General features: G+C 36.1%; 3 protein-coding genes across 13 annotated transcripts; 1 reads left to right on the top strand and 2 right to left on the bottom strand.

Moving 5' to 3' along the window:
• Window positions 1–5,341: 5,341 nt before the first annotated feature.
• LOC117427029 (methyl-CpG-binding domain protein 5-like) lies at window positions 5,342–54,346 on the bottom strand. Of its 5 annotated transcripts, none has more exons than XM_034045375.3 (11): window positions 53,811–54,346; window positions 25,214–25,891; window positions 24,365–24,467; window positions 23,176–23,356; window positions 20,496–22,763; window positions 13,457–14,509; window positions 11,227–11,441; window positions 9,704–10,912; window positions 8,075–8,148; window positions 7,169–7,235; window positions 5,342–5,651 (listed from the first exon to the last, which is right to left on the bottom strand). In XM_034045375.3, exons 2-11 carry the CDS (start codon window positions 25,321–25,323, stop codon window positions 5,580–5,582), a joined length of 5,352 nt encoding a protein of 1,783 aa, XP_033901266.1. In that variant the 5' UTR covers window positions 25,324–25,891; window positions 53,811–54,346; the 3' UTR covers window positions 5,342–5,579. The 5 variants fall into 5 exon arrangements, with proteins under 5 accessions (XP_033901266.1, XP_033901263.1, XP_033901265.1 ...); XM_034045372.3 differs by having other exon boundaries at window positions 5,343–5,651; window positions 8,075–8,187; XM_034045374.3 differs by having other exon boundaries at window positions 5,343–5,651; window positions 8,075–8,187; window positions 13,466–14,509.
• On the top strand, window positions 54,275–71,265 carry LOC117427135 (origin recognition complex subunit 4-like). 5 transcript variants are annotated; one of them, XM_034045536.3, is made up of 14 exons: window positions 54,275–54,347; window positions 55,036–55,112; window positions 55,997–56,073; window positions 61,351–61,441; window positions 63,964–64,039; window positions 64,259–64,344; window positions 65,138–65,186; window positions 66,285–66,436; window positions 67,303–67,476; window positions 67,641–67,727; window positions 68,543–68,651; window positions 68,822–68,917; window positions 69,458–69,525; window positions 70,106–71,265. In XM_034045536.3, the coding sequence occupies exons 2-14, from the start codon at window positions 55,056–55,058 to the stop codon at window positions 70,286–70,288; spliced, it is 1,305 nt and encodes a 434-aa protein (XP_033901427.3). In that variant the 5' UTR covers window positions 54,275–54,347; window positions 55,036–55,055; the 3' UTR covers window positions 70,289–71,265. The 5 variants fall into 5 exon arrangements, with proteins under 5 accessions (XP_033901427.3, XP_058889827.1, XP_033901424.3 ...); XM_034045533.3 differs by having other exon boundaries at window positions 54,347–54,482; XM_059033844.1 differs by lacking the exon at window positions 55,036–55,112 and having other exon boundaries at window positions 54,310–54,347.
• A 351-nt stretch (window positions 71,266–71,616) lies between these two features.
• Window positions 71,617–118,142, bottom strand: LOC117427134 (activin receptor type-2A). 3 transcript variants are annotated; one of them, XM_059033842.1, is made up of 12 exons: window positions 116,819–118,142; window positions 98,320–98,527; window positions 97,283–97,392; window positions 89,136–89,290; window positions 82,935–82,958; window positions 79,752–79,895; window positions 79,248–79,391; window positions 77,006–77,151; window positions 76,496–76,610; window positions 75,855–75,993; window positions 75,541–75,671; window positions 71,617–75,079 (listed from the first exon to the last, which is right to left on the bottom strand). In XM_059033842.1, exons 1-12 carry the CDS (start codon window positions 116,871–116,873, stop codon window positions 74,885–74,887), a joined length of 1,566 nt encoding a protein of 521 aa, XP_058889825.1. In that variant the 5' UTR covers window positions 116,874–118,142; the 3' UTR covers window positions 71,617–74,884. The 3 variants fall into 3 exon arrangements, with proteins under 3 accessions (XP_058889825.1, XP_033901423.1, XP_058889826.1); XM_034045532.3 differs by lacking the exon at window positions 82,935–82,958 and having other exon boundaries at window positions 116,819–118,139; XM_059033843.1 differs by lacking the exons at window positions 97,283–97,392; window positions 98,320–98,527; window positions 116,819–118,142 and adding an exon at window positions 93,326–97,241.
• Between the last annotated feature and the right edge of the window lie 6,750 nt (window positions 118,143–124,892).

Below are 124,892 nucleotides of genomic sequence, written 5' to 3'. Positions count from 1 at the left end.
TGAGATCTTGTGTGTGCTATATTGAGGCAATAACTTCAAGGATGAGGAAAGCTGCTGAGATTTAATGGAAAAGGGAAAACTATATTATCAGGAAAGAGCAAATGCATAGCTTGTCTGTCAGTTTGTATAAGGGAGCCTGGACCTATGGTAACTGTATTCTTATTAATGCGTTTGTCATTTTCAGGAAACCCCTTGGAAATGAGATTAAAACTGTAATCGGTTGTGTTCTGGTTAAGCAACAAAGAACTTCAGAACACCTTTAAAATTAAACACATTTCAGACACAAGGCTGCAATCAGTAAGGGTTTTTTTCACTGCTGAAACTGTTCCAATATGTTCAAGACTAAAACGTGGGAGTGTTGAGTGTGTTACAATACTGTGCATCTTTAACTTTCCTACTCTGCTGGGGGCGCTGTTTCTCTATTCAGTTAATAGGAGTCTTCTTAAAAGAAGATGTACCGTACAGTCTTTCAACAATAATATAAAAGATCTCATATAAAAGAGAAGCAAAAACCAAAATGCCTCAACAAGGGAATTTTCAAGTATGAGTGACCAGTTTTTAATTGTAAAGTATGTGCAACATTATTAAAATGTTACATCACTGCATGACCTGTAATGCTCACAATATTTACATTAGACTGTTGCTTACATGAAACCATATAAACTCTAAAAAGGGGACTTAAAAACAAACTACTCCTAGCACCCACGTCAATGCTATCAGCAACCAATGAAATCAAGTGCACAGAAATACTTTACATAGCCTACTATTGTAAAGTATACATTGGTGAGAAAATACAAACTCAATTAGTTACATGTTGAAAAACAACAACAAAAAAAAATAAAGGGTTGGTCTTACAAAATAAGATTCAGGACAGAAAAGCAAAAATTAACACTAAATATAAACACGCACACACACACACACACCTGCAATGAGTAAAAAACACATCTGACCAGACACACACACACACACACACACACACACACATTAGGAAAGCAGGCTGGTACAAAAATGATGGACAACATTAATCATTCAAACATAAAAACACATCAACCTGTGACAAAAATAAAGCAAACTCAAACTACACAAACATTTCACATGGGTTTGCACATGGGACTGAGACAGCCCTCCATGTCATTGCACAAAGGGGTGAATGAACTTTACCAATGATACTGGAGCATCTGCTTCTTAGCCTTGGTAACGTGGTGCTGGTGCACCTCTGTATATTCATGTTGAAAACCTTGCATTTAAAACCTACGGCTGTAGGACAGTTCACTCTTGTATTCTAACTGATGGATGCACCGAAGCTCAGACCGTTGACCCCCACAAAACTTTACATTTCAGTTCATTTTCTAACTTCAGCATCCTCATTTAGGATGTTTACTTATGGACAGCAAATGACGTCCATGCTAAAACAGCAATTAAAAGTATGGCCATTCCTCCTATTGACGTTAAAGCTGAAATGTATCTTTAAGAGATGTTTACAAGAGGGACAGCAAGAGTATAAAAATGCACCAGATCATTTGTATTATGTCGTACACTGGTGCTGGTTACATCTCTGTGTGAAGGTTAGGTAGACAGGTTGCAAAAACAGCACCAACAGCTTGAACTCTCATAACACAGACGTAACCAAAAAAACGTGATGCAATGTGCAGAGCTGGGCTCAGTATCTATCACACCCATCAAAACAGTTGAAATGTATTGCATTTTTAAAAATAACTAAATTCTGTTTTACACGGCACATGTGCAGCATTTTAAATTATTGCAACAGTATAAAATACTTTACACAGCACTGTACTCCTGATAAAGAGTGCTCAACTGTTTAGAAATCTGCTGTTAAGGTGCTGATCTTACACCCAACATTTTCCATGCAGGTGCAGGAAAACTGGTTGACAGCCCACATTGTGCACTTCCTTGAAGGATACGCTTATTTAAGAACAATGTCCTCTCCTAGTTGCTATGATTCTTGAGTGCTTGACTGAAGAACAACTGTTGTTTCTTGTTTAATTAAGTTAACACCACATCTCTATCTTTTGAAACTTCTATTACTGCATCATTACTTCACTATTGGCCTTGCACGTGAAATATCAAAGACAGGGAATTAGTTATGGGCCCCTTGCAGCTAAAGTCTAACAGCATACACGTGTACTATTCACTGTCAAAATGGCCTAACTGAAAACTTGTGAATGATCAAATATAGTAATAAAGAGGGATGCTTCCATGACCTTTAAAGGCTCTTGTCAATTACCTTAACAAACCTGATCCACTGGTTGGTCCGATTTGAATATATATTTTTATAATTTAATTTTCTCAATCTTCAAATGAAAACGGCAAACAATAATGATTACATCTTTCATATATTGGCTTAAGAAACGGAATATCGGCACTTTCAGAACCATTATATACATTAATTAGGTCTTCCTAAAAGGAATATCACTTAATCTATGACATGAAATACATCTTTATAGAAATAAAAGTAATGTTCTTTTGGACACAAAAAAGACTAGGAATCTGACCATATTATCATAATACAATACTGTGTATATGAGTTTATCTATTAAATATAGACGATACATACACATCTATCTATTTCTCTCTCTCTCATATATATATATATATATATATATATATATATATATATATATATATATATACACACACATACATATACACATATACACACACAATGCTGTGATACTATGTGACAAACGTTGAATTGACAACAGAACTGGCAGAAGGCACAGGTGTCATTGTCCATCAAATCAACAGTACGAAGGTCACTCTTGAAAATCAGGACTTCAAGGATGTGTTGCAGTAAGAATACCTCTAAGAAAGGGGAACAAGACTAAAAGGCTACAATATGCACAAGAACACAGAAATTGGACTATGGAACAATGGTCAAAGGTGCTTTGGACTGTTGATGGATGGACAATGACACCTGTGCCTTCTGCCAGTTCTGTTGTCAAATTAACGCTTGTCTTCTTTCTATTCCTTAAGGAGATTATCTTCAAGTATTGCTCATCTTTGTTAGACAGCTTTTGGGTCTTCCAGTCGTGGGTTTGTCAATTATAGATGATGTTTCTCTGTACTTGATTATGCTTCGGATACCACACCTTGAAAATCAAGTGACGCAAGCTATTTCACACAATGTTTTTCCTTCTTTATGCAAGTCAAGGTTGTTATAATAGTAGAAAACACTAGTGGAGGCTTTGAGTAAATTGTTGATGCTCATAATGCATCAGAGTAGAAAAATGCAACATGTCTAAGACTTTTGCACAGCAGTGTGTGTCTGTATATACAGTTAGTGAACAAAAAAATGGAAACACCTGGGTAAATGAGGGACACCAAGTATATTGAAAGCAAGGGCATCTACACAGGTGTGGCTCATGCGTTAAGCAAATAACATCCCAGCATGCTTAGGGTCATGTATAAAAATGCTGGACAGGCCTGGTTGCCTATAATTATGGCTAGCATGGCTGCAAGAGGAGACCTCAGTGACTTTGAAAGAGGGGTGATTGTTGGGGCACGTTTGGCAGGAGCTTCAGTGACCAAGACAGCTCAACTTGCTGATGTTTCACGAGCAACGGTGTCTAAGGTGATGTCGGCATGGAACTCGGAGGGAAAGACAGCATCAGCAAAGGGCAACTGTGGATGGAAGCACATACTCCAGGATCGTGATATCCGTGTATCAATTCGAAGTGCAAGGCAAAACAGGCGAGCAACTGCAGATCAATTGACTGCAAATTTCAACCTGGGGCGCGAGCAGCCAGTTTCATCAAAAATGGTCTGCCGAGAACTCCACAGAGCGGGATACCAGTGGCCCAACGCTCTATTAGGTGACTTTACATTGGTGTTTCCATTTTTTTGTTCACTACCTGTGTGTGTGTGTATATTATATATATATATATATATATATATATATATATATATATATATATATATATATATATATATATATATATAGTTTAGTTACTAACTGTTTAGTGATCCATATATGTGAACCATCATTACAAAATGAGTTTAGCAGTGTTCAGTAGTATTTCTTTATAGGGTTCCCTATTAAAAATTACTCTCCATTTTCTTTTCTATATTTTAGCAAGAGGATAAAAACATTTTTTTTCCCCCCATCAAATAGTTACTAAAATGATGTAGATTAATTGCATGTTATGGTATGCAACTTATTGTGTACCAAAGGGTCAGACATGGGCTGTAACTCTTGTTACAGAAAAATAAAAAACTAAGGCCATTCAGAGTTTAAAACTCTTACAAAAATGATTGCCAACTATACTACTAATTAAATTAACTATAAATAAATATGGCATATATTTAATAATTTACAACAAACAAATCTTTAAGGCCCCTAAAATTAAATAAATCTAAAGCATTGATTAAGCTTTGGCCGCTGCAGGTTTCTAATACTTGAAGTAAAGTGTGGAATTAAAGCTCTCTATGAATTAAAACTCACTATGAATGTCTTATAAAAATAACTCACTCTTTTAGTCCTTCTGTAAACATGTGTTAATATTTTGTATCAATTTCAAGAATAGTGATTTACTTTTACCAGCTAACTTATTAGAACATTGAAATTTAAACAAAATGTTGTCCTTTCAGGTTTTTAAGCTTCTGATGGCATCCTTTAGGACATGTTTAACACAAATCCATAAGTATATACTTTCTGAAAATATGTAAAGAATGAGTTTGAATGTCTACGAATCTCACTAGTGCAATTAAGGAATAATAAAAAATGGCTTTAAATATAGAAATACCTCTCAATTTAGACATTTTGCACAACCTGTGTCTGTCCACCCCCATCTAATTTAAGGACCTGCTCCAACTTCATGACTGCTCTGAAGCACATGCAACTGGTAAAGTTCATTCCATTCAGACATACATAAATGAACACTTATTGGTGTGAAGTGTCAGTCATAATCAAGGGATTACATAATCATGCCTTTTCCTCTGCTGTTTAATACAAAAACAGCAATTTAAATAGTCATATAAAACCATTAGGCTGTATTTTTTTTTATTTATCCTGTTTACACTGTTAGTTTTCTTGACTGTATACTGAATAAAAACAAAAGAAATTTGTACACTTTTTTTGTACAATAAAAGATAGTGTGCATTAAGTACACTTGTACATGACAATATTGTACAATATTTACATATATTTTCTGAATATCACCACGAAATTCTGCATTATCTATATACATATTGAAAATGTATCAGAAATATTTGGACTGTATTTTTCTTGTATGCAGTATTATATATATATATATATATATATATATATATATATATATATATATATATATATATATATATATATATATATATATATATATTATTTATTTATTTATTTTTTAGAAAAAAAATATTTCTTCAGCAAGCTGCAGACAAATTGTAACCATGATCACGCAACATTTTCTGATTGGCTTATCCAGCATATTTATTGTCCCTCCTGACTGGTTGCAAAAATACTGTACCACGGTTTGACTGTAGCACCTTGTGGTGTTAATGTTTAAGACTCTGTATATACACAGCTCCACTGATAGATACTGGACAGCTGATGACGGCATTCAATGCTATCTAGAGATCTTCCTTCTTTTGGGTTTTGGTGGTTTCACCTGTCTACCCATCTGTGGAATCTGGTGAACCTGCAAAATTAGAAAGAAAAGTTAGAAAGAGAGAGTGTGTGTGTGTGTGTGTGTGTGTGTGTGTGTGTGTGTGTGTGTGTGTGTGTGTGTGTGTTCTTTATGATTATTTAAATGTTGTTTCTGCTGCGGTCATACCAGATGAAACACTTTATAAAAATGACCACTAGAGATGTGCAGCTATAATTTCTTTCCCCTTACAGTAATTTTGTACAGATTTTCCATTTATTAACTCATAGTTGCCATAGTCATTGTATTTATCTTGCTCTTAATTATATTATTACTTGTACTGTGATTCTTGAAATGTATTTTTGTTTACGACTGTAAGTCGCCCTGGATAAGGGCGTCTGCTAAGAAATAAATAGTAATAATAATAATAATAATAATAATAATAGTTGCAAATGGGCAGAATTTACAGTTGCACACTCCTAGCAGTACTTCCTAAAACAGAAATTCATCTTTTTATATGCAGAATACGTTAGTAAGTCTGGTAAATAATGATCTAAGCCAAACAAGAATCATAGAGACAACACAAACATACAGCTATGGCCAAAATTTTTAAATCACCCCATAGCATGAACTAATTTTGCTTCATAAAGGTCGAATGAAACCTGCTGAATGTTATGTTAACATAAAGAATTGCATACCTCTTTGTAGTTTTCCATATACTTAATGAAAAAACAAATTGAAGTCCAACATGAAATAGTGTACTACTATTATGGCTTCCGGTAGACTTTTGCGACATCATTTTGTAGTTTCTTTGATTATATCATGTTAAATAAAAGCATACAGTTTATTTTTAAATTATGTCTCAATCCTAAAATTCAAGCTGATGCAAAACTTTTGTCCATAGCTGTATAATGATAAACTGGCAACAATGTAATATTAGGAAAAAAAAAAAAAAAACGTAGTTTTGTGGTTATAAATGTAGTCATCTTTTTAAAACACCAATATGAATAAATTCTAGACAACTTTGTTTTAACGGCCAATGTAGAGAGCAAGATTTTAAAACTTTGCTCTAACTCTTAATTTTGGTATTGGTAAATTTCAAGTACTTTACACCAGTTACATTTTTGTATCAGCTTTATTTTATTATTAATACTGTTCAGGACAAACAAATCACCACCTGCCAATTAAATGTTTTCTTTCTATCTGTCATTTCATGACATTAAAACTCCTGCTATACAAAAATAAAGCATAAAGTATAAAAAACGCTTCCCTCCATGGGTTAAGAGATTTTATGGTCTTTTCTCACTATCTGAGGCATGGTTTTGAAATCACAAATAAAAATCTATATGAACATTAAACAAACATGACTCCTGGTTGTCTCCACCCAATTCTAATGTATTATCTTTAATAATTTGAGCGAATTGTCTTATTTGTTGCATAAAAGTACAAATCAGTCTTATTTCTGATCTCTACAGATTTGACCTATTTTGAAGTCAAATAATAAGATCATCTTTTAGCATTTTTAGTTGTACTGATAATACAGGGTTAAGAAAAAGTAAAGAGAAACTCACACTGCCTGACATCTCACTCACGGCCTCGTGAATAGCAGCTTCTAAGTGATGATTCAACTTCCCACCTCTAAAAAGAAAAAAAAAAAGAGAGAATACCTTAAAAAGGAACCTTTTATTGCTGGTTAAGCATAAGACTCAAAACAGAAAGGATAGATTTCCCCATGTGAAATGACTTTAAAAATGATATAGTTCATCCCAAAAGCATAATTTACACAACAGCTGGTTATGTACTGGTGGACTTGCGCATAACATCAAGGTTTTACTGATGCTCACTGACTGAAAAATAGTGTGTCAGTAATATATGGTACAGCCCCTCCACAGTAAATACAAAATTAGTTGTGAAAAATAAGATCTATAGACAGGCAGACAGACACACAAACAGTTTCCTCCACATATTCCCAGACAGTATCTCCTTTCCTTACTCAAGTTTTCTTAACTCAATTTTTGTGTGACAAAACCACATATTTTATATTCATGTACAAAGTTGTATCATATAAAAAGGGAGGGAATGTTTGGTGAATCTTAAATTTAAAGCATGCATCACATAGGTAGAATAGCATAAAATAAAGTAAATTTAGCTGAAAGCGAGGACTAGCAGTTTTTATAACCTTCTGAAATAAATTCTGCTGAATATGCAGAGAACAGTGCTGGGGATAATGGCTCTCTGACATGGTCTGATTTTGCAGGATGATGATGCCACACTCTCAACTAAAGCAAGAGGTCATTTGATTAACCTCCTGTCATTCTTTTGTTTCTGGCTAATCTGCTCAGGTGGGTAAACTGACAAATTTCCTACATATCAACCAACCATCAGCATTGAACAATTACTTCAGAACCATTAGTGCTACCTTTTACCCCTAAAACCAGGACTTACTAACACTTTATATAAAGCTCATGGATTCTTACTTTCTGTTCCTCTTCCTGGCCCGGTTGAAGGCTTCTAGACCTTCAGTTAGTGTCTTCAACTTCCCTGGCTCCACCTGAGTGAAGGTATGAACACCAAACCACATTACCCAGACCTGCAATTATTAAACATGGACTTTACTTCACTGCTAAACTTGTACTTCTTGCATTGTGGTCACACTCTAATCTGAACAACTGATGCTGTCACTTGTTTAACATTTGGTCTAGTGAAGTTTTATGTAAGCTGAACATTTAAAATAACCCTTTAACTTTTTGTTTTGTTTGCTGGTCAAGCCGGTTGAAAACAAGCCAAAAAGGAAAATAGAAGTAACAATTGTGATAGTATGTCTTTGTAACCTCCAAATAAATATTAGTAAAATAATAGCATCTGTGTTGTAGCTATTAAGAAACAAATTAGTTTAGTTTAACATTCCAATATGTTGTAAGTGAAACGTAACTCAAAATGACTCCTAACGACGACAGACTTTATTGTACAGCTGAAAGACAATTTCAGTGCTTCAGCATTCCGAGGTACATAATCATTTTTGTCCGTGATCCGTTTTCAATCAACCCTGATGGTGATTTCTCATCCCATGCAAAGCAAGTGCTTCCCGCAATCGACGAAGCAGCAACTAGAACTAGTAGTATATTTGCAGGCATTGTCGTTGCTGAAAACGGAATTCATTAACAAAGCAAATCTGGAATCATTCTGATCTGCTTATATATGTCCAGGCAACTACCGCTGGCTCTGTTTGTGCTCTCCATGTCTGGATCTACTTACACATGCGAAGCGGCTTATTCCACGATGAATGCAATATTAAAAACAGATGCACGAAACAGGCTGACAAGAATCTTTGGAGGACTTCTACGTATCGCCTTCACGTCTATCACACCGGGTGTTCTGAAGCTGATCGCAGAACGAAAGTGCCATTTTTCTCATTAAATCTGTCATGACGCAATGAAGCATTTAAAATAAAAATGTATGCTACTTTTGAATTTTGTTTGATGTTATTCTGCATCCTGTCTATGTAGGAAAGTGCCATTTCTCCTTGAACTTGTCATGAAGCAATGAAGCATAAAAATAAAATGCACGCTACTTTTGAAATGTGTTTTATGTTATTCTGCGTTCCTGTCTATCATATGAGGATTCCAGTACCATAGCGAGGCATAAATGTATCATCACAATCAGCAAGTACTGTACTTTGGAATCAATATTGCAAAACACTTAATTTTCTGCTTACTCACAAGAAATATATGAAGGTCATACGGGGAATCTCCCATGACAGCCCCCTTGCGGTAATATTAAAATGCTCTTGCTCAGCCCTTGATACAGCCCTGCCAGGAGGCATCCGCGGGCCAGACGACACCTGTCTGCGGGCCGCCATTTGCCAACCACTGTCCTAGACTGTTAGTTTAAAAAGCATCCAAGGCAGAATATGGGATACTATAACATATTAATAAACACATGTCAATTTGCTAGTTGTTCAGAAGTAGCTGATTCATCATAAGGATCCCTTCCTATTAGGAACTCAGAAAAGATGACAACAAGAAAATGATATAAATGTATCAGTTTATCGTGTTTGATGATAATGCCCCCCTTCCTATTAATATTAACAGATAGTGTTAACGCACCTTCCCCTCCTCAGTGTTCTGTACAGAGGAATTGTGCACCTCCTCCTCCCTCACCAGTTTACCAGGCCATGAAGGGAAACCTTTGATCTGGCCCCAGACCAAGTCACCTACGTTAAACGTCCTAGGCCTGTATTGTCTTAACTCGTTGGAAGACGGAGAGTCTGGATTCCTCAAGTCCTCCTCGCTGCTAATGCTTTTAGTGTCTGAAGGGCTTGGGGCACACCCATTAATTCTCTCTGCACTGAAGTTTCCGTTGTAATGAATGTAGTCTTTGACGAAAGAACCTTCCAAGCTGGTGGAGGAGCTGGGGGATTGATCCTCTGTTGCCAGGTCCTGCTTGGGGGTGCTCAGCAATTCCCTGTAATCCCTGCCTGGCTGAGGCTGGTTGCCATTAATGTATGCACACCTTTCCACTGTGTTCTCCAGTCTCTCCTTAAAATTCACCATAGTTCTTTTGCAGTTGTTAAACCTGAAGTTCTCCTCAAGAAACCTATTTTCGTTTGGCATTAATACTGTATGATGGTGGTGTTGCTGTTGCTCAATAGGCAGTGGCAGCATTGGCGAGATACTGTTGGGCCTCTCCTTGCAAGGGCTGCTATGGACATGGGCAGAGCGCCCTAAAAATTCTTCAAACTTCCACGGATTTCCATCTGCTCCTGGGACTTGGTCCTCCCACAGTTTCCTAGGGGTGTTGCGACCTGGAGATTTGAAGTACTCGTAGGCCTCCCCACCTTCTGGAGTGCTTTTGCCCTGCTCGGAGCTCTTCCGCACCCTCGATCCCCTAGTGTTTCTGGCGCGGGTTTCTGGCTCTTGCCACGAAGGTCTTCTGCCGTGTATGACTGCATTGACGGCGTGGGAGAGGTTGACAGGGCCCGCAATGGAGGCAGTAAAGGCACTCAGAGCTGGGATGGGGCTCATCTGAGTGGTGCTACTCACAGATGTGGTGATGACCACCTGCATGCCCTTGCTGGCGGCGTCCACCACGGCTTTGTAAATTGCATCCACAGAGGAGTTCCCCCCAGGACCTGCTCCTGGGAGGCTACCTGTGGTCTGTTGGCCTGCAGTTTGTTCTGTTCTTTGCGGCTGTGATTCACAAGGGCCGTCTCGGAAAGCAGGTAGGCCTGCGTTGGGATGCTCAGGAAGTGATGTCATCGCAGACTGAAGGTTCATCGGTCTGTTACAAACAGCAATGTCTTCAGGTAAACTCACCTGAAAAATAAATTAAATAAATAAATCACAGACAGATGCTTAAAGAACAGGATACCATGATGTGAATTCATGTAAAACAAATACAAAGACTTATGAGTCATCCCCTTGGATACTGCCATCCTAAAATGGGGGGGAGTGGGGGTACTTTTCACAAACCTCATTGCACTGTATTTTAAGTAATGTTATAATAACCAAGTTAAAATAAAGGCATTTAACTTGACCTTAGTTTGAATAGCTGTAAACCTTAGTATCAACAAGACCCTCTCTGTGAACAGGATGTTGGGTTTAAACTGAGCTGCTGGGTAATATATCACCTGAAAATTTTGAAATAGACAAGCCAAGGGGCTGGAGCTGTCAGCTGGCCCAGAGAAGGGGTGCTCTCTTTGGAACCCCTGGAGATCCTGGACCCCTTGAAGTCCCTGAAGCATCTGCTGCTGGTTCTGATGAAACATCTGGTTGTTGTTGTTAATCAGTGACTGTAGACTACTCAGCTGTGGGTTATTCAGACTGTTTAATGAAGAGACATCACCTATTGGGTAAAACAAAAAAAAGAAGAAAAATAAGCTACTGTTCAAATAAAACAAAATACATACACATACAAATTTGAACTATATTAAACTGAAAATAACATTAAAAAGAACTTGTTAAATGTATGTAACCCATTGAATTGTTACATCTAGTGCTTGAATAGTGGATCCTTAGCTGATATAGAAATATTAAGTTTTTTGTGATGTCATATTGGCCTAGACCATTCTGCTGAAATCACTGCAAAGTGTGCTGGTTTGTTCACAAACTGCTAGCTTTTGTTTAAATCCAAAAATGACCAGAAATATACCATTTGTATATAGGCATAGATAGAGGGATGGGTAGAATATAGTTATGGATTTAGAAAATACCAATAATATTTCCTACTTTCACTGGATAACTGCAGAAAGCTAGTACTGATCAGGATTTACCATGAACAGCACACCTATTCAATATTTGCTGCACATTTGTGCAAATCGATTAATTCAAGCAGGCCCCTGGGTTTAAGATTTAACCCAAGAGAGTTTCTGTAATGGTACAGCATCAGTGATGGTGTGACACTTTGCAAGACAGCATTATTTTGTTCAGTGGAGCAACTCTAACACCAGACTGAACACCGCTCTATTTAGATAAAAGATAACCCCTGACTGAGTAATAGAGAAATCAATAGGGACATTAAGCGTCCTAGCATACATCTGATAGAGTAGTTTGGATAAACTTGAAATCCATATTTCCTCCAGCATGACCACACAAATGACCAACACAAGTTTAAAAATGTGTCACTTGGATTGACTGCAATTAAGTAAAAAGCCACAACAATAATAATCCATTGGAAACTAAATGACAGTTGGACTAATTATCATCAAAAGTTTGAAACAACAAACTAGATAAATCACACATTAACGAATAAATAAAGACCGATCTAAAGCACTTTATTAAAAAACAGTACTTTACACTCGTTTTCTTAAACTACACTGTGCTGCTATCCCTTTCAAATCAACTTTCTTTTATTATTTCTGCCATTCACACATTCATTTTATAAAACACCAAGATGGTACAGTGCAACATAACCACTTGCTCCCTCTTTGTAGGCTACAGGCCATTCTGTTTGTGTATATTACAGTGAAACAAAAAGTATATTGTGAAGCTTATAAAAAAACAACAATTTGTTCCATGATCGACTGCTTGCTCAGTGAGTACTGCCAATTCACATTGTATATTAAATCTTTTTTTCATTGAGAACAATGTCAATGAATTGTATAAATCTGTCTTATTCCATCTTTGCTGGGAAGATGATGGTAGTAAAGCCTATCTGAAACTGGTTAGTTATTTTAACTTTCACTGGTAGTTTGAAACTAACAGAAAAAAATATATCTAAGAAACTATTGTCAACTGACTGGCTGTTAAAACTATTTTCTCATTATTTCCTGATAAATATATAATACGGCTTGTATCTGTTACGACTTAAAATGCAATACTACGCAACACAGTGAGAAATGAAAGCTCAGATCCTTTTAAAAGATTTGTGTTTTCACCAACCTATTAAAAGTGCACCTATCCTGTATCTAAAAGAACTATAAAACTAGATGTTGAGCAAGACCTATTTCAGTTTCACATATTTCCTTGTAAATTAATATGAGCAATTTTTTTGGGATATTTTGACCTACTTGGAATGCAATAGGAACCAAGTTTTTACTTAATTGTTTAATTTTACAGGAATCCAATAATCATTCATTTTTTTAAAACACAGATCAGTATAGGTTTCCTTGATGTTTAAATCTAAAAATAATTTTTTATATAAAATATGAAAACAGGATAATAAATGTTGCACCTGGATATCTATAAACTTATTGCAGTATAAAAGACTTTTAAAGGGATTTCTAGTACTACACTTGTGTTAAGGCTCCCTCTCTGCGTGCGTCAGTGCACGTCAACATAAAAAGCCCACATTAACATTAGAACTGGTTACCTATTCTGTGAGAAAAGCATGCAGGAATGTTTTTTACAATGTGATCTTACTAAGCAGACCTGTCCCCAGCACAGGGTTCAGAAGTTGTGGCACCACTGAACCACTGAGGAGTTTAGCAGGTCCTGTCACGTTCCCGGGGTTGTTTGATAGGTTCAACAGCGTCTCTGCCATCGAAGCTATGGCCGACCCACCCAGCGAGGAGACAGCCATGGATGCCACTGACAAGGAGGAGGAGGATGACGATGCAGTGGTTGTGGTAGTGGTTGCCTGGGAGGAGGTTGCTATGGGTACCTCAGGGTGATTAGTAGCACAATCCATTGCCGAATTCAGGAGGCTTCCCAACAGCTGCGGATTCAAGGACATTAGCCCAGAGGCCCCAGTGACAGTGGGGAGGAGTAGGGGATTAGGAGTAGTGTCGTTTCTCATGAAAGAACTCCGCAGAGGGTGGGCCAGCAAGGCCTCTGATCTACTGCAGTCTGACTGATTATGTTGTAAATGGTCTGGCAGGACTGGTGTCGTGGAAGGTAAATGGTTGTTTTTTGGTGGTTGTTGCTGTTGCTGCTGTAACAAATCTGGGAGGGTCAAGTTGAAAGGGGGGAGAGGAAGCATTGCGGCCGCCTGAGCTTGATTCTGAAGCAGAGCTGCTAGGAGCTGGAGCTGACCAGGAGGCAATGCCTGCCCATCCATATCATTAGAGAGCAAAGCCAAAGCAGCATTAAGATTTGGGTTTAGGATGCCTAGAGTGTTGAGGTTGCTGTCTCCTGAAGGACCTGTCAACATGTTTAGCAGATTCTGGTTTAGGAGCTGTTGTTGCTGATGCTGCTGCTGTTGATTGTTCATGGCTAAAGGGATGGACAGGGAACCTAGAAGGTTTGTGTTTAAGGGGTTTGGGAGACTGCTGCTGGCCAGGTTATTTTGTGGGAACTGAAACATCTGCTCTTGTCCCATGAATGGAAAGGCGCAACCAATTGGTAGCTGACCCTGCAGTGGGTTGCCGCTCGCGGTTTGAACAATAACGCCATCCTGCATTACAGATGTAGTCTTGGTGATGGCAGGCTGATTGGCACTGGCTACTGCCATGGACGACGATAGGTCTGAATTTCCTGTAATATATAGAAATAAAGACTGATTAGAAGATTTTTGCCTGGGATTTTAAACATAATCAGGTGGCCGTGTGGTCAACTGGCTGCAGCCAAGGGCTGGAGGGCACCATATCCAGGTTTTAAACTCCAGTTTTGATGTTGGCTATAATGCAGCTTTTATGTGCAAAGGCAATTTACCTTTTGTTCCTGAAATAGTAAAATGCAGGTGTCCACTATATAGCAAATATAATGTACGCAGTGTTAAAGCCAGATTTGGTAAATGATTTATTTTTTAAGGGTTTAAAAAAAATAAAAAAATAATATTTATATATATATATATATATATATATATATATATATATATATATATATATATATATATATATATATATATATATATATATATAATTTGACTACATGATCATATACTGTAAATTACTGTAACAGCAAACAAGTTGTCAGCAGCTTTATCTTACTGTAGATCTGTCTTGTTAAGGAATCCTATGCCCTTGCACAATGACAATACACACATTTTTTATTAGAAATAAGTACCGTCTTGTTTACAAATGGACAGTGTCATCCAATTTTAAGGATTTTAAAAGATGATGGAAAAAGAAGATGGTCAAGTGACTTATCAAGGTCACACAATGAGTCAGTGTTGGATCCAACCCCAAAATCTTATGGTCGTTTTAAAACATGCCTAAAATTAATAAACCGGTTGGAATCAGTTTTAGGAGTGGTTAAAATACAAAGGAAAATGTATAGTACAATTATGCTTTTTGTGTAGTATATACACATCCTTCGTACTTTAGGAACTGGAAATACTTTTTAACTACTGAATCATGTCTACATTTGTTGACGTTTCTGAATGAAATCGGCATTAACTTGGCCATTCTAATTCTTTTAGGTACCCGCCTCACTATTCCTGCAAATATTCTGAAACACGACAGAAAAGTTACCGTGGACTCGAAATGCTCCAAAAGGTTAAAATAATGATGTCTATTTACAGTGTCTATATGCACACTTATAAATAGGCTTGCTACTATTTGATTTTTATTTTTTTGCAAAAATTGACTCTTAATATCAACGTTTATTTTAGAAAGAATTTACCGATTTTTTTCGATCTTTATTTTTCAATTCAAACAGTGAATGTGTGAAATCGACGTTTATGCTTTAAAAAAAAAAAAATTGCCATTGAGAAACATCTCATTTAGCGAAACCCCTTTATCATATTCAACATGCAACAAAACCATGGTTACCAACATTCTAATAGAAAACACAGCATATAAAAGTGTATTACATAAATGTATAGCATAAATTTATGAGTAAAAATAGGCACAGAACAAACATTAGATAGTTGAACAGAGCTAACTCTGCCCCTCTCCTGCTTCAGCACACTTGGACTCACTGGAAGGCAAGACAGACGAGCCCGCTTCGTCCTGCTGCGGAGACTTCAGTCGTCGATCAGGGCATTGTGCACAATACTCATGAAGTGATTTCCTCTTGCACCCCATTTTCAAATCAAACTATTAACTGTCATCGTATACCTATAGCAAAAGCTTACCTACACCTTAACCTGCTAATTTCAAAGTAGGTGCTTAGAATGACAGGCGTTGTAGCTGACAAATGAAAGTGCACAGTCGGTGCAGGTCTTGATGATTGACAGTCATTTAAACGAATGAGAGCATTCTAGCGCTGCTTCAGTCAACGAGATCTGTCAGGACACGATGAAATGACTGACAGTGAAACTACAGACGGGACAGACAGAAAGTATAAAAACTACACAAACTGGAGATGATCTAAATTATTATTTTGGGAAAGAAAATAAAAAATAGCTACAGGTATTAATGTACTGTGCATCCAAATACTTATTCATAAGAAATTTAAACACCCATTACAGATAAATTAATTAAAAGAAGCCTTGTCCATCATTTCATGGTGCCTCAAAACTTCTGTTGCATTGTTCTATAACCCAGGTATTTATCAGTTACAGAAAACAATCGAAGAGATGGATAAACTGAACTGAAGGGAAGGGAACAGCTGCATCAATGACAATGTACTGTAGCTAGGTAATATAGGCCTCCAAGATCTTCTGCAGGATACGAAAGCAAGTCATTTTCAATCAGCAGATTTAGGCAACTGCATGTGTTTATAAAATTACATAATGTACAATAAAAAATAAATAAAAAAACAAATAAATGATCTACAGATGATAGCCAAAATGTAACTGGATGGCACAAGACAAGTATTAGTGTTGTGTAGCTACTGGAGTAACATAAAAGTCAATCTTAATCCTTAATGGCTTTACATACTGTGCAGACATAAAATCATTGTAACTAATACACACTTATAAATAGGTTCCACTTCTGTAGAGTGTTTGTGGGTAAGCACAACGCCTTTTGCCACTGTGTCCTAGAGAAATGAATATTTAAGATGCATGTTCTTTTTGCACAACTTTGATGTTCTATTCCTTAGTACTGCTATCTCCGTTACATTCTCAAACAGACACCAAGGAAACTCTCCTCTACAAAGGGAAGCTTCTACTCTCAGCATCATTAACATGAGTCCAAAAGTCAGAAAAGAGAAAAAAAATGACAGATATTTGAATTATTACTAAAAATGTTGGAGGTAATTTTTTATGTTCACTTGTGGTGAAATTACTAACAGCCCCACTTCCATAATTGGGCAAATCCACTTAATGTGTAGGGTTAATTTAAGAAATTGTCAATGACGAAACTGTATTTTTTAATGTTATATACATTTGGTCAACATAGTAGTAGCAGCAGGAATGGGCAATTCATGTTTGAGTTCTGCTTTTTTTCCTTTTAAATTAGGCTAGACAACAGACTGCCCAGAGGAGATCTGACAAAAGGCAGAATATACCATTCTGAGGGACTATTTATTAACCTTAAGCTGAATATTCATTACAATATTCCCAACCAAAACCAGACTTCCAAAAATACAGGCTTGCAAATTTAATAAACAAGAAATAATTAGAATACTACTGTAGCTTTAAATGCTACTTGTATTATTTTCTATTGGAGTGATATTAAAATAATTATGACACTGTTCAACTGTCTTGAATATCAAGTGCCATTTCAAAGAAAGCCTCACTGAAAGTAGGCTCGTCTTACTAACACACTTATTCCCAGAAATGAGTTAAATATTTAACACATTGTTAAGTATTTAAAAACAAACTGCAAGTATCAATCCTTGTCAGGGTAGAAGTATCTGCACTGTGTTATTTATATTCATTTACTTTGAACAGTTCATAATGCTGATGAATAATAACTTTTGCGCAGTACACTATTGAATGGATAAAAAGAACAACGGCTATATGTATGATAATATTATTTATCAGACGTGCTTGGAAGCAGAATTATTAAGCCTTGCCATCAGATTCTTAGCTTTACTAATTCTACTGTTTTCATCAAAAACCAGAAGCAAAATACAGTTAACAAACAAAGCCTTCCAGAGACTAGACAGACAGTCTGTGTCAAAAACTGCACATACCAAGTTACAGATTCATATTTTTAAATTTAACAGAGTGGAACATCGCATATCCGACCGTCACATAACCACTCTGATCAATTAACCGCCTTGCTAAATAAATAAATCAATAAATAAATCAATAAATAAATAAATATAAAAATTAGGCTACGAGAGTAATTGCATTGGCAGCAAATGCAGTGTCCGCGATGGAAACAGAAAGAAAGCGTTATAGCAATCAGCCTTTTGGTGCGTTCCCCTTTAAGAGAGACGGGCTGTGTGTGTGTGTCAGTCAGCTGTGTGTAGCAGTGACGTTTCAATACACCAGTTGAGAAAGCTTTGTGTTTTACTCTTTTTTTTGTGTGCAATGTGTTTATATGATGGTTGCAGATATTGGCAGCGTGGTGTTGTAGCTTTTAAATGCATTTGAATTAAACAAAGCAAGCTTCATAAACGCAATGCTTACCGGCTGTTTGTTTAAAATAGCCGAAGCAATATTTAAACCAAGCTTCTTATTGGCTGTTGGCAATATCAAGAAAGGAGCGCAAAACTACTGTGACAGAGATATTAAGAAAGCAGAACCAGGAGGCAGGGACTTCTAGAGTTAAGAAAGAAGCCATCAGTTGCAGGTTGCTGTACATTTAGCCTACTGTTTTATATATATATATATTTATTTGTGTGGAGATGGATTACAGCAAACCGCACAGCAACACTGTGTATTTGTAGATTAATTAATCTTGTTTACGTTTGCTTACTTTTAAAGCAAAAAATGTCCCCATGTTTAAAGCAGTTTGCATGTTGTTTTTGTTCACTAACCTATTTATGGATGTGTAAATGCTTTTTCTATAGATGTTCACAAATCTAACTTTCACATATCCGCCTATACCCCAATCCACAGGGGATCGGATTTATGATGTTGTACTGTATATTCTAATCGCCCCTCAAAACAGAACCAACCTGAGTATAAACCTGCAGTGAAACAACCAACCCAGCACCCCCGCTCTATAACCCTAACGCAGGGGTGACAATCACTTGATCACTATAAACAACCACTACTTGAGGCTGCTAAGATCCCTCATTTTATTATGACAAGGAGAGGGCAGAAGAAAGAGAGAGGCAGCTAACCCCGACAGTCTTAAGTTTAGCAGAACCAAAAGAACGTAAAATAAACCCAACAGTTGTACTGCTGTTACACAAAGACAAGACTTTCTATTACTGTATATGAGAAAGAATTCAGTACTGGCAAGTTGCAGAGCATTGATAATTGGGTGTAGATGAAGAGTCATTCTGGTGGATATCCTTTATTGTATTTTAAAAAAAAAAACTAAAAAACTTCAAAAGTGTTTATATTGAATGTTATGTGATGAAGCGTCTATCTATTTAATGTTTTTAAAATCAATAATAAATATTGTACACTTAGTATAAACTTTAAAATGACATAGGTTGTAATCTTCTCAGGAAACAGCCTTAGTGGACACTGTTACTTACCGCAATATTGGCATGGAAGACGCAGTACAAAAACAATCTTCTAAATGTAATTGGATCCTCTTAGCATGAATAAACTTTCAAAAAACAAATCAAAACAAAAATACAAATCAGTGTTGGGGTTATTTTGTGGTTGTTAATTCACATTTGGAACCAGTACTAAATTCTTTCACATATCCAATTCAGGCTACATATGGCAGGACTTCCTATCTATCAAAGATTATCTAATGTAAAAGCAAAAAATACATTAAAAAAGGGTACCAAATATGTACTTATATAATGTAAATTCCAGATTATTTCTCAATGAGTGAATATTGGAGACAACGTCCTTTACAGGCATTGTATCATCATCATTTTCCAAACTTAATTTTAAAACACATACATTTTGATTTACCTACTGTATCTTGTGCCGTTATGGGTCATAATAGTGCAAGTGTGATTAAAACACATTTTATATTAACTGAACATAGAATTACTAAAACGTTCTTTAGATTTGACTACTGTCAGCTTATAAGAAGTATGAATCTCTTAAGAACCATTATTTTTGGAAGAAGTTATTTCAGGATACCTACGTATTCTCAAGGCTTAGTATTATAAAATACACACATACATACATCCACACATACATACATACATACATACATACTAGACAATCTCTAGATAATCGCTTTCACAGTAAATAAAAATATAACATATACTGTATCTAAATCCTATATGTTTAATTGGTGACCCAGCCAGTTTGAGTACCAACTATTTAAAATATGTATTTAAATGACATACACCACACCAATGAAACCAAGACGGCATTTCTGACCACCAAGTTTCTGACCATCGCTGAATGTAATAAGAATTAACAGGTACCATAAAAGCCATGTGGAGACACCTTCAGATACAGTATTTGCCTAGATGTTAAGACTAGATTTGTTGCAGGTACAGGATGCAACTAGTCTTTGTACTGTAGGTCAAGCCTCCAACAAATTGAACATGGTCGTAAGAAACCTATGCTTGTACGTTAAATTAAAAAAATTCTTACCTGCTTCTGAACTTGCTTGGCCACAGTTGCTGCCACTGTTGTTTGGTACCATCGCTACTGAAGAAGGCTGGATCATGGAAAGTGTCTGGTTCTGATGATGATGATGATGATGATGTTGTTGCTCTGGATGATGATGAGGAGGAAGAGGAGGAGGAGTAGGATGATGGTGGTGGTGAGGATGGTGGTGGTGTTGAGGGGGAGGGTGGTGATGTAAGGGACTCCCTAAAGCTACTCCTGTATGATTGAGCATCCCACAATTCCCAGCAGCTTGCATCTGATTCACCAGACTTGCAAACTGGCTCTGAGGGACATGGTCTCCGCTGTGAACCAAGTTAGTGTTTACGTTTTGGCAGTGCATTCCTTCCCCTCTGGAAGGGTGATGCTGCAACTGTAGGTTTTGAGGTGGAAAAGAAGTCAAACTGTTGTCTGTAAAATGAAGCTGATTCGAGGAGCAAGGTATACTAGCATTTGAGATACTACAACCAGCGCCATTATTTCCACTCATGTGAGAACTTTGACAGCTCATTGACTGAAGCAAATGGGCCATAGAGTTATTTGGCGGAAGTGAATTTTGACCTTGCTTCCTCAGGTGGTCAGGTCCAGGCTTGGAGGCTCCTGGAGCTCCCATCGGCAACTGCTTGAGCATGTTGAAAACCGAAGCTGGCTGCTTTCGTTTACGCAAGGGATCCTTTTCCTGAGCCATTAACTTGTCTCGTAGTGCAGCTCGTCCGCTTTGCTGCCCTTCACTCATCGTCAGAATCATGTTATTAGGGGGAAACATGGTATTTAAAGTGCTATGTCCTTCCCCATTACCACCACTGCCAACAGGCCCGACACTGCTGCTATTACTGCTCCCCCTACTGCTGCTATTGTTGTTGCCAGTCAGTTTGTTTTGATTTGCTAGCTGTGCTTTGGCTGCTGCGGACAGTAAACTACTTGCAGGAAACGAAGCAGCGTTATGTTGATTCAAGATCTGATTAAGGGGCATTCCGAGCAGCCCTGGGTGATTCTTCTGTGGAGCATTTCCGGCAGATGCGACTGGAAACATAGAGTTGGATGGAGCGTTGAGAACATTGCTCATGCCAACAAGCAACTGGTTGGAGACGTCTTTGTACTGATGATGAAGACCATCAGGCTTTGTAGAGGGGCTTGAAGGCATAGATGGCCTTGGCGATCCAATGGATGACCTAGGTGACCTCGGGGGAACCTTCATGCTACCACAGCTGGCCTGAGGCCCTGGTGGCACAATGAAGCTTCCATGGTCTGAAGAAGTGGAAGATGAGCGTGACCTTTGAGGAGATGCCTCTTTCCTCCCCATGACAGGTCCCATCATGTGCACTGGGGAGGTTACTGGGGAGTGTGATATGGTGGAGGCCACATGCTGGACCCTCTGCATGTGGCTGCTATGATTTATGGGTCCTGGTTTGACTGCTGGCAAGGGCAGGTTACTTGGCAAGGGAACAATAGCAGGGGGAATGCTTACATTCATCATAGGCACCTGAGAGTGAACATTTGACTGAAAATTGGAGGGGTTCATTAACATGGGGTTGTGGCTAACTGGTTTACTGGGGATTGGATCGAGGATGCCCAAGGGGTCCTTTTCTGAAGTAATTTGCTTTTTCTGTAGAGCACAAGGGGGTGGTAAGGGTGGTGGCGGGGGAGGGTGTGGAACTTGAGGGGGTTTATGGTGAAATACTGCTCGAGGCATGTCCATATTGGGTGGAAAATTACACATAGGCTTTTTTATAATATGACTTTTTGTAGTCACTGTAGGAGAAAGAGGTATATTAGTCCTTCCAGCCAAGGCACAAGATGACTGTGCTGGAGAGTTATGGAGCATTACTGCATGGGGAGATAGTGGAGTCCGGTTATTTAATTGAATGGGGCTAGAATTAGACACACCATGAAACCCAGGATTGTTCCGTGTATAAACATCAGGGCTTCCCAGAGGGTCAGTCCTGGGAGACAAGGAGCCATCACCGTATATTTGAGATCCTGATGATGCTGGGCTGGGCAATCCACCATGACTGCCACGGTATGGAGACTTCTGTCCATGCTCATTACTCCCAAGCCTTTGTCTTGGATAGCCAGCATGAATATCTTGCAGCTGGCCTGCAGTTAGTTCCTGTTGATAATGCCTAGGACCTGCCATCATCATCTTGAAAGGGTTCTTGCATTCTGTGACCACAGAATTAGCCATTCCTTCATGTGATTTATTCCTTATTGCTCTTGGAGTTGCTGATCGTGTAGGTACCACTGGAGTTGCACCTGAAACAGTTTAAATAATAATAAAAATAACAAAAATCAGCTGGTCAAAGTTTCTCAAAATGGGAAATAAAATGCATTTAGAAAATAAATTATCCTTGCAGACAATGAGTTACACACATCTCTCTCAATTTCAAGGCCTTGTCCTGTATCTATTGAAACTGAATTGATTCTATGCATTGTATTGAACGCAGATGAAGGCTTATATTAACCATTGCAATAATGTACAGTAATACAAAAAAAAAAAAATTAAATGCAAGTAATTTTAAATCATGAGTTCTATGGTGCACTATCAGCAAAATGCACGGCAGACTGACAGGCATCTGCTCTGAGTTTTTTTAAATCCTTTTCTCAAAGGTGGTGCACTTAATTAATTAGTAGACAGTTTTTACTGATCAATAGTTGTAATACATACTTGTGCCACCCCCTGGACTAGTTAATACTAGAGAAGGATGGGGTGTTTCCATGCTTTTATGAAGGGTGGCAACTGCAATGATTTTCCGTTTGTGGATGCAAAGCTTAGTAACATCGTCATCTGCTTTGACATCATCTGTGGTCCTCTGTTTGACAGCTGCCCCAGGATCAAAATTAAACACCTGAAACACATATTAGCCATTAGATGTTGATTTACTTGGTTTGTGAACGCCTCATTTTTATTTGAACATTCTTGGACATTTTTCAAACTTTAGTACAAAAAAATGTTGGTTCACCTTCAGGAGCAAAACTCCTTACTCCCTTTGTTAATCTTTCTCAAGCAGCATATACAAACACCACCACTGTTTGGGTATGTAAACTAAACATATAACAGTGCATGTAAAAGTATATAGTGTATTTGTGTCTGGAAAACAATATGAAATATCAGGAATGATCCTGTTTTAATAATAAATGTAATACAAAATGCTATTTACATCTGCCACCATTTAGATAAATTAACAAGATCTATTTTGAGTCAAGATTCTTATATTAGTTGAAGAACTATTCCGTTTTGAACCATTAAGATCTACTTCTGGTGCATACTTGTGTATAATTTGTTGTCTTCTTTAGTTTTGAACTGCCCCTTGATTTCCAATATATCCCATTCAGGTTAGTCCACGTCAATGTGTTGCAGGCTGATTATGTACATAGACAACTGCCAATTCTTAGAGGCTGTTAGTGTTGTTTTTATGTGCATTGGAAAGCACTGCTATTAAAACAAAAACAGAACTGCAGGTGGTTGCAGAAAGCTGGAACTGAGAACCATAGATTAAGCCTAAATAAGATACATAGAAATCCTGCACCTTCCTGTTGACCCACCACTAGTCAATATAAACACAGACATACACACTTTTTTTTTGCAATTAAAGGAAATCAATTAACCATTTTAAATCTATATTACTGAAATACATTAAATCTTGAGATTACAAACACTAACTGCAATATTTTCTGCAGAAATGTACTATTCTGTTTTCAGCTCTAGTATAATAAATGTTTCATTCTTAATTAATGTAAAAAGTGCAACAAACTTTATATTACCATTACATTTAAATTTTATCCAGAAAATGTAAACCCCCAACAAAGACTTCCACGTTATTTATTTCTAAAGTGATTCTTACTGTAGTATTTACCTTGGGGAGAATAAGAGGACATTCCAAGCCGCACTTGCAGGTTCCATCAGTTAGCAGGTATGTTTTAACCTGCTCCAGACAAGATAGGACTGAGCCACTTGGACTACAAGAAAATAAATAAGGAGTGGGCAACACTGATAGCAATATGAATGAATATATTTTAGCCAAGAGCAAGGAATTCAAGATACCGTCTACACACACCACAGGTGGTAAAGTGACAGCCATAGGCTCTGAAAAACTATTTGGTTTCCCTTTATGCTGGCAAAACTACACAATAGGGAGGGCATCCATTTAACCAGCACTTCAACTGAAAAGTTCACCAGCATAGATTTCATTACTACTGTACTTCCTTGCTTTAAAAATGCTTATATACATGTAGGACTTTTACTGTAAAAGATCACAATTTGTCAGGTACAGCTACACATTTTTAATAAACCTGTGACTGTAGAAACCTCTCTATGGCTGTAGATAGAATATTAGTATCATGTTGCTATCTCTGGATATATGTACAAATGTAAATATGCATGGACAAATTGACAGGGACATATGCTGGTGTAAAACCAGGAAGTTCACAGGTGTTGTGTGAAAAATATTGTAGTGGTTTTCAATGATGTAAGAGTTTCATGAGATATAGTTGCTATATTAAGCAGTTAAAGCAACTTAAAAAAGTTGTATCTAGGGGTCTGATCCTTTACAATCCTTCAGTGTTGGAGCTCTCCGTTTCGTGACTCCACCTGCAAAGTGCTCTGTGGTATTTTTTTTTTGTAGAATGGTTATATCGTGGAACTTTCCTTAATGATGAAATTTCCACAAAAATGTGTACATGCAGACAATACTTGAACTACTTACCTTATGTAAACCACTCGGTTTGGGTCCGCCCTGCGCTGCCATCCTATTGGAACCTGCGCGGGAGGCGGCCCTCCTTTGTCCCCTCCTTCATACTCCTTTCCTCCATTCATTTTTTTGTTTTTACAAACGACGTCTCAAAAGATATCAAACGCCCATCAATGTCCTCGGACTATATGTCATCTTGGCCTTCCGAAAGAGGACCATGCGGTACAGATTTAAAACTGTACACAGCTGTTAGAGGCGGCTCACTTTGGAACCGTCTTTGATGTCCTTCATCTTTTGCGCCCCTCTAAACACCAAGCTGATTTCCCATTATAGTCTTCATTAAATAAGCGCTGGCAGGTGAATTAGAATTGAAAAAGTTAAACATGAATTCTACATGGATGGAACTTGTTGCCAACAACTCAGGATAAACATGATTCAAGTAAAAATGTTATTGGAGTATATTTTCTGTGAATGGAAAGTTGTTTCTTTCAGCAGGCAACAACTCTTCAAGCTTGCTGAATGCTGTTGACCTGCGCTTTGAGGACTCTCATTTCTAATAATGTGAATCAAAGCCAGTGTTCTCCAGCATTACTTCCTTCAAGTTCCCCATGTTTTTTTTTTGTTTAACTTCCCAATAAAACATCCAACATGTACGAGGGCTTAAAGTGTGGTCTCCTCATGACTGTTTACCTGCTGAAGAAAAACATGAAGGAATGGTTAAAAAAATAAAAAACAAACAATGAAAACCAATTAATATTCCATGGAATATACTACGTAGGCCAAGTCAAACATTCTTAGAAATGTTCAGGTTCAGAGTAGGCTTCTGTAGTTAACTTATCAGCCAAATGGACAATATCAAATGCAGTACAGTCTGCAAAACATAACCACAGTCTGTAACTGATGTTGAACTGTAGGCAGCATAGATTTAGAGCCTGCTAAAGACTTGAACTGAAAATATAACACTGCAGTATTTATTTATTTTTTTCATGAGTTGCATGCACCATTTCCAGTCACCAGTATGCTAAGGAACTGAACTCCACCCCACCCACAAACTTATTTAAAACAATGTAACTAAGATGGCTGAATCTTAAAAAAAAAAAAAAAAAAAGATTACCAAGTAATCCTGTATCACCCTTCACCATTTTAGGCCAAAAGACCACCATGCTGCAAGCATTTAAATCAATAACCTAAGCTAACCTGACCGTTTAAAAAAAAAAAAAAAAAAAATTGTAAAAATCTTTTTTTGGTCTAGAGCAGACATCCAACACACTCCTGCTACTCCCTCAAGACCAACTAGACTACACAAGATACAGTACATGGCAGTATGATGTATAATAGTGCAATTCAGTTATCTCCACGTTGTACTCGAACGACAGGCTCATATGGTATACAGGACTCGCTACACCCTTGGGGTATGATTACAGTCACCACGTCTTTTGCTATGACTACAACACAAGAAAAATAGCCCACTGTTATCCCTATACTCTTCCACCTGAAATCAGTGAAATATTTAATGTACTGTGCAGTTTGAAGTATTTTGTGTAAGTACACTACAACAGCTCCAAATTATTGCTTGAATATAAGGCTTTTTAAACACTAATGTATGTTGACAAATATTTGAAATGCACAGTAGCTGCATAACAAAACAGCAGCCTTCAACCTCTACATCCACATTAAAGCAGGGTTCTCACAAGAACTTGCAACAGTGCCAGGCTGGTCTCTCCATAAGGTGTTGCTATGGCATAGGGGGACAGGAGACATACAGACAATATGTCCTTGACTTTTGAACACTTCTGTTTAATGTCTTTATTTAGTTTAAAATAACAATTTATTTTACATGAAGGTGTCTCCTTTGTTTGCCATATTATGCTTGAGAAGTAAAATGTTTGTTCTTTAAGTCTTTCTCCAGTATCTAGCACTGAATGTGTTTATGTTTAATAGCAGGACTAACTAACCTCTGCAAGACGCTGCAGTGTCCTACAATTCGGTTCAACTTTACACTGTACACATTTAAACTTGGACCCAAAACCAAAATATTACTCTGTGCTCCAGTTATCGCCATCTACAACAAAGAGGAAACTATTTACTGTAAATGCAGAGAACAACATTTCATCCCTAAAGAGATCTCATCAAAAGCTACTACTGAAGTGTGGGATTAGAATGGGAAAATAAATACAATTACATTTGACAGTGGTGGCTTGCAGTATGAGTAAACCTTATTACTGTATCCAGAATGACACCAGCCACCAAAACAATGGAGTACGATATACAGCTTGGGGGGAATTCTCTAGGGACAGTAAATATCTACAGAACAGTGCTCAGCTACTGACAAAGGCAGCTTAAAAGAACTTTGTTTTTGCTTCTAAATTTAGGATCTGGCAAGTTGTATTTGATAAACAAGTATACAAGTTGTGTGTGTTTATATATAGAATAATAGATGGGCTTCAATGAGTTACAGGAAAATAATTCCATCCAGGGTTTCTGTGACGTCATAAATTACGGGACCGAAGCTTGAGTAATTTATAAACTGCAAATATAGCCTCCATCCATCCATGTATCCATGTATGTATGTATGTATGTATGTATGTATGTATTTTTATATATATATATATATATAACAAAGACCAAAATACACAATTTCTGGCATTTTATCAAACAATCTTTATATATATATAAAAAAAAAAATGAAAGCACTTAAGCAATTTTAAATGTTTGTTAATAACATGACAGTCTGTAAAAATGTAATTAAACAAATTAAAAAATATATTAAAATTGCCTAAAAACCATTGTAGAGTTATTAAACTGACTTACTAAGTTAATAGCCAGAAAGAGAGGTCATTATTTCCATCTGTTGAAGAAGAACATTTCGGCAATACAGCAGATGATGGTCAAGACAAAGGAGATGGATTCATGTTTGAGAAAAGCACTACAACAAAGGAAATGGCTACAGAACAGTATAAAAAATATGGGAAAACCAAAATCCACAACAAAATGAAACAAACGCTTGAAAAGAAGTGGACATCCCAAGAAAATGACAGGTACGGCAGGTAGAATCATTGCTAAAAAAATAACAAAAAAGAACTGAACATCCAAAGACTTAAAGATTTAGAAGCATCTCCCACGTTTCTCCCTGTTCATGTATCTTAGAATCAGATAAGCTCTGAAGGCATATGGCATGCCATGGAATAGCTGTCTCCCCACCCATTCAGTCTTCAAATTGTTGGACTTGGAAGTTTCCCATAAAGGCTTGGTATCTACTAAATACATTCATTTGTTGTCAGCTTGGAGCAAACCTCCTACGGTAATAAAAAAAACTGAGAATGGCAGTTTGGGAAATTAGGGGTAAAACTGGACAGAGGTACAGTGTGGGATAACACTTTCTCAGCTTCAAAAAACCTAACTCACCAGCTCATCCATTTTAGATTGATACATTGTTCATATGCCACACCACTTAAGCGCTTCCATATGAACCCATTTCGAGCCTTTGGAACCAAATGGCATCGACTCTTTCAGAGCAGCTGAACACTGAGGTCACGCTTGGTCCATCTCTCTGCTTATTAAACAATAGTTCCAATCTCGAGTTATCTCGCTTGCAGCGTAAAATTTTATTGGCAGGTCTCACGGCTGCTAAAAAAAACTGTATTACAGTCATGGTGGTCTTCTGGACTTCCGTTGACAAGCTCTTAGATAAGAAATTTTAGAAATATAATCTCAATGGAGTTGTCCACTGCTAGAATAGATGGCGCTCAACCAACAACGATCGAGGCTTGGCACTTAGCCTCTTCTTCACTAGCTAACTTTCTGAGGGATGGTCAGGGCTGATTTCAGTGTTCCGTAAGTATATCTCTCACAATCTACTTTGTATGTTCTCTGCCTTATTTGATCATTAGATCCTGTGTTGCCGAGTTCTGTTATGTACACAGTTCACAATTTACTGATTAAAAAAAAAATTATATATATATATATATATATGCGCAAGTCTACTGGTCTTGGTTCCTTAGAAGTTGTACCATAAAACTGTCTGAAATAACCTGCTTTACTGCCATGGAACTAAATTACAAAAACAACGTGAGGTGCCTTTTTACACTACAGACTACCTGGTGGAGGTGCCAGTTAACACAGGTCTAAACATTTTTAAATGTTTATTGATGTCTGTATTGTAAGTCAAGCACGTACAGGACAGTACACTGGGAATAAACAAACAGTCAGCACAGCCTGTATACATTTTTGGGCAATCGTCACGTGATCGGTAGTCTTTCCGAGCTTCTCTTTTATTGTGTAGAAGACGAAGAAAGTATAAAAAGGTATTGATTGGGTGACTCAAAACAACCATGACTATCACTCCAATAATAAATTACAATTTTTTTTTTTTTTTTTTTTACAAATTACGAGTCATCTGCCTTACAGTATTAATTTCCTGTTGTTGACAACAGATGCCCAAAACAGTAGTAATACTGCATGCAGAGAAGATACAGGAAGCCATACGTTTATAGTTGATTAGCAGCTGTTTATTATGCAAATTTTATTTCATGAATTAAATTTACAAATCACTTCCATTTAATAAATCATATCCAAGACTTATTTAGCAAATTAAAAAACCAAATCATAGAATTCACCTCGGCTTGTTGTAAAAATGAGAAGAGAAACCAGTGGGCTAGATTACATTTCTTACTTAAAAAGAATTAAAAACATATAACCCTGCCAGCTTCCTTATAAAAATACATCGTTCTTTATATACCCCCCCCCCCACCATTTGCTTTTTGACATTTATTTACACATATTCTTTGTACTAGGTTTACAATGAAAATAGAAGGTACAGTAGAGTGCTAAGACAGCAGTGCTATTATTTCTAAAAACTACTCTGAAAATGGTTCAGTAATTATTTGTAAGATGTTTCCCTTAAGAATCCCTCAGAGCTCAAAAAATATATGGTAATAATCTGCGCTAAAGTTATGATACTAATAATTCCATTATAAATGTGAAATGTAACACTAATTTTATTAAAACACCATTACTGTAAAATAAAAAAGTTACTTTAAAATAGGTTTTATTGATTTTTAAAGAAATGGCTCTACAGTAGTTGATGAAAATATCATTTTTAAATATAAAATTGACAGGAGTTTTTGTTTTGCCAACAAATGATTAAATAAATGACAGGGTTCCCCTTTATGAACTGTTGTTGGGAGTAATTTGAATTCCTCCTAACGAGAATACAACTGCTAGTGTAATGGAATTATGAGGCAAATGGGTGCCATTATCATACCACCTTACAGAATAACCTGTATAAAGGGCCACCTTATATTGTAATGAGGGCGCACTGTAGGCTCACATTTTCAGTATATTCAGGAGAAGGATATTTCTGTAGTATGAAATTGCATTTTTGTGAGCTGTAGCTGTCAGATACTTCATGAAGTACGGCAGCATAGACCCAATTCTTACAACCCACAACAACGCTGTTACAGATCATTTGTGTACTGTAATAGTATTATTATTATTATTATTATTATTATTATTATTATTATTTATTTCTTAGCAGACGCCCTTATCCAGGGCGACTTACAATTGTTACAAGACATCACATTACACAGATATCACATTATTTTTACATACAATTACCCATTTATACAGTTGGGTTTTTACTGGAGCAAGCTAGGTAAAGTACCTTGCTCAAGGGTACAACAGCAGTGTCCCCCACTGGGGATTGAACCCACAACCCTCCGGTCAAGAGTCCAGAGCCCTAACCATTACTCCACACTGCTGCCCACATAATGCATTTCAAGCCCCTTTCTGTCCTGCAGTTTAGTGTATAGGTTTACAAATGTTTGTAAAGGTGGAAGCCTTACTTAACATACTGTAGAGCAAGACTTCCATGTCCTGTAAGAGACTTGTTTTGGTTTTAAAATGTGTGGTTGTCTATTTTCTAAAACTAAGGCTTGCATATAGGGCAAATTACTGTGGGTGACTCAGTGTCACTGTACAGTAGACTTACTTAACAAATCTACTGACCAAATAATGTTTTGTTCTTCCCTAGGGACATGGAATGTAAACATGCATTATTCATACATTCATTTTGCTACGGCCTTTTGTTGTATGCCATCACAACTTACCATACACCATGCTGCTGTTGTAGTGTGCTGGGGGCTGCAGTCTGGGCTTGGATGCAAGAAAATGGCTTTACAACAGGTAGCCAATACAGTAGCTGCACTTTTGTTTTGCAACCCAGCATTGGACAGGATAGGAAATAAACACACACTCTAACCAGCATTGTCATTCAGGCACTGTACATAAAAGAGAGACAGGGTGTATTTGATCTGAAGATCTGCCCCATTTTCAGTGTAAAAATGTACATGTACACACTTAACAGTATTTAGCCTATGTGACATACATTACAGTAGAGACACAGGGCGGACATATACACTTATCAGCTCCCAAAACAAGCCCCCCTCTCGAGACTTCTTAACCTATTCTTTTTTTTTTTTATATTGCATTTAATCTCTGTAGTATCTCTGCAGTGACACAGGTACCCTTTAGTTATTTTCCACATCCGAGTTTTGCAGTACACATTGCCATTAGGTTACAAAGTTTATCAGCTTAATCAGATTCAAAAACACCCTCCTGCACTGTAGATGTGAGTGGTTTATTAAGTTTTCCAATAAATCACATTAAAGTATGGAATCGTGTACTTTGCTGTCTCTATAGGGGGAATATGGGGCAGCTGAGGCATTGAAGGCTAGTTTTGAAGCTGTGGTATTGTACAACATAATGGATGTCTATCATGTCACTGCATTCTAGACCATCCAATTGTGAGCTCTTTAGAAAAATTGCCTGGATGTTAAGACAATGGGCATTCTTGGAGTCCTGTGAAAATATTTCTATTTCTATTTTTTAAAATGTTTTAAAAAATGTTTTATTTTTCACAAATGTCATTTTATTACAGATACACATTAATAAAACAACTCAAATAGATGTATATCAATTCTAGTATAGTATACACCATGTTTTAACTACAAACATTTTTAGTAAACATTATCCGATTTATTTTAACATTTTGACAAACAGACTTTGCATAGAAAAATCATTTAGTTACCATAATTTCTCATTTGAGGCAGTAAAGGTAACCGTACACCCTTTTAAATCAAATGCCTATTTACAGTAAACACTGCCCATGCCCTCTATACAAATACAATATTATTTATTTATATATACACACACACACACACAAAAGGCTGTATAAAATACACAGGTAATGAGCTACATTTTATGCTCAAATATATGGGAAAAACATATTCTTTTATTCTAATACAATTGCTCAGAGAAAAAAAGTTTTTTTATTAACAAGTAATAACATTTGTTCTCAAAGATAGGTGTCAAAATTATTGGCACCCCTAAAGATTCTTATAAATAAAATCAAGCAAAATTAAATCTGCATTAACATTCTACTTCTGTATTGTGGCCTTCCATGGCTTCTTGTTTCACTGGGGTATAAAAATGAGGTAACACACATATGAAATCCATTTGTCATCCATCACCACGGGGAAAGGCAAAGAACTCAAAAATGAAGACAGACAAATGGTTGTTGACCTTCATAAATCAGGCAATGGGTACAAAACAATAGCTAAAAAACTAAATATATCACTTACCACTATTAGGACAATAATTTAGAAGTTCAAAACCACTGGAACAGTGGTAAAACTTGCCTGGTAGAGGACGCAAGTGTATCTTGCCCCCACGCACAGTGAGGCAGATGGTTCGGGAGGCAAAGGGAAATCCAAGGGCCACAGCCGGAGAATTACAGAACTTGGTTGCATCTTGGGTCACCAAGTCTCCAAATCTACAATTAGACGCCACCTCCATGCCAATAGGCTATTTGGAAGGGTTGCCAGAAAAAAGCCTTTATTGAGAGCAACCAACAAACGTAAGCGCCTGGAGTTTGCTAAATGGCAATGGCACTTCGATTGGAACTGGGTGCTATGGTCAGATAAGACGAAAATAGAGCTCTTTGGCCACGCACACCAGCAGTGGGTTTGGCGTGCAGAAAAGAACCTCATACCTACTGTAAAATATGGTGGTGGATCTTTGATGTTATGGGGCTGTTTTGCTTCCACTGGTCCTGGGGCCCTTGTTAAGGTCAACTGCATCATGAACTCTACCCAGTACCAGGACATTGTTGCCTCTGCCAGGAGGCTGAAACTTGGCCGCAAGTGGATCTTCCAGCAAGACAATGACCCCAAGCACACATCAAAATCCACAAAGAAATGGTTAATTGACCACAAAATCAACATTTTGCAATAGCCATCTCAGTCTCCGGACTTGAACCCCATTGAAAACCTGTGGTTTTAATTGAAGAGGTCAGTCCATAAGCACAAAAGGATATCAAGGATCTGGAAAGACTCTGTATGGAGGAATGGTCGGTCAATGTGTTCACCAATCTCAATAAACATTATAGAAAAAGACTCAGTGCCGTTATCCTTGCAAGGGGAGGGTGTACAAAGTACTGAGTAATTACTTGTGTAATAAATAATACCAGTACTTAGCTATACTGTAATTTTCCAACGTGGAATATATTTTATTTTATTAATGATTCAATGGAATAAAATGTGTAATTTTGGTTGATTCCATTGAATCATTAATAAAATCAAATATATTCCACGTTGGAAAATTACAATATAGCTCAGTACTGGTATTATTTATTTTATACAGTCTTTTTTGCTCATCTTTATCAAGGGTGCCAATAATTTTGGAGGTGACTGTGTGTGCAATTAGTGTTTCTTCGTATTTGAGGGATTTAAAAGGTACTGCAAGTACAGAACACAGTTTCCTTTCCAAATCTTAATTCATGGTTGCTGTTGAGAAGGCCAGGAGATGCCCTTGAGGTACTTTTTTTTTTTTTTTAAATAATAAACAATTCTTCACAGTAGGTCACACAGTAAAGTAGGCAGCTTCAGAACAAGAAATGGCCTAAACAAGCAGCCAATAGTTTTGGGAAGCCTGAAGCTACTATATTCCCCATTCTCTCTGCAGGGGCCCACTTACTGTAAGAATGTTTGTATCTTAGTGCATATCTTATAAAATAAAAGTATAAGGAAAGATTTTGTGCCTGCCAATAATGGCAGCTAGAATGTTTGGTTATTATAACTCAATTCTGGCTCAGGTCATTTCTTTATTCATAAAGGCAGTTAGCAAATGACACTGTAGTCACTGTAACAACAGAATATGCAGCACAACGCAAAAAAAAAGAATAGCTAAAGCCGACACAAATGTGCTTATTTTTAAATAGTGAACACGCCACTTGAAATAATGAACACACCACTGTAGCAAATCACCATGGGGCTTGTAAAATGTATTGAAAATGTTACCAATTTCGCTTTCTAAACAAAAATAAATAAAAACATGCAATATACAGTTATGGAGTTCAGTATGTCATTATCAATCAGACTGTCAGTTCTGCAGCCATGCTTCCCTCTGCAGAATAGAGAAAAAGGAACACCTTGAACACGGCTCTTTGTTTAGGGTAGACCCTAGAATAAACCTTTCCTGTAGTGTACATGAAGTCCTGCGACACTCACGTTACACCAAGATTAAAAAAAAGCTGATGTGCCATTAGGCTCTAAAAATAATACACGTAAATACATTCATGTCAGAGCCTTAAATCACTAAAAGGATAAAACGGCTTTTCAAATGGCAATTGTCGTTTGCCTGAAATTCCAAGAGCTGACGTTTGATTTCCAGTAAAACAAAAGCTATAGTACTCCATCAGGGATAGTGTAAGAAGGTAGCAAGGATGAATCACTCGATAAAGCCTATAAGCAATTAAAAAAAGGCTGTGCCTTAATTAGGGCTCCTGATTTTCCATACTGGGAATGGCAAATTCTGTTTTTCAAAATGACCAATTCCGTTTTTACCAATTTATTAAGAATTAACAACGTCATTTGAACATAATATTTTTACATTAAAAATCTATTTTTTTTTTTATGTCCGAGATACTGTAGTTTTCAGGAAAAATATTTCTTAAAGCAGTCCACTAGTAACAATGTACTGAAAGAAAGGTGTTTTGAAAAAACAGCTTATTGCTGACATTACAATATACAGACCAGTCGAAAACGAGGGGTATTATTACAAAAACATGCAATTTTCATAAAAATTACAAATTAAATGCAATGTTCAGGACACTTCTCTCCTGTCTGTAGTTTCATTTGCAACAACGCAGACTGGTTTATGCTGTACTTGCTGTAAAACTGCTTGCATGTGTTTCTCGTATACCCTGGACAGATAGAGTTGCCTTAGTTAGAGCTGGGCTCTTTAACTAGTTTTTTAAATTTAAGGGGGCCGGTGGAAAAAAGTTAGGAGTAGGCAGGCCAGAGTATTTTACTCTGCACATAGAGCAGTGTGAGAATTTAATGGAGTATCATTACAAACATTTTAAAACATATGTGACATATTAAATAGTATAACTGTTAAGAAGAGATCAGCACAGCAACTACTGTGCCCTCTGGATACGTATTTCCAAAAGCTTGGTTTCAAGATGCCTTTTCATCTTGTATTCCTTAACTACTGACACACATTCATAGGGCCCTATGAAATCCATTTTATTATTTTGAATTTTCTGATTTATTTTTTCCTGATTTCGGATTTTTTGGTTTTAAAAAAATCTGTTAGCTTGTTTTTTACAACCACAAGTGTTTGATACATTGACAGCAATGATGAAGCTAGAAATGCATGAAAAAAAAAAAACCTTTCTAAACAATTTTAATCAAAGTGCTTTCAGAAAAAAGGGTACAAATTGGCACAATGTAACAGAAACAAACGAGGAACAGTGTAAATTTAAAAATAAAAAACGTAGGCTTTTTTTAAGTAGCTTTTTTTTCTTTTCAACACAAGCTGAACTATAACATTTGAAACTTGACAATGTATTAGTATATATTAGTCAAAACTGATTTTGTGGTAAATGTCCTCAGGTTCCTAATTCCGTTTTTTTCTCTGAATTCCACGACTGTCCGTGTTCTCCACAATGCGGATTTCATAGGGCCCTACATTCATTGCATAATAAACACATTGGCTTTGCGTTTGGTAGAACTGGTAAAATAAATAAGTATTTATTGGTCCACTCGTTGAATCTACAATTTTCACTGTTTTCTGGTCTTACTAGCTACAGTAGAGAGAGCCATGTTATAGCAATACGAGTAAAAACACAAAAAATTACTGAGTACGTAGTATTATTAAGGAGTTAATGATAAATTCGAAATAATAAAAGTTATAAAACTAAACATTTCACATCAACCACCGTGTTGTTTCCTTGTGTTGAGTGGGTGACGGAGTAACGGATTTGCGAGAACTAAATAAATGAATACATAAATTCTTTTTTTTTTTTTCTTTTTTTAAATTGAGGGGTTGATGATCGTTTTTTTTCCAGGTACTTTTCTGTATATACAACTCCAAAATTATTCCACAGAATAGAACTCACAAAACAGCTAGTTGCTTTTTTTAAACGACTCACACAGCACACAGGCAGCGCCGCAACAGAGACAGGCAGTCCATCAGCGTAACGCACACAAAACCACCTGTTTTCTCGTTATCCAATGATTATTTATTTTTTATGGGTGCAGTTGCAAAGCAGAATTCCATTCCCAAAATGCCAATTCTGTTCCCAGTGCCTAATTCCATGATTTCGTCCAGGATTCCGCGATTGTGGAAAATCAGTAGCCCTACTTATGTACTGTAGGCCCCAAGGACCTTGCTCTTGAAGTAGGATACTATTTTGTGCAGAAATAGACAATAGTGTTTTTAGTTTAACAACTCTCACACTGAAAATAGGAATAACTACAACATTCATTGGGCTATTTTCAGGAAAATAATTACAAAAGTTACAGAAACAAGCAGACATTATTTGTCCTAACTATCACTGTTTTCCGTTGGATACTGGGTGTATGGTAACACAGTAATCGAAACTGGAGCAAGTATTACTGTATGGTAATTATGTTTTTATGTTCTTTTTTTAATGTACTGATAAATTCTTACTGCAACAGTCATTATTTTCTCTCCATCCTTGTTTTGACTGAGCAGCCGCGATGTCACTGTATTGTCAGCCGGCATACAGTATATTAAAAGAATATATATTTTGCATGTACCCACTGTACAGTTTATGAATATGGAGAAGGATGCATTAGAGTCCTAAATCAGTACATATTTATGCAGCTGCAGCATCAAACGTACAACAAAGATGGTATTGCCTGCCATTTCAGTTCACACTCCTTTTTTGCAGACTGCAGTTAAAACATCCAATAAAAAATGCATATTACCAGAAATCATATACTGAACACAGGCATTGCTGGATGTTATCGTAGCATGCTTTACTGCTGAGTTGGGGCTGGGGGCTTAATGAAATATATTGTACCTTAAAATATTGATCTACTTAGTGGTGTAATCAATATTCAAAGCCAAAAAGACACTGGTTTCTCACAAGCGATTTCATAAGTTTCAAAAAAGCAAGCCACATACTGTAATATTAGGACAAACAACAAACAGAGGTGATGAAAAATGAAATGATCAGTTGCTTAAAAAGACCTTTGTTTACTCTGGCAATTGTACTGGAATGTAATATACAGCTCAGGACCACGATGTCCCCCTCCCTTCCCTGCCACTGACTTTTAGGCTACGTGTCTACTGTCTATATACAAGGATATACAGTTACGATTTCAAGGGACAGAAAAATAACTAATGGGGGAGGGGCAGGCACACTGCAAGCAGATCCAAACCAGGAAAAGGAAACAATGTAGGAGGAGCATTGTGCAACTACAATCACAAAAAAAAAGAAATTCAGTTTCGGAAAAAAATAAAATCGGTCTTATTCTGTTAACAGTACTTTTTTTAAGCTTCTGACACTTAATACCGGTACTTAAAGTACAGCAAAGGTGCAACAAGTTTTTATAAATAAATACAAATAAATCTAACCAATTTCAATTCAGCACTGAATCTGTTTGTAAAAGGTGAATGGCTTTTCATTAACAAGCAACATGCTTTTACAGTATATTATCATACAAAAACATAATGCTTCCAAAACTGTGTGATCTACAGTAACACTAGTGTACATGCTGCATTGCGTATCATGTATACAATAACTCTACTGTGGGCAGGTAAGGGAGCGACAACCGTTAAAATACTGAAGAGAGTTAATCGGGTATTCATTTTCCCCAATGAGAAAGTGAGCCAGTTTCCGCCATTCCAGGACTTAATGTGCCTGATTAGCCACAGTGTAAGGGTAACAATTAAACTCATAGTAAAACCAGAAACTGTTGTGCATTCTGGATACACAGAGAATACACCCATCACACAATCACAACAGAGGCCAGCTCGCTGCAAACTCTACCTGTGCACAACAAATGTATGAGGTTTCAATTCCTTAAGCCCCGGCTACTGTACCTCACAAATCTGAACACACCTACAGTGTCTACAACAATTATTTCAGGCAGAGCTATGGTACATTTCTCTTTTTAATTTTTTTTTTTTTAATCTTTTATATTGAATTTGAATGTTGCGAAGAATAAAGCTACTTATTTGTATTTACCATATATTTCAGGCAACTTGTAAATAAAATTCAAACACTTTTTCTCACAATGCATGTTTTAAACAAAGATTATATGACAGATATTCTCAAACAATGTTTCATGCAATCTCAAAACAATCAGGCAGAGATATAATCCAAAATGTTTTTACCAGGTGTTAACTGAAATTATGCAAATAGAAAAAGCACACAGGTTACAGAGTCACTGTTTTCAGAATAATTTGTCATTTTATGTCAAAATGGTAAAAAGAGTAGAGTAATTTGATCCGGTCAGCATACAAGTTTTAACCTTATCCAATGAAGGTTGCAGCCAAAGAGAAACTGAAAATACAACTCCACACAGTCACAAGGTCAGGAGAAACAGACATGCGAGTGCTTCTGATATTGTGCAGGAGCTAGCTGAAGAATATGGTGTTAAGGTGCCAGCTCAGCACAAAACAGTAAGTAATAGAATGAAAGAGAAGGGATTCAGTGGCTGGGTACTGTAGCTATATTAGAACAAGCCCTTCATCAGTGTAATCAACAAGAAGAAAAGCTTAGCTTTTGCCAAAAAATACCTCCAGAAGCTAGAAGCTTTTTTTTCCGGAAAGTCATTTAGTCAGATGGGTCCGAATTGAACTCAGATGGGAGAGTGATGGTGTGAAGAAAGCCATCAGAAGAATTTAAAGAGGAGTATCTGCAACCCGCCGTGACACATGGAGAAGGCAACATTAAAGTCTGGGGGTGCATGGCAGCTTTAGGTGTTGGTGAACTTGTACTAACAGAAGGCAACATAAATGGAAAAGGGATATTCTACAGGGGAAAACAAGGGTAGCTGGCAGAAAGAAAAGTGGAATAAATGAAAAACTGGCCCCCACAGTCACCAGACCTCAATCCCATTGAATATTTGTGCAATTAACTAGGTTCCGGGATGAAGGGAAGAACTGTTAAATCTAAGGATGAACTATGGAAAAACCTGCCGGAAACATGGAACAGCACTGAACCAAATGTTTGCACGTTGGTGTGTAGCATGACACAAATATTGCAAGCTGTTATTAAAGCAAAGTGAGGTCCCACTATACTGAAAATGTAAATAATAATAAAATAAATAAATAAGATGAATAAATATTTAGTTGCCTCGATAATTGTTTGAGCAAATCTGGCATAATACCTTTGTTTAGAAAATGTATTATAGGAGAAAAAGCGCTTGAATTTGATTTCAACAAATTGCCTGAATATATACTATATACAAAGAAGTACTGTAGCTTTCTATGCAAAATTCAAAATACAATATAAAAGATTACCAACAAAAATAGAGAAATGTGGTCTGTACTGTATGTATTTCAGATAGAGACTCAAAGATGTATTTAAGGTTTAAATACTGTAGGCAATTTAGATTTTGTATAAATTCTCAGAAATTGACAGTTAACACTAAACAATTAAAAAAAAAAAATACAAAAAGGTTTACTTGCGGATGCCTTCAAAATCCAAAGTGTAGCCAGAAGAGTAGAATAGAGGGAAACACTGTGAGCACGGATTTTAAAAACAGAAATTTAAAAGTACAAAGAGAATCTTCACTTTCACCATTATTTCACACTTTATGCTAATATATTCACAGCAAAACTAGAAAAACCTTGGATATCCAACATGAATCATCAGCCTTCACCTTCAAATGTATAGTACAGCAATGCAAAGCCAGTCAAATTATTTCCAGATTGTGCAGGGAATTACAGGAAACTCCCACTATTTACAGGACACATTAAGGTGCATTTTTTTTTCCTTCTACTGAACATTCCTTTCCAGTCCAGTTCTAAATGAAGGCACAATGCCCTCATCAGAAGCAGGATCTCAAAATGAAATACCTTTTCAACAAAGTATTTTGGAAACTATAGTTTTACATTTCATTCCCATAGTCCCATATGTTCAGGAGCATACAGCAGCCACTGGTGATACAGACAGTTTATGCTAAACACAACTCAATAATACTGTACTATCTTCTGCATTTAAATACCTCCATGGGGAAATAGGAGAATGTCACTCCATAGAAAATATTATACATCTAAATTAAAAAGAAAAATGACGAAATACAAACAATATTAGCCTATATTTTTTAGGCAAAACAAAAGCCTCGACATTTGGCAGTGAACACTTACAGTAGTCCATGTTATTGTCAGTCATGTCCCAGTTCCCCAAGCCTTTCTACTGTATATAGAACATTTTTGCTCTTTTAAGGAGACTTATCAGGCCTTTAAAAGGCTGCATTGTAACTAAAATACACCATAATGTCTAATTAGATTTGTGGGTGCCAGGTTAATTCATCCTATACACAATGCAGGACACATTAGTAGTCTGTGCAGGTAAAACTGGCCTTGCCATGCAAAAAGAAAAGAGTGCTGGAAAGTCTTTTAAATCCTCTTACTGCAGCTTCAACCACCAAAACAGTGATAGTGGGTACAAATAACTGTCAATCTAAAACTGCAGACTCAATCTGGCAGCATGCACTCTTAAGAAAAGCTTAAATAAAAACAGAAAGTTTTATACACACACACACACACACACACACACACTGCTGTGCAAACGTCTTAGACATGTTGCATTTTCTACTCTGATGCATTATGAGCATCAACAATTTATTCAAAGCCTCCACTAGTGTTTTCTACTATTATAACAACTTTGACTTGCATAAAGAAGGAATAACATTCAGTGAAATAGCTCACATCACTTGATTTTCAAGGTGTGGTAAGCATAATCAACAAGTTCAGAGAAACATCATCTGTAATTGACAAACCCAGGACTGGAAGACCCAAAAGCTGTCTAACAAGGATGAGCAATACTTGAAGATAATATCCTTAAGGAATAGAAAGATGACAAGCGTTGAATTGACAACAGAACTGGCAAAAGGCACAGGTGTCCATCAACAGTCCAAAGCACCTTTGACCATTGTTCCATAGTCCAATTTCTGTGTTTTTGTGCATATTGTAGCCTTTTAGTCTTGTTCCCCTTTAACAGAGGTATTCTTATTGCAACACATCTTTTAAGTGCGGATTTCAAGAGTGACCTTTGTACTGTTGATTTGATGGATGGACAGACACCTGTGCCTACAATGGAAAAAAAAGTACTTTCCATTGCATATGTATACAGATATTTTAACTCCGCATTCCAGTAAAAAACAATGGAAATTAAAAACAAAAAACTACAGTACTGTGCAAAAGTTTTAGGCAGGTGTGAAAAAATGCTGTAAAGTAAGAATGCTTTCAAAAATAGACATGTTAATGGATTATATTTATCAATTAACTAAATGCAAAGTGAGTGAACAGAAGAAAAATCTAAATCAAATCCATATTTGGTGTGACCACCCTTTTGCCTTCAAAACAGCATCAATTCTTCTAGGTACACTTGCACAAAGTCAGGGATTTTGTAGGCATATAGTCAGGTGTATGATTAAACAGTTATACCAAACAGGTGCTAATGATCATCAATTCAATATGTAGGTTGAAACACAATCATTAACTGAAACAGAAACAGTTGTGTAGGAGGAATAAAACTGGGTGAGGAACAGCCAAACTCAGCTAACAAGGTGAGGTTGCTGAAGACAGTTTACTGTCAAAAGTCATACACCATGGCAAGACTGAGCACAGCAACAAGACACAAGGTAGTTATACTGCATCAGCAAGGTCTCTCCCAGGCAGAAATTTCAAGGCAGACAGGGGTTTCCAGATGTGCTGTCCAAGCTCTTTTGAAGAAGCACAAAGAAACGGGCAACGTTGAGGACCGTAGACGCAGTGGTCGGCCAAGGAAACTTACTGCAGCAGATGAAAGACACATCATGCTTACTTCCCTTCGCAATCGGAAGATGTCCAGCAGTGCCATCAGCTCAGAATTGGCAGAAAACAGTGGGACCATGGTACACCCATCTACTGTCCGGAGAAGTCTGGTCAGAAGTGGCCTTCATGGAAGACTTGCAGCCAAAAAGCCATACCTCTGACGTGGAAACAAGGCCAAGCGACTCAACTATGCACGAAAACACAGGAACTGGGGTGCAGAAAAATGGCAACAGGTGCTCTGGACTGATGAGTCAAAATTTGAAATATTTGGCTGTAGCAGAAGGCAGTTTGTTCGCCGAAGGGCTGGAGAGCGGTACACGAATGAGTGTCTGCAGGCAACAGTGAAGCATGGTGGAGGTTCCTTGCAAGTTTGGGGCTGCATTTCTGCAAATGGAGTTGGGGATTTGGTCAGAATTAATGGTCTCCTCAATGCTGAGAAGTACAGGCAGATACTTATCCATCATGCAATACCATCAGGGAGGCATCTGATTGGCCCCAAATTTATTCTGCAGCATGACAACGACCCCAAACATACAGCAAAAGTCATTAAGAACTATCTTCAGCGTAAAGAAGAACAAGGAGTCCTGGAAGTGATGGTATGGCCCCTACAGTGCCCTGATCTCAACATCATCGAGTCTGTCTGGGATTACATGAAGAGAGAGAAGCAACTGAGGCTGCCTAAATCCACAGAAGAACTGTGGTTAGTTCTCCAAGATGTTTGGGCCAACCTACCTGCCGAGTTCCTTCAAAAACTGTGTGCAAGTGTACCTAGAAGAATTGATGCTGTTTTGAAGGCAAAGGGTGGTCACACCAAATATTAATTTGATGTAGATTTTTCTGTTCACTCACTTTGCATTTTGTTAATTGATAAATATAAACTATTAACATGTCTATTTTTGAAAGCATTCTTACTTTATAGCATTTTTTCACACCTGCCTAAAACTTTTGCACAGTACTGTATGTTTTAAGTGACAGTATGAATTGACAGTGGGAAATTGTCAGGTAAGACCGCCACTGCGATCCTACTCCAGCCATGTTCTGACAAGGCTTTTCAACACACACTGTTTAACTACTACAGTAGGTGGGTTCACTTCACCACTGGGCAGGTCCGTGGGTTGCTGAGGATTCAAAAGTTCTCTGAAACAGTTCAATACAGTAGATATCCTTTAGAAGTTTTAAAGAGTCACTGTCATTTGTGTAAAGTATTCCAGTGAAATCACGTACTGTTCATTATGAACAACATTACACAACTATGTGTAATTTCCCATACAAAGACGGCCATTCTGTTACTGTACACAAGATTCATTAAGTGCTTTTCTCTTGCACCCCATTTTGAAATCATACTAGTAAATGTTACCGTATACCTAAAGCAAAAGCTTATGTATACCTTAACCTGCTAATTTCAAAAGTATGCGCTTTGAATGACAGGCGCTGTAGCTGGCAAATGACAGCATTCTAGCACTGTTCCAGTCAAAAAGATCTGTCAGAACAGTGTGAAACTACAGTAGTAACGGACCACTGAGATGACTGACAGCGACCCCCAGCCATTCAGAGCAGAACGGAGACGAGACACACAGCAAGTATAAAAACTAAAACTAGAGAGGATTTTGGTAAGAAAATAAATTGTGTTTTTACCGACGTTTATCCTATAGAAATTTATTTCAGTCGGTCATATTTTTGGGGAATTCGATGTTTAAAGAGCTTTACCGATTAATATCGAAAAGTATCAAGCCTAATTATGTTACATTAAACATGTACTTGAACATGTACTTTTATAACATAGTAACAAAACAGGTGAATTGTAAACCTTATTTCAGCAATAATGAAATATAAGCTTATAGTTTTCCAGGCTTTGATAGCGCAAACAATCAGGTTGCCAGAACAGATTTCTGTATTATACCGCTTCTGTTTTCCTTTTAAAATAATCTACCACAGTATTACAGTACATGTTAGCTCCAAGAGCTTTGCTATAAGTCAGCAGCCAATCACAAATCCAAAAGCTGACTCACCATTAGTTTATCTGAAAGGACAGACATTCAAGACTTAAATGACTAATTTCCATCTACTGTAGTAAAGAATATTAGGAATTTAACCCAATAATACAGTAGAATTAATGTCAGATCTTGACCATAGGAAGAGCAGATGAGAACCTGTCAAGGCAAAAATATAGGCCAACGTATATAATATAAAGAAAAACAAAACAGCAGTGCACCCGCAAGGATATGGATTTGTGCTGTTAGTACAAAACAGGTACAAGTAGAGGAGCAGTGTGACACTCCCCAGCTCAATCCCAGTGCTTGAGGGTTATCAAGTCAGTATTCTGCCTCACCCTAATGACAGTCTCATATGATCACGGCCATATTGATGTGAAGCGGACAGATCTTCAAAACTCTTTTCTCAGACTACGTCACCCACAACCATAAGATGAGTTGGATCATTGCTTGCAACCAACTGTACTATAGAGCAAGTAGAATCAATAAACCACCATGCACCTTCCTCTACTGATTTAGTTGTCCGTCAAATCTTAGCAAGCAAGTATACAGTATTACTAAACAGGTTATAAAAAACCCCTGCCACAGTTGCACAAAAAAATGAGAACAATCAGTATCATGAAAAAATAGATTACCATGACAGTACTGTGCACCTGCTACTGTATGAACATTTCAAAATATAAGTGTGACACATTTACAGTATACTGAGAAGACAGACAGACATCTCTTTACAGCATATAAGATTGTAACAATCAATAATGTCATAACCAAGGTGGAAGTTTATTCATTATGGCATCTTCACTATATCCTCATTGCCAGGGATACTGTAAGCTGAGGTGTAATGCATTATTTTACAGCAACTTTTAAACTTCACTTTTCAGGCTTCAGTTTCTCTCTTAAAACAATACACAGTAGGCATTTCAAAAAACACATCTCATTTCTTATTTTAATAAACCCAAAACAATTTAAAAAAAAAAAAAACACATTCTATAGTACAATTCAGTAGATCCACTTGTTCTTTGAAGACTGTTCGGCCTACTCTGCAAGCAGGCTCAACTGAAAGGTGAGTGGTACTCCTGTCTTGGATGGTTATTGGATTCTCGATTGATTATAAGCAGGCAACTAACTTTATATCCCTTGTTTTTCTACTCTTAGAATGAACAAAACTATTGTATCAGGAAAACACTGGGACTTCCACTCAAAATAAGCTTTGCAACAGCATACAAAAATAATCCAACTACATACTGTACCACAGCAGAAAGGGATTCCTTGAGTTCAGAAGCACACATTTACTAGATCTGTAAACCTGAAAGGTGTAAATCTGCAAAGTAGAATGTACTGAACATCGTAATACCCAAAATTGGATTGGGTGATGTTACTTCCGGGGAAAAGAAAACAGCAGGCATTTTCCTTCTGCAATGGGAGCAGTACAAAAGCTTACAATAGAATGTTTTTTCTTAGAGTAGCGAGTTTGGTTCTTGTCTGTTACTGTACATGAGGCACCATCAGCAGAGGTGAGGGGGGGCGGATAAACAAAATTGTAACTATATATACACACACACACACACACACACACACAGTGCTCGTTCGCAATAAGGCTCTCGGTTATAATGAGCCTCGGATATAATGCTCCTACAATATGTCCCCCAATTCCCTATACTAGTGACTCATGCAATATTTCTACAGTAAATACAGTACCGGTGGTGTTCAAACTATAAACAACTTCAGTCTAACTTCCGTTTCTGTCTCTCCCTTTTGATACAGGATCTGAACTGAAGAAAAGCTGACACTTTAACACAGACATCTTGTTCAGCATTGGTTTTATAATTATATATATTATTTATATATATATATATATATATATATATATATATATATATATATATATATATATATATATATATATATTCGGCCTATAACGTGGTTATCTTTTCTAATGTATTTATTTATTTTTTTGCTGCGAGAGCAGCTGCGGCTTTCTCCGGGTGACGAGACGCTTCAGCCCTGCTCCGGCAGCCGAACCTGGGGCGAGCCCATTCTCTCTCCTGACCCTCTCTCCTTCTCGCACTTGGTTTGCTTGTCTGTTGCTTCGAACTGAACTCCCGACCGCTGCTTAGACTATTTACAGTTTAAAAACCGCCAATTAAAATGATCCACAGGACAATAAATTAAAAAAAAGTTATGGTTTTGAATTTACATGGTTTAAAAAAACAAACAAATTAAAAGGCATTCAGGAGGACTCCAGAAGGACAACCTTGATTAAATAAATAAATAAATAAATAAATAAAATACGCACCCCAACACGAACACTGGTTTGACCCACGGTCTCCACTATTATCAGCGATGTGTATGCAGTATAAGCTGCTGGTAGATTACAAAAACGATTAATTAAAACTTAGGCTAGATAGTTATCTTAGTATGTTTTTATTCTCTATTAATTAAATTATATTCATTGAAAAAGGCGAGAGAGAACCAGATCGTTATTTTTTATTGTTTTGGTTTAATATAATATAGCTGGCTAATGTTCCTATTGAAGTAGGCTACAATATTTTTGTCATTCTTTGTTGAATAATGTTCAGCTTTAATATTTTGTACTACTCATTTAATCAAACCAAGTAGTGTAAGAAGTTGCTTGTATCGTTCATGACGTTTTTCAAATCAAGTAAACTTATTTGTGTATATAAAAAAACAAACAATAGAGTTGCAGCCAGTGTCATCTTAAAAGGCCCTTAAGCTGAATCGCAAAGTAATTTAAAGTAGGCTACAAACGTGGCCGCGGACTGTCTCTCTTTAGCGCGCACGCAAGAACTTGCAGACTTGATACAACTGTGTTGAGAATTTAAAAAGAAAGCATTTTTAACTAAAGGTACCAGGAATATGACTCTGCACGCCCAGAGGTTCCAGAGCTGCGCCACAGCAAGAGCCGGCACAAATTAAGCACCGGTTCTGACAGTTCAAGATATCTTGATTTAATCAGGTTAGTTTTACATTAGCAATCTAAACATAAAAAAATAAATATGTTAAATACAAAATTAGGATGCACAATAATGTAGTCATACTTGCTCCACTTATGTTCACCATTAAAAGTTCACGGTTTCTGCTTTGTTTTCGTCTTTCCATTTTAGTGAATTTGATTCCTTGATCTATAAGCACATGTTGCCACTGTATAAAGACCCCTTTCTCTGTGCTCAATTGGGTTGGGTGTTTAGTAATGAATGATCCCACAAAACAAAGAACATATCTAATATATTCTCACTTCAACATTGACACTCCACCTTATAATTTTGTTTCAGATACATTAACCAAATGAAAGGAAATTTGATGGCATATGATATGTTGAGATATTACTTAAAGGTTTTAACACATAGGTGACAAATAGAAAAATAAAGAAACTGAGGCAAAATTTTATATAATTTACAGGTAACATAGAATCTGTACTACATATCTCTCCTCTTAGTGTAAGCTGAGCTATGGAGTGTCTTTTTCCATTAATGTCAATTAGACATTTAAAGTAACAGATACTGTTTCACAAAAGCACAAAACATAATAAAAAGGTGTCTGTTGGAGTCCTAATGGCATAACAAACCATAACACTGTGCTGAAGTACAAAAACAAATGAATCTTTTAAACTTCCTCTCCAGTCACATCTTATACTTTAACATACATATACATAAAACTTAAAGTTTTATTTATATGTATGTTAAAATAAAAGACGTTACCGGAAAGAAAGAAAAGAAAAACTAAGACTTTAAACATAAACCTGTAGTTTCGCAGACCCTGATTAGCACTGACCTTGGACTACTTAATATTAGTTTAGGTAAACTTCCAAATGTTTGTAGTTTTTATTAGTTTGCATTAGTTTAACAAATGTGTACTGTAAACAATGTTTTATTCAGAATTGGATTTAAAGGGACATTTAAAAAGAGCTACAAAGCACCAACTCCCTTAAGAGATATGGTGTCCATAAATAAATAGATAAAATACATACAACCATACATACATTAAATAAACAGAATAGTGAGCACCAAATACTTTCCAAATTATTTACTTTAAGATTTCACTAGGCAAAAGCATACTTATTAGAAACGTTTTAGATGCATTCATTACCTTTGTGTGCCAACAAAACCTGAAAAATAACTCCTAATCAGTGCTTTTTCTGCCGTGTTGTTTAATTTGCCCTGGCATGATCTTTTTAAATATCGACTATGGACTACCTACTCATTTTGGAAAAATACTGTTGTTGCATTGTGCCTGAGTTTTTAATTTCAGATTCTCATTTTAGCCATTGAAACAAATAAAAACCTACCGATATAAATTGGTGGCAGTTACTGGTGCTATGTTTTGAATGCAGTTTATTCATATGGTCGCTTTACAGTGCTGGCAGGATGCAGCCTGCTTGTTTTTCTCCCGGTCGACTGTATAATTATTGAAAGCGAACTCCACCACCACAGGTACTTTTAATGTCCTCTCCATGTCGTTGTTGTTTTGTTTTTTTCGTGTCTGTGACAAAACTAAAAAAAACACTATTTTTTTCCTCAGGATTTTCTGTGATCAGAAATCTGTCTTTGCTTCCCGCCTACACATTTTGATTCAGGGGCTCCCTGCTGCTTGTGACGCTATGATCACAGAATGGTGCTATAGGCTAGAAAGGTGTTTTCTATTTCCATAGCAATGGTCTTAACAACCATGGCAGGAACCTGTTTATGTGCAAAATGACAAGACGACTGCATGTGAGAGAGGGGCTGCATGTATTGAAAATGAAATAAGTTTATTATTGATTTAATCAAAGACAATGACTCGAGTCAGATGGAGACATTTTTGCGGAGACCCGAGTCGACACGAGTCAAGTCATTTGATGGCAATGACTCGAGTCACGGCAAATTGCGACTTGATTCCGAGTCATTACAACTCTGACTTACACCATCAATTATTTTCTGCAATTAAAAAGTTTCATAGAAAGGCTTAGCTTTGAGCATTACAGTACATTGGGCAATGTAAAAAAACAACTTTAATGCACAGTCATACTGTAAGATATAGCATGCTGCAAAGTTATTAGGCTGTATTAAAAAATAAATCGCTTACATACAACTCAGTAACAGGTACACTGTAGTCATGCTTAATATGACCTTTGATCTTGTTACACTACAGTACATCTCTATGTCTAAACATGATTTATTGGGCTCAAAATACACTGCCTGGTTACTGAATTTTCACCAAGGGTAGTTGGTACCACAGTGCAGGCTGCTGTAAATCAGGCATCAGGTGACTGGTATGAAAACCAAAATGGGTGCCAAATTCCAATCAGAGTTGTTCCAAGATGGGAAAATTGAAGGACCTTGCAGTTTATGAGGAATAAGAGAAGGCGCTTTGCTAACAGGTGCATCAACAGCAGAACGTGGCAGACTGACCAGCAATTCCACAATTGTGTGTCTTGGACCTTTCTTCAGTGGAAACATTTGAAAAGGATCATGGCACAGTTTTTGAAGAGACCTGCAGAATTGGAAATTAGTGATATGGTCCTTAGAATCATGCTCTATCGTGTTTAAAAGTAAAATAATTATGTACAGCCCCATAAGGATGGTAAAAAAACTAAAACACAACTAAAACAAAATGCAACACTTAAATTTGTGGCATGGCAATACCTGAAGAATTAGGCTCTGCCAGTCCAAGATTATTTTTATACTGTTGGTAGTGGTGAAGAAATCTTCCAAGGTGACAAGGCAATATTCGGGACGTAACTCTCGTGAATAGTACTATATCAATGAACTACTGAAAATGTCGGTACAAGTTGGATTGTCATGCATTTCACACTATTAATGGCAAACCCTCTGACAACCTTAAGGAACCATTCATACAGAAATTGGGGCAAACCCACCGTGCAATTCAGCTCAGTTGGCACTGGACATCATTTGTAGGCAGTCCCAAGAAGAGCTACTGTACAGGAGGCCCAGCACTGGATGAACATAAAGTTCAGGCTAAACATCCTCCCTCACCTTTTTACTGTCCAGGTAGGTAGGGCAGTATAGAGATGTTCATTATAGAGAAAAACAGCAATACCAGGCTGTAGGAGAAAGAGAGAATACTCTCCAGTAAAATATCCAATACTATACATAATACAAATTTCAAAAAATCAGTATTATGAAAAAGTAAATCTAAACCTATAGCACATAAACACAGGGGATCCAGGATGCAAGGGTTAGATACCACCAACACGCTCATAACAAAATTGTGTTGTTTTGGGTCTCTGTCCTATGCCTGACATTATCCTGTTGCAATGCAGCAACATCTAATGTTAACAATTGCACATATTCTGTACTTAGAAGGACGACTTCAGCGGATTATCTACATAGTTCTACAAATATGTGAAGTGGTAGATGGAGATGAAATAGTCGTTTTAGGATGGCCTGCTCTTGGTCTGATCTACAGATCCGGTCTGGGATTTCTGTTAGAGCCTTTAAAGGTGGTATGTGTTCTTGCAAGTGTCACTCTTTTAAGCATTCCAATTTTGTCTTATCCAGCAACAGGTGGGGCATTGAAGTATTTAGATATATTGGGGCACTTATGTAGTCCAATGATTTTTTGTAATAAAAATACTGAATAAAAAAGTTATTATAATATACCAAACATTACCAAAATTGAAACCTGTTGTACAAATGTCCACTTAAAGTTTCATCAAATGGGGCTAGGGGCAGTTAGGAAGCAAAACATATCAGGGCAGAACTCAAGCAAAGAAGGAGACCATGACTTTGATTATGATAATGTACCTTACAGAACACTTTGTAACCTTCTTAGGAAGTTGCTGCACAAATTAATTCAAATAAATTACATCTGTATATAATATCCACATGTGCTGCTGGGGGAAAATATGTCATTCATTAGTGTTTGTTACAGTACTGTATGTGCACCTACTGTAAAGCAATTTGGACATTTTAATACCTACAGTACACAAGCAAATGCTGTAAAACAAATCTCAATATCCTTGCAGCACTGCTGAAGGATACTTAGAAAATATTTACAAGGTCAGGATTTGAACTCTGATTTTAAAAGCATAAAAGGAACAACAGCAACTCTTTCCAGGGAGAAGCGCATCTTTAAATTGACAACAGCCTATCCCTACAGGATGCTGAAACAGGTGCACCCTCAAACAAGGATGAACGATGGTCTCAAGAAGACAAAGTTCAGAATGTTACTGTGTAGCATTATGGTGGCATCACAGTGATACAGTAGTAAAGCCTGTCTTGAATAGTGGTTGATTATTTTCCTGATTAAAAAAAAAAAAAAAAGTCTCCTGCTGTTCTGAATGGGAAATGTTAAAGTAACTGCCAGCCCACAAAAAGTGCCCGTTACTGTAGCAGGTTACTAATTAAAAATAAAATAAAAAACATACATACATTTTAACCATTTTATTGACTGACCACTAAAAACACATCAGCCTAATTAATAATGTATTACCTTATTAAACGTTAACTTATTAGACTCCAACAGAGGGGAAAAACACAAATGGCACTTTAATGATAAATCACCAACAGCACGACAAATATTCAGCTACAGTATCTCATTTCTGACAGTCACATGCAAAGCACCCTTTCTATACAGAAGAAAAGTGGTGACGACTTTAGCCAGAATGCACAAAGTAGTAGAAAATTGGGAAATGACAATAAACATCAACTGGAACCCATTTCAATCTTAATCTGGATACGAAAAAGTTTACATTCCAGCCATACGTGTAGAGATAAACATTAAAACACCGACACGTTACTATAAATGTTCATTAAAATTATATTAGGATCTCAACAACTATATTCTCGATATGGATATTTTAAAAAATGCATAGCTTACAGCACATGATTGTGAGTTCCCACTGACAGCTTACTTACTGTTCTTTATCAGGTGAGAAATCTCTAAAATTAGGCCTACTGTAGACATTCAGGATTTTCAGTCTAAGTTATGTCAGAAAGGTTGATCTATGTGTTTTCATAAAATAATTTGTACCTGGGTACCTGATTTTTTTGGGGGGGTCAAAATCGCACACACAAAAAATGAGGTAATAAAACGTCATGCAATACTTTATTTGGTGCATTAAAAAAAAAAGTTTAAGATTTGAATCTTTTGTAATTATTCCTGGCAATAGACCAAAAACAGTCCAACACGTTTCCGTTCACTGGCTTCGTGCTAAACAAAGCTACAGAAAGACTTTAAATGTAATACTGCCAAGTCACAATTAGCAGACAATTGTAAAAAGAGGCTCCATAAAATAAAACTAGATTTTGCTGCATGCTTGTTTGAAATAATTAAGATACATGATGCAATATGTTGGTCAACCCTCTTATCATCCACTTTAACACATAACAGAAAAGATACAATCCTCCTAAATTTTAAAAGATACAAGGTTACAGAAAACTTCAAGAATGAGGTCTCAGTTTAAGTAGTACAGCGGGAAATGGCTATAAAATGCTTATTTGGGCATTCTTTATACAGTCGATCTGCTTACACTCTTAATATCATTGCACCCGCTATACTGTACCCATGATACAATACTTACAAGTATTGTAAGAATAAACAGTAAGACAGCTGATATTCAAATATCAGTTGCAAACTATGTACGTGACAATGCACAGCGGGCCCTTTGCTTAAAAAATGTGTTTATAAACGTTGGATAAAAATACCACGATATCCAGCAATGATATAATGCTGCTACTTTTTACAGGTAATCCACTACCAGTTATTAACACACAGACACACAGACACACACACACAACCGTGGTGCCACCAATGGCTCTTAAGTAGAAACCCAAACTGCGAAACAGTAGTGCAGACACTGATCAGTCATAAATATGGACACATACCGTAAAAAGGCGAATTAATTGTAATATTCGAATGGATAAACTTTTTAATCAATCGACGGGCGTTTTCTGATGCTTCATCCACCCATCTCAACACAAGGCAACATATTTAGAATAACATACTCTATATATTTTAACGGCTTATTTCTGCATATTTTTTTTTTTATGGTCATAAATAAACATGGCCTTCGCATGTCAACTTTACCAAAATAAACCACAACCACAGCTGTTAAAATTATGTAAAAGGGGCCTTTCGCATTAAATAAACCCAAATATCTACCCGAACAAAACGGTCAGACCCAAATACTAGTAGAACAGATAAATAACATGTATTACCAAGTAGTACCCAAGGCAAATAAACAGATCACGAAAACCACTTTAAAATAAATGTTAAGTGTTAAAAAAACGCACACCTACCAGCTGGATATTTTCCATTGCATTAGAAAACAAAATCACGAAGGGGTGACCGAAAAATAATGAAGTTTTTATTCAGTCTGTGAACTGAGGTCTCTTTCCTCAGAAATGTCTCCAGCCAGGGCCAAAGCTGAGACACAGGGAGAGGAGAGGGCTGTGTTGCTAGTAAGAAGCAGACGAGAGAAAAGAGGGGCTTTCTGCATTTCTCCCTAATTTAAATGTCTAAGGCCCTTCACTCCCATTTTTCATGCCCCGATTTTGTTCCTGGAAGGTTAAGGTTTGAGATACGGCAGGTTTGAGCTGGTTAAAATGAAGTTCTGTCCCTTTAAAAATAAAAATAAAAATAAAAAGCTTCCCCATCAGCTGCTGCTTCTGGCTCTCTCCCTGGGCTTGTTGGGATAGAAAGATGGAGTTCCTCATCGCGCCTGCGCCGCAGTCCGCCGCCTGGAGTAGAAGGGGTGTCCCGGCATGCAAGGCGAGGGAGCAGGAAGCTAGGGGTGAAACTTGAGGAAGTCGCTGTAGATTGCCCTGAGGTTGGAGGTGAGAGTTGAGAGCTGAAAGGTGGCACTGTGGATGCCTGTCTTTTTAATCGGAATGGGAGTGTAAAACTGTGGGTGATTAGGAGAAAGTTTGAAACTGGAGCGTTGGAAATAGCTGAAAGTTATTAATGATCTAGTATGTTCCTAAATACAATGATTATACCATACACTTACTGTACATGTTTTTGTTATCTCGCTCATTGTCGGGATGCCTAATCGTAGGTTTGATTGTCATACCACGAGTACTGCAAAGGGTATTGTTTTGTGTTATGGCATTTATTAAGTGGGGTTCTGTACGTAACTAGTAAAAAACATCCAATGTGTTTACTACCGGCTGTGCTGGATAGATCATCAAACTTTATATGTTTTTTATGGTAATGACGGAAGTTGGGCAGTTTTCGATTGGTCGGTAATTTGGCATAAAACTTTTGCAACCCCAGGTACTGTAGGAAATATCAGTTGAGGATACACGCGACCGCTGATACTGACAGCAACTAAAACCTGAAATACACTATTTACAGTTAGTGTGAGTAGTCCATAATATGTGGGAATGACTTGTTTGCGCTGTTTATTGGCTCCTGTTATCCGAACAGTCCATCTTGGACTATTTTTTTAACTCGAAGTATTGAAGAAACAAATATCTGAAGATTTCTTATACATCCCCCCCCCCCCCCCCCCCCCCCCCCCAGGAACTGAGTGGGCTAAAATCATGAGCAAAAGAAAGTCTAAAGAAAACTGCTTAACACATGGAGAATGTATTTCACAGGTCTGTATATATATTCTGCAAATATTTTAATAAAATTGGTATTGTTGTTATGATGATGCCGATCATCTTTATACTAGAACGTGATCATTTTGTAACTGTTCATAAAAAAATTAGACCAAAAAAAAAAAAAAATGCAATACAAAAATGGTGTAGTGTTTAACTTGGTTTAAACACGATTGGAACCACGCTCACGTGACTGTACTCCAAACAGTAGTGTTTTTATTTGGCAAGGCACGAGGATACCGCTTGGGATGACATTTGATCTTGATCTCTGACCTAGTATGGCGAGCATATTGCAGTTTTTCAACCTTTGTAACTTTTTAGATCTTAATAAAGACCAAGAGCACTAGGGTACTGACTTGCAATTTTGATACACAACTGTAATATAATTACTATGCTGTCATGGCTCCTATAGGTGGTGTTGACAAATAAAGAGTTCAGGAAAAAAAGCACACAAAATAACGAAACACTGTTAAAATAGCAGCATTTATATTGGATAAAACTTTTATTGTAAATGTTTTGCTGCAGGACCATTGCTTCTACTCTGAGAGACTATTTGGCTATTTATTAGACTTGAAATATAGTTACAGAGGAATATTCGATAACAAGATGCCAAACATGAGCTGCTCAGTATTATTATTTTGCAATGCCTTACTCTTCTGCTTATAAATATTGCATTATTAAGCCTATATAAAGCCTGCAGGACAGAGGTGTGTGATTTTATTTTACGCATGTTTTTTAAACTGTAGCAGTCTAAAGTTTTGTATTGGTTCCACATTTTCCTTCCAGAAACAAATAGCCTACAATTCAAGCTGTTTGCATGTGTTAACTTGCTTTAAAGCTTTTTATTTGTTTGTTTCCTTGTTTTGTTTTTTTTCTGCTAGGCTCAGAGAATGTTACGGGAAAGATTTTGTCACCAGAAGATTCCTGGTAAACCATTTGGAGTTGAATCCCAGCACAAGTATGTGCCTTAATTAATATCAATGAAAGTTACTTAAGCTTCTACCCAAGGTAAATTATTCAGAGGCTTCATTTAGACAGCTCGCCAAAAATGCTCTTGAATTTGTATGACCTACTTCATTGCACAATTGTTAAAATGCTGTTGCCACTAAGCTCTTTTGTTGGTGATCTAAACAGAAGCTAAATACAGCAGCCCTTTAACTCTGTATTTATCTTGCTAGTGATTTGAGGGGTGACTTATTATTGATTCCCTTTATTAACATACAATGACCATTGGTTTAGGACAGAAATACATGTTTCCTTTTATAGGAATACAAGTGAAATTATTGAAATGAACTTTGTTTCATGATATGTGGTATTGGGATAAAGGTTTTTACCTGACCAAAACCATGACAAAACAACTTGTACTCCACCAAATACTGTAGCTCTTTTGAATTTTGTTTTACAATTGCGTGGAAATAATGGTTTACATTCATTTAAATAAATGCAGGTTCAGTAGAAAACCACTCGTCCAATTGTGATACAACTTAGTTACAGCTTGACTGGATAATTGAGATATATTTTACATATATATTTAACAATGATCTACTTTTTCACTCTGCTTCATGAACTCAAAATGTTGATAATATAAATGTATTATATTATAATATATTTATAATTAACCCATATACCGTAGTATATATTTTATTTTATCCAATAAGGTGATGCAGGGATTTTTTAATGTTAAAAAAAAAAATACTTAAACAAATTAATGCTTAGTAGGTTATATGTCAAATACATTTAGTTTAACCAAACAGCTTCAGTAATATGAAGGTAGGTTGTTAAAACATTGTTCTTGCTGTGTTATGTGGCACTCAGTGTTAGGATCAATTGTTAGAATCTTTTAAAGAAATTAGGTACGATAAAAACAAAGTTGTGTGTGTGGGGATTTTTCGTTTAATTAGTTATGAAGATATTAACCAATTTTCATAGTGGGCCATTATCACAAAGCGCTTTACAGAGGTAGGCTGTGAACTGTGCATTATATGCAGAGTCACTTACAATAGGCCATTGATTTGACATCTCATCTGCAGGATGGAGCACAAGGAGGTTAAGTGACTTGCTCAGGGTCACACAGTGAGTCAGTCAGTGGCAGAGGTGGGATTTGAACCTTCTGGTTACAAGCCCTGGACTTTAACCATTGGACCACACTGCCCCCATTGTATGAATAATTTGACCAGTTGTTACCTGCATACTTTGCTGAGCGATGTGACTAATTTGTGAGCTTAAATGTTGTTGTTGTGAAGTTAATGCATTTAAGCATCTCTTATACAATAGGTTTACAAAGCAATACTTCAACAGTATTTCGATGTTGTGCCCTAATCAATTCTAAAAGTGAACACAACAGATCATCTCAGCGTCATTGCAGCTTCATTCCTTCCAATAAACTGATAACTGCTTCCTAACCATCTGCGGAAGTATCTGTAGTATATTAAAGTACAAAGCAAAGCAAACAACCCAACACTGTGGATACAGTATTATACAAGGGAGTTCATTCTTCTTCTCCATGGATCTTTGTTTGCAGGACGTGCTATATTTCTATTTTGTACTGCAGCATCAACCTGCCAGCTGTTGTTTATTTGTAATTAACAAGATTTAAGCCCAGTGTAAATGTTTCTTTTTTCTGTGTATGAGTATTCTGAATAATAATGGGATATTAACCTGCATGTAATGTATATGGGATCTGACATCAAACCTGTGGTACTTCATCTGATGCCATATGACTGCTTTGTCTTATCATAAAGTATCTAAGCTATGGACCTCTTGAATTAGGATGGAAATGATACCTGTATGTATAAAGAAGTATACAGTATTAGTTTGTTTGTTAAAATATGCTTGTGGTGTTATTCTGGGTTGGGGTTAAGGCTGGGTTATTTAGTCTCAAGTGTTTCTTCCTTGCGAAAGGGCTCTTGAGTTTCAACTCTGTGGAGCCCAATTAGGAGTGGGCATTGTGGTGCAGACAGTGCACTTACAGCACACTAAGTTGAGTCAGCTTGAATTTATTTTAGTGCAGATGTGAAGAACCCTTATGATGAGTCACTTCATTCTCAGCTATGATTTTGTGAGCTGCCCGAGATAAAACCCCTACACAGAGCCCTGACTAAATCGATTCAAGCGTTTACAATAGATATGCACTCATATTTTTCCATTTGCTGGAGAACAATAAAGAATAAGATTTACAATCGTCTACAGTTTAGGGAAAAGCAGTCAAAAATAAGTCTGTTATAAAAATAATTTTATATTAGTGTACAGTTTTTTATTTTTGTTTTGTTTAAGTTGCTAAATGGTAGGGCAGGGTTCTCCCCAGGAATTCTGTACAGCCGGGTGGCAGACCTTAAATATATAACACGACAAAGAATGTGAGTAATGTTTTGTCTTTCGCTGACTATCTGGTTGCACTTTTTTATGTTCTACATTTTTTTTATTATTATGGTAAATTACCGTGCTTATTTAGGCATTCTACGATTTGACTGGGGGAAGATAACTTAGGGTTATTGGAGTTCACAAAAAAAAAACATAACCTTTTCACTTCCTTTTTAGCTTAATTATTGAGTTTATTGCTTCATTGAAATTGTTTTCTTTATGTTAAGTTTTCAGGGCATTTTGTTAATGCATGTCTAGTTTTGTTTTTCGCTGTTCTACATTTTTTGAATGCAGCTGTTCATTTTAATAATTTTTTTACACAACAGTACTCGAACACGTTTGGTCACCATCATAATTGTTGCATGAAACTGGAGTGTAATAATCCAGCACCTCTGCACTTAAGCATTTGTAAATCAGCTGACAAGTGTTCAGATGATATCCTATCACTCCTTTCTTCTTAAAGGCGTACAGCCTCTATATTTGAACCCCCAATATCTCTCACAAGCACCTGGGTACATATTGTTACGATATCACAACAAAAGGAATACCCCTTTTTTGTGCATGTTATGTACTATATATCACCTTACAGTACAATAATACAACAAAAAATTGACTGAATGATAATACCTGAAAATAATTGTAATATTTTTTTAATAAACTAGCCGGTGCAAATATGGTATTAGGCGATGGATTCCGCCGATCGCCAGCTTATTTTGAGCCCCTGCATTCATTGTCACTATTTTTGCTTTGAAAACAATTAGTTCTTTTTTTAGCAGTCATTTTTAACGTTTTAGCCTCTCGAAGTGCTTAAAACAGAAAACCCGCCCCTTCAACTCTCTGATTGGTTCAATGTTGTGTCAAGACCCAGCAACGCGCAGCTGATTTAGTCTGATGGAAGTGTAATCAATCCTTATTGTTAAAGGCATAGTAGACGGGCGGATCCAACGTGAACCATACACCTATTGTAATTTGTATATTAATAAATTATGTAGTTTTCCTATAAACTATTGCATAATTGTTTTAAATTATTTAAACATTTATGTTAATTTGATAAAATGTATGAATATTACAAAACAAAATTGCTAAGGTTACCTGGAAGCATATGTTTTCTTTACTTGTGGGGCGAATCTACCATTGAGACAATCAAACTAGGTTTTAAAAACAAAAAATGTTATTAGGAACATACTGAGTTGCACATGGCTGCTTGTATGCAGAAAGTTTAATAAAATATACTGCCTATCCTTCCATTAAAAGTGAACTCTCTTCTATTTAGGCAACTACCTTTTTTTACAAGAGCAACGACATAGGGACATGTGACAGGGAGACCCCACCCCCATGCAAATTATATATATTTAATATTGTTTTGATTTGTATTGGTTAACTTCCTCTCCCTGCCTTCATGTGTGGAATGCAGGTGGTCAGGAGATAATAGATAATCAATTGTCTCATTAGCTGCTGACCACCTGCTATAAAAGGCCTCACTCTTCAGGGGCCGGTTGTACTAAACAGATCCGATCCTGGATCCAGGCACCGATCTTGCTCCTATGACGTATTGGGTTGCACTAAAAGGATCAGCACTAATCCTGAGCTCAGTTTCGGCTCAAAATCTGATCCTATTTCGATCTTGCTTCAGACCAAGATCAGAATCGGATCAGAGCTTGATCGAACATTTGTAAAATGGACCATGCATCATCAAAATACATAACTGAAACCTCTGTTAAAAAAAAAAAACAACACAAAAAGAATATTTAAATAAGCACTATACTGAATTTGGATAATTAACGATAACTTAATAAACTTTAAAACCTGCTTGCAGGGATATCCAAAAATATTTCCTTGAGAGTGAAACGGAGATCATTTAACGTTTTAGAATACATTAAGCAACAATGCATTTAAAAGTAGCGGTAACCGTACCGTATTAAGATAATATCAATTAGAACAAAAACTTTGTACTATATTAGTTTAGTTGTGTTTCACTATATCTGACATTTCTGTTTTCGCTGAGTAGCCAAAAAAAAAAATAGACCTGACTGCGTAATGAGGTTTCATAAATATTATTTCTACGTTTTGTGTGTTGACATAGTCATACTGGCGTTATCATGTTATCGATTACAATTAAATCATTTATTTAAATATTATTTCTACGTTTTCTGTGTTGACATATTAAATCATTTAATTGGATTTAACGTTGTAGTTTTTTTTTTAATGCATAAGGCAATCAATTTTTTTCCAATTCCTTTTTTCTCTAACTTAAGCTTACTTTTTGACAAACTCAATCTTCAGCACTTGATTACATTTGCTCAAAATGTTTTGATAATCTGCCCTGAACCAATGCTGCAGCTAGCTGTTTGTGTGTCTGGTGGCTATACCGCTGTAAAATAATATTTGTGTGTCCGTCAGAAAATATACATGACCGTGATTACGGTAATATTTATTAAAAGATTTTTAGAAGTTAAAAAACAAAACAAAAACAGACACCGGTATTAATATACTCAATCTGTTTTTATAGAATTGTTTTAAATTACACGTACGGTAGTTGCTTCTGATTTATGTCGTTTAAATTAAGTTCACTTAATTTTCTGATATTCAGAATCTTCAATATCTGCTCCACGCATATTCGCATGGAAGATGACAGTAATGCTAATGTGCTAGTTCCTTCACATGACAAAGCTATTCCGGGTACACCAGCTGTCGTATTTGTCTTGCATTGTGTTACAGCGCAGCAGGTTGTTGGTGCCGCTTGTTACAGAAGCGAAGCTGGATTATGTTTCTCACTGTAGACTGGCTGCTGTTTTTCCCAGAATGCTTTTCTAAGTTGAAAGGTGCAGGCTGGAGAGATCTAAAACCTTTTTTTTTTTTTTTTAAATAATTACAGACATTTGCTAGAGCTACTGAAGAGGACAGCTGTCCATGGAGAGAGTAACTCTGTCCTCATTGTGGGTCCCAGGGGTGCTGGAAAGACAATGGTATGAATCTCTGGAACCAGTTCTTCTATGAATTGTTTCCTTACTTTTCCAAATAGTTTGACTGTAAACAGCAGTATCCTTAGATTGAGGTTTAGTTACAGCAGCTGCTACATTGTGTTCCTGACATTTTAAGACCGTCTGTTTCCCATTTGAATCTTGATGAGTGGATTGCTCCAAGCCTGTCAGGATTAAAGCAAAATGACCTCCTTATTCTAATAGACAAATGATTCTACAGCTCTGTCGGTAACTAATCGCTGCTTTCCTGTGACTCGCTCTTTTCAGTTCCAAATGTGTTCCTTTATGATTGGAAGTATAGCTGTATTTTAGAAACAGAAGGTTGACACTTTTGTGTTCACTAATTTTCTGTAAAAAAACTATTCAAACAGACGTTTAGTATTATATGTACATGTTTCATATAGAAAAATGTGAGGTCTACAAAGTGATGGTAATACATAGGTAAAATGTACTGGAATTACTTGGTTTATGTTGTAGATCTGTCCCTGAATTACTGATGTACAGCCCTGGTCACCCCCAGTGATCAATTCTTATAGAAATACTGTCGTGTTCAGACTTGCTCAGGGACAGATCCAAAGATAGAACATCAGGTGACTTTATTAAACATACTAAATAACCATGTGTTAATAAACATCTCATGAGATAATAAACATTTAAAAATAATGAAAAATAAATATGATGTGAAATTCAGATAATGTACTATAGACAGTATATAGAAGTACTCCTGTAAGTCTTGCATTTTGTTCAGTTGTTTCATGTATTTGTTCAATGAGGTTAAAGATGTATTTGTTTTGTCTCTTCCATGCACTTCATGCATTGGCCATTGGTTATGGTGTCTTACCTGAGCTTGTGCTGTTCAAATTAAGTCAAAATGCTCACAGTTGTATCTTCGTCTTGTGGACCAGACTAGTTTAACTGGGCAGCATCCGCTGCAAGGATAGTGCAACCACCCTGTTAGAATGACCAACACTGAAATGCGCAGAGCTGACAGACTAATCCCAGTGCCCTGACCTTTACAGAGCCTGTTCATGAACTCAATCGAATATGCATGCAATTGTCTGGAACGGCAACTTAGTTGCTGGAGACTACCGCTTGAATAATACACAGGTTAAACTAATTAATCAAAGACATGCAGAATATTTCAAATTGTGCTTTTCAAGGAACCACAACTGCAGTCTAGAGTGAATGTGACCCTGAAGGTCTGTGCAATCTCAGCTGTGCTTTTCAGATTCATTTACTCTTCACTGATGAAAATGTCCAGTTGTCCAACAAACAACTGCTGTACCAGCAACACTTAATGACGACCAGTCTCTTATTTTAACATGTGATCCTATGTTACTATGGCTGAATATGTGTGTACTGTATAACTAAGTTGAAAGTCAAATAATTATGCATAATGCATTTTGTTGTGTGCAAATACAGATTCAACTGCCGTTAACTCCCTGTATTACAAAGGTGCATGGCTAATTTGCATACCATGCTGAAAAGAGCATAAATAAAGAATGGTAGTCTTCCTTAACATGCAGCACTTTGCTCTATACCCTTATAATAATCAATTGGAAATGAAACACTCAGTTTAATGACTTCTAAAGATCTGGTGTTTGTCCCTGGATCTCTTCTTCTAACACTTCAAGACCCTATTTTCTGCATCAGTCAGATGGTGTCTAATAGTAAAATAGCAGATCACTCATACGTTACTGCATATTTCAAATAATAAGTCAACTAATGCACATATCATTCCTGCTTAAAGATTTTGCTTGCGTTAGTTTTTCTCCTTGAAATAAAACTGTTAATATGCATGCAAATACAGTGCTGTAAATCATGAGCGTTGACAAAGTTAACCTTATCCAATACTTGAAGAGCAGTACAGAAACCAGTACCAGAGGACACTGTTGGAAATTAAGTGGAGCTAGACGGACCACACAGAATGGTGAGGGTTTTTATGGAATGGGTTACCTAGTCATGTTGTTGAGGCTGTATCATATGGATCCTTTAAACAACTTGACAAAGTTTTGAGATCAGTCTGCTGCTTGGAACCAGATGAGCATAAATGGGCAGAATGGCCTCCTCGTTCGTACATTTTCTTTTTTTTCACATCTTGTTACTCGCATCTGACACCTTGTGGTTTTGGAGCAGTGTAACAGCTACACATGTATTTATTTTTTCATATTTTAAAGTGGTTGTACTTTCACCCTTGTGTGAATCAATACTTCCCCTGCATTTGACTTGATTCCACATTCACAGAAGAATTACGAGATTTAATTGAGGGTTTTTGTAAAGGTACTAGACCTAAAAATCATGCAATTCAGAGTGTTTTAAACTTATTTGAGTTTAATAAAAAATGACTTCAATCAGAAGTGCTAAAGGAACATGATTTTTTTTCCATGTTTTATAGATTTTGTCAGTATGGTGAACCATGTAATGTATTCCTACAGTAACACTCGTAGAAATACCTAGTACCTCACTGCCTGTCTGCTCTTGTTTTTGTCGATCTGCTCTCTTTGCAGCTGCTGAACTGTGTCTTGAATGAGCTGCTGGAAGTGAAACATGTGCAGGAGAATGTTTTACAGGTTCAATTAAATGGCAAGTTTCTGAAAAAAAAAAAAATCTAGCGGTGCATGGGGGTCTGTTTGGTACATTTATGTTTGTAAAACCCCAGGGTGGGCTCTGATTAAATTAAGTAAATGACTGCAGTATTAAGATCTGCTACCATTTAGATTAACTGAATACACCATACAACAAACAAACCTATACCCATTTTTATTTTTAAATGCATGTAATGTTATTTTTTTTCTGTTGTAGGTTTATTACAGACTGATGACAGAATTGCTCTGAAAGAAATTACTAGGCAGCTGCATCTGGAAAATGTTGTTGGGGACAAAGTTTTTGTAAGTTGGTAGTATTCTGTAATGTATGTAATTGTGTGTGTGTGTGTGTGTGTGTGTGTGTGTGTGTGTGTGTGTGTATATATATATATATATATATATATATATATATATATATATATATATATAATGTCTATAGACGTATGTAGGTCAGCAGAAGCTTTGTGATACTCAGTGTTCTACCTTTTTTGTCTCTGTATTGTTTACCATTGAAAGCCTTGTTGTTCTATTAAATTATGTAGGTCATGTCCAAGAACATCTGCTCCACCACACTATGCCTGTTATAAATACGATATAAACAATATTCACCAAACCCTTCATATTGTACAGTATTATATGGCATTAAGAACTAAACATTCAATATCCAAGCATACCAAGCTCTTCTAACTGGGCAGCAGTGTGGAGTAGTGGTTAAGGCTCTGGACTCTTGACCAGAAGGTCGTGGGTTCAATCCCTGGTGGGGACACTGCTGCTGTACCCTTGAGCAAGGTACTTTACTTAGATTGCTCCAGTAAAAACCCAACTGTACAAATGGGTAATTGTATGTAAATAATGTGATATCTTGTAACAATTGTAAGTCGCCCTGGATAAGGGCGTCAGCTAAGAAATAAATAATAATAATAATAATAATAACTGGGTAGTACAAACATAATGCAAATTTACAGGAATGGTCTATTTATTTTAGCATGTTCATCAAGGTTAAAACCACTGCTCTTATTTGCAAGTGAGAATGGGACATTTTTATGTATACACAAATAATAAATATCCTAAATTCAATTACACTTTAATTTTTTAGGGGAGCTTTGCAGAGAATCTTGCCTTTCTTCTTGAAGCTTTGAAAAAAGGTAAAGTCAAGTAATCATATATAATTTGGCAGCACACCCTGTTCAGATTAGTGATTAAAGTATTGGTAGTAATCGGTACCATACTGCAAATACGTGGTCTAGTCTTTGTTTTTTAAAATATTCTCCTAACTTACATTTCATTAAACCTTTTGAGGGAAAAAAAGACGACTGTAAATGTTTCCATTGATAACCTGTGCTGTTCTAGTCATGTAATATGTATATTCACTTGTGTGGACATTCAGTTTCAACAGCTGCTATCACCATTTCATTGTCATAGGGTGGTTCGGATTAATGGCCAGTTCAGCCTAATGGGGTCCACATTACTGAGAGTCTACAGGTGCCAGTGTGACCTACAAATTCTATTGTATTGTCACTAACTGATGGCTACATTACTTCAGCCTTTTCCATGATCAGAATTCAGGTCTCAAGTAATTTTTTTTTGTGTTAAACTAGCAGTCAGAATATTGTTTTCTTGCAGTGACAATGAAAGGAGTTAACCATACCAGAGCTTTACTGAGACGTGAATAATCAGCAGAGGTGTTGTGTTTGGGACACAGCAGGACTGGATGGCTTCCTGAGAAATCGGGATTTCCAGATTCTTAAATTCCTAGTTGTAATCAAGCTTCTGTCTGTTGGATTGCCCATTTGGCTCAGTGGCAGACATTTTTCTCTCGGCAGTAGCTGTAGGCTCTTCCCCTACAATACATCTTACTTAATATTTTGTTTCTGCTAATTTGTTCGTTGTATATGGCACTATGTGCAACTAATTACATAACCAGGCCATAGAGTTAAGTAGACAAACCTTTCAGCTAAAACCATCTGTATTTAGCAGTGTTTCTTGTGGTTTTGTAACGGGCCAGACTCCCATTACCTAGGGCTTCAAGCAATTTTAGGTTTTTCTATGAGCTTAGTTGTACTAAGCCTTTCTATGCCTAATTAACCTCACAGTTAAGCCCTAAATGTATTTGAGAGTATTATCTGGTACCCTAAACCTATATTGTTTGAAAATTGTAAACATGAAGGTGTGCTAATGTGTGCTTATGGCTGCAAGAGCGTTGGGAGCAGCTCATATATTTGTGCTTGTTTTGTTGTTGTTAGGTGATCGTAGCAGCAGCCGCCCAGTCGTCTTTATTCTGGATGAATTTGATCTGTTTGCTCACCACAAGAACCAGACTCTTCTTTACAACCTGTTTGACGTCTCCCAGTCAGCCCAGACTCCTGTTGCTGTGATTGGACTCACGTGTCGACTTGTAATTGTTACCATTAGACAGCCATTTATTATTTCCATTGCAATGCCACAGATTTCAGTGGTTGTGTTTATTAAGGACGCTATTGCAGACACACACTTTAAAAGAAGGTTAAAAGAAGGTTCATAGGTTTGAATTGTACTCTGTATTTACATCGACTGACAGGACAGGGAATAAGACTCATTTTACATAACAGTTTGAGCTATTAACCATGTGGTTTTGGAGCAGTTTTATTTTTTCATATTTAAAAAAAATGGTTGTATTTTCACCCTATTTTTTACTATGAGATTATTAAAGGCAAATCATAGGGAGTAAAAAGTCTGGTGGGTCTTGTCAAACTAACAGTAAAACCTGCCTTGGCTCAAACTGTTGAGCAATGGGGGGCTGAAATAACTGGAGTGTGGCCTGTCGTCAAGCCTAGACTTGTGTGAATGTAATAGAAAGTTAGCTTATTTGACTGATATTAAGGACAAAAAGAGTGTATACGCCCTGACAAACTTCTCTTGGTGTTGAGTCCACTAGAGGGAGCTATAATGCTTGATGTTTTCACTAGTGAGAGCCGAAGTGAAAAATATGACATCTTTGTGATGACCAACAGATATCATTTGTGTATAGTTCGTTCATCTGGGGAACAATGCACCATTAGAATGATTACTGTAACAGTTGAGTATGCATTTTTGGTGTTTGATGGCATCAAGCAGTATTATTTTGAAAACAATACAACAATGTGGGTATGCATTGTTTGCCTTTTGAATTGGAAATAGGCTGGTTATTTTAAAGCAAAAATACAAATAAGTTATCACAAAAATACAGGGAATAAAATAAAATGTCATGTAAACTAACTCCATAACGATGTGTGCACTCCTCAGGATGTCTTGGAGCTGTTGGAAAAGAGAGTGAAGTCCAGATTCTCCCACAGGCAGATCCATTTACTCAGTTCTTTTAGGTTCAAGCAGTATCTGGAGATTTTCAAGATGCAGTTAAGTTTACCCGAGGACTTTACAGACAGGAGGTTTGCGGAAGAATGGAACCAAAACATTAAGGTGAGTTGACTATACCTGCTGCATTCACAGAACTCATCTTGAATCATTATTTTGTACGCTTCATTTTAAAAAATGCTGTTGTTTCTGGATTGAGAAACATTTCATAGCAGTAAAAGACATGCATTTGTTTACAACATTTGTATTTATTGTTTCTTTCCCTACAGTCTTTATGTGAAGACAGATCTGTGGAAGACGTCTTGCAGAAACATTTTTGCTCCAGTAAAGATTTCCGATCACTGCATATGCTGCTGGTAAGATTATTAGATCTTAGATGATTAATATTCTTTTGGTACTGGTCCTTTGGTTCAGCTTTGTAGAGACACATTAAATTCAATAATAAGCCGTGTCATTTTGCTATGTATTGAATATGTTTGTCAACTAGGATTGTCTGACTACAAAAGATCAGATGTAGTTGCTGTTGAAAGCTGTAACATTGAATTCATTATACTGTAAAACATGGGCCCCAATGTAGCCACAAGTATCTGATAATGAAGTGGTGTTCTTTACTATAACAGCAGGAGCAGGTTGTTTAAGATGCCTGCTTATGTGTACTATTTTACTATTTTCATTTTCATATTGTTTGATTTTAAATGTATAGTGCTGTTGGGTATTCTAGGGCTCTATTCACAAACCTTTAACTCGTGATTTTTTTTTGAAGTCTGTTTTTATGAGTAATAATAAGCTTGATATTCCTGTAATTTTTCTGGACTGTTGATGGTTTCATTAAGAACAGTACAGAAGAGTGAATAGAGTGAATAGAGACGATCATATTTATAAGTCGTTCCAAAAACATTTTGTACACACCACACTTTATTTTGTATTTATTTATTTTTTTCAAAGACTATCCTTGCCGCCTTTAATAATAGTCAAGAACAGTTTCACAAATGTCAAACAGTATTTTATTCATAAAAAACATAACTAAAAAAAGCTAGCGTACCATAAATAACATGTGGAACCAATATTTTATTTATTGGGAAGACCTGGTTCTTTCTTCTGTGGGGTAGATGCGTGTTAAGATCACTGTATCGAAGCACACTCTATTTATTGGAGGAAATCTGTTTTCTAGATGCTTGCTCTGAGTCGAGTGACAGTATCTCACCCAGCCATCAAACCCACAGATTTGCTGGAAGCCAGCCGTCTCTGCACAATGGATTCCAAAGCCAATATTCTACATGGTAAATGACCTTGTGTGTAAAGAAAACACAGACACCTTGTATTGGTGATCTGTAAACCTTCACATGAATCAAAGCCATGAAATGAACAACAAACAAGAAAATCAAGAACCAGTGTGTGTATTGCTTTACCGTTTTAAATGTAAAGTAAACTTTCAATTTTTTTGGTCCAGGTCTGTCTGTGTTGGAGCTCTGTCTGATTATAGCCATGAAGCACTTAAGTGACATTTATGATGGGGAGCCCTTCAATTTTCAAATGGTCCATAATGGTAAGGAAATCATGCTGTTTCAACATTTTTTCACAGGGATTAGGACATTTTATATAACTGTAAAATCTTAAAGAAATAGTGACTTTATAGCACTTGTTTAATGTTTTTTAATTCAATAAAAAATCTGACTGCGTAAATCTTTGAGAGGAACATGGGATACAGTTTAGCTTGTAGTGTGTGTGGAAAATGAGGAAATACTGGTGCATCTACTTCAGCTTACACAATATGTATAGCTGTCCAATTAAATCATGACGTCTTACTAGCCTGCAGGGTCTCCAGCACTAGGGCCTAAATTGTTCTCTAATTACAGGGTGTTTAAGTCTGTTGTCAGTCCCCTCTGTTTCTTGCTGTTTACACATACGTCAAATGGTGGGTGCAGCATTGTGAACATTTATGAATGATTTGTGAAGAACATATTTTTCCATTTGGCCTTCTGGTTCCTATGGTTCCAGACTTCTGAAATGCCCCAAAACCATATACATCTCTCAGTATTGGTTCTGACCATTTATTCCTGAAATAAATGTATTTGTTCCCTTGCAGAATTCCAAAAATTTATTCAAAGAAAGTCACATTCAGTACATAATTTTGAAAAGCCTGTAGTTATTAAGGTAAGTTATCTTAAACCCAATTTAACTTGTTATATGGTTCAGGTATACTGTCGAGAATATGTGTATTGCACACTGTTCGTTTTAAATGAATCATTTCAGTATGAATTAAGGCCCAACCTTTTTTCTTGAACAGCCTGAATATATACTTGAGATGAGTAAACTGTGTTATGCTGCCATCTGCTGGTAATTAAGTCACATGCGTTATTGGATTTGACATTTTTGAACTATAGGATAATACTATATACCCTTATGTAGAAATAGTTCTCACATTAAAAACATTTTTTTACACAAACATAATAATGACATTTGAAAAAAATTTAAATTCTTTTTGATCTACTAAGCTTACACTCCAAATATTTTAACAGTTTACCTCACAAAATGATAAGAGGGTGAAAATGTTTTGCATCCAAACTATCAGCAACCAAGTATCCTGGTTTTGAAATGTAACCACATTTCTCTGATTTAAAAATAATTTCACTTGAGCAAAGTATTATACATTTGGCCTATTTTATCTTCAATTGTCAGAAGTACTGTGTTTAAGGAACAGTTGGGCTAAATATGTTTTCCTGTTGTCTGTTAGGCTTTTGAGCACTTGCACCAGCTAGAACTAATAAAGCCAATGGAAGGACCCTCTGTAAGAACACAGAAAGAATATCAACTGGTAAAACTTCTGCTGGACAACAGTCAGATCATGGACGCCCTGCAGAAGTACCCACAATGCCCTACTGATGTCAAACAGTGGGCGACTTCTGCTTTTGGATAAATGCAGCAAAAAGTGTATATAGGAGTTGCGAGCGGCTAGTGAGCAGTGTTCTGATTAGTTTATCTAGTTCAGTATCTTTGACAAGATTTTGGCTTACTCTGCACATGTCCAATTATTATCTGGGTGTAGTAAAGATGGCGAGTCAGGGGAGGTGTATATCTTTGTGCCTTAGGTTTTCATCAAGCAATACATGCTCTTGTGATTGGTATTATTGTGTACATTTGAACATAATCACTGTAATATAACACAACATTGGAAAGGGGTGCTGTTGTTTATTTCATGCCATGTGTTGTGTCTGGTTCCTCCCCCAACTCCTACTCCACACAGCGTTTCTTCGCACAACTCCTGTTCTGCCTTTTTAAGTGACATTTCAGTTCAGTACTCTGTACACTCAGAAAACCACTAGACATGTGCAAAGATAACTTTACCAGGATCCTGCAACAATTGCAAGCAAGATGAAACAAACTGAAATGTTAAACCCACACACAATCTGGTACTACTTAGTGCTTTATCATGGGCCATTATCTGCCTTTGTTTTGCATTTAAAAAAATAAATAAAAATACATTTTAGTGTTGAAGCTTTTTGTTATTTGTTTTTTTGCTATAAGTACTGCCATGTAGATTTGAACCAAAATATACTGTTGGATAACTGAGAATACTGGAAATAGTACTTAAAGTTCAGTGTCATAGTTTTAAAGGATATATCGATATTTGTACCATGTTATAGTAAATTACCGCTAATTGGATCTGCATAAAAAAAAAAAAAATAATAATGAAAAAATTGGTTTATACTTTTTCATATGTAGAATCTGTCATAAAAAATAAATGTGTTTAGGACTGAGCAAATCTGACATTTTGTTTTTTTAATGGATCAATTTGTCGTCTTGTGTTTATTGATTGTCATTGGTGTAGTTCTCTTGCTATCTCACTATTAGCTCATAAGCACAATTAAAGGGTACATAAGGACCTTTTTATTTTATTGTGTTACATGTTCCCATGTGTTGCTACAACTGTTTATGTAAGGTGTGTGTATTGTTTTTATTTATTTATTTAGTTTCTCAGAACCTCATTTCCCATCATCCTCCTGCTCACATATGTAACTGAGTTGGATTTACCAGTGAGCAGGAGCATGATGGGAAATGTAGTTCTGAGAGGTCCATGCTTGACTAGCTTTGTTAAACAATTACTGTACATTCAATATTCATTTGGACAGTCCACATAATAGGATTACGACACTGAAATCATATTGACGGAGAGTTGTGCCAGTTCTGTTTCCATGATGCTTTCTGGAACAGACAAATGTAGCAATGAATGATACAAACCAAACATTGAGCACTCACTATACTTTATTTTTAAGGGGGATAGCATACAATGTATCTGTACAATATTTAACAATCACTTCCAACCAAGCCTCTGAAATCATTTGTTAAATACTTGCAAAAAATGGCAAGTACACTTTGACAGTAGTACAGTCATTTGTGCCCAAGACGCACAAAACATCGGCAGAGATACATAGAGTAAAGCTAACATACTAGCTTTCTGGCATATTGAGAGGTAATGTGTGTCACATGAACTGAAACTGCATTATAAAACACTGCTGGTCAGATCTCTGAGGTAAACAATGTTAAGATCCAAGGTGTCAATTGTAGTGTTTTGTCCAAAAGTTAAAAAAATAACCTTATACTGAAAAAACGAGGTGACAATATTTGGGCTTAAAGATAAATGTATACAAATGCATTATTAAAAAAAATAAAAATAAATTGTACTCACTACTGCAGGCTATTTCTATATGCTAACTTGAAAAACTCATGCTTATCCACATTCCAGAACAAAATCTGTATTTACATAATATGCATTATCTATAAATTCGGGTGACAATCTTTTGTTAAGGGGTTGGCTTTTATTAACTTCAATAATACCAGCATAAAAGTGTGATTTTATACAAACAATTACAGTAATATGTTTTTCTAAAGCCAGGTCCGCACAATGTAATTTGGAAGTGCAGCTAGTTGTGAGCAGCCCACTTGCACCCCTGCTGTTTGTAAGCAGTGGCACTGAGTAGTTTAGTGTTCTGTCAGCCTGATTGGCTGTTTTCCAGGTCTACTATTTGGATTGCCCACCACACAATCAGGCAATTGCAGTGTGGACAGTGCTGTTGCTAGCAAACTTGGTTGTGCAATTCTTCACATAACAAAGTTGCTTAGATTAAGAGCCAGCTTTAAAATCTGATGCCTGAGGCTGAAAAAAGGTGACTAAACCACAAACAACTGCAAACAAAACAGTTAAGTGCGCACTCTGATGTATTTAAGATGTCTTTGTTTTTTAATATTATAATGGAGACAAATCACATCCAATAGTACCAGTAACCCAAAATAGGGTAGAGTCACACGGCTACAGTGAATTTCTTTTTTTTTTAGCACAAGGACAAAACAGTGAACAGCACAATGGCAGGTGTAATACATAGGCAATTGCATATATGCCTTCCACCCCTCCCTGCTTGGAGACTGGTGACCTATTATAAATTTTCTCACAGATTTCAGCAGTAAGTATATATTTACTTATCATCTTAGTGTAGTGATTCTTTTTTCTAAAGCTGCTAATTTGCAATATGCAAAAACATTCACAGATTATATTTGTTGATACTAAGAAATAACACTTTGTCCCTTTCATTTATCTGAATACTCTTTGAGACAAACGACCCACATTTAAAATATAACTGTCTTCTGTTATTTTATCTGTATGCAAATAAGCACACCTATCTTCTTATATCCGGGTCTTGTCAAAAAAGAAAAGCAGATATATTATTAGTGTGCATTTACAGTAATGTTGGCATCTGCTCCTAACCTCTCAGGCATGGCAATGTTATTGTCTAGAATAAAGACAACAGCACTTGAAACACTATTATTTAAAAATGCTACAATTTTGTCAAGTTTGCCAAACTGGCAATGTCAGTATGTTGCTGTACCTGCATTGATTGCATATAATTAATTTAGTAAAGCATAGTATTGTATCCCTGAACTTCTTTAAAAAGCAGTATAGAACATCTGTGAAAAAAAACCAAAAAACTTTAAATACAAAATTTGTATTTTCTGCAAGCATGTCTTAAATTTGATAAAATGCAGTATATTAACTGCTGATGAACATGATTCTGGATATATTCCTATATTTTCCGTAGGTGGTTGTGTTTTTTTTTTTTTTTTTCTACCTAAGTTTAAAAAGATGAGTTTGATGGTTTCTCTAATAATAGTTTTCAATACACAAGCACACACAAGTGTATTTTTCCCCCCTCGTTCTAGTCCCATCAATTAATGCATTTGTTGTGTATAATTTACTCCACAGATGTTGAATGTTTACTGGCATAAAAATGAGTGCCACAAAGTCACTTGTGGTTCGAAGCAGAGAGGGGTTTTTAAAACAAAGCTTCCTGAGGTGTATTTGATACAGTGATACCAGCAGACCTTTAACTGTGAGTCAGGTAAAAGGTACAGAAAAAACAACACACCAACAGTAGGAAAAAAGGAATGACAAAAATAAAAACATTTAGGAATACCACTGTCACAGCTCACAAGGGATGAAAAGAAAGGCATGCATATATTCTTAAATATTTCACAGATACAGGAAACCTAAAAAGGAAAGTGCTTTCACAATTTTTTTTAAGTTAAATTGAAGGGAGTTTGAAAATATACTTGACTAAAACAAACACTTAAATGAAATAATCATTTAGAAACAACAGGGCAAATTACTTTACAAGAAGCTAAAACAAAAAAGGTAGAAACACTGTTGTATGAATGGCCATTTTCTGTTGGCAAAGAGTATAGCTTACTCTTTTAAAATGGTGAGTTTTTTTATGCATAAATACCAAACAGAGATCAACTGATATATTCAGATTGTTTTAGTGTTAACAAGATTATTATTCATCAGATGTTGAACTGAGGTATACCTTGTTGAGGGAGGTTTATGGTTATTTAAAGTAATGCTTGGAAGCAAATCCCACCAAATAACCTTAATTATCATTTTTGTTGATATACGTACAGCAGCAGCACACTAAACATTCACAAGCTGTTTCATATTGGCATTACAATAGTCATTTATATAAACACAAAACAGCAAACGCATCAAAAACAAGTTGCCCTTTTTATACTGAAATGAAATGATCTGTGGTGTTTTATTTTTGTTTTGTTTGTTTTGTTTTCTTAAAAAACTAGCAGTTGTCCATTTGATGAAGTCTTTTTTTAGTCAGATACCAAAAAAAATATCTGACAACAGTTCTTTATTTAAATTACAAGGTCCTTGCAATGCAGGCGATGGCCATTTCTGCCCTCCTTATTTAAAGGATCCTGATTGGATTTGCCCCCTGGTTTACAGCACCCAGGTGTAAGTCTTCAGGCACACAACTGCAAATAAGTTTTTCCGGTGCTATTCCATTGTAGAAAAATCTCCATTCATTTTTCCCCCTCAGTCTGCACTGGCTGAAGTACTGTTCTGCACACAAGAACACAATATTAAGTCATAATGGTAACCGGCTGAGTTAGTTTTGCAGCTCTCGACTAGAGTCTGATTGGTCAGTGTATGCTTCTGTTTTGACCACTGCAGCCATCATAGACTGGATTCTTTTGGTGGAAAGTCTACATTTGTCACCATGGTGACCACTGTAACAATGTCCTCTGTGGTAATGGTGTTTGTCAGTCTTTGCATCTGAATGATTCGTTCCTCAACGCAGCCAGAAGATAACCTGGCTTCAGCTTCGTGATCCCAGCACTCCTCAATAGTTTCACACATCATTGCCAATCCCTGAAAAGAAAAGAGTAAAGTTACTATCTGAGATTGCCAAACATTCAGGCTGACTCCTATGGTAATACTGTATAAGATGTAGTGACAATATTCCAAGCCTCTTTTCTGTGCAGTGTATTAAATAGTTTTCATGTTCTTGCTACTATTATTTCTATTAGCTGTTTATGTAATATTTAACACATATTCCGATTAGTGATCGTTTACAGCGACGTTCATGTTCGAGAAAATCATTTTTCATTTAAAAATGAGCCCATGGAAAAATACCAAATCTCCCTCGGTATGGCTGCACTTACCTTAGAGAGACTTCATATTTTTGCTCACAGCAGTGGTAATACTGCCCTTCCATTATGGATTTAGATTTATTTTAAACATCACAAACTTGTAGAGCATATAAGCCTTAGCTTCAATTTTAAGAAGAAGATTACCTTGGCTTTACAATGAATTACAGTAAACTCACTCACCGCATGTTTCTGCCAACACTCTCTCAATATGGGTCTAATTTTCTTATGAACCACAACCTCCTGCATATCTTCCAGAGATGGGTGCTGGCCCACTTCCTCCTCAAATGGCAACATGTATTCATCAACTGGACCTGTAAGCAAAACAACAGAAATTAATTACAGATGTTATGACAAACACAGACTTATTCACAGGTCACAACATGTAAAAATGCCTTCAAACGCATTAATATATGCTTTACATATGAGCAGTATCACACTCCTCTCCAATTTGATTCATTCAGCTTTTGTTCTATTGTTTACAGTACTGAACTAACCATCAGCTGCTGTGCATCGTGATGCCAGTTCCCACAGCACCAGACCCACAGCGTACATGTCTATTCTTAGGAAAGAATCCCGTTGAAAGTTTATTGCCCCTTCAAGTACCTCTGGAGCCATATATCGTCGTGTGCCAACCTGAAAAAAACAGAAGAAAAAGTCAAGAAATATATCGGCGTGTGCCAACCTGAGAAGAAAAAGTCAAGAAAAGTCTGTACACTAGAGAACAATTATTTCATAATGACTAGTATTCTTAAAAAATAAAAAAAATAAAAAAATAAAGATATATATATATATATATATATATATATATATATATATATATATATATTCTTTTTTTATCTGAATGAATTGTAGGAATATTATTTTTACAGATTGTTGCAGTTGAGATTTCATTGGTTCACCTTACTAAATAGTTCACACTGAAATCACAAAAAAAAAAAAAACGAAAGATTTTGAAGAAGTAGCCCACTTGGATCAACGGTTCTGTAAGGCGCTCTTTGTATTAGCCGGTAAGTAGATAAAGGACATCAGTCTCTTGCTTTGTTTTGTACTAGAATAGAAACTATAAAGCTGCTTACCTTCTATCAATCCCATACCTAAATATGATTAACAAGAGTATAAAACAAAAGCTTCATACCTGGCCGTGAGTATCACCAGCAGACTTCCCAGCTTCAAACTTCAAAGCCAGCCCAAAGTCAGCTATACAGACTGTCAAGTTGTTTTTCAGCAACATGTTCTTGCTTTTGATGTCCCTATTTTCAGAAGTATAAAAATATTAATCCAAAAGGCATCTTTACAAATTTAAACAGAAAGTGGAACGGAGAAGCAGGATTCAAATGTTCATTCAAATCAACTTAAAACTCATTTTAAACAAAAAAAGGGTCATTTTAAGTTATGATCCAAAAATGCTGGATTCTCCTGCTTACATAACTCGTTTGAGACATTAAGTTACCCTTATTAACCATTATGCCATTTTTACTGAGGTGCATACCTGAAAAATGATTAAATAACTACAAAAAAACACTTAAACATGATACTACTTGTACTGTACTGTTCAATAAAATTAAATGAAACCATACAAACCATATTAACTATATTAGATTCAAAAGGACTAGTCAGTGGTTAGGTACTGTAAACTAAAACATACCTGTGGGCTATGGCTGGCTTGTGCCCTTCTTTTAAGCCTGGTATATCTTCATGAAGATAAGAAAGCCCTCTTGCCATGGATTGAGCAATATGGCACAACTCATTCCAAGTGACAACATTTGCCTTAAGATAATCAGTCAATGAACTCTGTAGGAAGATAACATTATATTATAATTTTGACGTATTATTTTATGTTAAAAAAACACTAGGGGGCAGATTTACCCAACCTTTACTGTACTCCAACTTCTGTAGTATGTGTGTGTATGTTAGGGTAGATCTGTATATCTAACCTGATAATACCAAAATTCAATTTACAAAAATATACATAACTAATATGAAATATGCATAAGAACAAAGTTTTACTAGGAAAGAAACTAATCCTCTAATCCTCAAATCCTTAAAAGAAAAAGCAGGTACAGAAATAGATTATGTGAAAGTATGTGAATTTTTACAATCAGAAGACAGCTCTTATGAATGCAAATTAAGTTCTACCTTATGATTAAGGCTACAAATGTGGGACTTTTATATCTGTTGGTATGCTATGGAATCCATTTTACCATGTATTGGAACTAAATTTCCTGTGCCATTAGAGGAAAAACAGTCCCTTGGCCTGCGACCATTGAGACCTTCACCATGCAATAGCTATGGTTGAAATGGAAACCCCAATCCCACTTGCAGCCAATTCACTTTGAATATCTTTGGCAGTCAATCTTGGATTGCTATTAACTTTCCTCACAATTCTTCTACTTGTTCTTGGTGAAAGAACCTTCTTTGTTTCAGACCGAGGGAGCGTTGTGACAGTACCATGAGTCTTGTACTTGATAATAGAAACAATATTTGAAATTGGGATACTCAAATGCTTGGAAATCTTCTTGTATCCTTCTCCAGCTTCATGACAATAAATAATTTTCTACCTGTGGTCTTCAGATGGCGCTTTACTTTGTCCCATATTGACTTATTGGTAATGACAGCAAGCATCCTATGCCTAACCCTTTTATACTCTAAGAATGTTCACCTACAATCCAGCATTTTCTAGACTTTTCTAGAATTAGGTTCTGCATTACCATATTGAAATTCCTAGCACCTTGTAGACAATACTACCATAGCATCAAAGTGTATGAATACTTTTGAATTAGCATTTTTGGAGTTTTGCAAAAGAATTGCTGAAACAAATAATTGTAGTCTATTTGTTGTAACTTTTTTCCCTTATCTACAAATGAAAAACCTTTGCTACAAAATATTTTATATGCTGGCTCTTTGAGCTAATATATATATATATATTATATATATATATATATATATATATATATATATATATAATATATATATATATTATATATATATATATATATATATATATATATATATATATATATATATATATATATATATTGTGAGACAGCAGGGAGGGGGTTAAAACCTCTCTGCAGTAAAAACATGTGCGGAATGCACATTTGTCTGGGTTAATTGTTTTCTGTTAATTGTTTTATTGTTAATTATCACCTGCACCTGGCTATGGTTGTAAATTAGAGCCAGGTGCAGGGTTTATAAGGAGAACAGTCAGTCTGCTCTACGCTGCTGAGTAGAAGGAGGCAGAAGAGGTGCTCTGTCTCCGAGTAGCCAGAGAGAAAAAAGTAAATGCGGTGTCAAACCTGTGTGTTGAAGTTTGTGGTTTTGGGAAGGACGGGAAAACAGCGTAGCTGTCCCGCGTTAGTCAGGGTGTTCCTGAGAGTTGAGTTAGTGCTCCAAGAGGAGTTAGGTGTTTATTTTGTGTGTCAAGACAGCAGGGAGGGGGTTAAAACCTCTCTGCAGTAAAAACATGTGCGGAATGCACATTTGTCTGGGTTAATTGTTTTCTGTTAATTGTTTTATTGTTAATTAAACCCTGCACCTGGCTCTAATTTACAATCATAGCCAGGTGCAGGTGATAATTGACAATAAAACAATTAACAGAAAACAATTAACCCAGACAAATGTGCATTCCACACATGTTTTTACTGCAGAGAGGTTTTAACCCCCTCCCTGCTGTCTCACACAATATATATATATATATATATATATATATATATATATATATATATATATATATATAATGTGTGTGGAAACCAGCATGCTTAAATGCTCAGATGACCCGAGACTTTTTAAATTTAAAATCTTTGATCATACATTATTAAAATGCTCAGAGATATGGCACTGCATACAGTATGCACCTTTCATGGTTATTTAATAATTGTGCATCGTACCCTTTCATGAAAAGCTGTTATCAGCCAAAGCTCCACGTCCATGTTAGTGCCTCGCTTTTCTGCACCGATGAAGTGAAGGATATTCTCATGTTTCATTCCAGGCAGGGTGTAGATTTCATATTCATTCTGCCATGACTGTTTATCCTAAAACCACAAAGGAAACACAACACAATTACATTTTGAAGTAAAGCTTGCATGTATCCTGGCCAGCAAGAATGGTACAAACCAGAAATATTATAAATGTGACTTTTTTTAAAGTTAATTTACTTTTTTTTTTTTACAGTAGAATATATTAACAATACAGTATTATGTCATAGAAAAGCAATATGGAGCATGTTTTATATAATAATGAATATACATTGCAATATTGAAATTTTATGTATGAAAATTCCAGTTTTTTTTTTTTTTACTGCTAATGTCAGGGTTCCTAAGCATGTAAATGGCATCTAATTGTGCTCAAGTTACACAAATATGACAATACTAACTGAAAAAACATTATTGTACCTGAATTGTGAATATTTTGATAGCCACATATTCACTTAACAGCTGTGCTTTCCAGACACAGCCAAAGCGCCCTCTTGCTTTGATCTCCAGTAACTGCAATGGCTTCTGTCCGAGTATAGGGGACGGAGGTGGTGGCCCAGGATCCTGGAACAGAATAGAAGGATATATTTAATACAATTAGTTTACTTAAAAAGGGATAGTTTATTAGCAATGGCTGTGGAATCCTAACTAATCTCATAACTTTACAGTACAGTACTTCGCTTGACACTTAAATACAACAACAGAATTTCACTTACATAGCACCTTTCACAAACAAGCCCATCCCAAAGTGATTTACAAATTAATTTTATTTAAAAGCTAAATCAAATACGTATTAAGATGAGATTTAAAAACTGACACAGTCTCAGACTCCCTAATAGGCTGTGGCAGGGTTTTCCGAATGCCCTATTGCCTTGTATACACCTCCTGGTTTGGGCTCACATAGCAAACCCATATTCAAGGTCTGAAGAGATCGGGAAAACTGGTAGGGTACAACTAGTTCAGAAATGTATGAAGAAGCGAGCCCCTTGATAGTCTTGTAAGTTAAATAGAAATGTATTTACTGTCTTACAGATTCTGGATGTAGCAGACAAGTTTAAGTAGCTTTAATAGAATATTTACATGAGGATATCAATATTATAGGATAATAAATCAGGTGGTCACCCAAAATGATTTTAGATGCATCACTAAGGTATGGAAACACTGCTGGAACAGGCAACAAAAAACAAACAAACAAGCAACAAATATATACTTTTACTTTTCCATTATAAAAAGCACCCAGCCAACCACTTAAAATATACTGTAACAGGGTCAATCAGAGGTTCACATCCTCTGATATGTGTTAAAACAGTTCTGCAATGAGCCTAGCTACTTGAAAAAAGAAAAACAAACTTACCTGTATATATTTATCTTCTAAAGTTCTTGCCAAGCACACACAAAGTGCTTGGCAGACAAAAAGCTGCTCTTACACCATGTTACCTTAAGGGAGCTTGCATATGAAAGAGAATTGACTTGTAATTTTACTTATGGTTCTTTATATTCCACATTGCCTGTAGCGCAAGACATCCTATAAACCAGAGATGAAATGCAGCATATTGCAACAGTCGGATGAATCACCAAAATCTTCAAGGGAAAATATTAATGTGCACCAACCATAGTTTGGGCAGTGGAGACAGAGAACATGTGTTTTTTTTTTTTTTTTCTACAAATCTATAAACCAAGTTCTCTCTATTTTCTAATTTATCCATTTATAGACAGTTGCTGGTAGTGTCACATATATATATATATATAGGTTTCAATGACTATAATACATGCAATGCCACACCGTGTAGCTCATTACAGCAAGTGTGGAGTAGTGGTTAGGGCTCTGGACTCTTGACCGGAGGGTCGTGGGTTCAATCCCATGTGGGGGACACTGCTGCTGTACCATTGAGCAAGGTACTTTACCTAGATTGCTCCAGTAGAAACCCAACAGTATAAATAGGTAATTGTATGTAAAAATAATGTGATATCTTGTAACAATTGTAAGTCGCTTTGCTAATAAATAAATAATAATAAGTGTAGTTGTCTTTATTTCCAAGACATGTAGCTGCTGTCCTGAAGTCTTCTTAGTGCACAAACACACTACAGGATGCAAGTGGACACATGTAGTGAGTGTTCATAATAGGTTATAAGTTTAAGTCTTCAATGTGTTCGGATAAAAAATATTTTTATTCTCGTGACAAGTCTACTATATAACACTGTCCTATACAATAGTATCATAATAATTATACACAGTGCCTAGAGTAAAACTGTAACTCAGAGCTCAAATAACTATTCCACTAGTTAAATGCACACACCACTGACCAATAGTGTTGCTAAATAAATAGAAACAGCAAACAGAAAAAAATAATCTATTCGCCTATTTAAATAATAATGCTTTACCAGTATGGAAATAAGATATCCTTTAGGCGCAACTTCCACACTATTTAATTAATCAAAGCTGCCTTCAATAAAATAACTCATCAGTTAAAGATTTGTGGATACTCCCCATTAGTCTTTAAAATTTAGATCTCTCTCAAAGATAATAATATCAAATTAAATGTACATGATTTGACCTATGAAGGAAGATTTACAATACAAAACAGCTCTGTTTTTATAAAGTTTGGGCAGTGTGGTGGGCTGTGACCTGATCAAAGTTCTTTTTGACAGCAGTGCAAAGTCACTTGCCCTGGGAGTAAGCCAAGGCCAGTCCATTGAAAAGATCACAGTCCTGAATAAGCACATTCACTTTAATTTAATAAAGTCGAAACTTCTTTCTCAGCAGGCAGGCTTACAATGTAAACACCGTTAAAGGCAATTGTTTCTGCATCCGAGGCACATTAGAGATTGCAGAAGCCAGCGTTGCACCCTGCTACATTAGTCTTTTCTGATTTACTCCAGGTAGCCAATCAAAATGTCACCAGCCCCCCTTTTTTTTTTTTTTTAATCAAACAATGAAACCGTCATGGACACAGTGTTTTGTCAGTACACACAGGAAATGAAAAAAATATCTATCAACAGTTTCCTTTTAATACAGCAGCCTCCCTTCCCCCAGTAAGCAAGCACTTCACTCCATGCTGCAGTCTCACTGCTTCAAGATGAGCTGCAAGGGGACTATTTATACCCAACATACATACAGTACACATCAGTAGATGTTCATTTAATATATTGTCACCATCCACGGCTTTATGAATAAATACATGGTTGTCAAGTCAATTTAAATTATAAGACTGTATTAGGATAGCTAAGTTCCTTGTCTTCATAAAACTGCTACAGTATCCCGTTTTCTTAATTTCATCAGCAACAGAACAATTTAGTGCAGTATACAACGTACACGACTATAAACCATGCTACAAATGTATTGGGATACAAAGCCGTTTCTGTAGTTCTACATGCATTTTTAAAATTCTGTTTTGCAGTCCACTGTACACAGGGTTAACAGAAATCCATGCAAATAGCACAACGAAAAAATGAATTGTTTAATAAAATGTAAAAGAAAAAACGTCAAATGTAAAGGAGATAGGTCTATAAAGAAAAAAATGGAACAGAAGAAATGCAATGGCCAGGTTATCAAGGCTTCCCAAACCCATTGAAAAGTGTATGAGTTAATTAAACTTATCTTACCTCTATCATTATATGAAAGGCGTGCTTGTGAAGGAAAAAAAGAGGCAAAAGAAATTACTGTTTCAAGTGAGGATGAAATGAAGGTAGATAAAATGGTTTCAGTAGATGATGGATGAGCTGGGTTGGGAAGAGTCTCCGACTGAATCAATTCCAACTCCCTGACCCCAGTTTAGTGTATGAAAAATTGAAACACGATGACAAATATCTCAGCCTTGTTGTAGATGCACAGGGAAAACAGCTTAACACGATGCATTGGAGAAAAAGAATATTGTTAGAAGTGACATACAGAACTGAATGAAAGATGGAGAATAAAGCGTTTTAATCTTATTTTGGAGCAGAGCCATAAATCCATGCTCTTTATCCCTTAAAAAAGGCCATTTATAAACTTGTATGTTGCCTTTATGAAATTCAATGTTTGGAAAGTTGTTTCTAAAAAAATATTATTGGTTGCTGTTTGAAGATTACAAAAAGTATATGTATGCACAATACAAGAAGGGCATTGACCAAACAGATATTCTTCCTTGGAAGTACAGTCTTCCCAGTTACCACTTGCCACTTGCTCTTACCAGCCAGTAACCTGTGAAATACTTGTGAATGAGTCACCTTCAATAAGTCGTCACCTGTATTGTGCTGCCACAAAGGTTCAGTCCCTTTGTACTGGTGTAGTGATACACTGAACTTGCAATAGAATGCGTATGACGGTATGCAGGTCACGGTACAATGCGTAACATGATGCAGTGCTTTGAAGGACCTGATGGACTTGCTTAGAATGATTCGTAGATTCGTACATTCCAGGAATCTAAACCAGTCTAAAAGCTGGCTAGGTGCCAAATGGAATCGGATTCAAAAGAATCTATACCACTGCACTTGGATTTTCACTCAACTTGGGTTACATGCAAGACTCTGGCATCAAACCTCCCACTTTCAAGCTACAATTTGATTCAAACCAGCATGTAAACAGCACTGCTGTGGAGCCACTAAAGTAATTAAATGAAAGACTTGCTCTAGCTCTTTTTTCCCCAGAAACCCAAACCCATGACTTATGATGGACCCTTTTGCCTTGTATCCAACAATAACATCCCAAAGTGCAGGGTTCATAAAAATAAAACCCCCACTACTGACCTTTTGCTTAAATAGCCTGTTCTGTACTACACATCCACCCCCTCATGCCAAAGACCATCTGATTTGCACTCTCATTTTTAATGTACAGTACTTTGAAATACCCTTCTTTTTTATTTCAAAGGTTGTTGCCATGATTTGTTTGTGTGTTCATAAAATGTACCGAACTGAACGCACAAAAAATGCCTCTACTTTAATAAACTCATAAATATCAAAATAACCAGGTATGTGCACAAAAAAATTGTTGGATCCCATCCATCTGCTTTTATTACAAGTTAACTTGTGGGTAAATGCGAATGAATCATTTCTTCAAAATAATTGGAAACAGACTTCTAGAAGTTACATTCTTTGAATCAATGTTTTAAATAATTCAATATTGCTTCTGGTAAAACAGCTATAAATAATTCTGGTAAACTATTAAAGGCACCATATTCCTCCTCTTACCATACATATGTTTGACACTGCTTGTTGAATTGGTCTCATTATTTACATAATATTTATTAGAAATCCTTTCAAAATGAATCTTAGTAGAAGTGAGTTTAAAAAGTTCTGTAATGTAAACACTGTGATAAACAAAAGGAACTTCAGCTCCACTGATACGTTCTGTGATTCTGTGTGAACTACTGGGACGATGGTGTGAAAGCTGTCTTACCTTTGAGGAAAAAATCTTTTACAATACACATTTTAAATCTGTTGAAAATTCATATACACAATAAAAATAAAATAAAATAATGACCCGATTACTGCAATTTCCAGAAATCTGAATCTTAAGGCAGAATCTTTCCCATATAATTTGCAATGTCTACAGTTCAATGCAACACAACTTCACGAGAAAGCTAACTCTATGCTTGGGGCGGTGATGCTGGTGAATGATCACCAGGATTTCGTTTCGCGGTGGGGTTGGGTTGCTGTTGATGGATTGAGAATCTTTCCACATGGCTGATATTCTTTATTGTCCCACGTTGTTGAATATTTCATTTCGGGGGGATTCAAACACCTAAAACCACCCCCCTAGCTACGCCATTGTCTAGTAGTGTATACAGTTCCCTTATCTCACAAGTATGACTCCATTTGATTCTCTACATTTGAAAACTTCGTCAGCAGGGGGCAGTAATACATTGTATGCTTAAAGAATATCAATCTGACAAGCTGTGCAATTCATTCATTACTTCCATTTATTCAGCCAACCTAGTGAATATCTGTCGCTTTAGCAATATCCTGTTTGTAGCCACAAAGAATCAAGATACAGGGGAACTTGCTCACAGACCGCACTCTACGTGGCTGTTAGAACAGAGTCTGAATATTTTAAGATTAAAGAGATAAGTGAGGCACACTGTATCAAACATTGGCAGCTCTGCCAGGGTTCTTACGTGTAGTTTTATATACAAAACTCATTTTAAATTCACTATAAATGCTTTTTAAGTTCACTCTGTATGACATAAAGTGCAGTGTAAGTGCTGGTGTGTGTCAGTATGTTGCACTTATGTGTAGAGCTGGATTTAAAAAAGGATGGTATTATTATAATGTATCTCAGCTGTATGTGAAAGTGATCAACAGGTGTCAGTGACTGATTCCGATTGTAGCAGCCTAAACCCAGAGCATGTTAGTTTTAAATAGTTTAAAACCAGAAAAGGTTTTATTTACTATTGGATGTCATATATGCAACAAACAAGTCTCTTGCCAATATTATACTATTTTATTTATTTCACAAATGCATGGACGCTACCTAATGTACAGGACGTTAGGTCTTAAACCACAGTTTCCAGAAGAAGAAAGCGGAGTCAGAAATAGGAGAGTGTGACGGGGAGCCCCGCCCCTATGTATATTTGTGCGCTATTTTTATGATTTATTATATTATTTTTGTATTTGTATTATGATTTATATTATATATGGTGGCGAGAAGCCGTGTTTTGATTTATTTTGGCAGGACGAGCGAGGTGCCGTCCGCCACATTATTTGTTATTGGTTATTTTATATTTTAAAAACCTAGTGAGGATGCGTGACTGATTTATTATTATTATTATTATTATTTTATTTAGCAGACGCCTTTATCCAAGGTGACTTACAGAGTCTAGGGTGTGTGAACTATGCATCAGCTGCAGAGCCACTTACAATTACGTCTCACCTGAAAGACGGAGCACAAGGAGGTTAAGTGACTTGCTCAGGGTCACACAATGAGTCAGTGGTTGAGGTGGGATTTGAACCGGGGACCTCCTGGTTACAAGCCCTTTTCTTTAACCACTGGACCACACAGCCTCCTAATCAGCTTCTGATTATTAAACTAGCTGACAGTCACGCATCCTTATTAAACTCGTGCAGACTCTAGTTAACCCCTCGGCCAGAATATAAAAGCCTGCAGCTTTTCTTGTTTGTGGAAAGTGTGTTTGGAGTGGAGAACGAGAGTGGAGACAGAAGGTAACAGAGAGAAACAATTGCTACATATGCTGGTTTTGCAACCAGCATACTACTTGTTGCTGTTTATTGTTTAGTTGTTTGGCCAACGTGCCTTTTGTTTTATGTAGTTTTGTTTTGTTTAAATCTTTTATTTGTTTAGTTAATAAAACGCTGAGCGCCATAGCGTCTCAGTTTTGCCCCGCCACTACCTGTTTTGGTTTCATTTCCCTGGTCTGACGTCATCCAACTCACCGAGGGTTGTTTTCAACTTACTTGAAGAACAATATTTTATGTAGACATGAAATTCTAAAAATACTATTTATAGGCTTCTTTTTAAACCTGTTATGATGAAATAAAGTTTGGTGTTCATTCTTTCTTTCAGCACTAAGCAACTGTAGAAAATGACTACCCTAATTAAATAGTATAAGTGTATTATTCTGAAAAATAAATGCAAAGATACAAACAATATTAGAAAATGAGATTAGTTTAGTGGTCTGTTTTTTTGAGTGGAGTCGTCTTTCCTAGACCTGTATACATGTCTGGAGTGTTGAAATAGAAATGTTATTCGTCAAAACAGAAACTGAATGAGATAAAGCTTTGTGGAAAGGTAATGCTGAACTGAACTGTCTCATAAATAAAGTAAGGTTAAAGTTAAAAGAACTCAAGGCTCCCCTACCCTATTTCTGTTCTGAAAAGTGCATATTACACTTCTGTAAAAGTGTTGCTAACAAATAGCTTCTTTGTACATAGTTCTGTAACCTCCATTCTCCCTGGAGCTATTAAAATGTCAGGAGCAACCTACATATTTCACAGCATTAGAGACAGGCTGTTCCCACACCAAACATAATACTGTGTCTTTGTTTAACTAAGCACACACCCTTATAAATGTGCTTATAATCATTTCAAATGAAAATGTTGCTATTGCTACTTTTTAATGCTCTGCATTTTTAAAATGTTTTACTGCAAGTAGTAATATCCATTAATATGGATGTATACACATGCATTAAATAATGTAAATGGTTTGTTAACCATGTATATCCCAATTCTGATCTCACCCGTTTGGTAAGTTAAAACTTTGACTCAGAATTCAGCAAAACATGAAATACTGTTTATCACCTGAATGGTTTGCATGGTCCTCAAAACACAAACAGAAATACATTGTGAGTGCTATTATTGTTGTTTGGCACTGGTATTGTAGTCATCATGTTATCTACCCGAATATTGGAAGTGCAATTATAGTTTACTTACACTCACATTCAGACACCAGTGACTAGAATACTATTAAACGTATGCTTATGAAAAATGCTAGTGTAAACTGGCAAAGAACCTGATATCACTAACATAACAAACAACTTTAACAGCTTTGGCTGTTAAATTCAATTTGGGTATTAAATGCAACAGTCATTTTAAGTGTTCATCTAATTCAATCATAGCATACTTTACAATTGCAAGGTTCAAACTTAGTTTGAGAAAACAAACAACAACAAAAAGGCATAGTGTAAATAACTAATAACATCACATCTCATAAACAATGATTCGGTCAGGATGCACATTACAATTCTATTTATTTACTGTGTTCTTCTATGAAATAATTATACTTCTAAGATTGATAATAGGTATTCTTTTCAACATTTCAATTTAGAACAGAGAACAAAATGCCACAGAGTAAAGCATTATTGTGTTATTAGGTGTAAAACATGCATAAAGATTAGGTTACTATATTTTATACTATGCTGTAGTTTATTTGATGGAATAAACCAATAATCAGTGCATCAAACCCATACCTGTCAAGGTCCCAGGACAGTTGACCAGGAGATTTTGTGTAACAGATAGTGTTAAGCGAGTAACGAGGCACGGGGGGAAGGTCAACCACAAATTTTTACGAACTATAGAGGCTGAGAGATGCATTATGGTGTCTTTTGAGATGAAAATTGGCATCCCTGATTGCTAACGATGATGGTGCAGAATCATGGCTGTGTTCTGTGCTGAATCATGGCTGTGTTCTGTGCTGAATCATGGCTGTGTTCTGTGCTGAATCATGGTTGTGTTCTGTGGTGCAAGTTATATGCCCAAGTGGCAGACTTGCAGTCTCTCAAGACTCTGTCACTAATGCTGGAATCATAACAGTGGGTCCCAATATTATGCGGGTCCTGGCTGGGAGATTTGTAATGACCAGGAGATGGGTCCTGAAAACGGGAGGCTCCTGGTCAAAACGGGAGACTTGACAGGTATGCAAACCAAATAGCCTTATATGAATCTACTGATGTAGACAATAACACACAAAAGCCTTTTTGTTCATATTCATAACTAAACAATGCCCTTTTAAATAATAGTTTGATGGCAAAATAATATTTATTTTAAACTAATGTGCTTCATTATCAATGTTATATATGTGTCATGTTTTATTTGCAGTAAACTGAACACCATTATGTAAAATGAAGCATTAGTGCACACAAGACAAATACTTGTTAGGCTTTTTTCCCTTTCTTGGCAGACTGATGTTCATGTACTTTATTACCAGGAAGTATATTAGTAGAGTTCTTAGATACAGAATGACATCATATTCACTCAGATTTTTACACACAGTATTTTTTCTTAAAATATTTAATGTTAAACATAAATATTTTAAAATTTGAAACTCTAATATTTTTTGTAAAATAAATGTATGAATAAATAAGAGGCACTTACTTGGGTCGGAACTAGTACTGGAGGATACGCCAGTTTGTGATGCCTGTACATCCAGAATGAGAAAATCACAATGACGGCTATCCCCATGATGGGCAACAGTGAATACAGTAGGATGTTAAATAGCTGGGGCTTCCGTGTAACCGGGTTGGATGTTGCTGTAAAAACACAAGGATTTACACAAATTACATTTTTATTCACACAGATATAGAAAATTAAGAAACATCTAAATAAAAAACATGATCAAGTACTCTCCACACTTAAAAGTATATTCTCATTTTTCCTTTAGAGAACAGGAGAATAATAGGACCATAGTTTACACAGTTAAATTCAATATACATATAATACTTTATGCACACAGTATATTAAAATAAACAGTTTATCAACATTGGCATGCTATTCATTTATGGTATAGCACACACTTTTGAGGTCTGACATAACTGCAATTATTGATGGTCTTTTCCTATACACACACAGAGAATATTCAATGACTCTGGTACCTTCCATCTTGAAAGGTCCACCCTGGAAGTACTGTAATGGCAGGAATACTACAGACTGTTCTGCAACATCTCACTCATGACCTGAACTGTATAAAACCATCAATAACACCACCCCGAAAATCTAATTCATGCAATGCTCCATTTACTGTGCTTTATCTACTGTAGCAGTCACCCGCATCCTACAAATCCCCTTGTGGGTTGTTTCTTTGACCAGTACTGTAACATGCAGATGCTGTTTGCAAATAGTCAGATATCGAAAGAACAATACAAAATAAGCAACATAAGATATCCTTTTGTAAATGTTTTATGTTTAACACTGAGATTATGGATGTGCTTTGTTGTCACTCACAATGGGATTTATATTTGTTTTTATTTCAAATAAAAACAAAACACACCAGTTTGTACAGTATGTTTCCTACACGACTGAAAAAAATGTATTTAATGTTAACTTTAAACATCTGGTCCATTAGACATTTAATAATACTCTAAAAATATATATATATATATTTCATACTAATAATACTTGGCCTAATATTTCAATTAATTTGGTCCTTTAAAATAATTATTTATTTGAGGCGCATAGTTAAATAATGTAGGCCCTACATTTCCCTCTGATGGATTATTTCAATACCAGCATGCAAGGTTGGAAATCACTTATTTCCAAGCAATATACTGACACAAGACACTTGGCAACCTGACATTGCTACGGAAGGAAGCCAACCAGGCAGATGATAAACTGAAGTCCTGTTAAACTGGAGGGAAGAAACGTTCTTTTGTGATGTTAAATCTAGCATTGAGAATGCATTGCATTCAAATATGATATATTACAAATCATCTGAGAGACTGTGTGTCAATAAAATAGTTATACCACAGTGATAACTTGTTTTTATGGGCAGTATACCAGGAGTTAAACATTCCAAATTCGAATAAACAATGCGGTCTGACGAGCAGTTTTTTCAGAATATGGAATGTTGACCTCTGACTTTACTGCACTTAAACAAATCATCACTGTTATTTTCCAGAAAAGTAACTTAAAATGTATTTGGATTACTTTGTTTTGATTTTTTTTTTGTTCGGATACCTGAATAAATCTAGACATTTTAGGATTTTACTTTTCTCTGTTCTGTGGTAGTATAAGAGATGCCATATTGTGCAGTTTGCAGGACCGTGAAGCAAAGCTGACATCTGTACACAGGATAAGAATTCTGGAATTTAGGCAAATACTTCACTGTGATTGGTTGATTTCTGAGTCACCAGAAGCTGTAGTGCATCGTGGCATATCCTACGACAATGAAACAATCTGATTGGTTGTAAAGTCTGTGATGTGTACAATAAAGATTATTGAAGAGAATCATAGGACTGGCTCAGATAAGTGTTATTTACAACACAATTTAAGTGTTGTTTAATTTATCCCAGAAATTTAATTTAGGCATTGGAAACTAAGTTATATCTAAACATAAAAGGAAATTTTTGTGTATCAGTGGTAATACAGGACCCAGAGCTAAAAATAGGATACTATTACATTTCTTATAGCAGTAGTTAATATCCAATAATCTGGTTAAGTGTACAGTTTATATGGGAGTATAGTGTATAGTATAAAAATGATTATATTTGCAACAGTTACAATTATGCAATCTACAGTATATGACAAATCAATCTGTTCTTCACATCAAGAATGGGTTTTAAGAGTTTTAGAACACAATTACATTATTTTATTCCAGATTGGCTTCGAGTCACATTTTTATTGAGAAATTGGTGCATATCTTCTCTACGCTTGTTTTGCTAACTGGATTTGTAAACAGGCAGTTAAGTAATTGAGTTTATGTTTTCATATTTGCCAGTTTTGGAAAGAGGCCAAGTCTGCAACAATCCAGCAGATTGCAGCTTCAGTTAAAGTGGAGATTATTTTGGTCTGGCATTATTTACAGCAATGTGGGCTGTCAACCATTTGCTGAAACTAACTCTAAGATACTCTACCTGTATGGAGTACTAATACAGTAGTCAAGAGGCAAAAAAAAAAAAAAAAAAAACACAATACAAAATCAGTTTCAATGTTTACTATAAAATAAAATAAAACACATTTGATTAATCATGCAGCTCCTATATCAAAAAACGAATTGGTAGCCCTCTGGTAATTCAATCACATTAAACTATTCTATATACAATGGGTGACACCTAAAATGACTGCCTGCACAAGTCTGTATGAAGTAAACTAATATTATTAGCATATCAGCTTTTTTTCTCTTAATGTAATTTCAGAAATTTCTAGAGGCCAACAAGGTAGCACCAATGGTCTGCAATCTTTTTACAGAATGGTGTTCAGTACATGCTACCTGTCTGCACCCTAGATAAGAAAGACAATGTGAGACTGGCGATTTATGCTATTAATCAAATTGGCAAGAGGACTAATTGACATATAACAATATATTTACAGTATATGAAACCTATATTATTAATATTATGCGTCACAGGTATAATGCATGTAACTTAACTGCATTCATGAAAAACAAAAAAATAAACTACATTTGTGAAAAATACAAAACTACAGTATCAAGTTACTCATTTTACATCATAAATATACCTTAGAGATATTTAATGATTAATGGCATCATAAATCAGTCACCGTTTTTATGCAAACTGAAGGGCACTTCTTTGGTATTCATGAAAATTATCCATAATTGATGGAAAATTCATATTTTATGCACAGTGGAGTTTTATTCATATTTAAATTATTTGGATTAAGACATTAATTGATAAGAATCCCTTCAAGGGCAGTGGAGTCAGCATTTTAAAAATATTCTCATATACACAGCAGAATGTTTGCTCTATTTAAAACGATCCCATTCCCTTTCACATCAAACCAGTGCAGTAATTTGATTTTCCTTACAGGCGAAAATCAGCAATAAAGGTTCCAAAAAACAAACTACAACATGAAGGCATTTTGTGTGAGGAAAAAAGCACTGTTTAGAATTATTAGAAAAATATCCCAATGATTGGTTCAGCATTTTATTAGGTCCTTTTGCAAGAAAGTAAGGCACCACTGAACTAATAGTCCCAGCAACATTATTACTAAGACTAGGATTTAAGTCTTAGTTGTAACAAACTGAGATATGATGCTGTTCTGAAGGATGAGATCTACAGAAGCAGCCTGAAAATCCCTCGTTCCAGTTAAATTAAATGAGCAATCACATGGTGATAAAAAATACATCTTATATACAGTATACTGATACTGTAATCGTCACTGGAGGATCTTACATTTCAGCCCAGATATGAATCTAAATATTTGTTCGAATTGCATTTTGAGATGGAATAAAACAAACAAAAAAAACTACTCATATTGTGCACCTTACAGCATTTCTAATATGTTAATACCTGAAATGGCAGGTGTGTGAATTTTGGTCAGGTTTTTCATAATCCACAAAATGTTCCTGATCAATGAAAACTTCTTAACACTGTCACAGTGTTTGCTCCAGAACTTACAGACAGAGGGTCAATGTGGCCCCCTCTCAAAATTTTAGGGGGAAATTTTCTTCAGTGAGGGGGTCCATATGTTTGATGATTCAGAAACAACCACCATTTCTTATTTTTGTTTGTTTTAAATATGCCAACAGAGTTTATTGACCTTTTGTTTCTGAAGAACAAAAAAAAAAACTAAAGCTGTAGATACAACCAAGGTGTCTCTACAATACTCACTGTCACTTTTGTGGAAAAATATTGGAAATGTGTCACAGTGATGCTGGTGTACCACTGAGTAGAGGATATTCATTGTACTAAATCACATTAGAACAGGGGTTTTCAATCTTTTTAAGCTCCATACCCCTTTCCAAAAAATGTAGTCCATTGCGTACCCCCATCTGAGATAGTCATAATAAAATAAAAACAGAAAAAAAAGGTCTGTACAATAACATGATACAACAAAACGCACAAGCCTTGGAGTGTGTGATGGATACAATTATAAAAGTATTTATAATGGAAAAAATATATATTATATTTACATTTGGATAAAAAATAGTCCCTCAAACAGGTTTCTAGTTGTTGGAAACATCATTTTATTGTAATTACTAATGAATTAAAATCAACGAAGCCTCCATGCTAGCCTCAATCATTCAGAAATGACATAGGACTATTCCGTGATAGCAAAATGGCAATCATGTATTTTTATTGATAATAAAATTACAGAAAAGAAGGCAAAGAAAAGTTCACTATCCACAAATCTCTACTGACCTCATTACAAAAACATATTATTGGCATTTTTTAATTCTTGGTGACTAAAACGTACAATACTAATGCTAATTAAAAAATATAATAAAACGCTTACCTAGTATCAGTGTGATGGATGTCCCTGCTTGTTACCACACAAATCACTGATGATGGCAGGGAAATTGGAGAGAGCTTCAGTCGCAAGATATTTTTGGCATTTTTAATCTCTGACGGTATTTCGTCTTGATTGCCCTTTGCTAGTAATGTACTAGTATTGAGCCAACAATCCATATTTTTTCACTTGATTGAAAGCTAAAACCTCTTACTCGCACACCAGACGTAACGGCTTGTCAAATTAGACCGCATCGGTTTCTGATTGGTCATACATTCTGTATTATGAAATGAACCGATAGTACTTAAGTTACAATAAACTTTAAATTGGGTCATTGAAAAAAATAAATATCGATTTGCAGGCACGAATGAACACAGGAAATAAAATGAGTTAAAGACTAGGCTTTTAGTTTTTTTTAAATATGTATATATATATTTTTTCATCCCAAAGACAAACTGCAGTAACAGCCCAACTGTTTATATGACAATATTTAAAATGTATATTTAATATGTAAATTAGTCATGTGTACACTGAACGCTCTGTCACAGCACATCAGTCTGGTGTTAGCGATTAAATGTTGATTACATGAGAAAAGTTTGCAGTAGATTGGCAAGTGGTACTAAATAAAATGCGTTGTCTGCCACTTCAGAATTTTTCTCGCGTACCCCAGAAGAAACCAAATTACCAACTTATCCAGTTTAATAGTAGTATTTAAATCCCATTGTCCTGACTGGTAAATTCTTACCTTCCAGCTGCCTGTTTATTTTGACAATTTCTATATCAAAAATGGCATATTTTTTCTTGACATTTTTCATTCTTAGCCCCCAAGTAAATAGGTTGGACAGTTTTCAAAACAATTTTTGCTTTATTTTTACAACACACGTTGATGTTGTTGATATGATAAATGCGTATCTCTGCCTCAGGTACTGTATTTAATTTTTTTTCAAGGTTAAACAATGGCCCGTGTTACACAGAACACTAAAAATAAAATGTCAAATATACAATATGTATTTCGTTGGTTTTGTGGATTTGCTATATTTTAACATACTTTAATACTGCACATAAAGATAAGGTTTTGAAAATGCTATTTACCAAAACCGTGACTGCATGTGAACTGATTACATAATACCTTCCTTTATTCTGATTCCAGTGATGTTTTCTCAATGCAAGATGTATTGTAGGCATACATACAGTGCTGTATAAAATCACATACACTCTCTATATATTTTTTATCATGCCATTATAGGTCTACTGGCGAAATGGCCAAGAGACAGTTGGTGCTTAACACATACTGAATTATTTTGGCCCTGAATTTTAGAAATTTTTGTCATAGAAAAGACAAATTTCACATATTTTATAACGTTACCCTAGATTACTTTTTTTTTTTTTTAATTTTTTTAATCAATGACGCGGTTTTCGTTTCACAAAACTATTGCACTTTGTCCATAAACTGTACTGAGTACGCAGAAGTACACATTTCTCCCATTCACTTGCTAGGTCACTCCATATCTCCAAACATCAGACATATATTTTGTCTAGCAAATAGATAAGTCTACAGCAGATGAATTTCACAGTATTTTTAAGCACAAATATAATAGCCTGCATTTCAACAGCCACTGCCGAAGCTGATTACTTATTCTTTCAGAAGTAATGGTCGGGTGTAACAGGGATACAAGGTTATATTTACGCCAGGTCATGTTGTTAACAAGCCTGATGTTGTCGTCCAGGCTTTACTGTGAAACTGACTGTAACCAGGGAGGGTGTGAGCGCATTCTACTGGACTGGAGAATAATGGCACGGGAGTTTAATTATGAAAACGCAAGTGTAAACAAACAAGTAAAAAAAGATTAGCCTGTCGTCAGATATGTCATGTTAATACAAAATGCATTCATTTACTGTGTATTGGTATTTCGTCTGGTCTGGGAAGGGGGGCACACGGGCGCATTAAGAGAAATTCAGCGGGACATTTTTTATTTTAGTGGGGCATTGGCGCAATGGCGCGGCCTAGCGTGAACACTGCTGTCAGTGTAATGAAGCTCTACAATTGCCATGAGAATGTTTTAATCTGCTCTGGGTTGTTACCTTTTTCCCGTCGCTGCCATTGTGATTACTGCAGTTTTAACTAAGGGTTTTGTGTGCTGCTTTCTAAGCAAGAAAGTCAATAAAGCAATCAGTCATATATGAAAACAAATAATAATAATGCATTTGTTAAAAGTGAACTTGACAGTAGAATACTAAGATGGAACTAGGTAACATCAGAAAAGTGCACATTTTTTTTCTTAAATCTAAACCTAGGATTAAATTGAATGTGCCATTATAATAAGGTACCGTACAAGTGACTGAATGCAACGTGAAACCAACTATTAAGACATCAGCTACAATGACTATAATAGGATTGTATAAAGAAAGTACTGATTTATGAAATATGTTGCAGAGTAAATCAGCAGTGAAAGCAAATGGACTGCATTGGCAATACGAAGCACTTTATGGTAATTATCTTAAAGGCAGACTTGGCAACATTACAAAAAATATTTGCATAAATCTATTAGTACTGTAGCGTGTCGGCAAGGCAGAAGACAATCAGCAGAGACGCTCTTTGGTAATTGACGCTCTTTTATTTATGCTATTCTTGCAGGCAGTTTCAGAGCTCTGACAGCAACACTGCTTCCAGGAACAAAGACCCAAACTGGCTGGCACAGCCCCTTTTTATTCCCTCGGTCCCACCCCCTTATATGCAAATGAGGGTGCGGAACCCCACGCCCTACACTTGAACGTGGCCCAATCAGAACAGACATTTTAACAGCCAATCACATCACAGCAAGCCAGAGCGTCAGTACAACACAGTGAACGTTACAGTACAGTAGTGGTTTCACTGATAAGACTCAACATATCTACTTTTCAGATTATAATAATAAGAACACTATAATAATAAATAATATATTTATTTTAATATAGCGCCTTTCATAGTGGACCACGATTACAAAGCGCTTTACAGAGGTAGGCTGTGAACAGTGCATTATATGCAGAGTCATTTACAATAGGACATTATAATGTAAATTGTGCCCCATTCATGTTTTTTTTAACATAATTTAAAAGGTTGTAATATCAGGTAAGTAGAGTTTTTTTTTTTATAGAAAAGTTATCAGTACAGTATTTTTAAATACTGTCTAATTCTCTTGAAGTTATGGGAAAAAACAGAGCAAGTGAGTAGAATGTATTGATCCCCAACTGTTGAAATTATATTACTGTAGGTATACAACATGTCTTTCTTAAGGGGTGCTAAAATCATGCAGTTTGACATAACAGCTGATTCTGAAATAAGAGAATTTTAAACTTACGTTGAGTGCCCAGTGTTTCTGGGGTATAAAAAAACCTCTCATTACACATGTTGCCCTCACAGCAGCAGAAAAACACATCTGGACTTTCTTTCTTTTCCACGCAGTCATTTCTGTAAAAGTTTAAGAGATGTAATTAATCAGTACTCAGATGATTACCTGAAAACAGACTACTGGTACTAATTCATTTTTTGCAAAATACATTTCAAATTTTCTTTTGCTACAAATGCATTGTTGGAATAAAAATGTTCCAGTAGTGCGATCAGTTTCTTGCTTTCCTGCCTCAGGATCTAATAAAATTCTTGAACAACTAGCACTTCACTCGGATATTTAGAAAAAACAACAATATACTTTTCCTTCATGGACGTTGTTGGACACCCCACTGCTAACCATAGGAAATTATAAAACTAACGTTAAATCTGTCAACATGTTAAGCTACCGAAGTGACACTTGAGAAAATACTTTAAACATATGTTTATTTTGTAATGTTTATATACTAAACCACAAAAATGTGTTCCAAGTCCTACAGTTTACAGGTCTTCTAAGACTGTACAGTACAACTGTACTGATAGCAAAGCAATGTATCTGCTTGAAGATGTTCAGTGATATTTATCAACATTTTCTATTTTAGGCCCTATATGAAGAATTCTGCTGAAAGAAAAGGAAGGCTGAACTCCTTCCATAACAAACTAAAAAGATTTTCTATTTCAAATCCCATCCTATCCAATTGTACACAACTGCTTAACGGTAAATGTGTACCTTCAGCCTGTATGTTAAGTTTACGAAAAGCAATAGATTAACTGGACTACATAAAACATTGTTTAGAGATAGAAAAAACTATTTACAACATTTACCATTGATGGAAAAAAAACTGTACCAAGCCTATAAAATATATTATTACTATGCTTACTTCACATCTAATTCAAAGCACTTTAAAGCATTTTAAAACATGTTCGATCAAACTTACGGTATACAGATATAGTATTTCATTAATAAGACAAAAAAATGACTACTTAGCTACATGTAATAAAAAAATGAACCTGTCATAGCAGTTGATGTCATCCAGCCAGCAGCCTTGCTTGACGATCTCAATAGATCCAGAAATGTTTTTCCACGTAGCAAAACAGTGTCGTCTTTTATCTTTCTCTCCAAAACAAGGTTCAATGCCGCTGCGATTTGTTCTGTCCTTCTCCCAGTTGGCATTGTGGAAAATACACTCTTGTGTCTCTGATCGACCAAGGATTGCACCTACAAGCAAGGAGAAAAAATGGTAGAAATGTAAACATTAAAATGTTTTGTTTTTCAAGTGACTCGTGCATTATTCTGTCCCTTTGACTGGTTAACTAAACATGACACCAATAATGGGCCTGATACAAGATACTGTACCAAGAATTGTCAGACTCGTATCATCTGGTGTTATGAAAATTATTTTGGTTATATTTTGATTGCGGTAAATTGTAGGCTACATAATGTAAAAACTACAGTATACAGTATTTTTTTTTTAATTTAGTCGTTGCCAATTAGTTTTTATTATTTTCTTCCCAATTTGAAATGCCCAATTATTTTTAGGCTCAGCTGACCGCTACCACCCCTGCGCTGACTCGGGAGGGGCGAAGATGAACACACGCTGTCCTCCGAAGCGTGTGCCGTCAGCCGCCCGCCCGCTTCTTTACACTCTGCAGACTCACCGTGCAGCCGCCTCAGAGCTACAGCGTTGGAGGACAACGCAGCTCTGGGCAGCTTACAGGCAAGCCCGCAGGCGCCCGGCCAGACTACAGGGGTCGCTGGTGTGCGGTGAGCCGAGGACACCCTGGCCGACCTAACCCTCCCTCCCCCCGGACGACGCTCAGCCAATTGAGCGCCGCCCCCTGGGAGCTCCCGTCCACAGTCGACTGTGGAATAGCCTGGACTCGAACCGGCGACGTCCAGACTATAGAGCGCATCCTGCACTCTAGCGAGTGCTTTTACTGGATGTGCCACTCGGGAGCCCCAGTATACAGTAATTTGTATGTTTTATTATTTTAAATTGTGCTCCATAACAATATGCAAAACAAAATGTCACAGTGATGTACAGTACATGTTTAAAATTATGAATTAGTAAGTACCTGAGTAATATGAAACAATAAACAATCACCCACAGAGAAATGTTGTCAAATGTTGTTTTCAAGCTATGCTCTATATTATTGTACAGTTGCATTTCATTGTATTTGATTTTTACTTTGAACACGCCCTGGAAGTTGTTTTTTAGTCTGACTAGTAAAGTACAGTACAGCTGTAACCCACGAATGGGAAGTACAGTAAAATCCAATCAAAAAATGAATGAACTAACAAATGCAAATAGTGTGTTATCTGGAAGTCTTGTCAATATATGGTAAGAAAGATTATAAATCAAAATAGTACGTTTGTGGTGCAATCTTTTGGGAAATGCTACAATTTAATATTTTAATAAGTCATTTTTTTTACAAAAATAATGTACAGTAAATGACTTGTTTGTTTACCTTTCTGTAACTTTACAGTTGGCTATCTTTATTGTAAGTCAACCCTCATTTAAGACAACTGATTTCAGAAATCGAATTAATTCAAGCACTGAAGAAAGGATGCAAAGAACAATGACAGTTGATCTAATAAATGCACCTGCACCACTAAGTACCATTGACAGAGACTAATGTGCACTTCCATATAGCCTAAAATAAGGGCACACCAAAATACTAGTGTAGTTTTTTTTGTTTTGTTTTGTTTTATTATGCATGCTTTACTGGTCATACATGCCAACTATATTTGATCTTAATGTACAGCACCATGTCCCAGCATGCGCGCTGTTCCACTATATTCACATGGCCTGCCTTTCTGAATCAAAGCGCCTTCATCTGTCCAGCTGACACTGCTATTAACTGAAGCCAAACACACCCTCTGGCACTGATCCCAGAAACAGTTCCACTGTGGTTAAGATGTGTCACACGCTACAGCACAACACGTACAGGACAAGGTCCATCAGTAATCATTAATAGAAAATATTTCCTATCCTGCTCCACATAGCAGATGACTGTGTACTGTAATTAACTCTTGGTTGCAAAAGAGTAGTAATTTAACTCAGAATCTTCTGGGTGCTGCTTAATAAACGGATCAGTCGACATTTGTACAGTAGCTCTTCTTGAAATAATCCACATGGACTGTATAAGACACCATGAATTCTACAACACTGCAACAAAATCACAGCAGCCTTGATATTTGTATTAATCAACTGGGGCATTGCTGCCAAAATCATTTCTTATGTAGCACATGTAGAAAATCTGCAGTTTCCCTTTAAAACATCTGAATACATGTTTGTGTCTGTAAATAGAAGTTCAGTGGCTGTGTTTCAACACTGTAACATGATGAACAACATTGCTTTTATAGGGGCATTGCCTTTTTATCATGGTACGGTACTGTACTGTTAATTAAAATGATTGCAGAATAAACCCCCTGATCCTTGACCAAGAGATCATATACCAAGATAACAAGGCCTCAGTAAAAAGCATACTCTATTTAAAGCACTTAATGTCATGCTACCATAGGGCCATACTGTAAGATAGAGTGCATTTTTCAGTATTTTTGTAAATATTACTGCCATAAAGTACCCATTATTTTGACACACAAATTTATACTGGCCTAATTGATACTGTACGAGTGGGGTTCTTTTTTAAATAGAAAATTCAAGTACAGTAGATGTGGGTAAATACAACTGCTATATCACTAATGAACTGTGTGGTTTGCTAATTGTATATGATTTGAGCTGAACACTTCTACACACATTTAACAAATACTGTGTAATACATTTCATTTAAAAAAATACACTTTTTAAAAATATTCTCTGTGGGGAAGCAGAAACAAACACAGCTGACCCACATGATACTGTAAACAGCACTACTGTACTGTACTTACACAGCAAAAGTGACAATAAGCAAAACAGACTTGGTACACAGTAAATACATTTTAATTCGCCATTGGTCTCTAGATACCAATTAAAAATAGTCCATCAGAAAACTTGCACATTTCAAAAGTATTCACTCAAGCGATGTTTTTGACTCTTAAATCACCTGTGTGCCCTGCTTTGGCCTGGATCCTTTCCTGCAAAATGGAACTCAAAGGTTGCACACATTTCTGGCACCATTTTCAGAACATTTTGTTAATATCCTCATTGTACCCAAGCCACGAAAACTCAAAAACTTTCCACTTAACCTGGAATTTGCGTTGCTGTTTCTCTTCATACAAAATCGCCGCATCCCCTTTACCGGCAGTTTTGGAAAAGCCTCTTCTGACTCATTTTTTTTTTTACATACACGGTTGGGGCGAACCGGACAGTTTATACAGATAATGGTCAGAATGTTGTGTTTCCGTCAACGTCATGCACATCCACGTGGGGAGCGAGAGAGGAGCAGCAGAAGTCAGTTTAAGTTGAAATAGCTCTTTGATATCTCTAATGTTGGTTCTGTGCCTGGTCATTATCTTTCTGTTTCTTGCAGATCTCCACAGTAGGGTAAGTTCTATTGTAGCCCACATGGTAAATTTGAGTATACTACAGTATCCGACCTTATTGTGTCCACATTATGCAAAGAACATGAAAAAAACCCCATCTCAGCATACTATAATTTATTAGAAAACTATTCGGTATCATCACCCAATCAGCTTCCATCTATATCGGGCATTAATACACAGTAGATGCCTGCTGGAACGTCACTGCATCACTTGTGAATCAAATTTAAAATCAATCCGCGCAATCAGTGGCTTTTTCATTATGACTTGCTGTGTTTTTAAGCTTACAGCAGGTCACATCTATTGGACAGCAAATACTAAACAAAGACACAATTGGTCCAAATGTAGTTTATTATTCACAAAGTCAGCCAATCACAGCCTGTCAGGTAGACTGGAGCTCAGACACAGCACCTTTCAACAACAACAAACCAATACACGAAACCGAGCCTTCATCGACAGGCACTATTCATATAATCTGGTAAGATTCAGATAAACTATAAACAGCTCTGACAAGTGAAAACAGTTGTTTAATTATTTTTAGTTATTTTGTCCCATGTAATTATGTGTGATCCTTCATAAAAATGTTGACTATTTTCCTAAAACTTTTCTCAGTGGAAGGGTACCTGACAAATCATTACAAGTTCAAGGTAAATGTAGGTTTTAAAGTTTGTTTGTTTTTTTTTGTTTTTGTTTTTGTTTTGTTTTTAAAGCAAATAATGAGAAAATTCGCCAAAGGCGAGGGCACTAATGAAAGTCGAGGTCAACTACCGCATGGTAGAGCTTTCATCAACGGGCACTATCACTTAAATAATGCCAATGTATAGTACATTTTGTACTCTATACTCACACTCCTGTAATAGTGTTGACACAACCATAGAAAAAAAAAAAAAAACTATGAAAAACCTATTTAAATTCACAAGTTGAGACAAGCCTATCTAAAGAAAACCTATCTGATGATTTCATTCTTGTTTTGCCGTTTAAAAAAAACACAAACACAAAATACCAAATACTGTAGGCTTTCAGACTTATAATGTATAATAAATACACCAAGGATCGTTCTACTTATTGTGTACTGTACCGCCTTAAGCAACTATGGTACTGTAAATCCTTGCAATTTGAATTGGTATTGTGGTTAGCCAAAAACAACAGTTTAAAAGAATGCATTTACTATATAACAAAACACATATCACGCTAGATCGAGGTTATGACGCAAACATTTAGATTGGCAATTATACAATTTGCAGTTATCATTTTGCAAATGTGACCAAACATTATTAACACAAAACACTTTACATGCAATCCTACTTCAAAGAATAAGCTCTCACGTTTCCTTAATGTGGAGTAATCCTTTAATTCTGCTCTATAATGTGGGGGTGGGGTGGGGATGAACTCGGTCACTGTAAAGACAAGAGGCAAAAAGTACATTTTTCTTCCAAATTCCAGTCTTTAACATGCTACAAATTATCCACCAGTTGAAGGCAACTGAACTTAATTTGCAACAGTACCTAAAGTATATTTAACACATGATACAATCAGTAAACAGCATCTGCTGGTAAACAAAAAAGGTGTTGATTTCTTTCTTTACAGCTTTAGGTTTACTCTCTGCTGGTAATAATACTACTATTACAATTGATAGCACGGTTACAGTATATTCAGAAGCGTAAAAAGACACCAATTAAACTTTTCTATCCTGTAATGCAGACATACATTACCACAGGATTTTCAGCACTGCATCTGCATAGGTGCTGGCTACAGCATTTTTAAATATTTATATGGCTGGTGTCTGCCAGAAACGTCCTGCAAGGATCTCAGTTGGTCTTATACTTCGATTTCTAGTCTCTCTTGTGTGAGACTGTCTGGCTACCTTTAAAAGAGCAATCGGAAAAGTCTAATTTTTCATGTGCATAATGCATTAAAAAATTCCTTCAATATTTGGGTAACACGGCACATTGAATTTTGGTTAAGATCAAGTATTAATATTACTGTATGATAAAAGTGCAACAAGGTTTTATGAAAATGTTACAACTGTGAAACTGTGCAGTAAACAGTAGTACAACAGGAAACAAAACTGATTCCCCTCAATGAACACACACGCACAAAAATAAACCTTTCTATACAGAATATTATACTGAACAAATCGTCCTACAGTACCGTAGTAAGGCTAACAGACCATGACCGTTCTCAGAAGCATATTTTTATAGATTTCTTTCCACTATAAAAAAACACTCATTCATATATACCAATGCCCTAAAACAAACACTACTGCTGAACATATTACTGTGTATTTGGGTTGTGAAAATGCTTCACCGCTGCCACAAATGTCTAAAAGCTATAAAGGCATTCGGGACTGACAGGACAATGACATGGACTCCAAAGAATCTAGACTTGGCAGACTTACCCCACAGTTCCTGCCATTAATGCTACACGCTCATTTGCTGTATTGCTGCCAAATGCGATGGAGGGAGGTGGTAATCACATTTACAAGCCAAAACAACAGTGATGTAACTGGCAGCAGCACAAAGCTGACCAGAAGTTACAGAAATACACAACTTAGAATAGTGCATCGAAAAAACCTTTTTACAGCTGTCATGACATGTGTTAGCATTAAAACAATGGGGTCTATTCAACTGATCTAAACAGTGACTGATCTAAATACCGCCACTGTTTAAATAATGAATGAAATGCCCAAAGCGATGGAAATTCTCCAACAGTGTGTATTAGTCCTTTGGTTTATTGATGTCTGTAAAAATCTGAAAAAAAAGGTTCATATTTTACTGCCCATTTTAATGGTGATTTCAATGATGGCAGTATTTAGATCGGCCACTGTTTAGATCGATGGAAGTGAACTGAATGTGTGTTTCATTTTAGGTCTGAGTGTGACAAAAGTATACTACTTACAGTATCTCTATAAAGAAATCGGTTTATAAACACAACAAAACTAATTATTACAAGTACAGTATTGTACACTTGATGACTAAATGATTATTGGTAATGGCCATTGCTGTAAAATGATACTGGACTGTGCGCATCACGTTCTTGTGGATGTATTCTACTATACTGTAGTTCTATCATATTTTGTATCAATGCAACACTTTCTTTCAAGATTAAATATGAAATGTGCTGCCAAAATATTTTAGCAAAAAATATATATATAATATATAATTCAATAAATAAATAATTCATATGCCCTACTTTTTTTGTCAACACCGCATTCTTTTACTCTACCCTGCAGTTACAAATTTAGTATTTTATTGTCCCTGTCACCATTAATCAGCCGTTGTAGTTTAATTTATTTGTACGCTATGAGTCACTCGCACTTAGTTTCTGAACTCAAATACAACAATATTTATTGCAAGAACTCACCATCTGCATGTTCCACTCAAGAATCCTCAGTTTCATACCCTGGCTCTATTCACTTTATTTGTATTTCCTGCACTGCCAATCATTGATAAATGGCTCTGTCAGTATCTAACTTACAGGAAGAAATTTACTGTAGAAAATAAATCCATGCCCAACAACATAGACAGACATGCAGGGCCTATTCTGTTTCACTGTTTTGTTTTCCTTTTCTTCATCACATCATGTGTATATCCTACTGTATATTACAGTCTGTTCAGTAAACATCTATCTTTAATAAATGAAATTCAGACATTGCCCAAGTCATATTCAGAAAGGGTTGCAGCTTGGATACACTGCACAATTTACAAAGATATTTGTGAAGCTCTGCAAGCCATTTTAAAACATATTGTGAGTGAAAGATGCTGCTGCAGGAACACAATAGATCAGGAGGTCACTGGATATAGCTACTGTACTGTACTGTACAATGTCACCTCCAGGCTCATTAGAACTCACACTGCATTACAATAAACAATGTATCGTAAGGCTTCCTACAGAAATCCTAATTAACCATATAAAGGAAAAAAGTATGATGCACATTTTTTATTATATATTAATCTACAATTATTAACAACATTAAGGAAAGCTATCTGGTTATCCCTACAGTACAGTGTTCATGGGCTTGAAAATGTTGTCTTTAATAGGTATAAAAACAAAAACTGGTGTCTTGAACACATATTCAATATGTATTAAGCCTTTTCCATATACTGTACAGTACTGTACACACATGCTGCACACATATCTTTTCCAGTACACAAAGAGAAAGTTGGCAAACAGTACTCAGTAACATTTTAATATTTGAAACAGGTTTATTATTAAAGTTCAAAGGTTAAGGAAATTAATCACAATCTACACCCGTACAGAACATTACTGCCAACTGAAATTGACAAGGCATTTGTTTTCAAAGAAAAAATAATGTCCGATGCTGCTAACTGATGTCTCTGTAAATTTGAATGAATCTGCTATGACAGAAAGTGCATCAGGGATTTATTTCCCTTACCATCCTGCCATACTGTAGTGGAGTTTTATACAATAGGATTTGTCATTGCTGTCAGTTCTTTAAAAGTAAACTAATACAATTTATATAACAGAACAAGTTTACTTGTCTCAGATAGGTCTAACAAGAAACCCAGTGCCTGGACAGCTTTGAATAATGTTAAACTTTTACAGAGTATGATTTGCTTATTTGTAAACACACACAAATATACAATATCTAGGCCTATAGGTTGATTGGCGGATACAGTATATTAAGGAACTAAAAATTTATAAGAGGTAGAGATTACGGGCTTGAAGCAAATGAAAAAAAAAAAAAAATCCAGTGAGAATCCCACACAGTTGAATGTAGAGATTCTCCTCAGGCCTGCTCTCTAGAAATGATAAAGAGCACCACTGCTCTTTTCCAAAGTATCCCATGTACAGTACTTCAAGCAGCCAACTTTTCATGTACAGCATCGTCTTTGAAATACTAGGCCTACAAGCCAAAGTATAAAATACAAACAAAGAACCAAAAGATCTTCAAAAGAAGAAAAGGAGGGGCAGTGATAAAACTGCTGGTCCTAATACGGTCTAAGAAAACAGATTGCTAAACGTTGGTTAAAACTTAAAGGGGAGAGAAAGAGCCCCAGTCTTACCTAAGCTTGCTCATTGGGTGTTTTTACACTGTACTTTACAGTGGTAAGGCTTGTGGAAACAAACAATGAACAGTTATTGAATTGGCAAGCTTTGTGAGACCTAAAACCAGGAGACTAAAGCCCGCCGCACGCAGCCCGACTCGACTCATCTCATCTCAACTGGCTGTACACAGTCTGGATGAATCGTAGCAGTGTGCATGCCCTTAAAACCAAGATTATGCAGATTTCAGTCGGGATGTCTTCAGATTTGAAGATTGAACACGTTGAATCTTTTTCAGACGCAGTTCCGTTCAGATGTCATCAGTCTGTCTGTGTGCGGCAGTTGCCGACCAAGACTGACTGAGACCGATTACTCATAAGGGTGTCAACCAATGGTGAAGCAGATTTAAGTGACGTAGCTTGTCATGCAACTTGTCATACAAGATGGCGGAATATTGACAGCTTTAGTTCCATAGGTAAAAATACATTAGTCTTGAATTGCTCCGAGTGTCCCTAATTAAAAAATACCAGATATTTGCACATTTGAATAGTTTTTTTTAGGCGTACTAATCAAAGGTAAATTATCAATTTACCTTTTTATTATCAATCTACTGGCAGCCTATATTTTCTTACTGCGCTAAAACAGAAGTAACCGGTGTGTCGATCTCCAATAGGTCACATATCACAAGCCCCTAGATCCACACGCTGAGAAAAAAATGCCAAAGTCAAATAAAAATCAACAGGTTGGATTTTATTTACCACAGGCTAAAGTGTAGTAGACAAACTATACAAAAAGTCAATTAATTAATAGGCGAAGCACTTCTTTTGGTTGCCTCGCGGTGCTGTCTACGCCGTCTAATCAGCATACGATGCCATGCATAATATGAGGGTCGCTATGTTTGGCTAAGTTAATAAAAAAATGTGTACAGGGCAGTATTATTAAATCTGCATACATAGTAATCACCAGGATCTATTTGTGGTCAGTCTAATTCAGTCTTAGCAGTGTGCGACACCCAGTCGGGTAAAACTCAATTGTGACGTCAAACCAAAACTGAGCACAACTGATCGCAGAATCTGTGCAAACTCAGATGAGATGAGTCAGGATGGCTTGAGTCGGGCTGTGTGCGGCGGGCTTAATTTTGTTCCACTTACTGTAGTTTATTACTGTGTCCAACTTCATCTTTAGGACATTTTCCCTCAATGCATTCTAACAATAGAACGCTGGAATGGAAACTGATACTTTAATCAGTGGTGGAATGTTTAGCAGTCCATCAGTCTCCATTTATATTAGTTTCATCCAAGTTCATCCAATCAATAACTAAGTCTTTTATTTTTTGCTGCCCAAAACACTTGAAATACAAAAATGGAAAAAATAAATAAAACATATGAGCACACAAAAAACAGACCAAAGTTAAAAGTTTTGTGAGACTTAAAACAAGAACATGATAAATGTACGATGACCAGTTTTAATCAAGGATCAAACCAGGAGTAGAGCGCAGCCACACTGTCTAGACTGGAGTCTACTTTAGGAAGCCTCTGTAGCATATAAAACAACATCTACAAGGCACACTAATCACACTTAGTCCTTTCTTCTGGGACTCCTGTACATTAGGAAACTTTCACTAAAATGTATTGTCATAGTTTATGACAAGTACTGTACACCATACAAAAAAAAAAATACTATTATTTGTAAAAGACAGTAACAAACAGGTACTGAAAGGTTACTGGTTACTGGATTTGGGGGGGGGGGCTATGGAAGCATCTGCACCTTTACAATATGGAGCAGTGCCATAAAACCTGCATGTACAGTATACTGTCATTTCACACCATACAGTACTATACTAGAATGAGATTGCAAAAGGTTTTGTTGCATGCTTCAAACTGAATTTGTTTGAAAACATGATCTGTTGTCTAACATCATTTTCCAGCGCATACTGTACAGGTGTGGTGATTTTTCATAATGTTTTGAAATTTGAAAGCCTAATATAAATTAAACAAATTAATAACTGTTTGCAAAATATATTTTACAACTGCCAATGCTTATGATACATTGCTATGGTAAACAACACAGTATGTGAAATCTTGTAAGGTACAATACTGTTGTATAGAGTATTATCACAGTACAATAAAACCCTTCACCAGTATTGTTCACATTTTGTAACACAACCACAAGATAAACATACTCAATCACTCCAATTTTAAACAATATTTCATTTGAAGCACTCAAAGTGTGCTGCCTGCTCTAGTGGAAAATACAACAGTTTAATATACTGCACTGTTGAATACACAAGAAAAAGACCTTACCTGTGTTGGCTTTTTCCATACATTTTGAAATTGTCAAATTGTTTACAAAATCATGCCTGTCAGGTGAAGAACAGTATGGCTGCCACAGTTTTGACAAAAGCAGCAGGCTGTATTACACTAGATTGTAATCACTTTTTGATGGCAACAGCAACACAGTTCTAGGTCTATGTATTAAGCTTTAGCAACCACAAAGGAAGTTGCACACTGATGAAAATAACTCAGTGGCAAAATCTATGTTAGTGTAAACAGATTCAGAGTTGGAGCCAGCTTCTATAAACAAAGAGGAAGTACCATTATAAACTCTCTCACGCAGGCAGCAACTACTGTACAGTTTTGGTCCTCATAATACGGTCCCTGGAGACCGAAAATGCAACCCCATGCTCTCCAGGAAAACAGAATCCTTGCTGTTAAACCTACTTTGCAAATCCCCACGCCCACCTCAGTAGCCACTTTAACCAGTCTACAAAGCTGAAGCATGTGACCTACATGACTGCTACTGTAAAGGAGCAGTTTGAGCCAAGATTCAGTTAATGCCAAGGTTCCTGACATATCATCTCTACAAAACAAATAGATACTGTAAATGCTCAAAATACTGTAAGAGCATCTGATAAAAATTACAATTAAGAATACAGTATACAGTATCATATTGTGCTTTACCTTGCTCTCTTCTTAAAACTCACTGTGAAATGTTAGACTGGGTTCAGAAGCTGGAACACACATTAACATGTGGATCGATTCACCCATAATCAGATTCAGTTCCACTCCCCTATGAGCTTTACTTCACATTTATTATTTAGAGAGAAAATATGCTGAGTAAAACTGGAACAAATCTATGGCCTGCTTCCAGAGTTCTTTGCATTGTAAGCATGGGGGTGAAACCGTTAATTTTTTTTTTTACTTGAAAACACCCTGTGATGGGGTACACCCCACCTGTGTGTGTGTGTGTATTATTTTGTATTTGCTGTCTTATTATTTAAAATGTATTGTTTGATTTGTATAAAACACAATGTTTTGTTATTGTTGTTTTTGCAGCATGGATGGGGTTAAACTTCCCCATCCATGCTGAACCCATTCAGAATGTGACCGTCTCCAGATTGATTGATTAATTTATTACTAATTTGGAGACGGTCACATGTATATAAACCCGCAGCTTTGGCTGATTGGGGAGTGTTTTCAGAGGCGGAACGGAACGTGAGCGAAAGAGAAACTAAAATAAATCATTACACTTGCTATTCATGCTGGGTTTATACTGGCACGATACGTGTGTGTTCCATGTCTCTTTTTGGCCAACGTGCCTTTTTGTTATGTATAAGTGTCTCTAGCAGCTTCCAGTTGTCCTGGGCAAGGCTTTTGTTTTAACACCTTTTCTTGGTGGTTGCTCTCCTGGACAGAGGGATATTGTCTTTTGTGTGCAATTCTTTGATGGAACGGGTGGCAACTTATGGATCAAACATCGCAGCACCTAGTCATGGCGCCAAGTAAACCATCCCTGGCTAAGACCCACCATACATCCTGTCAAAATGTGCCTTAATGTTGAAGGTGATGAACACAAAGGACATGAGGGATCCTCACCCACTCAAAGGTTTAGGTTCTGTGGTGATGGGAGAACATCATATGTTGATCTGATGAGGAAATTGATCCTGCTCTGTTCCATTGTCCATAGGTCTTGCCAGCCGATCTTGCGTTGTTCCACACTCTCCCAACTCATCCATGCTCCCTGCTTGGCCTGGGAAACGGCCTTTACACACCTCATCCACTCCTCCTGCTTTTGCACCTTGTTGACTACCAGCTTCCTCTGTTGAGCTGGGGTTGCCTTGTGCCATGTAGGAGGAGCTGAACTGAGACCAAGACTCCCTCTTCCATGCTGAACCCTTAAAATGCTTATCAGTTACTGCAAACGTAGGGCATTAAATGCAGACCCAGCAAGACTTGCACTTACAGAGAAACATGTATTCCTGACTCTATGGAGGCTGACATTTGTTTTCTATTTCTTTTTGTTGTAAATCCTGAAGATCTAATATGTAACCATGATACTGATCTTTCCACCTCATACTGTACTTCAACCACAACTTTAATTACAGTACTGTAGAGTACACAGCCCTGTCCCCATTGTTCTGTGCTTATGTAACTGTATGTATATTTGTGTAATACAGAATGTTGGAGGGGACAGGCACTACTAAGTAAGGAGAAACAACAACTTTCCCAAAATAGACTTATACAGTTTTATGTATTAGGTTTTGCAATCAAAATCACAAATTTGCAATAACTGATGAAGGGTTATATTAAGTTACTGTAGGATGGACTACTACGGTATATTATGAGAACCACAACATAGTTTTCCCCAGATACAATCATAGAAACAAAACAGTGTTTCCAGACCATACTGCAGTCATTCAACTGTATAATGTTAGTGTAGTACAATTTAATAAAAAAATTATACGTTATAGTAAATGTTTTGTGTTCATCTTTGTTGTTGCAATAAAGCCACATAATTAATTAATAATACTGTAGTTTTCTTATTAAAGACTTGCAGGTTTCCAAACTCACACTTGCAGCTTATTTTTTTTCTCATGAAGTGAATTTGACTTTCCTTTTAAGAGAAAAATTCTACAGTAACAAAACATGTCAGATGACTTTCATTACATTATGCCTAAAGTGTAAGATGATTTAATCATAGTAAACATTTCAACAAGTTATTTTTTCATGTTTATGATTTTTAATTGACAAATCTATAAATATTAGTCATGGATAGTTATAGATTTTGCAGATTACAGTAAAAACACATCAGGTTTATTAAAACATATTATTAAAAGAAAAGGTAATAGCGCTCACTGAACTAAAGCATTAGGCCATGATTAATTTAGTTGTCACTAAATACAAATACAGTAGCTGCCCCATTGGATCATTAATCATTCCTTTCCTTCTCAACTTTTGTGTTTTTTTTAGATAATTAGCTATATTTTTATGCTAACTCCCAGTATTCTGGCTTTCAAAAGTATCAAAGCAAATGATGATGAATGCACAATAGCACAGGGTCTTCCTGCCCTGCCATCTGCCCAAAGGGCTGGAGCCAACCAACAAAAAGGTCAGGATCTGTTCAAAAATTTACATAAAATGTAGACTGAAGGCATGTCTCTTTTTAAATGCAGCCCACAGTCTAGGCTTTATTTAGAAAAATCACTTGTGGAGACAGGTTTGGTGCTAGTCTATAGATGTGATTATTAATGCTCTCTTGTCTGTGATTTCTATAGCATGTGACAAGCATGACTCTTTCCTGTATAAAGAAATCTTTTACCACCAAATCTTTAAAGAATGTGATTGAGCAGTTTATGACAGATGGTAGCTGTGACCAGATACAGATCTCCTTCATGATAGGACTCTCAATGATGAGAGCTGTTACAATATCATGTAGGCTACTCAAACAAGTGTTCTTATTTACCTAAAAAGTAATGCATGGCAAAGCCATCTGCCAAGTGGAAAACATTTTGAACATTTGTAGAATTGTCACACACCATATTTGGCAGTATTCTGCTTTTAGGAAGCCAAATTGTCATCAAAACCCATCTACAGTAATGTTTCAAGGAACAGTCCAAAATTAAACACACAAACAGGGTTGTGATCAATTCCAATTCCATTTCAATTTTTTTTTAATCAATTCCCAATTCCAATTCCAATACATCATTGATCTAAATTGCAATTAGCAGTATTCTGTTAAAACAAGCTTCTCACAGTGGCAACGCATTAAATTTAAAGAGTAAGCATAGCTTTATACCTCACGTGTTGCTGTAATTTTCTTTTCATTGTTAACATCCTGACAACGTTTTACACTTATAATGTTAAAGTCCGTTTAAAGCTCTTTTTGAAATGAACAATCATAACAATTATTAGGTCTCTAAAATATAAATTCCAATTTATTCAAAGGAATTTGAATTTGAATTGGAAATTGATTTTAAAAAGGAATTGGAATTGAAAAACATGAATTGATCCCAACTCTGCACACACAACTACTGCAAGACTGTACATTTGCTGGCTGTATCAACTATGTCAATCAACTTGTACTTGTACTGCAAATAAAACCAGGAATCATGCCAAAGGGACGTGTGATCTAGTAATATTTTAAAATAAATATTTTATACATTAACATGTTAATACCGTACACTCTTAAAACATTACACTACCTTCCCATAAAGCATTCAAATAATTCAAGGTCTCTTCAGCTCATTTTACAATAAGGTCAGTCAAAATAAAGAAAGAAAGACAGAAAGAAAGAAATGCATACAAAATAAAAAGCATGCTCTCAGGTTTGGGTGTTTTTTTCCTGGAAAAACCTAAACAGCCTTCAGTTGAGCAGCTTCCTATTAAGCAGGTGCATTCTTGTTTTTTTGCAGAACTTTGTACAAAAAAAAAAAAATCAAGAGAAACCACTGAAACCATTACAAAAAAAAATAATGTAGTCTATTCAATTGATCCAATTACTGCGTCTTTCAAAAAACTCAAAATGATTGTTATGACTGAGAAAATACTGTAGCACTACAGAGTCTTGCGTGCATTGCAAGATGTTTACAACCTTGGTACACAAATTTAAATTGTCTGTATTTAGAGCCACTGCTTTTTAGATCAATTGAATATACCTCAAATGAGAGACATTATTGTACAGCTACAATACAATGTTAGATTCCTTTTACAGTAGTTTGCAGCTAATGCATTCCAGATCTGCCATAAACCTTATGAAATCTCTCTCAGCAACATAGTTGGCTTATAATGGAAATACATGTGACATTTGTGTTCACAGCACTTTCCAATTTGGGAAACACTATTCAACCATAACCAGAAAGTAGTCAATGCTCTATAGTAAATGGCTTACCCACAATACAGCAGCAATACAAAGTCCAACTGACCTTAAAATCTGAGCACCCTGTATGTTTAAAATTTACCATTTTTGTATAATACAGAATTTTAAATCTTTGGCTGAATTGGAGCATTACGATGATTGTCCTGAGGATTTACTCAACCACAGTTACAATACTTTAGCCAAGACATATGTTGTGGTAACCTCCCTGGCCTAAGCTTTAAGATAGTGACAACTGGCTTTAGACTTTCATTCACCTTCCCTGGCTAAGAGGGACTCAAGTTTTTGTTTTTTTTTTTAATATCCTGATGGGCACATTTCAGGATTCATTGTTCATCGTCCAGTTTTTCTTTAAAACATAAATATGTGCTCTTTGATTGTAATTTTCTTACACAAACCAAGTGTGTGTATAGTACGCACTGATATCAAGAGTTTGAGGGGGTAGAACTACTGTACCACTAGCATTTCTTACAAACAATCCAATTGAACTTACAGAACAGCAGAACTGGCATATCTAATGAACAATTTAAAGGCATAACACACTTGTTCATATTTTTTTAATAATACAATTGTGCTTCAATGAAGTTTTAGTGTCTTCGAATACTGCTCTGCAGTGTACAGCTGGCATTTAAAATAGTGCTTTCTCAAGGGGTACAATAAACTTAGAAACTAATAACAGAAACAAAACAAAAAGCCTAGTTTTGAACATGCGTTAATTCATTTTGTGTTTAGCCTGACTTCTGATATGCTTTTTATCAAGTCTTTTTCATCTTGCACATCAAGGTTTGGTGAATAACTAATTAAATATAAAATATACTAAAGATTTGGTTTAAAATAAATCAAAATATACTGCTAAATGAACTAACTAAATAAAAACAACTCCCATTTATGATATTAACTACACCCTTCCAATAGAGTTTGACCCTAGAGCAAAATGCAGCTCAAAGATGAGTGGTACTGGGCCTTGACTTCTAAGGACAACCCTGACTGACCAATTTAGTAGCAGATTTAAAAGAGAAAGATATACAAGATTAGCACATCAGTTTGCAACTCAAACTGGGGTAAACTGCACAATTCTAAAAACTGTCAATCATCGTTAAACACTTAACAGTAAGTTAGCATCAAGTGCCACGTTTGCACCCTAAAATACTATAACCCAGTATGGTAATTAAAAAAATAAATAAAAACCCTAATGCTAAACATACAGTACATGTTCTGTACCATTTTTCTATAAAAAATGGTGCATTACTGTATTTCTTACTGTACCCCAAACAAAAAGATTACAAATATATTTTATTTATTTTTGTAGTACACAAGGGTTTATATTACAAAACTATTACAAAATAAACATTAATTTTATAGACTTGTAGAGACAATACATCTACAGTGGCTACATGACGCTGTGATTTTGCGGTATTTATGTTAACTACAATATCGTGTCTTAAGTGTCCAATACAGTGCCATGTACTGTAATACCTCCTGATTTAAAATACTGTTATCATACAATCGAGTATTTTTTTTTCCTCCATTAGCATAACATTTCAATGTTTAATGCATATGCTTCAGGGTTTATCATGGGGCCTTTCTGATCGGTCGAACACAATGAAAAAGCTCTTCGGTGACATTTCAGAATATCACATTGTTTTCATTATATACGTAAAATCACAAAATTAAATTATATATATATATATATATATATATATATATATATATATATATATATATAAAATCAGTTTTTAAAAATTCATTATTAAGGAGCAAATTGTATTATTTTCTACCAAAGTAATTTCCCGATAGTCTTAACATGTTTTCTTTTTTTCTGCCTCATACTTTTAGCTCTGAATTACAGTGTGATTTAATATACATTGGGATTTAGTCGACGTCAAAATGCTCACGCATGCTTAACATTAAGGTCCCGTATCACCGCTGTGTACTTGCACGAGACATTAACGTCAGTGTGATCAAAATACATTTTTACCATGAGACTCCACCGTCCTTCAGTAAGTAGTGTTTTTATTGGCTAACCTGTGCTCGCCATTTCACTGCATACTGCTGTATTTTAAATAGGAACGCATATCAATACCACTGCTACTACACTGGTGTGGCCGTTGTTTACGTAAGGGAAGCTCAACATTTCTGAAAATTATAAAAACAGCATTTAACACAAACCGAAACCTAAAATGCAATTAGAAAAGACCACCGAAAAATTGTACACTCATGTTTGTTTTTGCTTCTTACTAGCCTGAAATGTTACTTTCATTAAATCAATTTAAAAAACGGGGTTACTGCAATAAAGCCTTCAGTCAAGATTATGCTTTTTGTAACAGCTTTTATTCTTTAGCCTACATGTTGCTTTCGCCTTTAGAATTTAACTTAAAAAAAGAAGTAAAAGACACCGTGTGGCATAAGTCTGAGGTCAGATAAATATTTAGCTTTATCGATTTTGTTTTACAGCATAATGTAAAACAAAGCGCATTCTACTGAACACTGAGGCTAATTAACAGTTATTGCAATATGCACAATACTGTTAAGCAGTTTTGTATTGGCATAATTTGATTGGTGTTCCTGGTAAAAACAAAAAAAAATGCCATTGTAAAAATTCCGGTAAACAAAATAAACAAACATTATCTTTTAATAGACATAAAAAATAGACGTATAAAAATTGCAGTTTACGAAACATTTTTAACTCGTTCAAGGTTTATCTGCACACCATCTGAAATCAAAGCCCCGAGAGAGATGGTTGCATTCCATTGGTAAGCGGCCAATAAATTCGATCGTCACTTTGTTAACTGTACAGTGAAATAAATGAACAGCTGTACGGGCTGCACAACAGAAAACAAATGTTGCAAAAAATGAAGCTGCACCCACCTGAGGAACACGAGATGAGAAACACTGCAAAGGCTAGTTTTGTAGCTGCTCCCATCTTCAAGCTGGTACAAATCCTTGTTTTAAAATCCTAAAAATGATATCACCTTCAAAAGCCAAGGATGTCCATCCGCATTCAATGCCTTTTTTATTTCAATTTAACTGGATACATCTGTTCTTTATGCAAATGTCACGCTTAGAATCCACAAATCCAAACAATGCTAAGAAAAAAATATTTTGACAAATAAGTTGACGTTGGCAAAAGCCCAGGTCCTTGCAGGAACGGCCCGCTTCTGGATTCTGTGCACAGAAATGAACTCAAAAGACATGTGTCATTTGGCTGGATGAATGCATTAGCATATTTTGGGCATATTGTAAAATATCCTCAGATATACACTTGTTGAAGATCCCACCTTTCAAATTACAAGATGTTGACAAATCCACAGATTCAAAATACATGTACACTACCTAGATAGAATCGTTTGCAGAAAACATCGTAGCTTGTTGCATCCAACGTTTACAAAAAGACAAAATCGATGCTACAACCGAGAAAAAAAAAAAACGTTCAAAATATGCCACAACACACCTTATTCAGTGAATGTTTTATTGCATTAACAAACAAACAAAAAAATATGTTTTTTTTTTCTATTTTGTTTTTTGTCTTGAATTAATTCCAGCAGCAATCAAAAAGATCCGTACAGTTCGGTGGCATTTTAGGATTTGCATTTCATCGCCCGAGTTGCTAATGGATTCTGACACTCGTATAACATCAACATTTTATTCAAAGGTAAGGTAATAACAACACACATTCATATTCATCAATTCTGGATACACTTCTTGTGTAAATAAATGTATGGAAGAGATTACTTTCAAAATCCACTTTATCCGTGTCACGAGTGGTCCTTGTCCTGGGAAACGTTTCTTCTTTCTGCTAAGTCCGCAATTTCACATTACGAGTATATATAAAAAAAAAATCGCAATAATTGCAAACCAAAGGGTTCGTAGTTTTAAAGAGAAAGGTGGTTTTCCTTTGTTGTGGTAGAAGATAAACATTAAAAAAAACGCACAGTCCTGTTGTCGCTGCCTCGTCTCGGCTTCTTGTCAAGTCCAAATTAATGCTTCAAGCTCCACTCTCAATAACTTTATTCTTCTTGAGACAACACACTGCACAATATAAATACTCAAAAAAGTGTACGCTTTGAATACGAGGTTGTTTTGTTTTTGAATGGGAAGCTGATGAACGCTACAGCTGTCGTCTCCTTGGCGGTGTTACAGTTTCTTATTCCTCATGTCTTTTTTTTCTCTCATTCAGTGAAACTGACTAGATTCAAGATGGCGGTCAGCACGGATTGTTTTTGTTTATTATATCTCCTCCTCCACTTCTACTCTCCCCCCCTTCCACGCTGATAGCAAACTGTAATCCTGCAGGCGAACACCCTTGACTGACATCACTGCACGTCAAATCGAAAGGCAGGAAAACCACACCAGCCGCCAGAAGGACTGGAAACACAACCAATCGCACAAAGGACATGTTTAGAAGGCACCGAGGCTTCAAATGTCACTCAAAGACAGTTTCTGATTGATAGGCGTAATGTCCTATCGCAAGCAAAATGATAGTCACTGCTTTGTATGATCTGTCGTGTGATATGCCAGCTTTTGATTAATTCAATGAGAATGTGTGATGTGGATAGTAGTACTACGATGTTATTATGTTGTTGTGGTTGTTGTTGTTGTTGTTGTTGTTGACGATAATGATTTCACTTTTTAGTTTGAGATTGATGCAATAAAAACGGTACAGCCCACAGCTCACTCCATACAAAACGCTAATTTTAAACCAATTTAAACTCCTTATCAATTCCTGCCGTTAAACTCGATTAAGAATTGTAGGTTAAAAACAAATGTTCTATGATTTGTGCTTTACTCAGCTTAATATGATTAGCCTATTAATTGTGCCTCAGTAGTACACTTCATGCGACACTTAAAACAGTTGTATAGAATTTAGGTCTCTGAACAACTGAGATAAAATGTACTTTCAGTCAGTGAGGGTAAAGCCACTGTTGTCAGTCCCCAATTCCCCCCCATTTACTGGAAAATGTGACAAATGTGTGAAGGTGAGCTAGAAAAAAAATCTGTGAAGTAAAAAAAATAAAAAATTGTCCATGTACATAAACACTTTTACTTTTAAAAAACCTCTTAATTAAATACTGTTTTGTATTATCAAGTGCTTTATCATCTTATTCTAAACAGGTTTTCACCAGTCTAACCTTTAAATAAATCATCCTCTGATGAAGGGTTGTGTGTTTTTTTTTTCAGTATTTCTTTTTGGATGAAATTCAAACCAAACACAGGTGAAATGTGAGTACAATACAACATTTAATCCTATTGCCACCTCAGCATTTTATTTATTAACAACTGCTTCTGTAACGATCATATTACTCCATAAGCATTTCTTTTATATGCATTAGGACTGATTTATTTATTTCAAAATAAATGTTTTGTTCCGAGGTCATTAGCCCATACCCCACTGCTGTCATTGGATTTACCTTTTACTGAAGTTTGCATTACATTTTTATCATGCTCTTTACCTGTACGTGAAAAATATGTCAAGTGACATGTATTATCTCCAACAAAAGTAGTATTTTTCAGTCATGATCGGGGGTCGGCACCATGTCGAGCGGTGAAGGACTGACGTTATATACAATTACATGCGTGTGTGTGTTAGATGTATTCACTGCCATGGACACTGATAACTGTTGCCACAGACATGTGTGTTCATGTTCATGACATTTGTGGTGACAGCGGGATAAAAATGACCCTAAAAAATGTATTTTTATTTAGCATCTTACAGCTGACTATCTGGCACTTAGCCAATTCCAATTGTTATTATTATTTATTTCTTAGCAGACGCCCTTATCCAGGGCGACTTACAATTGTTACAAGTTATCACATTATACATTATTTTACATTATACAGATATCACATTATTTTTACATACAATTACCCATTTGTACAGTTGGGTTTTTACTGGAGCAATCTAGGTAAAGTACCTTGCGCAAGGGTACAGCAGTGTCCCCCACTAGGGATTGAACCCACGACCTTCCGGTCAAGAGTTGAGAGCCCTAACCACTACTCCACACTGCTGCCCGATTTAGCTGTCTACAAAATAGATCAATATTTTATAAAATTACTAAAGTGGTTTCTATCTCTGAAAACTGGAAAAGTAAAATGACAGCACAAATACTTCTGAAGAAAGCCTCAGCTGTTCTTCTCTTAGCCATCCCCAGGAACTGCATACAGTACATCTATGAGAAATAATCTTTTTTTTTTTTTTTCAATGCTCAAGGCCTAGTTTATATGCTCTTGAATCAATGGAATGCAGTAAATAGACACCATGGAATTATGCATGGCTATCGCTACTCAACAAGGAAGACAGGGCTAAAAAAAAATATCTGTTGTCAGAACAAAAGCCTGTTTGTATGCCATGAAAAAACATTGTAGAAAAAAAGTATTACAGAAGAGAAAAAAAAAAACTAATTAATAAACATTTATCATAAAGTGTATGTCTATCTTGGTTATATATGTTTAACTGCATGTACCAGTATATACATCATATCCATGTATGTGTAGGTTGAAAATAAATGATATAGCATCAGTATTGTGTGCATTGCATATTTGAATGAATCCCAAAGAATATACTGTATATTTGTGTAATAATGTGTATATTGAAGTGAACTGTTACTTAATATTTTATTTTACATTATGTTACATGCTCAGTGCCAGCGCTAGGATTTACTGGACATTTTGACAGGATGTAAGGTGGGTCTTAGCCAAGGATGGTTTACTTGGCGCCATGACCAGGTGCTGCGATGTTTGGCCTTAGCATTCAAAGATAAGCGTAACATGACCAATAAGTTGCCACCAGTTCCATTAAACATTACACACAAAAGAATGTGAGACAATTAAAAGAATGTGACATCTGGAAATCCAACATGAAATACTGTATGCGGCCTTCCGGTATACTTTCGTGACATCGTTCTGTGGTTCCTTTCATTACATATTAAATAAAGCATCTAAAAGATGTTATTCTTTTTTTTTTTTCTTTAATTGTCTCAATCCAAAAAAAGAAAATGTCGGTGATGCAAAACCTTTGGCCATAGCTGTACCTGTGTGGTTTCAAACCGGGCTGTTCGACCGAACAACATGTTCCACGGCAAGAAGGTAGAAAGGTTTCACCAAATCAGGCTGTTCATTTCTGTTCGGTGTCATGAAATTACGCCTTTAGGATCACATCTCCCAACAGAGCAATCACATGACTTTAACAATGACCTATTGCCAGAGCGCTTGCTATATTTTAATAGATAGATAGATAAAGGAACAGCCTAATCAAATGTGTTTTTACTTTCATTTCCATGATTTCACTGACTTTATTCAAATTCATGATTTTCACGATTTCTGGGTTTTTTTCATAGGTGTATATTAATTCCGTGTCTAGCAGAATGCTCGTGCACCACAGTATCACAGGATATATAGTAAATATATCTTTATATTGGTACAGTATCTCAGCCCTTAGTGAGTTTTTTTTTTAAGTTTCATATAGTGTGAAAGAAAGACCTGATTTTGTGTATTTGTTCCTTTGTCATTTTCAGAGTAAAAGATCTGCAAAAGAGTGGTTTTGACAAGTATATTGTGTAAACCCAGATGAGTTGAGCAACAGACAGAGAGTGTTCAAGACTAGGAACACAAGACTGTGAACTACGTCTTTAGTTGAATTTAGTAAATAGGAAAGTTTATAAATGGCTGTAAACGGCATAAATGGCATGTTTATAAATGGCTGTAAACGTCGGTATAGTAACGTCTGTAATCCCTGCTCATAATAAACGCTTTGGTAAAAAACAACAACTACTACCGTGGCGGATTTCCACCAGTCAATCCCATAATGCAATGGTTGTTTACATGTGTGACGTCATAGTGGCATTGGTCTTTTGCAGTAGACGGCACTGCTGTATTTTTTATGTCTAGTCATTAAAGTTTGTTCACACCTTGCACCCCTCCCTGACGCCGGCCCTGTCTGTACACGCTGTGTACTGCTTAGCAGTCGTTTTCTTTCACACATGTTCAATTAATGGCTCATTATGTTTCAGAAGCTATAAAAAAAATACCTACACTTCATGTATGCACCATTGTTGTGTCAGTCTGATTGAACTGTGCTAGCTATTCAAATTATTTCTATTAAAGTTAGTTAAGACACTTTCAGTCATTTGCTATCAAGAAAAATAGAATGATGCTTGACATAACCCACAAGCTCACTGTTTTCAATGTATTCTATCACCTGTTAATTAACAGAGTCCATTGCATACAAAGTGAACATTAACCCAACCCTAAAAAGAGCATTAAATGTTAGTTATGCAGTTCTGTTCCATGCACTTTCAGACCTGGCGTCATTTGAAAGCTGGTACTTTTGCAGGAATGTAATATGATAACTCCAGTGGGGATCTCATTAATGTCTAAAAGAGGAGGCTCTGTAGGGGAAATGTATCTCAGGCAAGTAAAGTATTTAATGGAGTGTATTGATAATATACAGTATATATGTAGTATACTGCATTAAACATTATATATGACATAAAATAGTAAAAAGCCTTTTGGCATTCCTTAATGAAAACCCGAGTTAGTAAATACATAAGCTGAGCTCGCAATTATTATGCATTATTCAGCTGCATAACCTTTTCCCCACAGTGTATATTATCCTCAGTCAATGTACTGTGATCTCTCAGAGCAATGATTACCAAATTAGTCCAATTTGTTGTGGTTTTGTGATGTATAGTGTACTGAAGCAAGCCTGCTTATCTCAACTTTAAAGTGGCCATTCAGAGCCATTAGAGCAACATGATTTAGTCTTTTCAGTCTCTAGCAATTTTTTACTGATGGGCCCTTCTATTTTTTCCTTCCTGTGATAATTCCAAAAGCAGTGGATTGCCACACAGCAGCCCATAACAGGCTGAAGGGAAAGAATAGAGCTGCAGGTTTATTTATTCACGACTCCTATTCAAGATTAGAAAGGTGCTGTAATGGAATGGGCTGCAAATTAGTTTAAATATTTGATAAAGGTCACTATTAAAAGTCTAGATTTGACCTTTTCTGGACAAGGGAGGCATATGATACAGAAAATGATCTTATTATCCAATGGACATCCTCATCCTTACAGATCAACATCTCCTCTTTTAAAAAAGCCAGACTCCATGTTAAAGGGGTACTTTTCACCAGTTACATTTTCATAATATTTAATTTTTTATGTTTAATATACTATTATGAATGAAGTGTTTTTAGAAATGACCATTAGGTGTGTGCAACTGTGAGATAGTAAATAGAAATTTGTTCCACAAAATCATTGAAATTATTGCTGAATACTCTTAGTGGTCATTTTTCAAACCATCTCACTTGAAAAATTCATCTTTAAGAAGCAGACCCAGTGGTTGAAAAAGTTCATGTTTACTGTACTGGTTATTAGTCAGTAAGGTAAGTGACAATCTAAGCAGGAACACGAATAGAGAACATGCATAACAAATAAGAAATTAAATGTTATGAACATTTAGATTATATTTTTAAAAAATCACTTTAAGTGGGGTTGAGGTGTTTTCTGATTTGATTTATTCATGCAAAAAAAAGTGTTTTGTTGAACTGAGGTTTAAGCTGCCTACGGTAGTCCACTTTGCTTTTCATGTCAGTTGTTTTAGTTAATGTATAAGCTTTTTAAAGTGTTTGGTCTCATAAGGGGAGTGTTAGGATGTGTTGGTATAGTTAGCATGTAGTGTCACAATAGATCAAGGTTCAGTTTGTTCACATATTTTAAGGTTTATTTATTTTTAATGAAAATGTTCACTGGGATTTGAGTGATAAGGATTAATATCACTTAATAATTTCCCCAGAAAAATCCCCTTTTGTATAATGTTTGATGCTAGAAGCTTGTATTCCACCTCAACGCAAGCATACTGTTGAGGTTTGAATGTTTGTCTATCAGTAGGGTCCAACCTCTGTGGTTTTTTTAAGGCCTTAACGTCACACCAAACCAACACAAATATGTGAACATGCACACAGATATGAAAACATCAGCAGATCTCAAGAACAGATTTGCACTAGTTGACCTTTTTATTACTGTACTGTACTGCTATGCATATGTAAAAAGTACTGCTTTTTACATATGAATAAAATAAGTACATGGTGGAATGATTGTACCCTCAACCATAGCCATGAAACATCACTTGTCAGTTACATTTTAAATTCTTTGGCTTCTTTACATTGTTTTTCCAAACTACGCTACATCCATTCATAAACCTTTAATCAAAGTTCTAAAAGTCCTGAAGATTATCAAGATGGTTTTCAAAGAATACTTAAGCTTCCACAACAGTTGTCAAAAGGCAGACAGACCACCTGTTTAAACTTGTTCCCGCTTTCTGTCATTTCTTGTCCTTGAATTGGCACGCAAGTGGTATTTCAAAATGCAGTTTAATTTCACTTTATATCTCGCCTCTCATTAATCTGGTCCTTGCAGCATTTAAGAGAGTCACTGCACTACACAGCTGTGTAGAACTCCATTTAGTATGACAGTGGTGTTCCAAGTGTGTTACCAAAATATAAAATAGCAGTATTCTAGTCTCCACATCTTCTGTAAATCCAAACTACCTTTCTCTAAATAATTATATAAATAAAATTATATAAAACAATTTAGTGTTCATTTTCAACAATAAAACAGTTCACAGCAAACAACCAACAAATCACACATTATATATTAACAGAAAAAGAGAATCAAGTATATAAACAAATACATTTAAAGGAACATTTTATTAAGATCAAATGCTGCAATATACACTGAGTGTACAAAACATTAGGAACAGTTGCTCTTTCCATGAAATAGACTGACAAGGTGAATCCAGGTGAAAGCTATGATCCCTTATAGATGTAACCTGTTAAATCCACTTCAATCAGGGTAGATGAAGGGGAGACAGGTTAAAGAAGGATTTTTAAGCCTTGACACAATTGAGACGTGGATTGTGTACTGTATTTGTGCCATTCAGAGGGTAAA

This window comes from Acipenser ruthenus, chromosome 11, assembly GCF_902713425.1.
Source record: "Acipenser ruthenus chromosome 11, fAciRut3.2 maternal haplotype, whole genome shotgun sequence".
Lineage (NCBI taxonomy): Eukaryota > Metazoa > Chordata > Actinopteri > Acipenseriformes > Acipenseridae > Acipenser > Acipenser ruthenus.
This window is presented reverse-complemented; position numbering and strand designations above follow the sequence as displayed.

Excerpts from the sequence above, each read along its gene's own strand:
- LOC117427134 (XM_059033842.1), bottom strand. The coding sequence starts at position 116,873 with ATGGGAGCAGCTACAAAACTAGCCTTTGCAGTGTTTCTCATCTCGTGT. Across the intron at positions 75,672-75,854 it reads ACGATGCACAGCAGCTGATG|GTCCAGTTGATGAATACATG; the intron begins GTTAGTTCAGTA and ends TTTTGCTTACAG. Across the intron at positions 75,080-75,540 it reads AGTGTTGGCAGAAACATGCG|GGATTGGCAATGATGTGTGA; the intron begins GTGAGTGAGTTT and ends TTTTCTTTTCAG.
- LOC117427135 (XM_034045536.3), top strand. The coding sequence starts at position 55,056 with ATGAGCAAAAGAAAGTCTAAAGAAAACTGCTTAACACATGGAGAATGT. Across the intron at positions 64,345-65,137 it reads TTGTTGGGGACAAAGTTTTT|GGGAGCTTTGCAGAGAATCT; the intron begins GTAAGTTGGTAG and ends TTAATTTTTTAG. Across the intron at positions 68,652-68,821 it reads CAAAGCCAATATTCTACATG|GTCTGTCTGTGTTGGAGCTC; the intron begins GTAAATGACCTT and ends TTTTTGGTCCAG.
- LOC117427029 (XM_034045372.3), bottom strand. The coding sequence starts at position 25,323 with ATGAATGGAGGAAAGGAGTATGAAGGAGGGGACAAAGGAGGGCCGCCT. Across the intron at positions 11,442-13,456 it reads GCTGGGGACAGGTCTGCTTA|GTGATGTCTCTTCATTAAAC; the intron begins GTAAGATCACAT and ends TTTACCCAATAG. Across the intron at positions 7,236-8,074 it reads GCCAGGAAGAGGAACAGAAA|AGGTGGGAAGTTGAATCATC; the intron begins GTAAGAATCCAT and ends TTTTCTTTTTAG.